At 34.9% G+C, this 106,081-nt stretch overlaps 2 protein-coding genes and 1 pseudogene across 3 annotated transcripts; 2 read left to right on the forward strand and 1 right to left on the reverse strand.

The window, feature by feature from the left end:
* Nucleotides 1-9,355: 9,355 nt before the first annotated feature.
* Nucleotides 9,356-27,408, forward strand: LOC100934758 (annotated as a pseudogene).
* An 8,025-nt stretch (nt 27,409-35,433) lies between these two features.
* Nucleotides 35,434-64,232, reverse strand: CEP76 (centrosomal protein 76). Its single transcript, XM_003760070.4, has 12 exons — nt 63,847-64,232; nt 61,869-62,021; nt 60,484-60,562; nt 59,698-59,922; nt 57,939-58,124; nt 54,561-54,658; nt 52,995-53,123; nt 48,505-48,693; nt 46,417-46,583; nt 44,562-44,895; nt 40,319-40,536; nt 35,434-37,715 (listed from the first exon to the last, which is right to left on the reverse strand). Exons 1-12 carry the CDS (start codon nt 63,907-63,909, stop codon nt 37,577-37,579), a joined length of 1,980 nt encoding a protein of 659 aa, XP_003760118.1. The 5' UTR covers nt 63,910-64,232; the 3' UTR covers nt 35,434-37,576.
* PSMG2 (proteasome assembly chaperone 2) lies at nt 50,962-85,244 on the forward strand. Of its 2 annotated transcripts, none has more exons than XM_031946664.1 (7): nt 50,962-50,988; nt 72,160-72,331; nt 74,009-74,067; nt 76,619-76,737; nt 79,175-79,348; nt 82,528-82,648; nt 84,724-85,244. In XM_031946664.1, the coding sequence occupies exons 1-7, from the start codon at nt 50,977-50,979 to the stop codon at nt 84,817-84,819; spliced, it is 753 nt and encodes a 250-aa protein (XP_031802524.1). In that variant the 5' UTR covers nt 50,962-50,976; the 3' UTR covers nt 84,820-85,244. The 2 variants fall into 2 exon arrangements, with proteins under 2 accessions (XP_031802524.1, XP_003760119.1); XM_003760071.4 differs by lacking the exon at nt 50,962-50,988 and adding an exon at nt 64,284-64,547.
* Nucleotides 85,245-106,081: the final 20,837 nt, after the last annotated feature.

The following is a 106,081-nucleotide window of genomic DNA, read 5'->3' on the forward strand; positions in this document are numbered from 1 at the left end:
AAATTAGAATTGTGTGAGATTCTACGAGTCATCAAGAAACAATAAAACAAAGTCAAAAAGCAAAAAAAGAAAAGGTGAACTATCTCTTCAGAAAAACCACTGACCTGGAAAATTAGAAGTAATTTAAGAATTGTTGGACTACGTGAAAACCATTATAAAAAGAAAGAACCTAGACATCATATTTCAAGAATTATCAATGAAAACTGTCCCAAATCTTGGATCCAGAGAGCACAATAGAAACTGAAAGAATCTACCATTTACTTCCTGAAAAGATCTTAAAATGAAAATTGCCGGGAATATTACTCCTCAATTCCAGAACTCCCAAGTGAATGAGAAAGTACTTGAAGCATCCAGAAAGAAACAATTCAAAAATTGTAGAGTCACAGTTAGGATCACACAAGATCTAACAGCTTTAATGTTAAAGGAGCAGAGGGCTTGGAATGTGATATTCCAAAAAGGAAAGGAGCTAGAATTACAACCAATAACCTACAGAAAAACTGAATACAATCTTTTAGGGGGAAAAATAGATATTTAATGAAATGGAGGGTTTTATAACATTCCTGGTGAATGCTTACATTCCAAAGCTTACATTCACATATAAGACTTAAGAGAAGCATAAAAAGATAAATATGAACGAGTAAGCATAACGAACTCAATGGAAACAGATTGTTTACATTTTTATATGGAAAGATGATACATATAGCACCTAAGAATTGTCATTTTTAGGGCAAAAAGTTTACATAGACAGAGGGATATGAGTTAATCATGCTGGAATGATCTTAAAAATAAATGAAGGGATGAGAAAGAGAGATGTGCTGGGAGAAGGGGGAAGGGAGAGATAGAATGAGGAAATTTTTCTAACATAAAATAGTCATAAAAAGAAGAGCTTTTACAGTGAATGGGAAAAATGAGGATAGTGGACAATGATTAAACCTCACTCTCTTTATAACTGATTTTTATAACAAGTTTTTCTGATAAAGGCTTTATTTCTTAAGTATGTGTGGAACTGAGTCAGATTTACAAAAATAAGAGCCATTCCCCAATTGACAAAATGGTCAAAAGATATGGACAGTTTTCAATAAAGTCAAAGCAACTTATATGGAAACAATGCTCTAAATCACTATTGATTAAAGAAAGGCAAATTAAAACAACTCTAAGGTGCCACCTTACACCTATCAGAAATGATGAATGTTAGAGAGGATGAGGAAAAATAAACTTTTTCAAATAATAGCTTTTATTTTCACAATATATGTAAAGATAGTTTTCAATATTCATCCTTGCAAAACCTTGTGTTACAAATTTTTTCTTCCTTCTTTCCTCCCATCCCTTCCCTAGACAGCAAGTAATCTAATATATGTTAAATATGTGCAGTTCTTCTACACGTTTTCACAATTATGCTACAAAAGAAAAATCCGATCAAAAAAGGAAAAAAAAATTATAAAGAAAACAAAAAGCAAGCAAACAACAACAAAAGAGGTGAAAAAACTATTTTAATTCAGTCTCCACAGTCTTCTTTCTGGATGGCTCTCTCTATCACAAGTCTATTGGAATTGACCTGAATCATCTCATTGTTGAAAAGAGCCATGACCATCAGAATTGACCATTCACATAATCTTGTTGTTGCTGTATACAATGTTCTCTTGGTTCTGCTCATTTCACTTAGCATCAATTCATATAAGTCTCTCCAAGCCTCTCTGAAATCATCCTGCTGGTCATTTCTTATAGAAAAATAATATTCCATAATACTCATATACCATAACTTATTCAGCCATTCTCCAACTGATGGGCATCCATTCTGTTTCCAGTTCCTTGCCATTATAAAAAGGGCTGCTCCAAACATTTTTGTATATGTGGGTCCTTTTACTTTTTTATGATCTCTTTGGGACTAAGGTCCAGTAGAGACACTGCTGGATCAAAGGGCACAAACAGTTGTTTGTAGCCCTTTGGGCATAGTTCCTGTGTGAATCAGAGAGGTAAGTGACCACCATATAATAAAAAAAAAGCTGTAGATATCTCTAAGAGCAAAATAAAGGTTTATTACAAGTTCTAGGGAGAAGAAGGCAGTCACTCCAGTCAAATAAGCAAGAGACCCATTGGCTGAGGGTCTTATATTCTAAATGTGGGAACTACCCTAAGAAACTGAACTTTGATCAATAAGAGCATAGCTACCCATATTTAGTTTCGATTGAGGTAGGAAGGGAATGATGTCATGGAAGAATAGCAGGAAGGGGAAGTAGTTATGTTCTAATGTGTGTTGTTGATTTAGGTCTACACTAACTCTGGGGCTGGTGAAACCTTACTCGATTTTTACAACTATCTTGAAAGATCTGACTCCATCTCATTCAGTCCCCACACTGATTTGTCCACTGAGATCTCCTCAGATTTTTGTAACATAATTTTACATTCCTTATCCAATTCCTTATCTCCTTCTGGCTCTCTCCTTTGTCCTTTTAACACCATCAATCTAACAGACCCTTCAGCTTTCCCTTCCAACCTAATAGTATAGATAATGAGTTTTGGACTATTCTAGCTACAATTGGATTAAACAAGGTGTGGAAGTGAGGAGTAATATAACACAAGTAAGTGCTATAAGGCTAAACTAAAGAAGTTGCTTCCACAAGCTTCCCCTTGTGGGACCACCAGGAAGTATTGAATGGTGAGGTCCAGGTCTGTACAGGAACATGAGCAAGTTTCCTAATGTTCTTAATGATTTCTTTCACTAGATTCCCATTGTCATCAATCCCTATACAACATGTTGATAAATTTAGTTTTGTACAAGCCTTCCTTCCCCCCCTCCCCTCCCTACACTTCTTTGGCCAATAAATAGTCCAACACAAGTCTATGCTTTGAGTAGTTTGGTCAGCCAAAAGATTTAGCGCCTTAGCCATCTGATTGGTGATAATCTCTACAATTGCTTAAAGTTTAATTATCCTGTTCAACATATATATTGGGGTTCTATATCCCCAGCTTCCATCTTGAGCCCAGATGGCTGGCCCATGTTCTTTAACTATTCTTTCTGGTGGCCAGGTGTCCCCTCAACCATTTGCATCTCCAGTCTGGGTAATGGAGATATCTAAACTCTGTTTCCCTCTTTCCAAATCAGCATATAGCTGAATCCCTAAATATTTTTCTGCCTGTTCAGGAAGAAAGAAAAATTTTGGCCTTATTAATCCAATATAATACACCCTGTCCAGTTAAGAGGTAGGTGGGTATAGGCAGTTAAACCACAAATCCAATAGTGGCCCTTTAGAACAGATTATTCTCCTGAGAATATGCTTGAGCTATTTCTTAGAAAGGGGTAATATTGTTGGTCTCTATCTCTAAGGGACCTCCCCACAAAGGTAACACTGACATTTCCATAATCCTTGCTCCTTCTTCCAACTACAGTTGGCAACTGGCCATTGATCTATTAAGTTAGAGGTACTCCAAAAGGTGGGGAACAAAGTTCTATGTCCCCCATGTGTCCCTGGGGTGATATTATATCAACCCCATTGATAACCATACTCACTGTATATGTTCCCTTTCCTCTTATTCTCCTTTATACAATTTAATACATCCCATTCTATTCTGTTATACTCTGTTATAGTAAACTATTGCTATCAATATCCTCGTTCTCCTCTTTTTTTCTGGGAGAGCATCCAAGGTGCAACTTTTTCAATCCTTCCCACATTTCAATTGGGGATTCCTATCCATGTCTCGCCAATATTTAAACATTTCCATGCTAATTGGTTTCCCCTTTCCTCAAAAGAATCTCCTTTATGATGTCCTTTTACATGTATTACTGCTACATTCCTAGGAGCCAGAATGTTTTTTAGTTCCTCTCTGACTAGTGTATGGTGGGCCAGTCCTTTGCCTTTACTATTTACAAACCCTTTTTCTTCCCAAATTTTTCCAGATACATGCACCACACTCTGGGCACATTTTGAATCTGTATATGTATTCCCATCCTAGTCCCTCAATAACTTCAACGCTTGATTTAAGGCATATAATTCACAAGTTTGAACTGATCAATTCTGCAGGTAAACTGCCTTTGGTAACAATGGAAGTTTTATTTCCATCAACAATAGCAAATCCAGTTTTCTTTTTCCCATCTACCACCCTGGATGAGCCATCTATAAATTCCCTCAGGTATTGGGGATTCTTGTAAATACTCTCTTATTTTTGTTTGATTATCAATTAACTCTAAACAACTGTGTTTCTCTCTGGGAGATGGTCCTGGTCCCAGCAACAAAAAGGAGACAGGGTTAAGGTTATGATCGTGAGTGATTACTAGATCATCCTTTTCTAATAGTATTGCCTAATATTTAAAAATTCTGGAATCTGTAAGCCCCCTTCCAGCGTTCTGATTTAGTACTGTCCTTATTTGGTGTGGGACATTACTATAAGATTGCCTCTTCTACCAATATGGTAGTAGCAGCTACTGCTTATATGTATTCAGGTCTGCCAACTTTTGGCTACAGGATCTAATACTTTAGAAAGGAAAGCCACTGGTCTTCTCTTCCCCCCTCTTATTTGAGCAAGGACTCCCAGAGCCACCCCTCCCTCAATATTGACAAACAGGTGGAAAGGTTTTTCCAAGGTGGAGAGAGCTAATACAGGTGGTAAAATTGACACATGTCTTAAGTCCTCAAACTTCTGATCATTTTTTTGATCCTACATGATAGAATTTGGACTTTTCTCCATCAGGTGTTTATACAAGGGTTTAGTGATAGCAGCTTAACCCATGTCCAGCAATATCCTACTAACCCCAGGAATTTGCATAGCTCTTTCTTTGTCATAGGTTTGGGTATGTGTAATATTCCCTAGATTTTGGCAGGGTCCAATCTTTTGCTGCCTTCACTGATCAAATGCCCTAAATATTTCACCTCCCTCTCCACAAACTGCAATTTCTCTTTTGATACTCTAAACTATAATTCTCCCAAGAAGAGTAATAGATCAATGGTATAACTACTGGTGTGTTCCCCTGTATCCCCCACTATTAATACATCATCTACATACTGCAACACCCAAGTTCTCATTACTGAATAGAAGTCTAATCCAATAGGGGATGACAGCATACAAAAGGAAAGTGAAATGGGACAGGAAAATGGAAAAAGAGGAAGGGGAAGGTACCTAGTGTAGGGCGTGATAGAATCCAGTCCAAAAGAAGGCAATTGAGTGGGAAATAAAGAAAGGCCTGGAAATCCTCTTTAAATGGAAGTTTGGGGAGGAATTCTTTTTACTTCCCTTTTGCCCTTCAATCAAAGAGGCAGAAAGTACTGAAGGAATTCAATGAGATTTAAATACCAGGCATGATGCAATCTAAAAGGATGATGAGTTTCCTCATGATGAGGTTTCCCAGAACCTTATGGTGTTCAGTTCAAAGGAATGTAGCTGAATGAAAATGGAAAAAAAAAAAAAGAAAAAAGAAAAGACTGGGAGCCCTCTCTAGATGGAAACACTGGGAAGAGTTCTTTATTTGCCTTCTCTTAGCTTCTCATACTTTCATCAAAGATGCTCTCAATAAATCTACAAATCATTCTCAGAGATATTGTAGACAAAATAGGTATATGGATCAGTAATTATCTATATCTTTTTGATCACCTTTTGCCCTTAATGAGTAACTTCCATTAATGTCCCTTTTCCTACATCACAATCAAATCTCAGTATACTCCTGCCTTTCTATTCTTTTTGTCAAACTTCAGCTGCCACTCTAATGAGAAGTACAAAAGAAACAAAAAGGGGAGTTGGAAATGAAAAAAGTGAGAGACTCATGGTGAAGAAATATTTCCTAAGTACTTTATAGATTAAGTAGGGGGCATCTAGGTGGCACAGTGGATAGAACACCAGCCCTGAAGTCAGGAGGACCTGAGTTCAAATTTGATCTCAGACACTTAGCATTTCCTGGCTGTGTGATCCTAGGCAAGTCACTTAACCCCAATTGCCTCAGCCCTTCCCCCCCCCCCAAAAAAAAAAAAAGATTAGATAGAAAGAGGAAATACTCAGAGACAAAAAGCAAACCAGTCTAGCCTAGAGTGTATTCTCATCAATGTTTAGTTATCTTCCTAATGTGATGGAAACCAAGTTTTCTCCTGCTATGAATAGAGAAATAAGAGATTCAATATAGTGTCCCTTAATTCTGAGAAACAAAGAAAGGAAACATTATTCTCTGGCTCAAACTTGAATGGGTAGGCTGTGTAGAAGTTATATTGTTTCACATGGTTAGGGAGACTTACCAGTGGACACACAGAAGGAAAGAAGGAAAGAAAGAAGGAAGGAAGGGAAGGAGGGAGGGAGGAAGGGAGGAAAAGATGAAATATGCTACTCATCTTCTTACAGAGAGATGATGAACTTAAAATATAGATAGATATAAATATAGATATCTATATATAAAATCTTTGGACATGGACATATAGGAACTTGTTTTGCCAGACTATGTATTGGAGATCTTCCTTCTTTCCTTTATTCTTCTCTCTCTCCCTTTCTTCCTCCCTTTCTCCTTCCTACTTCACTTCCTTCCTTCTTTTATTCTTCCCTCTCTCTCATTGGATTGCTCAATGTTCTAAAGCCTTTCAAAGTTATTTTTCTCTAAAATGTTATCATTGTATAAATTGTTCTTCTACTGCTCATTTTACATCATTTCATAGAGATCTTCACAATTTCCTAAGACAACGTCCATTTCCATCACATCTTATAGCACATTAATATTACAGCACATTCACATACTACAATTTGTTTAGCCATTCTCCAAGAGAAGAAATCCCATTGCGTACCCTAGCAATACCACTACTAGGTCTGTCATCCCAAAGAGATTTTAAAAAAGGAAAAGGGGGACAGCTAGATGGTACAATGGATAGAGCACTGGCTGAACTCAGGAGTATCTGAGTTCAAATCTGGTCTCAGACATTTAATACTTCCTAGCTGTGTGACCCTGGGAAACTCACTTAACCCCAATTGCCTCAGCAAAAAAAAAAAAAAAAAAAAGGAAAAGGGCTTACATGTACAAAAATTTTTATTGCAGCTATTTTTGTGGTGACAAAGGATTTAGAAACTGCAAGGATGCCTATTGGGGAACAGCTGAACAAATTGTGGTATATGATTGCAATGGGGAATACTATTGTGCCATAAGAGATGATGAGCAAAATGGTTTCAGAAAAAACTGGGAAGACTTATTTGAATTGATAGAAAGGGGAGTGGAACCACATGAACACTGTACACAGTAACAGCAATATTTTTTTTAATTATAACTTTTTATTGACAGAACCCATGCCTGGGTAATTTTTTACATTATCCCTTGCACTCACTTCTGTTTCAACTTTTCCCTTCCCTTGCTCCACCTCCTCTCCTAGATGGCAAGCAGTCTTTTATATATATATATATATTAAATATGAGTAACAGCAATATTGTGGGATGATCAACTGATCAACTGAGAATAACTTAGCTACATTAGTACAATGATTCAAAACACTTCTGAAGGACTTATGATTGAAAAAAATGTTATTTACCTCCAGAGAAAGAACTGATAGAATCTGAATCCAGATCAAATAATGCTTTTTTTTTTTAACTTTTTTTGTCTGTGTTTTCTTTTGCAACATGGCTAATATGGAAATATGTTTTACATCAGCACACATGTGTAATCTATATCAAATTTTGTTTTTTCTCAATGAACGGATAAGGGGAAAAGAAGGAAAAAATTTGGAATTCAAATTTTAAAAAGCCCAAATGTTAAAAATGTTTTTCACATGTAATTAGAAAAAATAAAATATAACATTTTAATTTAAAAAAAAACTCCCATCACTTCACCAGAAGAACCATTAATTCAGTGAAAAAAATGCATTTAATATTTTTTTAAATCATATTTTTTAAATGTCAGAAGACAGATTCGATATATAAATATCAGTACATCCTCCCTTTCATTACCACACTATCAGTTATTGTCCTTTGATCTCAAAGAGGATCAAAAATGATATCATTGTTAGAGTTGAGTTACAGTATGTCCAACCATGGCTGATCAGATCAATACAAGCTCAGAATGCTCTGCCACAGGTTGGGCATATGTAGTTCATATGAATATTTGGGGTGGCTTCTCTAACTTTGCATATCTCACATTTTTTCTAGGCTAATTCAGTTCTGCTTTGCTCATGGAGAACAGCACTTCTTTGATAAAGCCACGCCATGCTGGGCAGTCCTGTGCCAATGTTTCTCATGCCATACAATTGATTCTAAAGTTCTTAAGAGATACCTTGAGAGGGTCCTTATATCACTTTTTTCTGATCACCTTGTGAGCGCTTGCCCTGTGTGAGTTCTCCATAGAATTTTTTTTTGGCCAAATGTATATTTGGAATTTGAACAATGTGGCCAGCCCATTGGAGTTGGGCTCTCTGTAGTAGAGTTGGAATGCTTGGCAGTTTAGTTTGAGAAAGGACTTCAGTATCTTCTCTTGCCAGGTGATCTTCAGAATCTTCCTAAGAGAATTCCAATGGAAGTGATCCAGTTTCTTGCAATGGCACTTGCTTGGATACTGTCCAGGTTTCATGGGCATACAACAATTAGGTCAGCACAACATCTCTGTAGACCTTCAGTTTGGTGGTCCATCTAATCCCTCTCCTGTCCCATACTTTCCTTCTGAGCCTCCCAAACACTGAGCTAGTTCTAGCAATGCATGAGTCAATCTCATCATCAATGTGGAGCTTGCCAAGATAAGAGAACCTATCCACTGTACTCACAACTTCACCATATGCTGTAACTAATATGGATGATGTGGAGCTGGCTGATGGAGGACCTGTATTTGCTTGGTGTTCATTAGCAAAAGTAGAAGAGAATTGATCCATACTTTGCTGCATCTCAGCTTTAGAGGGAAGCACAATCAACTGCAAACAAAATCATCCTGCACCAACAATCCCTCCAATTTAGTTTTGGCTTGTAGCTTTTTCAAGTTGAAGAATTTTCCATCCATGCCATAGCTGACTTTAATTCCATGTTTGTCCTCATTGAAGGTATTTGATAAACATCATGCTAAACAGAATGAGAACAAGCACACAACCTTAATTCCCTCCATTATTGACTGAGAAAGCTCAAGAGCTCTGCCCATTGAGCAGAACCCAGGCAAGCGTATCCTCATAAAATCATACTATACTGATACTATCAGTGGGAAAAGGAATATACATGCTGACCACATACACCCATTACATAGGGCCAGGGAGATTCATGCTTTCCTACCCTAGAGCTACAAACATCTTTTTGGTACGAGCTACCAATATGTTTTTGGCTGCTGTTCACCAGATTTCTTAAAATTATGCCTCACATAAACAGAGAAAAAGAACTGAACATCTCTGAGATGCTCATTTATAAGCATCTCTGCTCTCTGTTGGAGAGGATGACACTTCTGCTACCATCTGCTGGTGTTTCACCTTCTTCCCTGAAGGGTAAAAATAGCAAAAAGGTAACAAACAATAAACTGTCCCCCTTCAGGAGTAATAGAATATATATAACATGAATAGAATAGAATATGAATATAACAGAATATGAAGATCAGAAATTCTAGGCTTCCATTCCTCATTTTGGAAGGATCAAATTTTGGATCTTGATAATCTAGTCCATGTGATGGGTAATGTTACATTTTTGTATTTCACAATAGATCTCTTGATGTTAGTGGTGATAATGAGGAGAATCAGAACCAGTAAAACAAGAGCCATAGAACAAAGGATAACATTTCCAGAGTAGTTATCAGTTCTCATCAAGGGTCAGAGTCAGTTGCAATAAGGAAAGAGTTGTATCGCTCTCTGCTGAGGTCTGGCAATACATTTCATACTAGAATCTGAATATGATAGTGGGGTCTCCCACTGCTGACTCCTGAGCTCTTCTACTGTGTATTATAAAGAGACTGAGCCCTGGTATGGGTACTACTGATAAGATTAGGGTTAGGGTGGTCAGGGAGTTAGATGATGAGATTAGTGGCAGGTTTGGGGTTCAAGGAACCAAATGAAGAGGTTTGGCTCCCCTAAATCCCCTTAGGATTCAGCACATGGCAGGGAATTTTGGGAACCCCCTTCTGGTGGTACAGAGATCCTTCATAAAGGAATTTATGAACCTGAAAAACTAAACTGATAAAAAGAGGTTCATTATTGGCATTGGGAAGTCATCCTTTGTTATGCATGAATAGAAAGACTGAATTCCTGAGTGGCAAGATCTGACAGAGAAGTAAAGTTTCTAGTAGAGAAATCCTGACAGAGAGGTATAAAGTGTTGTTAAAGAAATATTTAAGGGAGATAAAGAGAGGATAACGCTGAAGGAGAATATCATTTCAGCGGGCAGAGGTTACTACTATGCATGGCATGGCATGTTAGGTTCTCTGCAAGGACTGAGCCCCAAGTTGGATCAATTTATAAGCCTTGGCTACAAGCTGGGGGTTGCTCTTGTGGGCTGGTCAGCACAGTTTGAGCTAGAATTGAATAGAATTGAATGAGTCTTTCTTTAATTCAATAGGGTTGGAATTCTCCAGCTCTGAACTCAACTAGCCCCATCTAGATAAACCACTTTATTTTGGTTCCCTGGGGCAGGTATCACAGAGGCAGGGGTCAAGAATTTCTCCTTGAAGTTTTCAGAGAATTTCAGGGTTCCTCTTTCAGTTTCAGGCTCCCCTCGTCACTACCACTATTTCCCTGTGCTGGACTTTGGTAGATACAGCTGGTACTGAGAACTGAGTACTGACCCTCCTGTCCTTTTCAAGTCAAATGGGGTGCTTTGGGCACATTTGTCCATATCCCTAATTCTAGAAAGGTCTCTAGACTACTGGAAAGGATTAGGCATTTTCTCTCCAAGTTTATTTCTTACTGTATTTCCCCAGTCTCAATAAAGTCCATATAGCACAGCCCCTACATTCCATATTAAAAGTCCCAATTAGTTCATTGAACACAATTATTAAATGAACCCCAAATTCTCATGTTTATGGGGGTACTAGGCCTACCATATATAGTGAACCCAAAGATCATTATCACCTGAAAATACAAAAGTCATCAATATTCAGCAAACAATAATTTGTAGCATTTATCATCAACCGGACATAGCTCTTAAAGATGCAGGTCACATTCACATCTGTCATATTATGGCATATCCTCCAATAGCTACTCTAATTCCCTCTAGATAGATGAGCAACTTCTCAATGAGCTATTTAGAAGCACCTCCAGAAACAATGGAGCTACAGAAAGCAAAGTCAAGATTTCAGAACCTTTGAACCTTTGGATCTTGCCTTCCTTTATTATTTCTCTTTCCCCTTCAAGATAGGGATTCTAAGATCCAAGGAACAATGTTTAATCTTGTTATCACTAAATAATTACAAAACATTGGAGGACTTATTCAGGTTGGCCTGGTTGTATACAAAACAAAATGAGATACTTGTAAAATATTTAAGATTTTACTTCTTTTTTTTTAAAGGAAGTTTGCTTAGTCATAGCATAAAAAGAATATTCAGCAAAAATACAACATGTATTCAGTTGAGGGGAACTTCCCTTTCTCTACATTTGTTATAGTGACATACTGATATGTATGAAACTTGAGGTAGAAGCTCCTGGTTCTAGGATTAGACTTTGACCATAGGTCATCAAGAAGTACAGGGGATTAAGCTATGCCATTTGAATTTTAAATCCTTGAACAATTTAAATCTTGAGGATGGTTTCAGTAACTTTAGGGAAAAACTAATCTAACCTATGTGGAATAAATGTTCCTGTGATGCCCCAATCCTTTCCTAGTTTCCCTATTTTTGTTCAGGGCCACCAATCACTCTTCTAGTCACAAAAGTTCACAACCCAGGAATAATGTTTGACTTCACTCCCTTCCCTATTATCCAATCTAGCCAATTCTTATTGACTCTATCTCCATAATATCCAATTCCTTTTCTATCTATTCACCCAACAACTACTATAGCCCAGGTCCTCATCAACCCTGATCTGCATTATTACAATAGCCTCCATTCAGCATCCAGTGTTCCTCCTCTCCAGACAACTGCAAATTGATTTTTCTAAAGTACGATTCCTGCTCAAAGAACTCTATTAGTTCCCCCATAACCACCTAATATAATGGAAATTCTTCTATCTGTCAGTTAAAACTCACAGTCTGTCTCCAGCCTATCTTTCTTTTTTTTTTTTAAATAGTATTTTATTTTTCCCAACTACATTTAAAGATAAATTTTTAACATTCACTTTTTAATAAGATTTTGAGTTTCAAGTCTTTCTCCCTCCTTCATTCCTTTCTTCGCCCCCACCCCCCAACACTAGAAAGGTTATGTATGTTCCAATTTTTCCAAGATTACTGCACGTCATTCCCCTTGACACATGCTACATTCCAGTCAAGTAGACTACTCTCTGCTCTTCACATACAACATTCCTCCTCTTATCTCCAGATCTCTAAACTTTCTCTTGTAGCACCTACCTCCCTTCAAGGGCAGTTCAACTATTTGTTATCTCCTTTAAAAGTTTTTCCCTTTTTTTACTCCTACAGTGTTTTCTGTCTCCCCCCCAAACATTTTGAAATAGATATACATATGTATATTGTGTGTGTATATTATCCATTATATGTGTATATATGTATATATAAATATTTAGTGATAGGGATACTAATAAGTTGAGGAATCAGGAAAGGAACTATCTTTTCCCAAAAATCTTTGAATGTGCATGTGAATATGTACACATATATATGTACATGTATCATTGTTATATTACTATTGCTATTACCTCCCAAATCACTGTATATTAAATACATATAAGCATATATTATATTGATAGATATCAGAAGTCTGAACATGTTCTACATGTGTAATATACATGTTTATACATATATATGTTCAGTAGTTTTATTTATGTAAATCCATGCATACATGCTACTCAGTGATGAGATCACTAACAATAGGGGGAATCAGGAACTTATATATGTACATGTGTATTTATACCCTGTGTATCCTTAATGTATGGGACAGCAACGCAACCCCTAACTCAAAGTGACTACTCGGAGATTTCTCAAAGTGAAGATTAGGAGCTTTATTGGAATCTCACAAGAAGCAGGCAGTCCGCTCACTGAGTTCTTCAGAGAGAGGAGGCCTATTTTACAAAGGCTAAGAGATAATTTAAATAATCAAAAACCATAGGAACCCGTGACTCCCTCCCCTTCTCTGGTTAATTTTCACTGCCTGCTCAAGTAGAAGTAGCAAAGGTTTGCTTAATTCTAGTCAAGCCAATATAGTTGACTTATTGCAGGTTGTTTGCCTAAATTTATTGTGGTCAGCTTGTTACAATGTTCGCAAATGCTTGATATGAGCACACTATTGTAAAGTTTGCACAAAGAATATCATTTTTCCCAAATCCTTTATAAACTAAAATTTAGGTTATAGGTTCAATCTACCTTAGTTAATGATTTTATGAGAAACCACATAATCCCTGACAATAAGATTTATTTAGAGTTAAGTAATTATTAAACCAGAGGGATTAAAGGTTTCTAAAATATCTAAGGAGACTTGGTTTACCTCAGGCTTTCTCAATCAACAAATAGAGATAGTCAATTTGGAGGCTTCTGGAATATTTCCAGGCCATTAAATAATTAGGTTCTTCTCTAAGTACTTGAGTAAAGGTCAAGGGGTTACCTCAGATATTTTCTGCTGGAAAAGTAAATCTTTGCTCTTCTTCCCAGAGCCTTAATGATTAAACAGATATTTGGCATTGAGTTTTGAATTACCCAAAGCTATTTTGAGAAGTCTTCAGTTTCCTATTTCACTCATTAACAATATGTTAATCCAATAGATTGTAAACTCCCTGAAGAAACTGTCTCACTTTTGTATTTGTATCTCTAACACCTAACATAAAGCTTGTCACTTAGTAATTTCTTAATAAATGCTTAATGATTTTTTGGTTGAAAAAATATCTAAGAGCTTCTGGGAAAAACATAAAGCAGTCTAGGGGAAAAAGTTTAAATCAGCATCTGTCTTCTTGTACTATAATAAATTACAAATGGATAAACTATCTAAACTATATTCCCCAAATGAAGAAACTAGTTCATAGTAAGTTACCATAATTATGGATAGAGAAAAATTCATACCTAGAAATTGACCATCATATAGTATTGTTGTTGAGATATATAATGATCTCCTGGTCCTGCTCATTTCACTCAGCATCAGTTCATGTAAGTCACTCCAGGCCTTTCTGAAATCTTCCTGCTGGTTATTTCTTACGGAACAATAATATTCCATGATATTCATATACTATAATTTATTCAGCCATTCTCCAACTGATGGGCATCCACTCATTTTCCAGTTTCTGGCCACTACAAACAGGGCTGCCACAAACATTCGTGCACATACAGGTCCCTTTCCCTTCTTTAGTATCTCTTTGGGATATAAGCCCAGAAGTAACACTGCTGGATCAAAGGGTATGCACAGTTTGATAACTTTTTAAGCATAGTTCCAAATTGCTCTCCAGAATGGCTGGATGTATTCACAGTTCCACCAACAATGTATTAGTGTCCCTGTTTTCCCACATCTCCTCCAACATTCCGTGTTATCTTTGCCTGTCATTCTAGCCAGTCTGACAGGTGTGTAGTGGTATCTCAGAGTTGTCTTAATTTGCATTTCTCTGATTAATAATGACTTGGAGCATCTTTTCATATGGCTAGATATATTTTCAATTTCTTCATCTGAGACTTGTCTGTTCACATCCTTTGACCATTTATCAGTTCGAGAATGGCTTGATTTTTTATAAATTAGAGTCAATTCTCATATATTTTGGAAATGAGGCCTTTATCAGAACCTTTGACTATAAAAATGTTTTCCCAGTTTATTGCTTCCCTTCTAATCTTGTCTGCATTAGTTTTGTTTGTACAAAAAACTTTTCAATCTGATATAATCAAAATTTTCTATTTTGTGATCAATAATGATCTCTAGTTCTTCTTTGGTCATAAATTCCTTCCTCTTCCACAGGTCTGAGAGGTAAACTATCCTGTATTCCTCTAATTTATATAATAATAATTTTCATAGGAATATGTTTTTGATAACCAAAAGCTAGAAACTGTGGTGTTCTCTTCTTTTTCTAAAATATATGATGGTTCTCTGGGAGCAGGTTTCTTGGGGAGCTTCTGGAGGCAGCCTTACTTTCAGTTCAGAGTAATAATCACCTCAAACACAGTAAGGGATTTAAGTACAATCTTTTATTTTCTCTGCCAAAATAGCCCAGTTAGTTTTCTTAGAGACCTATCTTCTTCCTTGGTTCCAAGAGCTCTTGCAGCTTGTCCTTTGTTGCCTCCAGCTCCCTCTGAATCTTGGTTCTATTCCTTCGAATCCTTCGTTCTGCCCAACTGCAGTCTCTAGCTTGTCAATCTCCTGAACTGACCTCTCACTCTGTCAATCTTCCGAACTAACTGACTCCACTCACTCAGGTCCTTTTTATGCTCTTTTAGAGGTATAAACTCAAAGGTTGACTCCTCCTCCAAGAGTGGGATTTTGGAAGGTGTGAATCTCATTCTTGTGAATCTCATATTGAATTCTGATTTGTCAATCTCCCAAACTCGTGAACTAATGAGAGCTAATGTGTAAACTCTCAAAGGTGCAAACCCAAGCACACAAGCATTGCTTCCATCAATTCCAGTGAGTCAACACCTTGTTTCAAGTTCTGGCCCATAACAAGAAACAACAGTAAAAACCATAAGCATTGGAAAATGACTAAACAAATTGTTATGTGAAGAGGAAAGGAAAAGCATTTATTTAGCACCTACATTTTGCCAGGCATTGTGGAAAGCACTTTACAATTATTATCTGATGTGATCCTCATAATAGCTCTGAAAGTAGGATATCAGGAGAAAGAAGATAAGACTAGCTAAGTAGATCTGAAACTCATTAGAAAAAAAACCTGATAATTAAATTAGCGATTTGATGAAATCACTAAGTGAAATAGTATAGACAAAGAAGAGAACAGAGTACAGGACAAAGCTTTTAGGAACACCCAGTTAGAAGGTATAATCTATATTGAGATGCTGCAAAAGGAAATTGAGAAAGCATAGTGTGCTGGGATCACAAATGTTGTTCTCAGCCTGGTATTTGCAACTATCATCCTGATGTAAAGTAGTGGAGGAGTCCTGGTAGAGAATAAAGTTTCTAGTTAGTAGAGAGATCCCGACAGAGAAGCATAAAGTCTCGTTAGGGAAATAGGTGAGGATAAAGAGAGGGTAGCGCTGGAAGAGAATATCATCCCAGTGGGCAGAGGCTTGCTATGCTGAGGATGGCATGTTAGCTCCTCTGCAAGGAGAGGGTTTAAGATTGCTGTTTTTATAATAGAAGCTTTTGGCTACTAGCTGGGGGTTGCTCTTGATAGGGCTGGGGACAGCTTGAGCTGAATTGAAAATAAAATCTTCAATTGAATAGGGTGTTTCTCCAATTCAATAGGATTGGTATCTCTAGCTCTGAACTCAACCAGCCCCACCCAGACAACAGAATGAAGCCTCTTGTCCTCGGGTGGGGTCCCTACAGTGGCAGGATTCAAGGAGAATTTGTCCTTCAAGGAGTTTTTGAGTTTTAAGGTCCCTTCAATACTATCATCCAAGGGAGCAACACTTGTGAAAAGGTTGCCTAGAAATTACCTCTGAAAGTGTCCCACAGCTACAAAAGACCCAAAGTAAAAAATTCTCACCACTCAGGTCCTCATCACTGCCAAATGATTCAATGTCAGCAGTGTATATGGTTTTATCTAGAGAAATTATGCTATAGCATTCTAAGGACCACTGTACTCTTCCTATCAACTAAACACCTTAGTTCTCCTATATATATTACATTCCCCTCTTAGAGGTTGAGCTTTTTAGGAGGAGGGACTGATTTTCTATTATGTTTGTAACTCCAATACATTGTATGTAGTTAGCAATTGCTTTTCCCCCACTCATTCATTCTATTATTCATTCAACAATTATGAGACCCAGTAAGAGATTGAAGTCTGGAAAAATTCCATAGTTTTAAATATCTCCTTAGTCCTTGGATACTCCTCTACTGTCTCTTTGAAATTTCACTCCAACAATAATATTCACAGATTAGCAATGTAAATGATTACTAATCTGAATCACAATTGTCTCTTAAAAAGACATAGTAGATGTTTAAATAGAGAAGTTTTAAAAATTAAGATTCAATTTTTTCTCAGGGCCTGGAGAAAACATTTAGCCTTTGGCTTCTATAGAATATAACCTTGCTTTGAGTATGCTCAGTTTGCTTAGCATAGAGCCCTCCCTAGCCCCCACCACATAAGTACGATATCTTCTTCTGATTGGTTGCCTGCATATTTAAAGTTGGTAAGGTTGACCACTATCTTTTTCCACCATCATTTCAGCTCTTTGTATACCGCTGAGTCTATCATGAACTTATTCAATTTGTATTTTATGATTCAGAGAAATGAATTTGAGGGTATTCGTTTCTGTTCTTTATTATTTGTCCCCCTCAATTTCAAAATTTGGGGATGAGGAGTTTGAATCATGTGAACTTGGAGCCACAATTGTAGAAAAAGCATGTTATAAAACCCCTAAGTAGCCAGGATGCCTGGGACTTGAGCCCTAGTGGGGTGGGAGACCTAATCCCCCTGACACTTGCACCTCCTCAATTCTCTGTGCATATGGAAAGGTATTAGGTTCATTGCTCTTTCCTCTTAGAACACAACCTCAGTACTAAATCCAGAAATTTCCCTATAGAAATTTCAGGTCCATAAAAAGATGGTTAAAGGGGTTGACATCAGAAATTTACTAATTACTACTGGATGGAATTGATATAAAAAATGCAAAAGGAATAAAATGTAAGAGGCAGTACACTAAATATGGTAGGCATATGCAGAAAGGGCAAGCTAAAAAGGGAAACATGCATAAGGTTTGTGCCATATATGCCACACTAACTTTATTTAGCTTGGCAACCTTTTAGAATTATACAACTATTTCACTTTGAGGGAAGGGAGAATGTAAGGCAAACCTTTGCACTGTTAAGCAAACCCCCCCCCTTCCTTGCCATTAGGACTGGAAACTGAGTTTTATAAAAGAATCCAGGAAAATATCGAAAGCTCTGACCACCTTTACATACCATTGTGTTATAAACTTCAAGTGCATTATCTCCATCCTTGCTAAGATAAATCCCCCACTGTTTGAGTATTGCTCCTCACCTAGCTGTCTCCTGTCCTCCACCTTCTTATCTTGACCCCTATCCTGTCAGGATTAAGTTATGATCCTTTCATGGAATTATGGCTTGTCTGTTCTTCCAGTGTTCTCACCCCCCCCCCCCTTATCTGCCTTTGTTTCTCCTATAAGATTGTATACTCAGGTTATGTATTCTGTTTGCAAACCCTAGTTAGCTAAAACCCTATATAAGTTCTCTGCCTCGGTTTATCTGCACTGAATGCTTTGGACAAGAGTCCCATCTGGTTGGCTAGCCTAAACTCTCCACATTAAAAATTTTAAAAACCAATCTCTGTCTGCCTCAGTTTCTCTGGTATTATAGCATCTTTAGTTCCACTAACCTCAGGAAAATATTAATGAGTACATTACAGACAAATCATAAAGGTCATTCAAAATCCTGCTGATTTTCTTTTTTTTTTCTCATTGATATTCTAGATTGACTTTAATAAGAATCACAGAGATTATTATAATAATAAAATCTGTTATTTTTTAAAACTTCTTCAGACTTTTTGCTATACAATTAAGGAAAATTTATTTGTTTATTTTTATTTTTTAAGCTTTTTATTTTCAAAATATATGCATAATTTTCAACATTCACCCCTATAAAACACCATGTTTCAAATTTTTTTCTCTTCACCCCAAAGCAACAAGTAATCCAATATATGTTAAAATATGTAATATGTTCATACTTACACACTTAACATACTGCACAAGAAAAATCAGATGAAAAAGGAAAGAAAACAAAAAGAAAGCAAACAAAAAAAGTGAAAATACTATGTTATGATCCACACTTAATCCCCACAGTCCTCTCTCCTGTAGATGACTCACTCCATCACAACTATTGGAGTTGCCCTGAATCATCTCTCCGTTGAAAAGAGCCACATCCATCAGAATTGATCATCATATAATCTTGTTGTTGCTGTGTACAGTGTTCTATTCACTTAATTCAGCACCATTTCATGTCTCTCCAGACCTCTCTGAAATCATCCTGCTGAATATTTCTTCTAGAACAATAACATTCCATAACATTCACATACCAAAACTTATTCAGCCATTCTTCACATCTCTTGCAACTACAAAAAGGGCTGCTAAAAATATTTTTGCACATGTGAGTCCTTTTTCTTTTTTTAATGATCTCTTTGGAATACAGGCCCATTAAACCTGTTGATTTTCTAGAGTTAATGCTATTAAAGTGCCACATAATTCTGTTCACAAATAACAGAAATATTGAATCACTCTGCAAGCATTTATTATGCATTTTATTCTGACACAGGCACTATATAAGTACTTGAGATAAAGAAAGGCAAAAATATTGTTCCTATCCTCAAAGAACTCATAGTCTAAAGGTGGATAAAACCTGCAAAAAATTGCATTTATAAGATATATACAATAAATTGAAGGTACTTTCAATATATTTACAATTTAAAGAAAAGGTATTAAGCACATCTTGCTAAATCCAGAAATCATTTCCTTGGTTTGAAGTCATTGCCACCAAATTTATTTTACTAACTAACAAATAATATGGATTTGCATTCTGAACATATAAATCCTGGAAACTCAGCTTGAGAGACAGATATGGGCAGAAAAGAGCAATTGAAGTCATTTCTTAGGTAAGTATCTGAACATTTCTGTCTGTTCTGAAATTTCATTTAGCTGTGATCCTGAAAAGAGGAAATATTGCCTCCATTTGCTGGTACACTAAAACTAACCACAGAATCTTATATTAAAGTTGAGAGGGATTTGGTCAAGACTGGCACATGGTAAAAAAATGGGGCTGAGGCTGTTTTGATGAACTCAGTATTTTTCCGCTTGAGTCAACCCTCTTGGAAAGGCAACGAGGGAAGGAACTATGCTATTTGCATTTATTTCTCCCTTCAGCATCTTGTGTTCTGCAATAAAATATGCTATTAAGCACTGAAATCAAAATACAACCATACTAGCAGAGAATCCATGATGATTCTGTAATTCAGATTTAGAGACAGACAACCTAGGTTACTTATAGACATGGTTCCTAGGATTTTAGATGTGATGTTGCTCTAGTTAACAGAGTATTGTGATGCAATATTGTCACAGTCTCACATGCTTTCAAAATGTTAATAGAATCCAGAAATAGCTGAACTCTCTCATGTATTCTGAAGAAAATTGTACAAATATGGGCATAGTATTTACATCAGAAAAGCAATAAAAGAAATACAGAATCAATTCATAAAATTTCATTTTTGTTTACAAATGATTTTTTTTAATAGTAATGTGAATCAGAAAAGTGATTTTACAAGAGGACCACAAAAATAATTCCGTAGGTGGAAAAGGCTGGGAAGCCTGCTTCAGAAAGATCTGTAATGATGGTAATTGAAATGCTTTGGAGATTTTGGAGCAGGGGGAGACATTCTGTAACTGTTTCCAGTCTGCTAATAACATGGTGAACAGTAGCCTCTTTGACTAGCTGCAGTTGCAGAACTGGAAATGGAAATGACTTCAAAATCCCTTACTCAGTTTTGGCCTTTTCCTCTCTCTTTGGTTTGGCTTCTTTTTGGCTGACTTCTTCCTGCTATAAGGGCAACCAGGGAGAGACAATACCAAGAGGGTTGTCCTCTAGCCCTCTCCTCTCCGTGGAATCTTCTAAATAACAAACTTCAATTTTCTGCCCCAGTGTTTGTTGTTTTTATTTTTAAGTGAAGCTAAGGTTATATAGGGAGTTTTTAAAAGTCAGGTAAGCAAAACATCTGGGAATCCAGGAGTCTTGAAGTCTAAAATGTAAGTATATTTTGGGTTTTTTCAATCATTCCCAGATTTATGACCCAATGATAAAGGAACAATGGTCAGGACTCAGCCTAGTGGACTCACTAAAAAGGACTCATCAACAGACAGCAATGCCTCATATGGATATGAATTTGGTGGAACCAATTCTATGCATAAATTATGCTATATCTGAGTCCTCTCTCCCCATCATTAAGGTAGTATGGAGGGAAGGAGTGCCCCTGAGATAGTGGGGAAAATATCTATACTTCTTATAATATTTTCCAACTAAATGTGTTTTTATTAATGCTAATTAATGTTAATCATTTAAATGGAATTGAGATATTAATCATTGATGGCTAACAGAAGTAAAACACATCTGGAAAGGAGACGAGTTTATAGCATTGGAGAGGAGATACCCTACTAAGGGGTATCTTTAGAGCCCTAAGAGAGAGCAATGCAACAACCTGACTCTGGAATAATGAAGCCCAGAGCATGCTCTCTACATTAATATAAACTTAGTAACCACCCACAAAGACTAATAAATATAAAATAAAGTATAAAAATTTTATATAAAGTTTTTAGTAAAGTGATATAAAGGTACCAGAAGTGCTAATATGAAATAAATTTAGGAGAGCATAATTATTAAAGAATATTATAAAAATTGTATAATAGAGATTCAATTCAGAACATGAAGCAAAAATGACAGAAGCACTCATCACAGATAAAAATGAGGCAAACTAGGTTAAGTGACTTGCTCAGAGTCACACAGCTGATATGTATCTGCAACTAGATTTGACTTTAGGTCTTCCTGATTCAGAGCTCTATCCACAGTAGTTCTTACCTACATTTAATAAAGAGGCCCTAAGATTTAATTAGAAGTGACATAGTCATACCTGAACTTTAGAAATTTCCATTTTGGAACCTTTCTGGAGAATCTATTGGAGAAAGGAAATACTTGAGGCAGACATTCCAGCCTTCCTCCTGCCATGCTGCTAGGTTCATACCTTCTCTATTACCATGTCCATTTTCTTCTTGTTCAGAGAAAAGTAATCAAATCACACACTATCATTTTGAAAAAGATATTTATCAATTTCTCTATCACTCAATCCCTATACTTTTTTTTAAACAATATATATTTTGATTCATTAAGTTTTTCCCAATTACTTGGAAAAATTTATAACACATTTAAAAAAAGTTTAAGTTCCAAATCCTCTTCCTCCTGTTGTCACTTTCCTACTCTCTTTTTGAAAAGACCAATAATTTCATATTAATTATACACATGAAGTCATGAAAAACATAGTTCCATATTGCTCATGTTGTGAGAGACAACACAAAGAAAATAAAACAATAAAAATAAAATGAAAAAAGTATACTTTATTCTGATTTCAGAGTTTATCACTTCTCTCTAGAGATGGTTAGCATTTTTCATCATGAGTCCTTTATTTGTTTGTTTTTTAGAATTTAGAAAAAAAAATTATCAATAGTATTTCATTTATCCAAATACATGTAAAGATAGTTTTCAACATTCATTTTTGTAAGATTTTATGTTCCAAATATTTTCTCCTCATTCCTTCACCTTTCCCTTTCCCCAAGACAGCAAGCAATCTAATATAGATTAAATATGTGTAATCCTTTTAAACATATTTCCATATATCTCATGTTGTGTAAGAAAAATCAGACTGAAAGGGAAAAAAACTTCAAGAAAAAAGCAAGCAAGCAAACAAACAAACAAAAAGGTGAAAATACAATGCTTCAATCCACATTCAGTCTCCATAGTTCTTTCTCTGGATGTGGATGGCAGTTTCCGACCCAAATCTATTGAAATTATCTTGGGATCATCACATTGCTGAGAAGAACTATCTCATTGTCTATCTTATTGATCATTACATATAAAGGGCTGAATCTCTGAGTAGATGCATTTGAATAACTGAGCACTTAAGGCTAATTACCAATTGGACAATGCTCTATTAGCATTTGTTTGGAAAATGGCCTGCCCCACCATTCTGTGCAGGCTCCATCTGTTGGTGTATAGGGAGATTGGAGGAGAGGAAAAAGGGTGGAGTAAGAAAGTCAAAGTGACTCCTGACCAGATTCCTGTTGTGATTCCTCTCACTTTGTGTCACTATTCCTCTCACATCCACAAAGAATAAAAAGGACTTTTGCTTATCCTGAGTCAACACAATTACATGATCTTGCATAACTTCATCATTCTCCCTCTCCCTTCCCATCATCCCCTTCTTTATAAAAATTTTCTTTTTTTGTGTGTTGTTTCCTTCATTACTGTGAGTTCCTTGAGGATAGGGACTGTTTTGTGGAATACAGGAGATGCTTAAGAAATATTAATTAACTTTTGCATGCTGTACAGGAAAGGATTCCATACTAGTAACTCTAAAGGGAAACTTACACAATGTCTGTGATGACGAATGTTTGTGGCAGCCCTCTTTGTAGTGGCCAGAAACTGGAAACTGAGTGGATGCCCATCAGTTGGAGAATGGCTGAATAAATTGTGATATATGAATGTTATGGAATATTATTGTTCAGTAAGAAATGACCAGCAGGATGATTTCAGAAAGGCCTGGAGAGACTTACACGAACTGATGCTGAGTGAAACAAGCAGGGCCAAGAGATCATTATATACTTCAACAACTATACTATATGATGATCAATTCTGATGGACATGGCCATCCTTAGCAAATCAGTTCCAATAGACAAGTAATGAACTGAACCAGCTACGCCCAGCAAAAGAACTCTGAGAGATGACTAAGAACCACTACATTGAATTCCCAATTCCTATATTTATGCCCACATGCATTTTGGATTTCCTTCACAAGCTAATTGTACAATATTTCAGAGTCTGATTCTTTTTGTACAGCAAAATAACGGTTTGGTCATGTATACTTATTGTAGATCTAATTTATACTTTAATATATTTAATATCAACTGGTCATCCTGCCATCTGGGGGAGAGGGTGGGGGGAAGGAGAGGAAAAATTGGAACAAGAGGTTTGGCAATTGTCAATGCTGTAAAGTTACCCATACATATAACTTGTAAATAAAAGGCTATTAAAATAAAAAACAAAACAAAACAAAAAAAAAAACAAAACAAAACCCAAAAACAATGTCTGTGATGAGGTTCAGATTTGGGGAACCCAAATGAAATTAATGAAATTTCTTGTGGTCAGGGAGTTAAATGAGGTCTAGTGGCAGATTTGGGGTTCAGGGAATAAAACGGAGGGGGTTTGTCTCCCCTGCAATCCCTTAGTATTTGGTGCAAGGGTAGGGAGTTTTGGGAACCCCCTTCTGGTGGCACAGAAGTTCTCTGTAAAGGAATTTACAGACCTGAAAACCAGTTTGCTAAAAGAGGCTTATTATGGAGATTGGTGTAATGGCAGAGAAACTGAACAAGACAGAGATTAGAGACAAATTTAGTAGTTCATTAAATGGAGAGATATACTGGGACCAGATGGATCTTGGTCCTTTATCCTGTCTATCCTTGGTCCCAGGACTGGACGAGACTATCATCTCAAAGAGTCCAGCTCTAAGTATCACAGAGCAAGCTTTTTTATAGGATAACAAGAACAATGACATAATGGGGGAGGTACCTGGGATGACACAATGGAGGGAGGTACTAGAGAGGCTCCTGATATTCTAATGATTTCTAAAATGGATAAACCTTTATCTCATCAACCATTTAAGAGGGAATGGTTATAGCCTGGAGTTTGGGGACAGAGCAACTGAGGTAGACCTTTATCTCATCAAACAGGAAAGGTCATAACCGAAGGCAGAATAACTAAATAGGACAATTGGAGAAATCAGGACATCAAAAGGGAACTGTGGCACAACATTGGAAGTATAAAGTCTAGTTAGGAAAATAGGTGAGGATAAAGAGAGGATGGCACTGGAAAAGAATATTATTCCAGCAGGCAGAATATATGGAAAATGGAGTTTTGCACTGAGAATGTAATTCTCAGTGGGCAGAAAGATCTGGTAGTAAAAGGGAACAGCTAAGGTCCATCTGCGAAGATCTTAGTTGATGGAAGCTCATTATATTGCTTGTCTTGGTAGGGGTTGGGATGTTGTGCCACAGTTCCCTTTTAATGTCCTGATCCCAGTTTCCCAATTGTCCTATCTAGTTACTCTGCCTCAGATTATAACCTTCCTTTCTTTAGGCTTTCTTAATGTTTGACAGGATAAAGGTCTATCCATTTTAGACATCATTAGAATATCAATAACCTCTCCAGTACCTCCCTTCATTAAGTCATCCTAGGTACCTCCCCCCATTAGGTTATCCCCATCCAGGTACCTCCCCGATTATGTCATTGTTCTTGTTATCCTATAAAAGAGTCTTGCTGTCCAATATTCAGGGCTGGATTCTTTGAGACGTTAGTCTCCTTCAGCCCTGGGACCAAACATGGATCATTTGGTCCCAGTAAATCTCTCCATTTAATAAACTATTAAATTGTGTTCTCTAATCTCTGTCTTGCTCAGTTTCTTAGGCATTACGAGGAAACCGGAGCAGATCATCAAAATGGGGGTTGGGAGAACCCAAGTTGGCTCTGATCCCATGGGGGTTGGGACAAGCCTGGATCTCCTACTGGAATTCAAAGGGATGCTTTTAACCAGGATTTGTGAATCAAAAGTCCTGCATTCCTGAACTGAAATGCCTCAGCCAGGAGGGACTGGGAATCTGAAAGGAATCACAGATCAATAGGAAATATAGTTTCTTGCAGGAACCACAACCCACTTCATCTGGAGTCCTAGATGTCTTACAAATAAAAGAGGAGGATGTCCTCAAATTTCCTTGCTGCAGGAACCCATTTGAGTGTCACCAATTTGGACTTCCAAATGCAACAGTATATCTATAGAAGAAAGAGTGATAGCATCTACATCATTAATTGGAAGAGAACTTGGAGAAAGCTTCTTCTTAGCTCCTCACACCATTATTGTCATTGAAAATCTGACTGATGTTAGTGCAAAATCTAATCCAGGGCAAAGAATTGTTCTGGAATTTGCTGATAGGATATGAGCCCTGTCAAGAAAGGCAGAGTTCTTGTGAAAGAATTCACTCTATGGCAAAGAATAGGAAAGTTTATTTCTGAATATCACTAAGAAAGAGACTCCCTTAGTGGACAAAATACACTTAATACAATCGGGAGATTTTGTAAAGAGGTTTGTTGAGGGTACTTAGTTTTATGGGCAGATCCTAGAGTTTGGGACTATTGAAACAATGGGGAATTTTGGAATTGAATAGGTATCTGTTTAACTCTGTAGAAAGCTTAATCAGTAGTGTTATCAATGGGGGCTGTTCTCTTGGGATAACAGAATGAGGCTGGTCATCCTGTTTGTCTGGGTGGGGTACAGAGGTCAAGTTCAAGGTAGCCTTCTCCTTGAGAAAGTTTCTTTCAGGCTTCCCATTTCACCGCCACATCTATTGCTAGAAGATTCATACTGGGTCCCTTCACTAATCAGATCCAGCCTCATTTCTTGGTGGTTATTGATCCTTGATTGGATCACCAGGCTCTGATTGAAGCATCATAGATTAACCTCCCAACCATTGCATCGTGTAACACAGATTCTCCACTTTGCTATGGGACATGTCCATATATGCCATTGCATATATCAATAAGAGAGCACACTCAGTGGGTCTGATGTGGTGAATGCTGACCTGTGAAGTTCTACATATGCATGGTATCATTGCTGATGTTGGGAAGGGAACCCCAAAAGTTTGGGGTCATTGACCAGTATCCCAAGATGTCTCAAAAGAATTTGCAGGCGTGAACCCACTTCCTGATCAAGGGGCAAAGTTATTGGAATTGTAATGTCAACTTAAGTGGGCTAAGCTCCATAAGAGATTAACAAACAACTGAGAGAAAGGAGATAGATTTACAGGGCAGAGTTGGATTTATTTGCTAATTTTATGGCTTACAGGTAGGTCTGAGGTACTATTGTCTCAGGAACTTGATTATCACTGACCAACAGATTATCTGTCAGTCAGTAATGTTTGTAATACTATTCTAAGGCCAGAAGACTAGAATTATTGACAGATTGTCAGAATAGTGCTCTGATTAGTCTCTCAGGATCACCAATATATCTTCCCTAAAGTCTAAGGGAAGAAACATTACTACATTCCTAGACCAGAAGATCTTTACAATTATTGACAGACAGATTCTTAGAACAATAGCACTTCAAGGTTGAGAGACCTCAAAATCATTGCTCTCTTCCCTAGAAGCAATATTATATCACCATCTCCTCTGAACACCCATGGGAGGTTATACTTAATCTTTAATTCTACTGGGATCCAGAGGAAATTGAAAAGGAACAGCAGGTGCAACTGAGAAGACAGTAACAAAGGAGGAGTTTCAGGGTGAATGGATTGCACCTGCCCCAGAATTCATCACCAGTCAACCAAAGGTGGCTGATTGGTCTGAGGGCACCATCTGTGCTCATTCAACAGTTCCCTACTGAAGATTGTAGTGCTCATGCCTGTGGCTCCTACCTGCGCATGCCACTGAGCAAGTAGGAACCACCACAGAGTGCTCTTAAGTTTTATCCCAGAAGCTCTAATATTGTTAGGAAAATGCTGGTAGAGAATAAACATTGGTTTCTTACAACAAAGAAATGTTTATTGATTGGTTCTATGGGGGGGGGGGGGGGAGGATGATTGACAATGCCAAAAGTTACAAACGGGTCAAAAAGAATGAGAAAAAAGATCACTAGGTTTGGCAGTTACAAGATGGAGAGAATGGAGAGAATATTTTCTTTTTTTTGCCTTCCTTTTTTTAATTGAAGTTATTTTCAAAATATATGCATAGATAATTTTCAACATTCACCCTTGCAAAAACCTCGTGTTCCAAATTTTTTCCCTCCCTTTTCCCCCCAACCTCTCCTCAGATAGCAAATAATCCAACATATGATAAATGTATGCAATTCTTTTATATGTATTTCTACAATTATCATGGTGCACAAGAAAAATTAAATCAGAAAGGAAAAAAAATGTAAGCGAACAACAACAAAAGAGTGAAAATACTATATTGTGATCCACACTCAGTCCCCACAGTCTCTCTGGGTGCAGAGGAGTCTCTTCATCACAAGACCTTTGGAACTAGCCTGAATCATCTTGCCTTTGAAAAGAAGGAAGTCTGTCAGAGTTGATCATCATATAATCTTGCTGTTGCTGTGTAAAATATTCTGTTCTACTCACTTCATTCAACATCAGTTCATGTAACTCTGGAGAGAATATTTTCAGCAGAAAATTAGGTGGGCAGTCAGACTGGAGAGAACTGAGAGAGGAAAGAGAAGTAGAAGTTCCCACTATAGACAGCCTTCTTAAGGAATTTAACAAAAAAGAGAAAAGATAAAGAGCAATAACTAGTAGGGACAGAGAAATTAAGTAAGGGTTTGTTTTTTTTTTTTTAACATTTTTATATTAGCCATATTACAAAAGAAAATGCAAATCCAAAATAAACATCTCTACTCCCAAATAATAATTTTAAAAAGTATGCTTCAATCTGCATTCAGATTCTATTAGTTCTTTCTCTGAAGGTGTGACTTTAAAAGGGTTTGAGAGAGTTTCAGGGTAACTTAATCATTTTATTAATAAGGACCTTCTAATAAGGGTCCTTCTAGAAGTGTGACTGCCCTGGACAGAGCCCCCCCTTATCTGAGCCAATTTGGGCTGTCCCAGCCCCCATTCTAATGATCTGCTCAGGTTTCCCAACCCCCACCAAGCCAACTCAAGCACTCACTGAAAGCCAAAAAGAGCCAACTTGGGACTCCACCCGCAGGCCCCTTTAGCTAAATCTCTATAAAAGAGTCAAGCTGGAACCCTCTCTTTGCAGAGGGTCAAAACATGCTAAACCCCCAAGGACACTCTGTCCATTGGAACCCTGTTCCGGTGTCCTCTTATCTCTATCTTCACCTATTTCCTTAATTATACTTTAACCTTACTTCCAAACCCCATAAGCAGCCTCTTATCAATCTAGCTTTTCGGGCTTGTAAATTCCTTTACAGGGGACTCTTGCGCCATTACTAGACCTCATTTAATTCCATATCCTTGTGCTGAATCCAAAAGGGTTGCAGGGGAGCTCTATTTGACTCCCTATACCCCGAGCCTGCCACTAGACCTCAATTAAACCCTAATTTCATTTAGGAACCCATATCTAGCCCTCATCAAAAAGACAATGGAAAATTGCTTAAAATTTTAGACTGGTGAGAAGTCACTAGTTTAAAGTTTTATTTTGTCAAGAGATAATAAAACTACTCAAACTACAATGGCTTTCTAAGGCCTCCAAGATCAAATACAAAATCCTATTTGGGTGTAACCTAATCCTCCCCCCCCCCCCCTTTTCTAGTAGAAGCTGTATGTTATGGCAAACCCCAATTCAAAAATACTTGAGATCTTAAAGTCCTGAGAAACCGCAGTCCTCTCACTGAAGTCCTAGAGGGAGGAGGGTCAAGGGTCGGTCTCCAAAGGCTGTGAGATAATTTAGATGGTCAGTCAGAGAAAAAATTACAGAAATATTCACCCATCCATTCTTGTTAGTCTTCCTAAAATCATTGGCAAACTCGACTTTTATTCCTTTGTTTCTGGAATATAGATAGGCTTTTGTGGCATGAAGGTCTTGGTTATGCAAGCCTTGTTTTGAAAGTCTGTTCTGCTTCCAAGGTTAATAATCAATTAAGATAGTTTAAGGAGGCTTGGTTTTACCTCAGGCTTTTCTCAATCAACAAAGATTAGCCAGTTTAATGGAATGAATACCTCCAAGCATTAAATAGTTAAGATTCTTCTCTAAGCAGTTCCCTCTTAAATGTTTTGTTGGAAAGTCTTTGTTCTTCCCAGAGCCTAATGATTAACAGACCTTTAGTGCTAAATCTGGGATTTTCAAGTCATTACTGAGAAGTCCTCAGTTTCTCTTTTCACTTAGAACCTTATTTCTTGCCACATCCTCTTCAATCCAGTGACTCTGACCACTTTGATTTCCATGAACATTGCCATTCTTCTCTTGGCTCTGGATAATTTCTTTGGCCATCTTCTCTGCCTGGATGTTCTTCATCTATTGTCTTCCCTAGCTTGAACTCCCAACTAAAAAATTTACCTCTACAGGAAGCCTTTTCCAATTCCTCTTAATTCTAGTGCCTTCTTTTAATTTTTATCCTATAACTTGTTTGTACATGTTTTGTTTGCTCGTCTCCCTCAGATTATGAGCTTCTTGAGGGCAGGGACTGTTTCTATTTTGTCTCTTTTTGGATCCCCACAGTTTAAGATAGTGCCTGGCATATAATAGGTGAGTAATGTTTACTGACTAATTTGTTTCATAACCTTGAGGTTTCACCTATTTGTGTTATTTTTCTGACGCTGAAATACTTATTCAAACCAATTCAAAAAAGCATTTTTTAAAGTTTTGAAAATCCTTTAAAGATTGACTCATATTGTTTTTTGGGCCATATCCAGATTTAGCAGGTGTTTTCTTTTTATATCATTGAAAAGATATTATAGCTCATTTGCTTACAATTTTTATCAACCTCTAAATGTTTCAGTCTAAATAGGTTGGCTGAGCTCTACTGGGGAAAAAAAAAGCTGCATAGGTGCAGCCTGAGGAGCTACTACTTTCACCTGAGTGAATCCTGCCCGGTTCCTCCCCCCCGCCCCCCCCCCCAAAAAAAAAAGTTGTTTTTGCCTTTAAAACCAGATTCTAAATTTAAATGGTTAAATAGATAATAAATAAATAAATAGATAATAAATACATAATAAATGGCTAATATAGTATTTCAAGACTAACAAAGTACTTCACAAAATGATCTTATTTGCTCCTTTCAATCTTTTTTTCCTTATAGATTGGATTTTTTTTTTCTTCTTGTAGTCGAGGAAACTAAAGCTCAGATAAAGTGACTTGTCTGTTATTACACATATAGTGTCACCTAGTGTCTCTCCTGACTCCAAATCTGTAATACTTCACTATCCCCAACAACAGATCAAAGCATTTAACAATCCCATGTACATTAAAATACATAGTTTGACTAAACTTCAAATTTATTTTTTGGAAAAATGCTTAATTGAAGCTGATATTAAATTAGGTAATATTCATGTCAATATTCATGACTGTCAACAAAGAGCTGTACAAACTTTAAAGCACTGTGTTATTATAAGATTGTAAACTCCATGAGGACAAAGAATTATCTTTTTATCTTCTACATATGGTACTAATTTGGAAGATAAATGATCACTGTGAAGTACATACCTCCTTCTATCAGTCCAATATGATCCAGGAGAATTCCAAAGGACTCGTTTAAAAAAAAAATAAAGCTATTTTCATAAAGAGAATTGAACTAAATAAATCCAAACTGAAGCATATTTTTTTTCATATATTTTTCTTTTTTTTAGGGGTGGATAGGATGGGGGAGTAGTAAACATGGCTAATATGGAAATGTTTTACATGACTTCATGTGTAAAATCTTGCTTACCTTCTCAATAGGTAGGGGAGAAGCTGGAGAGAATTTGTAAATTAAAAAAAATTATAATAATCTTCCCCCCAAAAAAGATGTCCCCTCACCAGAATAGACTCTGGAAGATCATTTTCTCCAAACTATTTAAGATAATCTTATATTTTTGTAATTGCTTACATGACTTATAGATTGTCTATAAGTCTTTTCATGACTAAATATTATCTGATGATTTAGTTAAATATTTCAGACTGTCAACAACTCTTTAAATCCTTCACCATCTAAAAAACTGCTATATTTCCACAAATCTGATAAGCATTATCTTCACCCAATCCATTTATGAAACTGTTCAAGGTTAATATCAGTGTCTTTTGTTATGCCATTAGAGGGCTCATAATAGATTGACATTTAGGTACTATCAATCAAATACACATGCACTCTTCTCTGGGAGAGTTCATCATGTTACCAAAACATGACTTATTAGGGGATATTTTCTAAATATAACTTGCCACATCAAAGTTAAGAAACTAGGTTACTTAGAAACATGTTGCAAGATGTGGAGGTTTCGGGGGTGGGGGGGGGGGTAGTCTTTCTTTTTGGCTAAGGCAATTGGGGTTAAATGACTTGCCCAGGTTCACATAGCTAGGAAGTTTTAAGTGTCTGAGCCGGAATTTGAACTCGGGTCCTCCTGACTTCAGGGCTGGTGCTCTATCCACTGTACCATCTAGCTACCCTTTGGGGGTTATTTTTTAAGATGCAGTCATGGTTCATATATTATGACTAAGTCACATTAAAAAAAAAAAAAAGGTGAAGGGTATGTTCAAGCAATATATTTAAAACCTCTTCTGTTCTCATAGGTCTTCCATATTCAAGCAAGGAAAAGATATTATGCCGATAAAATAAAAGCAGGTCATTGACACCAAATTTATGAAAGGGATGAAAATAACTTGTTTAGAGATTAATTTCAAATTGAATATGGTTAAGGTGATATTGGATACAGATGGCCTGCCAAAGTTAGTTTTGATTGGAGCCTTTCTGTAAATAATCAAGTGTACTACTTTCTAGATATCTTCATTTCTTCATATCAATACTCAGTTTCCAGCTCTCCAATTTTCCTTTCCAAAAGATTCACATATTCCTATACTGGTTATTTTTGGCAACTATCTATAATTTTATCTTATTTGAATGGCAGAGCAATGAGACAAGCTGAGGATAAAATAGGTAGGGAAATTCCCTCAGAAGTAGTTCTAATTAAATCATATCAGTAAGAAATGTGATGTAGCATCTGACTGGGGGCAGGACAAAGAATCACAGTGATCCAATCTCAGAAACTCTGTTTAGGGGTACAGTGTTATGAAAATGTGCTTGGTGGCACACTTTTTTTTTTTTTTTTTTTTTTTTTTTGGCAATAGTCCACTCCTTGTTAATGCTACCACCATTGCTGATTAATAGTGCAGATGAAAGTTACATAATATGACAGTAAGATCTTTAGTTTTAAGAGAAGTGATTCTACAACCATTAGAAAATGTCTGCTAGAATATAAGCACTAAATAAGCAAAGAGAGTGATGTCATAAATATCTAGGTTCTAGGGAAAATAATAGTGTGTATAAACTTCACAATGCTCAAAATTCTTTAGAACCCAAGTAATTATACTTCTTTTATCATTAATAATAAATATTATGAGCTACACATTTTAAAATTAATTAACAAAATCTTTATGTCAGAAAGTGACAATCTTTTTACTTAGCAATATAAATCTTTCAATACTAAGGACAGATTTAAATAAATACAAGCCAATTTACTTTATAACATATCCAAATCTCAAATAAAGTTAGAAGGTTCAATTTTCTTGTTTTGTGCAATATTTAATATAACAAAAGTCCAGCATAAATAATTTTAAAACCCCTCTTGAAGCCAAGACACTTCTCTTTCATCTCAAACACAAAATATGCATTCTGAAAAACATGTGGCAACAATAATAAGAAAAAAATAACAATTTGGGAAAAAACTTACAGCAAATGATAAATTAAAAACTTGACATCTATTATTCAAAGACAACAGTTTCTAATAAATGGTCAAAGGGCATAAAGAACTTACAGAAAAACAAACAAATTGAGCAATTATTTGAAAAAAATGCTCAGTCTCACCAACAATTAAAAGAATTGCAAATTCAAGAAACATGGAAGTCTCATTTTCACATTCCTCAAAATGATAAACATTATTAAATGAAATGTTCATAGACTACAGTGAAACAGGTACATTCATTCATTCCTGGTAGAGTTTCTAAGCCTAAATGAACCTTTCTGGAAAGCAATTTTGCAAGATGCAGCAAAAATTACAAAATTGATTCAGATATTCCATCAACATTATTGGGAATTCCCTGATTTCTTTTCCCTGCAGATGAAAAGTATTTGTCACATATGCATATGTATACAAATGTATTATGTATATACATATATATGCATACATATATTTACACACATTATTTTACAATGATTTAGTGGTTATCAAAGGGAATAGGTTACTAGATATCAAATTAGAAAAATATTTTGATTAACAGGAATTCCTGGGAATATAGCCTGAGAATTTTATCAAAAAGAAAAATAAGTGTAATTTATCCAAAGATATTTATAGCAACATTATTACTATTGTTAAAAAAAAATTGCAAATGACCCATAATCCAAGAATAGAGGAATGGTCACACAACTCTGGAATATCAATAATCATAGAAATAGTATAACTTAATTACAATAAGTATAAGGATTGTAAAGAAATCTGAGATAAAGTAAATTTTTAAAAAGCTGAACTAGAAGAACAGAGGACCCATCAACTACAACCATTTAAGAAGAAATTCAGTAAGAATAGTCAAAAAAGGTAATAATTGTCAAAAAATGAAGCTTCCACATTAGTAACTAACAAGTTACCAGCATTTTATCCATGTAATAATTCATTTATTGAAATAGTTGTTAATCAAGTTTAATTTGTTTCACTAATGGTTAACATTAATCTTATAATTTTAAAATGTGCTGAAACGGCAAAAAAAAAAAAAAATATATATATATTTTTTAAGATTTAAAATTCATTTAGCTTTTGGGGAATGACCTTAAGATATTTTATAAATATATCTGATAGCAAACAATAATGTTGTTATTTACAATGTTAATGATAAGTGATTGTTAGAAATAGAATCTTCCCTATTCATTTTGGGTCTAAGAAGTGCAATATTATAAAAGGCACACAGAAAAATCTGTCAGCAAAATATAGATTACAAGTTAAACTTCAGCTAATTTTCTAAGCAAAGCTACCGTTTGCAAACGGACAGAGTAAAAAAGCAAGGAGTGTAAATGAGTCACTGCAAGCAATCAGTATAAACAACTCATATTTAACTCCTACAGATGGTGGGAAGTTTGGCAAAGAATAATCTCATCAGCAATGTTCTTTTCAAATGTAAAGGTCAAATATAAAGTCTACAATCCTTTACTTCTCTCAAGGACAGCTTTAGCTATCTAGAAAGAGAATATAATTTGCATACTTCTGAAAATTCCTGGGTTAAATAGTTTATCATTTTTATGACAACATTTATAATATTAAAAAAAAAAACATTTTGAATACCTTAAATATAGTAAGAATTTAATGTCTCCTGAATAGAATTATTTGGTGGTTTATTCTCTATTTTAGAACACTTTTCAACAATTTTAAACAAGAGGTTTTTTTTTTTTTTATTTTTGGCTTGATTTAAAGATAGAGTGATAAGAAAAATCTAATTCCCTGATTTTTTTCCTCTTAAAAGTATTTATTACATATGTATATATACAGATGTAGTGATATACCTACATACTTTAAAAAATGACATTGATCATCAAAGGGAAAATACTACTAGACATTGCATTAGAAAAATATTTTGACTAATAGAAGAACAATTTTTTCAGAACAGCAGATGAGTTTATCTTTAATTTTTAAAAAGAAAAGGACCAGTCAGAAGGAGAGCAGAAGTTATGTTGGGAATGAGAAATGCTTTGGTACAATGTTTTAAGCAAATAAACTTTAGCAATGAATAGTAATCATTTAAACATTCATTTAACATTCTATCCTAGTGCACTGAAAACCAAATTCATTTTTATATCTTAAGCTGGAATTTAAATTGCAGACCTAATTTTAAACATCACATGCTTAAATTATGATAGCATCAGCACATTAGTATGATAGCATGCACTAGTGGTAACTGGATAACATTAAGTTGTTTCAAAATTTGTGCACAAATCTTTTGTTATGACTTCAGTGTGAAGCAAATAGGCAATTTTCATTTAACACTTCTATTCTTAGCTTAATTGTCACATATGATAATGTAGAAATTTTTAAAATCCCATTTTACTAAAACTGCAATTCACAATTCTCATAAATAACATTCAATTTAATTTTTTCAGTAAAAATGGTGCAAAAGACAGTGAGATATTTTCAAATTTCATTTTTTAAAAAGCACAAATTAAGTCATGATTCTTATAATTAAAAATAAAACTAAAAGCTTATTTTAGAATATAAGATAATTCTAAGTTTTTATTGCTTTCAAAACTTAAATCATTAATCTCTAGAGGTAGGTAGAAAGTAAGAAATTATAGAAAGGAGGAAAAGTAAATGCAATTTTCCTTTTGTTTGAAAAGATCTAATTCCTTTCCATTATTAAAGGACCTTCAATATTACATATGTTCTGATGAATTTTGTAAAAATATCCAGATAATTATACAATGACTATATACCTGAAAAGCTTCCCCAGTAACAGACATCTTTGAAAACTTTATAGCCTTGCCTTCCTTTTTTCCTCTGTTCAAGTGAATCATTAAGTGTACATAATGCTTAAAATATGAATGAATAGAACTGAGCTTAGGACAATGAATGCTGTGTTCAAGCAAGAAGAGTCAAACCCATCATTTGCACCATTCAAATTCTTATTGATTCTATTTAAAAAAAAAAAAAAAGATACACACAACCTTTCAAGTGCCTCCCTTGATCATAATTATCTGAGAGTAACAAAGTATAACTTGGATTAGGAGTCAGAAGACCAGGATTCTAGTGTGATCTCTGTAATTTACAGATTATTTACCTTGAGTTTACTCTCTATTAAAAGAAAGTCCTAATTTTGTCATCCATTAAGTGGAGGGAAATAATATTTGTCTTGCATAAACAAATAATATTTTAAGAATCAAATGAAATAACATGTGAAAAAACTTTGAAAAATGTAAAATATAATTTAGTATTATCATTAGTGGTAAAATAGCATTCCTTGAAGATTATAATTAATGTATGCTTTAAATCTATCATGCCCATACTCATTTTCACATGCTCACAAATGATTTTGTGATTAAACTAAGTCTAGGTCTCCAAAAAAAAAAAAAAAATTATCATGTCCCGTCACAGATTTACAGCTGGAAAGGAAATGAGCTAATATGGTGAGAATCATTGAGCTCTTCCAAGTACTGATGAACTATGAATTTTTTTGAGGTAATATATATGGGACTGGCCTACCTGACAAAATGCCATAGAAACTAGAATTGATCAGTGTCTTTGATAAAAATTCCCTTTTCTCTTCCCTCCAATTAAAACCTAATCCATTTAAGTAAATTTGATATTTACATAATTCAACTGTTTTATGCAGTATTTGTTTAATTTTATTTGTTAAGAATGTTGGCTTTACTGATCGTTTTCCTTCACACTTCCTTCAAAGCATCATCAGGATAATCAAACACTAAAGAACCATTGGTTAGCTGATCCTGTAGTAATCTATCAAAATCTACTTTTCCTACCTGTTTTCAGCTATATTGCTGTTGTAATATTAACTTGTTATTTTTGCCTGCATAAAATTTAAATAATTTTATTTGTAAAATTTAGCAGTTCTACTGATCTTATCACAACTTATACCCTTAGAGACATACCTTTTGAATGAATAATTATGAACTTCAGAAAACTGAAAAATATTATATTTATATTACTGAATACCTGTAGACAATATGGCATTTATTAAAATAAAATACACACTTAATTTATACTACACCCACGCAAGTTTTCACAAGTTTTTTATCCTTAATTTTTAAATACACACACCAATATTTGCAAACATTATTAGTTAAGTTTATATACAAAACTGAAATTGTGATATATGAGCCAGATAATGATTTTTACAAGAAAGCACCTGTGAATGGCTAATGATGTATAATGTCAAGTTTCTATCAAAAGAAAACAAGATTGATTCTTCTCATAGCACAGATCGATATTTACAAGCAAACATGATCCAAACAGCACAAGCAGATTCAGGGTAGGTAAATACTCGAACACGGACAGCCAGTCGCACTTGGTCACCTCGGCAACAGATGATTTCTTCACAGAAAGGAGACCTGTACAGAGACAAAATAAAAATGCTAATACCAAAGTTAAATACTCAAGAAAAATAATCCCACTACATTTATTAAAATAGGAATTCTTATAAATATTTGTAGATCCCTGATTGTCTTAAATATTATGCTACAGTGTAAGAGATATGCTTAGTTGTTAATGAAGCCAAATATCCCCACTACTATATTTTTGGTCAAATGGCTGCCTTAAATGCCAAATCTGATATTCTTTTCTCAGGCTTAAGCCCTTTCAATTTATCTGAAGATTCGATACTGTTCACCACCTTCTCCACCTAGAATTTTAAAACACTATTCTCTCCTGGTTTTCTAGCTTTTCACTTGTTTCTTCTCAGTACCCTTTGCTGGTCCATTCATATCACACTCATTACACAGGTAACAAAGTCCTATTCTAACAGGCCTTCTTTTCTCTTCCTTCTACATTCTCTTGGCAATCTCATATAAGATCCTATATCATGTCTATGTGGATGACCCATTGATTTATATATATCCAGTTTCAGAGATTTATATATCTCTTCCTTGAGTTTCATTCTCAAACATTTCAAACTGAAGATTTCACAGACATTTGAAACTCAATATGTCCAAAATGGAATCAATGATCTTTCACACACACACACACACACACACACACACACAAAAAACACCCGTCTTCCAACCTGAACTATTTTTTTCAAAGACACCATTACCTTTCCAGTTTCCCTGGTTCATGACCTTTCCATTATCTTTGCTTCACATATCCAATCATTTGCCAAATCTTACTTCTACAACATCTGTCACAAGAGCCTTTCTTTCTACTCGCACAGCTACCAGTCGTTCAAGCTTATCACCCCGCTCCTGTCTCATCTCTCTGTCTTGCATTTTATTTTATTTTTTTCTCAATTACATGTAAACAAAAAGTTTAACATTCATTAAAAAAAAAAAATTCCAAATTCTCTTTCTTCCTCTTTCTCAGTCCTTGAAAAAGCAAGCAATTTGATATAAAACATTTTCATATCAGTCACAGACCCAAAAAATGAATAATAATAAAGAAGGTTTAAAAAAAGTGATATGTTAATCTGCATTAAGACTCTCAGTTCTGGAGCAGCTAGATGGCTCAGTAGATAGGTCCTCCTGACTTCAAACCCGGTACTCTAAGTTCAAATCCTGCCTCATACACTTAATACTTCCCAGCTGTGTGACCCTAGGCAAATCACTAATTTCAAATGCCTGAGCAAAGGAAAAAAAATGAACTAAAAAAAAAAAAAAAAAAAAAAAAGACTTAGTTCTTTCTCTGGAGGTAGATAACATTTTTCATCATAAGTCCTTCAGAACTGTCTTGAATCAATGTATTGCTGAGGAAAGCTAAATCATTCAGTCTCTTTTTAAATCATCACTTCTTGCCTTTGCCTGCTGAATGGACTTTCTGCTTCAATTTTCCTTCTATTCCAGTCTTCTACATGCTGTTGCAAAAATTTTCCTTGAACACTAATCTGATAGTGTCATTCTCCGAAACGAAACTACTCCAGTGGCTCAGTAGGGCCTGCGGAATAAAGTATAAACTCCTTGATTTAGCTTTTAAATCCCTTTATAAATTGATCCCATCTATCACTTTAGCCTCAATGGATGTTCCTTCCTCTTCTGCATTCTACAATCTAACCAGACAGGCCTTCTTTTCATTCCTCACAGACAACATTCTATCTCTTGTCTCCTCTCTCCACATCTGTACACCCTGAATCCCTGAAATGCCCTCTTTCCTCTTCTCAACTTCATATAATCCTTCTTTTCTCTCAACACATAGCTCAAGCTGCTGAACCCAGATGGTTCTAGAAGAGGTGAAGTTGGCCTTAAACCTTAAACAGGCTCCCTTAAACCCAATTCATTTGCGTGTCACAGCATCACCTCCCTAATGTCATGGTCCTCTTCAAGAACAAAGAACAAACAACCACCTTTGTGAGTAGGAGCTGTCCCACTAAGAATGGGCAACACAACTAGTTGCATGCCCACCTTCCTATTTTCCTCCTATCCTCATTATCTTGGGGTGTATGAATTTCCTCCTTAAGGCCCATGTCTTAAATCTCTCACTGATTGCCCAACAAAAGATCCCAGGTCAATCCCACTTGGTCTTTGTTTTGGCCCTGATTGCCTCAGAGTGAATGTAAATAATAATTATTGCTATTTTGGTCAAAAACCAGGAGGGAATTCCCTTCATGTTTTTCTGACTAGGTAAAAAAGTCCATTCTTTCCTCATTTTTTTATTACCTAGATCTATGAATGGGTGTTTGCCTCACTCAAAGTGAGACTGTTAAAGACCTTAGCTTAAAAAGGCCAAGGTCTCCCATTGCATTCAGGACCATCTCCAGTTGAGTTGTCCAGATCCATTATCTAGTCATGGGACCCAGTTGGTTCTAGAGAGAAAGTGAGGCTGATTAGCTTGCACAGCCCACTCTCCCTCAAATCCAATTGATTTGCATATCATACATATCATTTATTAGCACCTCCCTGATGTCTTGGTCCTCTTCAAAAATGAAGGACAAAAAAAAAAAGGTGAGGGCTAAATGTTCTCTATAATCTATTTTCAATCTAAGGGTCTCATTCTATGAAAATCCTACCGGAGACATGTAGCAAATGCTCGTCTTGCATTTCTATATACAAAATGTATAGGGAATCCTTTAAATGTATGACCATCAGGTACAGCTCTCCGTATGGCATCTTGAAATTCTTCATTTCCTGCAGATATACTAGTTGTACGTTCAAATTCATAAGATGCCAAAGCTGGTGACAAAAGATAGGAGAGCTGGTCTTCCCAAATAGTAGTGAGGCCAAGATCCTGTAACAGAAAGTAAACCATAAAGAACTATTGAAAATAATCTAGAAAGATCTATAGATAAATCTATAAAGCTAAATAAAGAAAATCACATACTTTGGGAATTTTCAACAAATAATCAAAATTTTATAATTTTTTTTTCTGAGTCAATTGGGATTAAGTGACTTGCCCAGGATCACACAACTGGGAAGTGTTTGTTTTTTTTTCTTTTTTTAATACATTTTTATTTTCCCAGTTACGCGTAAAACAAATTTTTTATATTTGTTTTTAAAACTTTGAGGTCCAAATTCTTTCTCTTCCTCCCCACCTACATCCCTCCTTTTAAAAAAATTTTATTTTTTATTATAGCTTTTTATATGCAAAACATATGCATAGGTAATTTTTCAACACGGACCCTTGCAAAATCTTCTGTTCCATTTTTTCCCCTCCATTCCCCCACCCTTTCCCCTAGATGGCAGGTAGTCCCACACATGTTAAATACAATATATGTATATATATTTATACAGTTATCTTGTTGCACAGGAAAGATCATATTTAGAAAGAAGGTAAAAATAACCTGAGGGGAAAAAAACAAAAACAAAAAATGCAAGCAAAAAGTAACACAAAGAGTGGAAATGTCATGTTGTGGTCCATACTCATTTCCCAGTGTTCTTTCTTTGGGTGTAGCTGGTTCTGTTCATTACAGATCAATTGGATCTGATTTGGATCCTCTCATTGTTGAAGAGAGCCATGTCCATAAGAACTGATCATCATACAGCATTGTTGTTGAAGTATACAATGATTTCCTGGTTCTGCTCATTTCACTCAGCATCAGTTCGTGCAAGGTCTCTCTGAAATCTTCCTGTTGGTCATTTCTTATAGAACAATAATATTCCATAACATTCATATGCCACAATCTATTCAGCCATTCTCCAATTGATGGGCATCCCTTCAATTTCCAGTTTCTAGCCACTAGAAAAAAGACTGCGACAAACATTTTGGCACATACAGGTCCCTTTGCCTATATTTAATATCTCTTTGGGATATAAGCCCAGTAGTTAACACTGCTGGATCAAAGGGTATGCAGAGTTTGATAACTTTTTGAGTATAGATCCAGATTGCTCTCCAGAATGGTTGGACCGTTCACAACTCCACCAACAATTCAAGTGTCCCAGTTTTCCCACATCCCCTCCAAAATTCGTCATATCTTTTCCTGTCATTTTTAGACAATCTGACAGGTGTATAGTGGTATCTCAGAGTTGTCTTAATTTGCATTTCTCTGATCAACAATGATCTGGAACACCTTTTCATATGAGTAGAAATAGTTTTAATTTTTTCATCTGAAAATTGTCTGTTCATATCCTTTGACCATTTATCAATTGGAGAATGGCTTGATTTCTTACGAATTAGAGTCAATTCTCTACATATTTTGGAAATGAGGCCTTTATCAGAACCTTTAACAGCTAGGAATTGTTAAGTGTCTGAGGACAGATTTGAACTCGGGTCCTCCTGACTTCAGGACTGGTGCTCTATTCACTGAACCATCTACCTTTCCCATAATCAAAATTTTAAAAGAAAATTAATTACCAGAGTCTATGTCTGAAAAGTACAGTAATACTTAACCCTATGAAGTCACTTCATTTGTGAATGCCCTAGTGTTACTCTGTACTTTTATATTGCCTAATTCCCAGGGCATCGGGATATCTCTGGCCACTGACCTTTGCAGTGTCAATTAATTTTAACCTGACTCGCCTCCTCTGAGGCCTTCAGAGGTCTCTGGCTACGATTTCTTGAATCTTAGTTTAATAACCAATAGTGTACTCAAGAACAGCCATGTACAAAGTCTTTATTATACTAGCTCACATAATGCCCTGACCTGTTAACTCCCAAGTGAACACCAGGGCTGCAAGAGACCCATGTGTTCACTATCAAGCTCCTCTTGGCTATCTATACATTTGGTTCAGCCCCATGATAAAGAGGGCAATTTCCTGCTGCAGTGGGCTTAAAAAGGGTCTGTGAGGTCACACACACAGCTAATCAGAGAGAGGGAGTTGCCTCCTGTTAGGAAACTACCTCAACATGACCAGAGTCCTGCCCATGGGGCAGTCTTCGGCCCACAGAAATTACTTCTGGGCCCTCAAACACTTCCGGCTTCTTACTTCTGTTTGCACTCTGCTGACTCATTGTAAAAAGACCCTAACATATGTCAACAAAGTATTTTGATGAAAGACATTACAAAGAGATATAAGAAACTATTGGTATGTGGTTTTACTTTTAAAATTATCTAAACATACTAAAAAGATGATAGAATGCAGTGCCAAATTATATATGTATATATGCATGTATAGATATTTTAAAAGATACTTAAGAAAATACCACAGAATACTTCCAGTATAAAAATAAAATACTAGTAACATAATTTTAGTTGAACAAGAATTAGCTTACTAGTCAAGAGAATAGGATTCCAGTCCCAGCTCTGCCATTAATTAATCTCTCTGGGCCTCAGATTGCTTACTAGAAAAATGAGTTGAATAGACTAGATGATTTCTGAGATCTCTTTTGCCTTTAAATTCTGGGAGTCCTTCTCAGTTTTGTACACCATCTCAAGGCATATAATGTTTCATATTATAATAAGCAGAAAAGATAACTTAAAAAAATAGTACTTTAACAAAATGATTTTTTTAAAACTTTACATAATTTAGAAAAGAATCTGATTTTATAATTTCTAACCTACCTTAGGGAAAACTTATACAAAATAAAGTTTCAAATTCCTAATATTTGCTTAGTCAAATGAAGTTTAATCATCCTTACTTGTGATGCTAAAAGCAAATATAGTAAATTTCACCTTATTTTTAAAATTTTAAAAAATTTCTGCCTGACTACAAAATCACTTAAAAAAAAAGCGTCAATTTTTTGTTTGATTGTGAACAGTTGCTTTTTAAAAATCTGATACTTCAAGTCATTCTCCAATTGATAAATGGTCAAAGGATATAAACAGACAATTCTCAGATGAAGAAATTGAAACTATTTCTAGCCATATGAAAAGACGCTCCAAGTCATTATGAATCAGAGAAATGCAAATTAAGACAACTCTGAGATGCCACTACATACCTGTCAGACTGGCTAGAATGACAGGGAAAGATAATGTGGAATGTTGGAGGGGAGATGAGAAAACAGGGACACTAATACATTGTTGGTGGAATTGTGAATACATCCAGGCATTCTGGAGAGCAATTTGGAACTATGCTCAAAAAGTTATCGAACTGTGCATACCCTTTAATCCAGCAGTGTTACTACTGGGCTTATATCCCAAAGAGATCTTAAAGAAGAGAAAGGGACTTGTATGTGCACGAATGTTTGTGGTAGCCCTCTTTGTAGTGTCCAGAAACTGGAAACTGAGTGGATGCCCATCAATTGGAGAATGGCTGAATAAATTGTGATATGTCAATAATATGGAATATTATTGTTCGGTAAGAAATGACCAACAGGATGATTTCAGAGAGGCCTGGAGAAACTTACATGAACTGATGCTGAGTGAAATGAGCAGGACCAGGAGATCATTATATACTTCAACAACAATACTATATGATGATCAATTCTGATGGACCTGGCCATCTTCAACAATGAGATGAACCAAATCAGTTCCAATGGAGCAGTAATGAATTGAACCACCTACACCCAGGGAAAGAACTCTGGGGAGATGACTATGAACCACTAAATAGAATTCCCAATCCCTCTATTTCTGTCTGCCTGCATTTTTCATTTCCTTCACAGGCTAATTGTACACTATTTCCAAATCTGATTCTTTTTTGTACAGCAAAATAGCTGTTTGGGCATGTATACTTATTTTGTATTTAATTTATACTTTAACATATTCAACAAGTATTAGTCAACCTGCCATCTGGGGGAGGGGGTGGGGAGAAGGAGGGGAAAAACTGGAACAAAAGGTTTGGCAATTGTCAATGCTGAAAAACTACCCATGCATATAACTTGTAAATAAAAAGGTATAATGAAAAAAAAATTGATACTTAAGTTATAAAAATACTTACCTGCCTGTGTTCTGATACCAGCAATCTCAGTTGCATCTCAATTTCATTACTTGTTACTGAAGAATCAATCACTGAAGCACAAAGAGGGGGAAAGGGAGGAAGAGAAGTTGTGGCACCAGGAGCACAAACTGATTTGATTGCTTCTTCACTCATGGGTTTCCATTTGGACTCATCATTCAGATCAAATACACAAAGTTCTACTGAGTCAGAAGACTGGCAGTTTCCCAAAAACATCTGATGATTGAAAACACACCCTATAGTTCTATAAGGATAGAGTGGTTTGGGTTGTTCAACAGCTGGAGGATCATCAGGATTGATGGGCTTATGTATATACCTGAAGGTATAAAGGTAAAACACCCTTTTATATTAAAGAGTTTTTAAATTACTGCATGCTATTTTAACCCTAAAACTAATTAAACTAAAAACATTCATCTATCACTGGGGGACAGAGCTGTTCCTCAGTGCTGGTCACTGACTTGTTTTTCTTTCTTGTACCTTGTTATAATTCAATTACTCACTTTACTTGATGATAACTAGTGAACTAAGGTATCTTGCTATTTATGGCCAACATACAATATGTAGTTTAATCAAGAAAATATCATAATAGTCTACATAGAGACCTAAATATGCATAATTATGAAACATGGGTATAAATACGGTTATTTTTCCTAGATATGGATTTTGTCACATGTACAATCATACATTTCCACACACACACACACATATATATATATATATACACATATACACACACATGCAGGCAATACATTTTATTTTCTTTGCTTTTCAGAGAACCCCTTTTAGGAAAGTTGCCTGTGTTGAACCAACTCTATTAAGTATACAAGTCAAATTAAGCACATAGTGTAGAACTAAAATAAAGTAGCTATTATCAAGCACAACTAAGACTACTGCTTTTTCTACATAGAAATAGCTTACATTTATATGGCACTTTAACTTATAACTAAAATTTTCTGAGGTATTATATTACTATTATTATTTTCATTAGAAATATTATTATTCCTATTTTATATATGAAGAAACTTAGCTTCAGAGAAATTGTAGCTTGACCTTAGTCAGAAGCAAGATTTAAAGTGAAAACTCAATGTCAAGGTAAGTACTCTTTTTTCCACAGCAGAACATTATTATATATATATGCACCCATTAAATCAAAATTGTTGTTTTGGTTGTTTTTTCAGCTGCATCTGACTCTTTGTGACCCCATTTGGGATTTTCTTTGCCAAGAATAATTGGAATAATTTTCTATTTCCTTCTCCAGCTCATTTGATAGATGAGGAAACTGAAGCAAATAGGTTTTACTGACTTACCCAGAGTCACAATGATATTAAGTGAATGAAGCTGGAATGGCCAATTTTCCTGACCCCAGGCATGGAACTCTATCTGCTATGTCATACAACTGCCCCAATTAAAATTGTTCATCTCAAAATTGGAATATAAAACTTTCTAAAGATAAACGTGGTACTTGAATTTCTTATGAACTTCTTTATATCATACTTCTATATTGTAACTTAAAAATCTACTTCTATCCAATCTTAGTAATAGTTGGTAAAAAATTTTTTCATAATAACAATTTATGTCAATTAATTGATTTAACTTTCCTATTAGTCTATCTAAATAAGAGATAGTAATCTATTTAAAAAAAACTTACATATCAAAAGTTTCTTGTTATTCATTTACATAGCTGCCTTAATTCAAATATTTAGTGGCCATATAAAGACTAGAAAATTATACTTACTCTACTATAGACATTTAAAATCATGTTGACATCAACACTGAAGTTACCTTAAAAATAATGTAATCATTGTTTAATGAATTTTTAAAAATTAAGTTTACTGACCTATGTCCTGTTAAACTTTCCCAAAAAGTGATAGTGCCATCAGTCCCACATGTCATGACCCAGGCATGAGGGACTCCTTTAGCTTTTGTCCCTACACAAACAAAGGCTTCTAATCCATATCCAAGGAGAAGGCTACATAAAAGGTTAGCATGATCTTCACAGTCACCCTAGGAAATGAAGAAAATGGAGTCAAATATTTATCAACTATTTTCTAGCAACATAAAAAATACAAAACAAAGATCTACAACAGAGATTGGCTTCTAATTAGTCAAAAATGTTAAGAGTCAAGGTGATAAAATGTCTATGAAGTTAAAAAGTAAAAGTTTTTAGTTTCAGTTTAAGAGTCACAGACCTATCACAAACTACCAACTTTCCTTTTAGTCTCATTTGTAATAACTTTGAAGAATTAATTTTATTTTTGACCTATAATCTTGCTTGAAATAGATAGAGATCAAATTAGGGTTCAAGTTAAGTGCCCTTATAACACCTAGATAATAAAGTAGTTGTCAAAAGAGTGAATGCATTGGGCATTAAATAGAAAAAAATGGAAAACAATTTTTTTATTTGACAGAAAATGAAGCTCAGTGACATATCAGAGGTAAGATAATCTCTGATGTTGGACTCAGAATTTCCACTTCCTTGGATTCCAAGTTCAAAATATTACCTGTAAAAATAGAATTGCACATTAAGAGAAATCATGTTTTGTGGTATTAGATATTTGGTGAACCTTAAATTTATAGCAGAATTTGTGTTTGACCCTAAAACTAATGATTACTTTTTAACTTCAGACATTTTATCATCTTGACTCTGATGTTTTTGACTAGTTAGAAGCCAAAGAAGCTTATAGATCTCTGTTTTGTATTGTGGGCTTTTTTTTTTTTTTTTTTTTTTGGGTGAACCTTAAATTTCTAGCAGAATTTGTATCTGACCTTAAAACTAATGATTGCTTTTTAACTTCATAGGCATTTTATCAGCTTGACTCTGATGTTTTTGACTGGTTAGAAGCCAAAAAAGCTTATAGATCTCTGTTTTGTATTTTTTTTTGGGGGTGAACCTTAAATTTATAGCAGAATTTGTGTCTGGCAATCTATCTATAGGCTTCTATAAGTAATAAAATGCTATCACTATTATCCTCAAGTCTTCCCATCTATGTTTCATTTAAATTTTTAGTTTTAGAATTGACTATTATTTAGAATTGACATTATCTAATCACCTTAAATATGACATAAATTTAATTAAATATAACATTTAATTATAAACTCATTTCTAAAATTTCTTTTCAAATATAAAACCTCAAACTTTCTCTATATATACATATCCTCAGTGAGATGACCTAAATAGGTAAATTACTAAATTTATTAAACAAGTATAGGAGAACATGATTTCTTGCTTTGTAAAAGGAGCCACCATATGATTCTCTAAAATATTAAACAGCCTAAATAAACTAATACAAAGTGAGCCCAAACCCTTCCTGTGTAAATAACTTGTCTTAAAAATAAATAACATAAAAAATAAACAAACAAATAAATAATATAAACATTTGACATTCCTAGAATCCAGCAAGGGCAACAAAACAGACTTATTTAAAATTTTAGATGACTGATCAGATATATTTTTCCAAACCCTTTTACACGTACTATCTCACTTGAGATATTTTAGAAAAATCTCCAACAATATCCCTAAATTATTTTAAATTACTCAAAATTTTGAATTTTTAAATGTTATAATTTCAATATATTTAAATTTTCCCCATTTAATTTTAAAACTATCAAATATTCCTTTTAATTTATTGCCCAAGCAAATGGAGCACAAGTAAGGTAAAGAAACTAAGATTGTATTCTGGATTCCACCATGATTTACTTTTTCTTAACTATTCTTTGTGACTCACTGGCTTTTATTGTTCAGTCTTATCAATATTTATCTTTTTTGACTTTTCAATGTGTTCTCCCCTCCCCAAATGGTAAAAGTAATAGGTTAGAATTCTGAATAATGATTTAACGTTTAGATTGTTATCTAAACATTTTAGGGGTAAAAATTTAAATAAAAAGTTCAGAGTAACTATAATCAACTGCTGTAATAATCCTATACCTTGTTTCTACAGAGAAAGGCCAGTAGAGTGCACCACTGTTCGTGTTTACCTCCTCCTCCAATAACAGAGGCTCTTTCATAACCAAGGACATTAACAAATCTTGCTGCTTGCCTTGGAGTATCCAGGAGCCGTCCAGCTCGAAGGGGTCTGACATAAGAACATACAGGTCTATTTATTCCATTTTCATCCTGAAAATAAGGTACCATTTATGATTAATTTCCATTGAACTTTATCATTTTTTTAATAAGCTATCTAGAATAAGAGAAAAATAAACTTAAATTTCTTTAAAAATAAAGTTTTAATGCTATTAATATAGATCTCCATTCATTAATTCAATAAGCATTTATTAGCCACCTACTATGTGCCAGGTATCATACAAAATACAGGGAATATAAGGATAAATATGAAATAGCCCCTGCCCTCAAGGAGTTTATATTCTAATGGCAGGAAGGGGCACCCCACCCCTTTTCCTGAGGGTACTGCTATCCTGCCAGTCCTCTAGGCTCACAACACAGTTATCATTCTCAACTCCTATCTGATTTGTTGCCAAGTCCTATCAATTTTATTCTCACAGCATTTCTTTTCTAACACTGCCCTGATCCTGGGAGCGGGTTGGGAGTCCCCTTATACCTGGACTGATGTAATGACACACATCTCTCCCCACCAAGTCCACTTTCTACCCAGCTGTCAAAGCAATCTTCCCACCGCTTAGGTGTGACCATATCTCTTCCCTCCTCCTTCATTTATGGAACAAATATAGAATGAATTCTGTGGCATTACAATCTGGCTCTCTCCTACCTCTTCAGTATTCTTATCCTTTAAGCTCCTCAGGTACTTTAAAAACCAGAGATCCTGACCTTGGTCTTGTTCAAACAAGACACCCCAGCCTCAGACTGGGCATTTTCTAGGGTGGTCCTCTTGGTTTGGAATGCTATCCCTCCTACCTCTCTGGATTCCACTCCCAGCTAAAAATCCCAACTTCTATAGCAAGTTTTTCCTAATTCTTCTTCATTCCAATTATTTTTATTGATTATGTGCAGTTTAATATATATATATATATATATATATATATATAGCTTGATTGTAGATAGTTGTTTGCATGTTACCTTCCCCACTAGACTGTGAGATCTCTAAGAGTAGTGATCCCAGCACGTAGCACAGTAGCTGGCACATAGTATGCATTTAATAAAGGTTTATTGATTACTGAAACAACCTGTACACAGAAAATAAACGCAAACTATATACAAAGTAATTTCTGTAGAGAGAGCACTCACAACTGGAGGGATCAGAAGCGGCTTGCTGTTGGATATGGTACTCCAGCTGAGTTTAGAAGAAAGCTATGGATTCTATAACAGGGTGAGGAGGAAGCACACTCTGCCTGCACAAAGGAGATAGGAGAGGGAATGCTGGAAACTAAACCAGTCTGGCTGGAATGTAGACGACATAAGGATAGAGAGCTGGCCTTGAAAGTAGGAAGATCTGGGTTCAAGTCCTGTCTCTTGCTATGTGACCCTGAGCAAGTTGTTTAATACCTTAGGACCCTAGGCAACTCTCTAATAATACACATTGCAGAGAAGGCACCTATATTGGCGAAAGGAGTTTTCTAATCTAGGAGGTTACATAAACCAATGAAATCACAAATCTAGTGTCATATTAGTTATTATCCCTACTCTTATGAAAGAAAATAACATGCAATAATTTGGGGAAATAGACTGAAGTCATATTGTGAAGGGCTTTAAAAAGCCAAAGGAATTTATATTTTACCCTGGAGTAAGTAGCTTCTTGAGCAGGGGAGTAACATCATCGGGGCTGTAATTTAGGAATATCAATTTGATGCTGTGTGGAAGACGAACTTGTTACAGGAGAAATTGGAGAATGAGAAATCAATTAGGAGGCTATTGCAAAAGTCCAGGCAAGACATATAACTAGAGTGAATTTAGCAAAATCAGAAAAAAAAAAAATAAGCCTACAATTCTAACATCCAGATACAATAAAGATTATAAGATTTTTATAATGTTAATACCCTTATATGACTAACACAAAAACAGCTATTGGCACTAAGATTCCTTATTTGCTCCTATTATTTCATGTACATTAAATTCTAATGATTGGATTTGCTTTAGGAAATGGTGATTTGGTTCTGACTAGCTTTGAAAGTTTTGGAAAGAAGTTCTTAAAAACTTTTAAAGAAAAGATTCTCTAAATCCCAACTAAAATGTCAGGGTTTATTTAGATTTAGCTGGGGCAGCTAGGCTCTGGAGTCAGAAGAACATGAGTTCAAATCTGCCCATAGATACTAGCTTGGGCAAGCTACTCCTGCCGAAACTGAGATTTAACTCTGCTGAAACTGAGATTTTCTCTTTAGTAAAATGCACTGGAGAAGGAAATGGCAAACCATTCTACTGCCAAGAAAATCCTAAATGGGGCCATGAAAAGTTGGACACAAGGAACAATAAATTAAAGAAGATATTATGTATACTGAGGTAAAAAAAATCTTTCTGCAATTATCCTGTTACTTAGCAATGAACAAAAACTCATGATTCCTTTGACTTTGACTCAGTTTTACAGAGATCTCAAAGTATAAAAATTACTTATTAGTTTTTTAAATTCAGAACAAACTTAAGACAACATATAAAGACATGTTCTCTACTGCAATTAATAACTTCTAATAGAACCAGTAGTTCTTCCCTAGCACCTCTCTCTAATTAATTCTAGGGCTGCAGCCATTCTCAGGTAAAGAAAAAGCCTTTATTATCTAGATAGTTAATTTATATAAAATACCTCCTTTCGAGTTAAGAAACTAAGTAGGTTTTTTTAAGTTAAAAAGCAAAGTGGCTATGAATACTGTTAATATAGTTCCAGTCATAGTCATGGTACCCAACTATGAAAAGCAATGTAATACCAAAAGAAAAAACTTATGAGTCTAATAATTTTTTCCCCACTCAGACTCAAATAAATGACATAGTATGGGCAATAATTTTGATACTGAAATGGTGAATATGGTAGTTCACAAAACTAAAAACTTTGAAGTAACTTCAATATTGAAACTAGTTTACAATCACCTCTTATAAACTACCCAATATTATCAGACTGTAAGTGCTTGAAATTATTACTGTTAACTTATTCTAATTATTTCTTATAAGAAATCCAAAAACAATTACAAAATGTGAGTTACTAGCCTATTACTGGCAAATTAATAAGGAATTATATATAAAAAACTACAAAGGACATGAAGTTCTTCTAGTTCCAACCCCTTCATTTACAGACGAAGAAATTAAGATCTGAAGTAACAAAATAAATAACAGAGTCAGGATCTAAACTCAGATCCTATATCTCCAAATTCAGCACCCTTTTTATTTTATCATACTGATTAATAACTAGAACAGAAGAACAAACAAATTAGCATATTGGTCCAACTATAGGTCACTTATTCCTACCATCCAAATCTGACCTATATAAAACTTAATTATAAATTCTAACATATCTCTCATGGCCTAATGAGCTGCTGTTCACATTGTGGATACAGGAATCTAGTTCTTTATTTTCTTTTACTTTCTTTTTCTTATCTCTGTGTCCCCTTCCCCTTTTTCTATTCTTTTGTTCTCCACTGAGAACCACAAAAACACTGTCTACCTTCTGGTCTCCTCTTAATCCCTTCTCCATATGTGGAAAATGATTTTCTAGTGATTTAGGATAGATAGGTAGGTAGGTAGGTAATATAGGTATAGCTGGGGCAAATCTGAAATTAAAACAATAATAATAAAGAAGAAGCAAGGTGGTGATTGCCTAATTTTACACGCTAAGACACAGCTAATGCTATTGCCAAACTTAAGAGTAAACAGATCCCTCAAGCCCTCCCTTCTCTCCACCACCACCACCAAAATTTTTACCAGTCTTAAATCTGAAAAGTGTATTCCTTTCCTTACCCCCAATTTAGGACATACATGCAGGTAGAGAAGAAAATGGGTCCCAGAGTTTCAAGATAGAGTGAGATACTACATTAGAAATTACCAAAAAAAGCCCTTCAACAAAAGAAAAACAATTTGACCTTCCTCAATCATATTTCATCAAAAAGAAATCTATATTATATACTGAGATAACATAACTTGTTTCAACAAGATTTAACTTGTATACACAAAGCATCAATTCATTTTATAAACTAACAAAGCAGTATTTGTAACATTCACAAGGATCAAGTAAAAAAGATTTCTCTAATTAAATGAATTGGTTTTTATTTATTTTAAATATTTACAAGAAGTCTAGAATCAAATCAGTTTTATAATATAGCGACCAAAATTATAAATCAGGTTGGTCAGCCTATTCTTCCACTTAGGAGATACTCAAATAGAAAAAGAAAAGTGGCATTCTATCATCCCATTTGCTTGGTACAAACTTTCACTTTCCTTGCATGACCATGCTAAATGAAACATATATACTAAAACAGATAATGAATATATGTTGCGAAGTTACTTTGATGAAATCCACAAACCTGTGCAAAAATCTTTACCAGCCTTGAGTTATGGGAAGGTCGTATTTGCAGATATTCTCTCCACCATTGCTTAGCATATACAAGAAATAAACGCTCTTTCTCTGCTGTTTTCTGTCGTTCCAAAGCAAGCTTTAATAATAAAAAGAATAACCCAATTTGTTAGTTTAAAACATTTTTTATTATGTCCATTTCAAACAAACTTGAAATAATGTGCACATTAAAAAAGTAACTTGGTTATTATATGCTATAAATTAAAATACCAAAGAAATCAAAATTCATATTTTAAAGGCTTTAAAAAAGTGTACAAGATTGATTTCCAACTTTATAGATATTTATTAAAATTTACTTATTTTCAATCTTTCCAGATGTCTTTTGTTTTTACATTGCATTTATTTCCAGATATAATCCTCCAGAATCATTTGTTTTGACAGTTTTTTTTTTTAAAGAGGAAAGCAGTTATATAAAAACAACCAACTCATTAATATGTTATTTGTGATATTCCACACATAGTCTCCCACAATGGTTTATCGTTAGGAAGAAAATTACCTTTTGCTTAATCAGAAAATAAAGCTCTTTCATTTGAAACTATTAAAAAATAAAAATAGCTTTCAGAAAAATGTTATGAAATAGATGTGAAGCACGGTCTTAATTGACCTGAAATATGGATCAACTTTGTACTTTTCATTTGCGTTATAAACATGAAAATCAGAATTGGAAAGGACCTCAGAAACTATCTGGTCCAACTCCCTAATTCTATTGATAAGGCACCTTAGGCCCCTAGAAGTTCAATGACTTGTACAAAATCACAGAGGTAGTAGCAAATTAGTAGCTAAACTAAAATTTGGGTATTCTAACTGGAAATCCATTTTCAGAAACAAGAAAACAACATGCTACAGTATGAGAGAATAGTAACTTCCCAACATCATGACTAGTGCCTACTTTGCACAAGTGCACATAATGAAAAAACAAGAGAAAATTGTAGCATAAGAACAGAATAGAAAATATTGCTAATTCACTATGCAAACAAGGAGTCAGGTTTCTTTTCTAACCCAAAACTCCATTTTTTTTCTTCACCCACATTATGGAATCCAAAACTATAAAGAATCTTCCACTTAACTTTTTCCCCAGTTTTGAAAAAGTTTTTTTTTTTTTTTTACAAAATATGATTTGTATTAACTTTAATCCATTAACTTTATTTTGTACTACTAATACATCTTAGAAAGTGAGATTACGGAAGGACAGTTTTCAATTTTTCTCTAATTCCACTTTACCCTAATTACATCTTCATTCCATAACCTTTCAGAATTTAAGTATTCAATGTCATCTACTTCTTGTAATTCTTATCTCACTTCTTTTATATATGCATACGCCGCCCCCCCCAACTCGTTAATTCTCCTTAGAATACAACTTCTAGAGCAGGGGCCACATCTTTTCTATCCCCTCTGAACATCTCTATGTACTTAACATAGAATGGTATTCCATATAAATTTAATAATTTAAAGGTAAATAGACAAACATATTCTTATAAAAAGGAGTACCAAGATAAAAAAATTCAGGATTACTTACTTGTGTATTAACTATTTCTTGAGACAATGTTTGATTAAGTTGTGGATATACTTCAAGTTTTACATTTAAAATTCCAACAGAAACTTTTGATTCTGTACCTACAAATGTAAATATTAGAACTTTAGCAATTTTAACATCACGTAAGTTCTAGATAACAAATGTTTCCCTCAAATAGAATTCAGACTACTTCAATGAACATTTATGTGAAAAAAAGAAACTTTACCATTTATATTCAAAAATAAATCAAAGTAATAAATTTAATATTACCATATTTTTATTTTTAAGTTCATTAACTTGAGAAACAGAGTCAGGTAAATGATGAGGTATTCAATTACATATAGTACTATGTTGTTCTTGGAAATAAGTACAAAATGAATTGTACTAGTAAATATTAAAGTATAGCTTTTAAAAAAACTGAAATGATGAAAAAAATGAATAAAAAAATTGCCCTCATCTCCACTTGAATAGCAAAAAAAAAAAAAAAAATCTTTTACTATTAATTTTGTAGGGACAGCATACGTCTATTTTCCTAGGACAGTTTAATATTATTATCACATTTAGTACGATCCTAGATTTAGAGTTGGAAGGGATCTAAGAAGTCATCTAATCCAATTCCCTCACCTTAAAAATAAATAAATTAAAGTTGAGAGAGAATAAATATTTCGCCCAAAGTCACGTAGGTCCTTTGACTCCAAAGCCAATGTTTACTCCACTGAACTATGTTGGCTTCCATTTGGATTGTTCTTTATAATTTACTAAATACTTTCACATACTTTAAGTTCACTTGATCTTTTAACTTATGGGGCAGTCATTTTTCCAAAGATTAGATGAAATTCTTCCTAACAAAATAAGCATACTGTTATATTTGACACCTCAGAAGGCATCAAATCTGAATCTAGGGGTTGTCATTATTAATATCAACCATCAGTAAACATATTATATTTTGGCAAGATATAGAAGTTCAGACTCAATGTCCTTGGAGGACATTTCAGACATTATTTTGTTTGTAATTTGACTTTTATTTAAAAATAGAAAACCAAATATAAATCAGTTTTTTGAAATTTGGATATTCATTAATTTATTGTATTACTGATAAAGAATGGGGGAGATTTACATGATTTACTGGTTCTGCTGCTACCTAGATGATTTTAGTGAACATTATCATTTACTAATGTTGATCAATAATGTATCAATATAATGATCAATAATTAGTACTGCAGTATGTATTTAAAATAAATGTAAGGAATCTACTCTGAAGTAGCAAAGCTTAAATAAAAAAAAAAAGTCTAAATAGTTTTCTTAAAGCGAATGCAAATATAAAAAAAAAGAATATATATGGTAAAAATATATACAATGACTTTCATTTTAAAAAATTAATTTGCTATACACCTATATCATATAATTTATAAACATAAAAGTTCTTCAACACATAATTTAAGAAACCCCAGATTTGAAGACATATTATGTAAATTTTTAGTTTCATCAGTAGTTACCTTTAAAATGCTACTAATTTTAGCATTGAGATTTCTGTATGAGATAATAAAAATATTTAACAAAGCAATTGTCTCTTTTAATTTGATATAAAAATTCCCAAATTGGGAACTTCTATTCCAAATTACTGAGAGTTTAGCTTTTTTAGAATAAGTTTTCTTAACAAATACCAAACTATATTTTGCTATTGTTCAATAAGTTCAATACTGAAATAAACAGCATTTTAATTCACACATAGACAAAAGTAATTTTAATCACTTATTTTTGTATACCGATAGCTGAAGAAACAAAGAAATTAACCAAATTTTCTACGTTAATTTTAAAAGAAAATTTATGACAAAGCCAGATTGAGTATGAAAAGATAACCTTATATTCCCGCTGGATCTTTTCTAGTAATAGGATATGAGAATCTAATTGGGGGGAAAAAACAAACAGCTCCCAAAGATGAAATATGAGAAGATACCTGTCCTAGCACCATGGCGAGAGCCATGATGAGAGCAACATATAGAAAATCAAACTTATTTGATGTACTGTTTTTACTGAGCTTATTTTACTTTTTACCTTTTTCTTTGGTTCTTTGTAGAAGTGAGGTTTGATAAATCTCTATAGAGTACCTCACAGTTACCCGTTTACAACGTAAACTATACATCCAGGGAATAAAGAGCACCCACTAGCAAGAAGACTTTGCAAAACCTATAAATGATGTATTAAGTGTTTTTTAAATGATTGTAAGTACTGTAGAAAGATGTAAAAGGAACAAAATAGGAGAATATACTTTGTAATGTACTCCCATTCTTACTGTATTTTTATATGTTTTGGGCAGCATTAAATATTTTTTTTAAACTGATGTGTTGCTCTTTGTGCATTATGTTAAAAAAATTGCTCCTCAATTTTTAAAATTTATTTTTGTCTTTGAATTTTTACAAATAGTGACTGGCATTAAAATGGCATTTTAATATAAATGATGGTGACAGCTTCTGTTTGTTAGTAGTTGCTGGGACCATGGCTGCTTAATGTAGTGTTTGCATTTTGATGAAGAGAAAACCCTGTCAGGGACCAGTAGTTCTAATCCTGTTTGTGAAGCGAAAAAATGAATCAATATAATTTGCAGTGGTGCTGACACTATTTCCCAAGTCAGTGGGACATAAACTATTACATATTATATTTTAGTAAACATGGTAAATGTAGCAGATGACACAAACCATCAAGACAGAGATGTGGACAATAAGCTAATAAAGTAGACTAAGTAAAGATGAATGCAATGTCTTAGATTACAATTCTCACACAAGTCTAAGATGGGGATGGCATGGCTAACAAAAGAGTTCATGTGAAAAAGACTAAGGTTTTAGTGGTTCATACACTCAATGGAAGTCAGTCATTGTGATGTAGCCAAAGGAAGTAATTTATCTTAAGTCCATTAAGAGAGGTGGTTATAACTTTTATATATACATAAAGTTTTATATATTTACAGTGATTGAAAGAAATCTCAAGCATTGTGTAAAATTCTGCATACTACATTTTATAAGAGATGAGGAAAAGCTAGGGGTTGACCAGAATCGTATGGAGACTGGCATTCAGGAACTGAGAGAAGAAACTTAAGGATGTTTAACCTTGAGGAATGCACAGGAATTGTTTAATTGAGATCTTAAAAGTACTTACAAGTTTGATGTGGAAGAGTAAGGATTAGAATTGTTCTTCTTGGCTCCCAATGGCAGTATTTTGAGCCAAATTTAGGCTTAATTTAAAAGTAAACTGACAGAAGGTAAAGGAACACTGGGGAAAGTTAGGAGGTGGTAAAAAATATCAATAGCAAAAAAAAAACAAAAAAACAAAAAACCCCAACCCCAACCAAAACCTCCATGTAATCTTAATTTTTAATTGTCATACCTACACCCAGAAGTTCCACAGCAATATTGGTCATCCCATTATCTGAGCCAAGGACTGATCGCCATTCCAAAAAGTAGGATGCTACTAAAGAGGTCTCACCAAATATATCAGTTTTTATTAGAACCATATGTATTGGATCACATATTGATAACATTGTTGTTGCATCAGCCATTCTAGTTCCATCACCTAGCAATATTAAACCAAGAGAAAATTATATAAATGTTATATATCATCCTATTAGCCTTAATAATTTCATCAAAAAGTATATCCACTAAGAAAAAAATCAAATAAAATTTTATACTGTTTTCAAAGGGAAATATGTACAATGATAAAAACAGAAATTTCTAACCTTCAGTTCTTTTGTTATATACATTTTTATTTAAATTGCAAAACATGATTATAGTTTTATTTCTAAGATATTTGGGTCAAATTGGGACAAGTAAACACTAAATAATAAACAAATTGTATGACTCTATTGTTTTTTTCTTTTTGGTAAGGCAATCAAGATGAAGTGACTTGCCCAAGGTCACACAGCTAGTAAGTGTTAAGACTCTGAGACCAGATTTGAACTCTGGCTCTCCTGACTCCAGGGCCAGCGCTCTATCCACTGTCATCTAGCTGCCCTGGAAGTGTCTATTTTTAAAGTGAGAAAATATTATCTCATGGTGTTCTTAGTAGCTGGTATTGTTGGAAGAGTACTGAAGAGACCATATTATGCTACATAAATAAAATTGGCTGCTACATATTTTGCAAATACTGTTCAAAACTTCAATTATGGCAAAAAACCTTTCAAATATACCAAAAATAATCCATGAATAGGTGAAAATAATTTATTACATGCAAAAATGAAAAATGAACTGTCATAAAGTAAAATTAAAGATTCTATTACTATAACTTTAAGACTATGAAATATTCCTATATGACGATCAATTCTGATGGATGTGGCCCTCTTCAACAGTGAGATGAACCAAATCAGTTTCAATAAAGCAGTAATGAACTGAACCAGCTATACCCAGGGAAAGAATTCTGGGAGATGACTATGAACCACTACATAGAATTTCCAATCCCTCTATTTTTGTCCGCCTGCATTTTTGATTTCCTTCACAGGCTAATTGTACACTATTTCAAAATCTGACTCTTTATACAGCAAAATAACTGTTTGGACATATATACATATATTGTATTTAACTTACACTTTAACACATTTATCATGTATTAGTCAACCTGCCATCTAGGAGAAGGGGTGGGGGGAAAGGAGGGAAAAAGTTGGAACAAAAGGATTTGCAACTGTCAATGCTGAAAAATTACCTATGCATATATCTTGTAAATAAAAAGCTATAATAATTTTTTTAAAAACCCAAATTAAAAAAAAAGAGGAAAAAAAAGACTATGAAGTATTCTCAAAATACGCATTTAATGACTCTAGAAATGTAGGCATCTACCATTAATTACAGAGTAAACACAATCACTATAAACTGCCAAGAAAAATCTGAGGACAAAAGATGAAAGGAGAAGGTGTGTGACAACTGGCACAAAAGAGAAATAATGAAGTGAAACTGAGATATAAAAAGATTTCAAAACTAGAAAGGGAGGGGAGAAAATGAATGAGCAAAAATAAAGAAAATGGAGGGTAGAGTGTGAACATTATCTTGTAGCAAAAATCTAATTGTTTAATTTTCTCTCTCATACATATCAAACACATAAACATATATTGACATGCAAAATAAATTAAACTGAGCTAATTCAATGGATTTCTTACCTAAGCTTTCTCTGTGTACTTCAAGCAAAAAGCCATCATGAAAATCTGGTTCACAGGCACATGGGACAGGTTTAGAGCGGAAACGTTGGTTTCGAAAATGTAAACATAAAGTGAAGGTAGAACAAATTTGTCCAGGTAAAGGATCAGGTTCTTGTAGATGTTCCAAGAAAGCTTTTCCACCCAAAACCTGAAGGTAAAGATACCTCCGTGTTGGATCAATATTAGCTGTAAAGTGTAGCAATATATATGAGGAAACTGCCAACATATTTTAAGGAATGTGATTAAAACAATAGGAAATGTTAAAGTGATAGAAATAAAAGACATATAAAATAACTTTTAAGAGTCATTTGCTCATTAGCAGCAAAGGTCACATGGAAGTCGGTGATCTTTTCTAACATTATGGTTCAAAGAAGGAGTCAGATTCAGATTTTGGGCTATTTAAAAAAAAAGATATTTGGCATTTTAAAGTTCATCCAACCACCAACTGTCCACTTAAAGCATGTCAATTTTCTGGGACAGACAAATATATTTAAAATTATGTATAGATATTACATTTAAAAGCAGGATGCACTTCTGATATAAAATGTAGCATTATAACACATTAAAAAGAATTTATTTACTTTGTTTCATAAAATGGGATACTGCCCCCCAACAAAGTTTATTTATTTTTGTTGATAATGAAATTTTAACATGTTTTCAAATGTGCACTATCAAAAAAAAAAAAGTATATTACGATGCATAGATATTTAACAGCAACTAAATTAATAGCAAGATTAAAATACACACTTTTTTTCAAAAGAGTTGACTGCTTATCATTAAAATTAGATGGTTTTGGAGAGGAAGTCAATTCTCCATCAGCTATGTCCTAGAAAGTTAGAAAAACATAGAAATAAATGTCACTATTATATAAGAAAACAACAATTGAGATTTAAAGAATCAATTTCCATTCCTTACACAAGAAGAAAGAATAGCACTTTAGATACTATCAAAATCATTCTTTATTGTGTCAAAGGTCTCTCTAATAAAAAGTAAAGCAATTTTATACTTATATGATATAAAAACATACTATAATAATAACATATTAAGACTAATGTACAAGGGTTTAAAAGCTTGGTTCATAAAGTAATATAATATGTGAACTTTGAAATTCTGGAATAAAATTTAAATTTTGTATATCCTACAGAATTTTGAGATTTTTCCCTGCTATGAACTAGTTGTTTTGACATTTTCCCTTGCTATGAACTAGTTTTAATGAAGTAATGATAATTATGCAACAGGAACTGTTATTAGGTTAATTACAACAAATGGGTTTATGAGTCTCAAGTTACCAAAAAAAGGTAAGCCATCTTAAATTACTTAGTCTCTAGTGTATTATCAAAATCATGTCAATTCTTACAACATATTACAAAGTAATTTAGGTCACAGTTTCTCATTTTATAACTTATTTTTACAAAAGAGATCTGGTCACCATCTCTACTGCATTTGGAGCTATATCACTAAATGACCTGTTTTTGCCAATTGATTTTATGGGATTAAAGTAGTTTATGAATTTTTTACTTAAAAGAAATGAACAGTTTTATTTTTACTTACTAAGACTGTTTCACAAAAGGGAATTTGATGTCAATAATCAAACTTTATTTAAAAAATAGAGTATAACTTGACCTTTGGTGTGGAAAGTTTGTAAAGTTATTTTAGAATTAGATTGAAAAATCTGTGAGGTTTAAGTCTAAGGATAGAAGAATTTAGGGAAGGACTGTCTCTAATAAGACATCAAGTTATAAATTTTATTAAACTAGTAGACCAAAGAAACAATAGGAAAACATTTAAGAATTGTTTCAGGATATTATACTACTAACTAATCTGCCTTAAAGATATCTTCATAAACATGATTGATAAACAACAAGAGAAAATTTTATCACTTTGCAAGATGGAAACTTTTTGCACAATAGAAATATCGTAGAACCACACTAAAATACTATTTACCACAAAGCAGAATTTATTATAAGTAATTCATTAACTAAATAAAGGATGTTTATTTTTAAAAATATTAAGACCTATTTTAGGGTGGTTTTGCCTACAAAACACCTCCACAACAGGGACCTTGGGTCCAGTGTTATTGTGAGGTTCCAATGAATTTATAAAAATACAGTTATTCCTAAAAGATTACTCACAGAAACAAAAGTGAGCTCTTTCATGACATCATCTATGATTCCTCGGCGTCTAAGAGCTTTTATTAAATCTTCTGTTGAAAGTTGTTGCTCAGGTGCCAATTCTTCCCGTATAGTTTCAGCAAGAACTTCTCTTATCCTTCCATGGACATCCATCTATATAGACAACTTAACATTACATTTTCCCTCTACTAAGTAGCAACCAACAAATTTTCAAGAGGTATGATGATAGTTAAACATTATATTAAAAAACAAGTTTGCTTTTACAAAGGAATATACCACAGTAAAGCAAAAATAACTGTAAAAAATATAGAATAAACACCTAAGTTTGAATCTTGGCTTTTTGACATCAACAATAAAGAGAAGGCTATATAACTATTTGGTAAAAAATGATAGAATGTTAAAAAGCAATCCTATCATTTACTTTTTAAGAATTAAAATTTAATACCAAATAATGTTAAGTTTTTACTATTTGGAATCTTCATCACAATTTTCCAACTGGAATTCAGTAAATCAAAACACATTGTCTTGATTCTTGACCTCAAACACTAAATTATTGTTCTTATGTCAAGGCAGCATTCTCAAGTAATGTGTTTACCTAATTTCTAATTAGGTTTTCTAATTTTCTAATGTTTGTTTCTATCACTTGCTGCCAGACACTGGTGATCTCTTTCTTAATCTCATTAACTACATGGTAGATGATTTTAAGCCCTGGCTTGAATTCCTTATCTTTGGCCTGCATTGCTCATTTCAGCTTTCAACAAGTACGCACAGAAAACTTTGGTAACATGTTGACATAAATCTGGCATTAAGTATATATCGGTCTCTATCAAGACTACAACAAAGACTTAAAAATATATATAGATTCGATGTGCAAGTATACACATATGTAGCAGCTACATTAATAATAGATCTCTAAAAGAACTCTGGGAGATGACTAAAAACCATTGCATTGAATTCCCAATCCCTGTATTTATGCACACCTGCAGTTTTGATTTCCTTCACAAGCTAATTGTACAATATTTCAGAGTCTGATTCTTTTTGTACAGCAAAATAACGTTTTGGTCATGTATACTTATTGTGTATCTAATTTATATTTTAATATATTTAACATCTACTGGTCATCCTGCCATCTGGGGGAGGGGGTGGGGGGGTAAGAGGTGAAAAATTGGAACAAGAGGTTTGGCAATTGTGAATGCTGTAAAGTTACCCATGCATATAACCTGTAAATAAAAGGCTATTAAATTTAAAAAAAATAACAGATCTCTATACATTTACTGAAAATTCATGACCAATAAAAACTGATTCTGTGTTTGTGTGAATATGCGCGTGCATTATCTATGTGTGTGTGTGTGTGTGTGTGTGTGTGTGCGCACACACAAAAATGAGCGTTCCAAAACTCATTTTGACTTACGGGATACCCTCTGCATATGTGTGAATATGTGGGTACATGGGAGTGTGTGTTTATGTACAGTTTATATGAACGTTTTTAATGCTGGCTCAGGAAGCTACCATTTAGAAGACCCGCAATCACATTTGCTCCTGTAGTTTCTTACAAAGTTACGGAAGTTAATCAAAGACACGGGCACTCCTGCTTCATAAACGTCTGTGGGAAGGGATCCCCTTCTGATTCTGGGAGAGCAAACACCCACGTCCTGGCTAGCCCTGCACCTTCCAGCGCTCGCCTCAAGCCCCGGGAGGCCCCGCAGCCTCCGGCGCTCATCCCTGCCGCTAGCAGTGCTGCCCTGGACAGCTCCCCCTAGTCTCGAGGGTTCCGTTTCCTCTCCAAGTCTAATTGCCAACCGTCCCAACGCCCTCGCCCGGCGCAGACCTTTCCTTAGGCGGGCAGGGAAAAGCCCTAGGCCGGGCCAGGGACGGGCCCCGCCAGGAAGGGGGTGGGAGAAAAGACGGCCCTCTCCTCCTGCAGCCCCGGGTCCCAGTCCCGTCATGGGCCGAGCGCGCCCGGGACTGCCCCCCTCACCTTGTTGAGCTGCTGATGGATGAGCTGCTTGAGCTCGGTCGCCTTCTCCGGCGGTAGGGACATGGCGAAGGCCGGTGGTTCCTCCGCCGCTCCCCTTCCCCTTCCCTCCTCTCCCGCCGGGAGCTCCAAGCGACCCTCCCGCTGCGTCCCCGGTATGTGGAGATCCCGGGCAGGCCGCGCGCCGTCTCCCCGCGCAGACTGCCCGGCCCGCGTAAGCGCCCCACTCTGGGCGGGAAGCCGGACCGCAACCCAGGCGACAACAGCGGGCCGGCAACTGCTTTCAAACTAAACCGAAGAGCAAGGAGACCAGGGTGGCCTCCGTAGTGCCTGATATCTGCCTGCCTGCCTTCAGCGCTCGCCGTCTTCTTCCAATCGCTCCTCCCCACATGGTGTTGTTCGCTTTCCCCCTTTCGTCGTCCGCCTCCCCTGACGCGATCCTCTCCCCGCCAGAACAAGATTAGTGCACCAGCGGAACAGGCCTTTAGTTCAGAAGGTCCGGCGTCTTCGCCAGCGCCGACGAAAGCGAAGGACCCCGCCCCGCCCCTTTTCCCTGGAGCCCGGAGTCGCATCCCCGGGCTGCCGAGCTGACGTGCTGTGAAACGCTTGCTTCTGGTTGCGTTCCGCTTCCTTTCTTTGGGCTAACGATGTTTGTTCCCTGCGGGACGTCGGAGCCCGACTTTAAGGGGTTCACCCTTCTGATGGTGAGTCCTTCCCCACCCCCTCTCCGCCCGGTCATTTCGAGGCGCGTTGCCCAGTGGTGGGAACAGCACCCGGTCCGGGCCTACACGCGCCTGTGAGCCGGGGGCTAGTCCGTGAGCTAGCCTTTGTCAGCACCTACTAAGTGCCAGACTGGGCCAAGCGCCGGGGGCGCGAGGAAAGAAGAAAAGGCAGAGGAGTCTGCCCTCAAGGAGCTCATAGTCTGGCAGGAGAGACAGTATGCAAAGGATCACGTACCAAAAACATTCAGACTGGAAGAGCCGGAGATGATCCAGAGGGAAGGCACTGGAATTGAGAATTGAAAAAGTGTTTTGTACAAAGTGGGGCTTTGGCTGAGCATTGCCAGAAACGAGGAAAGCCTTCGTGAAGGGGCATTAGGGGAGAGCGAAAGCGCTCTGGTGTAAATCGCGTGTGATAAACGGCCAAGAAGTTCGTGGCACTGGGTTGCCAATTAAATGGCGGGAGTTGAATGGAAGAGGATAGAAGGTAGAAAGGGACCAAATCTACGTCATGCTCACCTGTGGCTCATAAGATCACAGATTTTGAGCTGGAAGAATTTTTAGAAGTCAAGGAATTCAAACCCTTCGTTTTACAGATGAGGAAAAAGGCTGAGAGAGTTGAAGGGACTTGCCCCATGTAGCAAAGCTATTAAATGTCTTACCGAAGACCTTTTTTTTCTCATGTTAACCATTTTTAGATTTTTTTTTTTAATTTAATAGCCTTTTATTTACAGGACATATGCATGGATAACTTTACAGCGTTAACAATTGCCAAACCTCTTGTTCCAATTTTTCACCTCTTACCCCCCCACCCCCTCCCCCAGATGGCAGGATGACCAGTAGATGTTAAATACATTAAAATATAAATTAGATACACAATAAGTATACATGACCAAAATGTTATTTTGCTGTATAAAAAGAATCAGACTCTGAAATATTGTACAATTAGCTTGTGAAGGAAATCAAAAATGCAGGTGTGCATAAATATAGGGATTGGGAATTCAATGTAATGGTTTTTAGTCATCACCCAGAGTTCTTTTTCTGGGCGTAGCTGGTTCAGTTCATTACTGCTCCATTGGAAATGATTAGGTTGATCTCATTGCTGAGGATGGCCAGGTCCATCAGAACTGCTTACCGAAGATCTTTATCCCCAAGTCCCATATATGATACACTACACTGAATAAGGAGAAAATAACAAGACCATCATTTTGTTTATTTGTCACAGCCCTTTTAAATTCCCCACTTGCTGAAGTTTCTTTTTATGTATTCACTCTCCTCACTCCCTCCTCTTGGAATTACTATATTTCTTCAAAGTTCATCTCAACTATTGCCTCTTGCAAAAAGTCATTACAGATCTTTACCTCCAATTGCTCTCTCCTTGAAATTTCTTTGAATTTATTTTGTATCTTTTATATTTACTTTTGAGGGGCACTTGCTGTATACTCTCCCTTTCTCAATAGAATATAGCATCCATTTATGTTAAGGATAACATAACAGATAAGACTATTCTGAAACAGATAAGGGAGAAGTAAATTCCAGGTACAGTGAGATAGGAGCAGAGATGACAGATCTTGTGCAGATATAGAGGAAAAGAATGGAATCAGAGATGGGAAAACTGCTAGAGAGAAAAGTTATTTTTCTGTATCTATACCTGTCAGTAACTATCTTAAGAAGGACATTAGGACATAGGCTTATAAAATTTCAGACTGGAGATGATAAAGGTTATCCATTCCACTCTTCACATTTTACATTTTAGGAAACTAAGATGCAGCCAGATTTAGTGACTTTATTTAGGACCAGAATTTAAACTCAAGTCTTTAAATTCTATATCTAATTGTCTTTCCATTACAGAAACTTGGGTAGACACAAAAAGATTACCCTAAACATAGTAGTTTAGCTAATCCTGGGCATGCTTCCCAAATCCTTGGTATAGGAGAATAGAGTTGGAAAGAACCTTAATTTTGAAATCAATTTAGTGACCTTAAGTATAAGCTCTCAGGACCTTAGATTTCTCATCTGTAAAGTGGGAACAGGGGAACTAAGCCTTTCTGGTTCTAATATCTATTTGTCTTCCTTGTTTCATAGGTGCTGGATTTTTCACTATAGTTTAGGCTTACCTGGACTAAGTCTTCTAATTGATCTCTTTGCATTCAGGTTTTTACCCTTTTCTATCTTGTCCTTTACAATTGCCAAAACAATCAGTAAGTCAGTTGGTCTATAAGCATTTGTTAAAGTACCTACTATGTGCCAGGTACTGTACTAAATGATAGGGATACAAAAAAAAAGTAAAACACAATTCCTGCTCACAATCTAATAGTGGGAGTCAACAAAAAAAGATGTACAAACTAGGTACAATTAGGATAAGAAAGAAATAGAAATGGCACTTAAATGAAGAGGAATTGCAAAAGATTTCTGTAGAAGATAGAATTTTAGCTAAAATCCAAGGAAGCCAGGAAGTAGAGATGAAGAGAGAGAACATTTGGGATATGGAGGCAGCCAGAGATAATACCCAGATTTGGAACATGAAGTTTCTGGGGGAACAGTAAGGAGGTCAGCATCATTGAATTGAATAGTACTTCGGGTCCAGGGGAAGTATAAAGTGTAAGAAGACTGGAAAGGTGTGTGCATGTGGCTTGTTGAGATGGGAAATAAGTTATGAAGAGGACTTTTGTGTTTGATCCTGGATAGGGAGCTTTTGGAGTTTATTCGGGGGAGGAGGGGAAATAAAGTTTTGTTTTTTGTTTTTTTTTAAATAAAGTTTTTACATAGATTGGCAATTTAGGAAAGTCACTTTGGTGTCTAGATGTAAGATAGAATAGAATAGAGATTTGTGGCCCAAAGACCCACTAATGGATTATTGCAATAATCCAGGTGTGATATGGTAAAGTCCTAAACTACAATGAAGGCATTACTGAGACAGAGACAGATATGGGTTGTTGCAAAGGTTACATTGACTTTGGCCAACAGATTGGACATGGGGTGACTCTTAGTTTAGCCTGAGAGGGGATGATAGTGTAACCCTGGATAGTAATAGGGAAGTGTGAGGAGATTGAGGGGTATGTGTGTATGTGTATATATATATATATATATATATATATATATATATATATATATATTTTTTTTTTTTTTAACCTGCTATCTGAATTCTTGCTCTGCCTGCGTTTCTAGCTATATCTTCTTTCATGTATTCTGTTCTAATCATAGTGAACTTCTAGCTGTTAACCCACCTCTGATTCCATCCTTTACTTCTATATCTGCATAAGATCTCTCATCTCTTCCCCTGCCCACTCCATAATTGGAATTTACTTCTTCCTTATTTTTGTGTTTCAGAATAGTCTTATCTAGCCTTCATCACTGAACGAATGGGTATTGCCTCAGACAAACTGACATATAGGAAAGCTTATAAGACCAAGATCTCCCACTAATCCAGGGCAATCTCCAATCATCTTGATCTATATCTTGTCACTAGACCTAGGAAGTTGGTGATTTTGCACAGCCCTCCTTTACTTAAATCCAATTTATTGCAGATCAGGACATCAAATCCCTGTCCTCTTTGACTCTGAAGGACAAACAACAACAAACATTTTCAGAATAAGAACGAATAGAATGATAAATATGACAAGTGAGACTGCTCTATTTGGCTTCTAATTTCCCTTCTGAGGTGAAGGAAATTTGCTCTGGAAATGAAAGAATAAAAATGGCTAATGGTGCCAATGACCCAGATAAGTAATGAGTAGTAATAAGAAAGCACCTAATTGCCCTTTAGTAATTAGAGTCCACTGGTCCAGATGAACTACATTTTCCATACTGAAAATTTGGCAGATTTAATTGCTAAGCCGCTGTCAATAACACTTAAAATATTGTGGGATGTTTAACTTATAGTGGATTGCTTGCTATTCCCCTCGGAGGGGGAGAAAGAGAGGGAGAAAAAATTGGAACATAAGGTTTTGCAAAGATGAATGCTGATATAATTCAACATATTTAACATGTATTGGACTGCCTGCCATCTAGGGAAGGGGGTGAGGGGAAGGAGGAGAAAATTTGGAACAGAAGGTTTTGCAGGGGTCAGTGCTGAAAAAAAATACCTATGCATGTGTTTTATAAATAGATCAAATAATAAAAATAAATAAAAAATTTAAAAATTGTTTAAAAAGATGAGTGTTGAAAACTGTATATATTTGGAAAAATAAGAAAAATATAATAAAATAAATTTTAAAATATTGTGGGAAATGGCCAAGGTGCCATTGGTTTAGAAAAGTCAAATATTCAAAAAAAAATTTTTTTTTTAAAGGTTTGGAGGGTGGGGAGAGAATAGTGGACCAGTGAGTTTGACTTTGATTCCTGGAAAAATTCTCAAACAGTCATTAAAGAGATGGTTCATGGACATGTACAAAAAGAAGCAGTGATGATAGTAGTAGTAAGCTTATATGGCTTCATCAAGAATTAGTCATGCCAGGTAGATATTTTATTCTATTATAGTAGATCAAGGAAATATCTTATGCTAGTCTTATGAATGGAGATAAATGATAATACAATTAAGTGGATTTGGAATTACATAAAAAAGTTGCCATTTAATTGTTCACTATCAGCTTCTCAGAGATTTCTAGTGGATTGCCTCAAGGATATTTGCTTAGACTGTTCACTATTTTTAATGGCTTCTTGGATAAAGGTATAGATAATTTAGAGAGCTGCATAGTTATCAGATTTGCAGGCAACACAAAGCTGGGAGTAGTCACTAATATCCTAAGAGTCACAATATAGAGGGATATTGATAGGCTATAGCAGTGGAATGATTGGAAAAGGAAGAAATTAATTGATAACAAACAAAGCTTCACACTATTCTTTCACAGAATCTGTTTGGAAGAATTGTTAGACCACAGTTTGAATAAGTTTGAAAGTAGGGATTTTGGTGAACTGCAGATTGTGTGAGTTAGCAGTGTGATATGGCAGCCAAAATAGCTAATAACATCTTGGCTTATGTTTTAAGAGGCAAAAGAAAAGATAGTTCCTTTATCCTAAGTTCTAGATGCCTGAATTTAAGAACTACATCAATGATCTGGGAGAATTCAGAGAATAATAACCAGGATGATGAAAGACTTTGAATCCATCCATACCATATAAGAGTTGACTGAAGGACCTGAAGGTGTTTAGGATAGAGAAGAGAAAACTCAGGGATGAGTGTTCAAGTATTTGATGCTGTCATTTGAATAAGATACTAGACTAGATGGATTCTGTTGTTGGAGGTAGGAACCAAGAGCAATGGGTGAAGATTGCAAAGGGACAAATTTAGGCTTGATATCAGAAAAAACTTTGTAAAGTTTACTTTTTCAGTAAAATGAGCTACCACAGGAGATAGTAGATGCTACTTTACTGGAAGTTTTCAGGTAGACACTGGTTGACCACTTCTAGTGGTCTATTAGTTGGCTAGGATGATCACTGAGTTTCCAACTCTGAAATTCTGTGGCTTTTCTTCAAAGTTAAGCTCAGGTGCCAACCTTCCCTGGTGCTGCCAGTTGCTAATATATTCTTCCTCATCAAATTATCTTGTATATTTTCTAAATATTCTAACCTTCAAAATATAATATAGGTGCCTTAAATATTATTTTATTTTTATCTTTATATACCCTGCTTGGCATAAAGTTGGAATGATGCTGGTCTTGTTACCATGACAGAGATAATCATAAAGGAAGTCTGTCAATCTCTTACTTTGAGTTTCCTCATTTGTGGAGTGAGTGGTATCTATCTTATAGAGATATTGCAAAGATCAAAAAAGTATATTTTAAAATATTTTATAAATCATCAGGCACTATATAAATTTCAGCTTTTACTATAAGGAGTTTAATAAATGGTTGTTGAGTTGAATTCAGAAACATTAAAGTCAACCCTATTTTCTGGGACCATACAACTCTAGAAGGACCAGTTTAAAATATGGAAATTCGTTCTCTATTCCCATTGACACTACCATAGTTTATGTCTTCATCACCAGCTTCATAGACAGTTACAGTAATGCCCTAACAACAATCTTCCAATTCTTTAAAAAAGAAAAACAAAAAACCCCCAAACCAATAACATTTATTTGCACTGTGTGCCAGGAATTGTGCTGCTTTAAAATTATCTTATTTAGTACCACAAACCTGGGAGCTAGGTGCTATTATTTTCCCACTTTTACAGATGAGGAAACAAAAAAAATAGAGGCTAAATAACTACTGTCATACAACTAGTGAGTATCTGAGGCCAAATTTGAAGTCAGAAGTTCCTGACTTAAAACCCAAAACACTATCCATCTGTCTGCCCTACTTCCTCCTCCTCCCTTCTTCAATCTAGTCTTTATATCATGGTTAGACTCTTGCATAGATCTAGTTGGGTTAATTATTGTTTAAAGATTTCCACTCTTTTCCTATTGTCTGTTTAAGGTTGACATTTCTTTATATGACATTGAGGTTCTTCCATAATTAGCCCTTCCACTGGGCTAACTGCCCTGCCTTTCAAATCTTGTGCTCCTTAAAGATAAGAATTGCTCCATTTTTTTCCTCTGTATCCCAGCACTAGAACATATAGTTCTTTATATATATATATATATATATATATATATATATATATATATATGTGTGTGTGTGTTTACTAAATGTTTATTGATTGCCATTCTTCATTTTTTAGGCTTCATTCATACTACATAACTCTTTCTTACCCAAATATAGCCTAACTCTCCTAACTCTGTGCCTTCGCTCTCAGTGTTCCTTTACCTGGATTAATTTCCCTTTCTCTATTGACTCTACCCATCCTTAAAAGCACAATTCTAATGCTTTCTTTCCCAATGAAGCCTTTCCTGATCTTCTTTGCATTGTCCCCCAACTTAGTAATTCCTTTTCCCCTTGGATCGCACACCACATTTTGTTTGGCAGCTTTATTGTTATTATCCTAAATAATATTTTATTGAGACATTTTGTGAGAGCAGGAATTATTTGTTTCAAAGAAATAATATATAAATTACTATATTGAAACCTATTATGCTTTTTTTGTATCTCCCCCGGGCCCTGGTATAGTGCTTCACAAACAATAGCTCCTTAATAACTATTTGTGGAATGAATGAATGAATGAATGAATGAAAGAAAAGTGCCTACTCGGGGCGGGGGGGGGGAAGCAAAGTCTAGTAGAAAGTTGTGTATAATATTAGACATAAAATGATGTCAAAAGTCACGTAAGCCTTATGAGCCCTCGGTATGATGAGTCAAAGATTTCATTCATGTGATCATTCCCTGCAGTCTCTTTAAGATATGAAGATTTGAAGGTCTTAGTTAAAATATTCTTCAATTGGGTCCCCTTTCCCCTGCTACAGGACTTCTCCCAAGCATTTGGTGACTTGGAAGCACAGCTACTAAAGACACATATTGGAATGAAATTGAGACTTAAATTCATCCACAAATAAGAACAATTCAAATAAGGTCACAATTATTTGATTTTCAGTGTACCCTATGTAAAATGCTAGAAATTTTAGTTTTAAATGTGTAAGTTATACATACCCAAGTTTAGAGCTTAAATTTTAAAAGTATTTTGCTGATTTTAGTAGATGATTTAATATTATTCTTTGTGATTACAGCCAGCAGTATCTGTGGGAAATGTTGGCCAGCTTGCAATTGATCTGATTATTTCTACGCTGAATATGTGTAAGGTTGGCTATTTTTACACCGACTGCCTTGTTCCAATGGTTGGAAACAATCCATATGCAACTGCAGAGGAAAACTCAACGGAACTCAGTATAAACGCTGAAGGTACATGCATGTAATTTGAGCTTCTATTATTGTAGCCATCAATCATTAAACATTTATTATACACCTGCTATATACCAAGCACTGTGCTAAGTTTTTGCTCTCAAAGAGCTTACAATCTTATGGAGGAAACAATATATAGATAAATATAGGCAAAATGAACTATATCCTGTATTTAGCTCATTTTGCCTATATTTATCTGTATAAACAGGATAAACAGAAAATAATTAATAGAGAGAAAGCACTAAAATTAAGAGAGGTTGGGAAAGGCTTCCAATAGAAGATGGAATTTTAGTTGGGATTCAAGTAAGCCAGCAAGAACAATAGATGGAGCAGAGAAAGGAGAATGTTCCAGACATGGGGAGTGCCAGAGAAAATATCCTAATACAGATAGGCTTGTTCTTGAGGCATTTATGTTACCCTCCATATCAGATAATTATACTGAGCAGAGAATTAGAAATGAGCACTTTCCTTCTGAAATAAACCGAGTTTTCTTACCTCACATCTAGCATGTAACTTTAAAATATTGACCTTAGGACAACTAGATGGTGCAGTGGATAGAGCACATACCCTGAAGTCAAGAGGACCTGAGTTCAAATTGGGCCTCAGCCACTTAGTACAATCTAGCTGTGTGACCCAAGTCAGGTCACTTAACCCCAATTATCTCAGCTTAAGAAAGGAAAAAAAAAAAGTGTGTGTGTGTGTGTGTGTGTGTGTGTGTGTGTATTATATATGTAGGCCCTTTTAAAAACAATGTTGTTCTTCTAATGACCTATTGAAGATGCTAACTCTTTTAAAAATTTTGTGTCCTTAATTTTACATTGTGCATTATTTCTTTTAGCTACCTTACATTCTTGTCACTTTTTTTTCCTTTTTCCTTTTCGTACAGTTTTCTTTCTTTCTTTTGTGTGTTTGTGTGTGATTATAAATTAAAACTGGAAGAGTCCTTAGAGATATCTAGTCCAACCAAACCCTCTTTTTTCAAATGAAGGAACAGATCTAGAGGAGATAAAATGATTTACCTAGTCACACAACTGCAAGTCACAGAGACAGGTCTCCTGAGTCTTTTGATTCTTTAAATCCAGTGCTTTCTCCATCAAAGTTTAGTAAGATATGAATAAGGGAACTGAGGCTTTCAGAAGTTGTGACTTTGGCCATGGGCACACAGTTTGTCAGTGTCAGAGCCAGGATTTCAACTAGGGTCTCTTTGCTGCTATAGCTAGCTGCTGTCTAATGAGTCACTGCTTCTAAAGCATTTTTCCTTTTAGCTAAAGTAATTTATAAATGATTTGAGATACACATTAATGTCTAAAAAATATAAGCATTTACAGAAGTCCTGAGGAACACAGCCTAGGCCATTAAACATAGTAATGTTTTATCCTGCTAGAATGTTAATGTTGCTATTTTATTAGCTTTTGCAGCTTTTTCTTTTTATTATGGCATAATTAAAGGGTATATGAAATTCACTTGTATATTTTAGTGTACTTTTTGATAACTGATGTTTAGATAAAATAATTAAGCTTATATGTGTGCCCAATATTTTAGTAATTGAGGGGAAATGATGACATTCAGAAGTTTAATAGAATTTAATTTTAATGCTTTACCACCTTAAAGAATACCAATTGTAATTCCTTTTTGTCATGATTTTTCTTAACTTTTTTCTTTTCTCTTTTGTTGTAGTATATTCATTGCCTTCAATGAATCTGATGGCTCTCCAGCTAAGATCAATTTTTATTAAGGTTAGTATTATTTTGCCTATACTAAAGTTCTTAAAAAAAAAATAAAGCTTAATTTATCCAATAGTTCTAGAAATTAAGATTCAAAAAAATGAGTTTATCTTATTAAATAGGTAATATTCAGCCCTTAGGTTTGGAACAGGGTTTTTGCTTTGAGAAAGGGTAATATCTTCTAAGTTTCTTTTTCTAAGATGTTATAAGATCTTCTGAGTTTTCAAATCTAAATACTTTTATTTAGAATCCATAAGGAAAAACCAACAGAATGAAAGAATAAAAAGGTCCTGTCTTCTGCTTAATAGAATGTAAATGAAAATTGGTCACAGAATAATATATTTTAAAAAATAATATCTTTTTACTTTTCAAAATACATGCAAAGATCGTTTTCAGTATTAGCCCTTGCAAAACCTTGTTTTTCAAATTCTTCTCTCTCCCTCCCCATTTTCCACCTTCCCTGGACAGTGAATAATCCAATATAGGTTAAACACATGCAATTCTTCTAAACATATTTCCACATTTGTCGTGTTGTGTGAAAAAATTAGATCAAAAGGGAAATGAGAAAGAAAAAAACAAGCAAACAACAAAAAAGGTGAAAATACTATGCTGTGATCCACACTCAGCCTTCATAGTTTTTTCTTTCCATCCTAAGTCTATTGGAATTTAGTTGAATCACCTCATTGTTAAAAAGAGCCAAGTCCATCACAGTTGATCATCATATAATCTTGTTGCTGTGTACAATGTTTTCTTTGTAGTTACCTTACTTAGCATCAGTTCATTTTTAAATCTTTCCAGACTTTTCTGAAATCAGCCTGCTCATCATTTCTTATAAAATAGTGTTTCATTACATTGATATATCATAACTTATTTAGCCATTCCCCAGCTGATGGGCTTCCTCTCATTTTCCAGATCCTTGCCACTACAAAAAGAGCTGCTATAAACATTTTTGCATATGTGGGTGCTTTTCCCTCCTCTATGAATTCCTTGGGATACAAACCCACTGCAGAATTAAAGGGTATGAAGTTTGATAGCCCTTTGGACATAGTTCCAAATTGCTCTTCAGAATGATTGGATCAGTTCACAACTCTGCCAATAATGCATTGATGTCCCAGTTTTTCCACATCCCCTCCAATATTTATCATTATCTTTTCCTGTCGTCTTGGTCTATCTGAGAGGTGTGTAGTCATACTTCTAATTTTTCATGTTTCCTTAATGAGTTCCAAAAATGACATGGTAGAGTGGATGGAGTGTTGAGCTTGCAATTAGAATGGTTTTGAAATCCAACCTCAGACGTCTGCAAGGTGTGTGATTCCTCAATCTGTGTTCTTCAGAGAGCTCTCTAGGACCTACTTGCTAAGGCATAAAGACTTGTAGGATACATTGATGAAAATATTTCCCATACCTAATATGTGTTCTCTAAATCTACAAAATCTCTGAGTCTTCCATGATTTCCCATCAGCCAACAGTAGCAGACCAAAAAATTATGTTTTAAGCACTGGAACATTCTGGTCTTACTGCTGCAGTTACATTACTATATTACTACAAGTGGAGGAAAAACAATGTGTTGGCTAAAACAAAGAAATCTCAATTAGTAAAAGAACCTGAATGTGAATCCTGCTTGAATAACTTTGGGCAAGTTTCTCTACAGATTTCCATTTTCCATGCAAAATAGCAGATGGGAATTTAAATCTTAAATCTCCAAGATCCCTTCTAAATCTTAAGTCCTGCAGTCTTCAGAATTTTGTAGCAGTTACAAAGAATTAATGACCTATTCTTACAAACAGAAGCTTTTTTCAAGCAGCTAGTAATATAAAAATTACTCTATATATTATTACTTTTGTTATTTGTTATTTGCTTTTCAGCTATTAACAATGGCAATTAGATTGAACTTTCCACATTCGTAAAGGCTACCAATTTATGCTTTTGACTTGTGCTTCTGTCAGAGGTCATGATCAGGAAGGTGTGAAAGAAGTGGAATCCTTGAAACTGGATTTTTTTTTTTTTTTTTTTTTTTTTTGTAGTAGCTGGGAAAGGATATTAAAAATAATATATTTCTGACCTTTCTGTCAGTACTTTCTACTAGTAAGTAAATCAAAAAGAAAAACAGATTTAGAAATTAAGTGTTGAAGAGCTGTGTTTGGCCACTGGTTTTTGGTTAATGATGTAGGTATACAAATTGACAACTAAGAAGAAACTAGACTTAATACTGCTTAGTATGCTTAGTAGCATACTAAGAAAGTGTTAATTATTTTTGATTAAATATATATTATCAAAAACATGGTATATATATTTTTTTATTTTGCTTTACAATTTTTCCATAGTATTGATTTGGAAGTTGAATAATAAAATAATAGGCCATACTGCTTAAATTTTCTCTCATTTTTGGTCTTTAGTATAAGAACAATAAATACACTTGCAAATAATATTACTTGTGGTATATATGATCATATATGTAAATATTACATTAAAAGTATGTCCATACATACTAGTGGGTTTTTGCCATGCATAAACATCATCTGATTTTGATGATTTTTTTTCTTCCTTTCATTGGTCATTAAAGTATAAATCAAAGCCATTTTGTGAAAAGCTCATTTCCTGGGTGAAAAGAAGTAAATGTGCCAAAGTTATTGTTCTTTCGAGCAGTCATTCCTATCACTGTGATGACGAACAGCTTCGTAGGTACGTTGAATCGTCTTTTTCATAACATATATGATATAACATTATAATTCTGTCACTATTGCAATTTTAGTGTGGAAGTTAGTCCAGTAATTTGGAAGTTGTTAATGTATCCAGCCTATGAGGCAATGGGTAGAAGTGAGAATTTACTATATTTTAATCTCTTCTCACTGGAAGCTAAGAAGAGGAGGCCTGGTAGGGGATATGGTATGAAGTGTTAAGTATTTCATAAGATCGAGAGCAAATGAGGTTTGACAGAAGGGTTGGATGTCTAGAACTCTTCATTCTTTGCTTTGTTCCTGTGTATCATACAGCTTACTAATAAACGAAAAGGGAGACTAATTATAAATAAGAGGACTTTCCAAGGCATATAGGTAAACGCTTTTCTGAAAGGCTGGATTGATATTTTCTTTCATTGTTATGTGACTCCTCATCATCACAGAAGAAAGTTCATTTGACTTTTAATGACAATCCTCTGGAGTGTCAGAGTAAGTCCTTTAAAATAGGGTACATGAGCTATTACTGTCTTTCATTACCAATTATATCCTTTGAAATTATATTTTCATTAAACTTTATACCAGAGGTTTAGAATCAAAGAGGATTAAATGGTGTGTGATTTTGTTGCTTTTTAAAACTCCCTTTCATTATTTTGTCAATATTTTGAAATAGAAATGTTCTCAAATGATAAAGTTTTTCTACCAGAGGAAAAGCAGATGACTTTTGCATTTTAATTCTGATTATATTATTTTTCATTTTTTAAAAACATTTTTAATAACTTTTTTTTTTTTAACGAATCATGTTGGAGAAAAAAAATCAAAACAAAAGAGGAAAAAAAAACACAAAAAAGAAGTGAACATAGCATGTGTTAATGTACATTCAATCTCCATAGTTCTTTTTCTGGAGGCAAATGGCGTTTTCTATCCAAAATTTACTGGGATTGCCTTGGATTGCATGTTAATTCTGAATTTTCATATTTTATCTTTTCATTTTACCTATGGAATGAGAGTGATTAATAGGTGAAACTCACAAGCTAAATAACTGCTAAACAGTTCTGAAATAATATTTGCTACTACCAAGAAAGGAGATTTGAAGATCAAAATTTTATGCTTTCTTTTTTCAAATTGCTATTTTTGAAAGTACAGTTAGGGAAGTTTCATCTTATTTTTTTCTTATTGAGTTGTTTTAGTCATGTCCATCACTGTGACCCTGTTTGGGTTTTCTTGGCAAAGATACTGCAATGATTTGCTGTTTCTTTCACCAGCTCATTTTACAAGTGAGGAACTGCAGCAACCTGGGTGCAGGCGCAGTACTCTATCCTCTGTGTCATCTGCTGTCGCATAATCATCTTATAACTAGAGCTAATTTTTTTAAAATTTAATTTTATTTAAAAATACTAACAGTAAAAAATGTTTAAGATATCAAATGAAATTCAAAATTCTGGTAGAATCTTTACTCCAGAATTTTTGATACATTCCCAGGGGATTTAAATAATTAATTCCTATAATAATATACTTAACAATCTAGTTCTACAAAGAGCTACAAAATAAGCTAGGAGAGGACTTTATTAGCATTTGTGTCTAATTTGTTATTAAAGCAATACCTTGAATCTTTTTCCTCTACTCTTTTTTTTTTTTAATAGAATTTACACACAATTTACATTTTATTTTTATTTAATGTTTTTCCTTAATTACATTAAAAAACAAACTTTTTTTTACATTTGTTTTTAAAATGTTTGAGTTCAAGATTATCCCACAGTTAAGATACTAACATATGAAGTTATGCAGTACATTTCTATAAGTCAGGTTGTAAAAGAAAACATAGTTCTCCCACCCTAATGAAAATAAAAACCCTCAAGAAAAATTAAGTTTAAAAAAGAAAGAAAAAGAATGTTTCAGTCTGTAATCAGAAACAAACAGTTCCTTCTGGATAGGGATAGTATTTTTCATAAGTCTTTCAGAGTAGTTGTACATGATTGTTACTGAGAATAGCAAATTCATTTATAGCTGGTCATTGCAAAACATTGCTATCTCTTAATATACAATATGTTTCACTTTACTTGAATTCCTGGAGGACCTTGTAGTTATGTTTTTTTCTGAAAGCATCCTTAGAGCTAATTTCTAAAATTCTTAGAACATAAAAGAATTCATAGTATTTATAACTACTGGGAGCAGAAAAAGGTAGAACAATGAAGAATAGATAAAATTTTAAAGTGGTCTTGACTTTTTTCTTTTCTCCAGTTATGTATTATTAATAAAGGAGATGACTGGCAGCCACAAAACTGTTGTGCTTTTAAAAATACTCTATTCTTCCTGGATTGAAGAGATTTCTCTTAATTTTTCAGTTAATGGAAGACTAAATAATTGTAGGTTAAATACTGATAATCCTTCTGTATATGGTACTTGTGGGTTGTTGTTAATGTGTTTTAAATTATTATTTCTAGCATTCCATTTCGATATTTACTTACACCTAAAATGGAAAAAAGTGTTGGTGAAGCATTACAGAATCTTCATTGGAAGGAAATGGAAAAAAGCAAATCATTTCCTGGAATAGGAGATTCTGAGTTGTGTATCCGTATCCCTGGGGGTGGTATCACAAAAGCTTTGTACACCGAGAGGTGAGTGTATCAGTTGCTTAATAGAAATTTTGAAAAAAATTCTAATGGCATTTGTATTAGAAACTATATGCATTTAATTTTAAAAAATAGCATTGTTGGGTTTTTAACAGTATTATAGTAATTTTAGTGTAATTAGTCAAGAAGTGTTCCCACTTTACTTCAGATACTTAAGAGTCAGCTCTTTAAGTAAGGAAATTGGAGGAAGAGAAACTTTTTTTTTTCTCTTACTTTTTCAGTAACACACATACACATACTTTCAATCACCTGAGAATTTTTGAGACTTTTAAAACTTAGTCCTATTTAACTTACTTCCTTTGTTCTGCCTACTCATTTCACAGTAACTCAGGCTTTTAAAGCAGAGTGATACATACAGAGAAAAGATAAGGCTGGAGCAAAATCTATTATGCTTCAGATGAAGTAAAAAAAGCAGGGGTGGTGATCCAGATCTCAGATGAAGCAAAAGCAAAAATAGATCTCCTTAAAAGAGATAAGGAAGGAAACTACATTTTGCTAAAGGGTACCATAAATAATGAAGTAATATCAATACCAAACATAAATGCACCAAGTAGTATAACATCCAAATTCCTAGAGAAGTTAAGAGAGCTGCAAGAAGAATTAGCCAGCAAAACTATACTAGTGGAGTATCTCAACCTTGTTCTATCAGAACTAGATAAATCAAACCACAAAATAAATAAGATGTTAAAGAGGTAATAGAATTTTAGAAAAGTTAGGTATGATAGACCTTTGGAGAAAATTAAATGGACACAGAAACTCAAGTCAAGTTGGGCACCAACTAAAAGGTAGATTATTAAAATGTAACCCAGAAAGAGTTTACTTAAGTACAGAGTTTAGTCTACCATAGTATTCATTTATACTGTAATTGTATTTTTTTTCCTGTGTTGTGGTCTATTCAAATATTTATATAATCCTAATATCCTTAATATATTAACTCTAAGACAGTGATCAGTCAGTGAATTCAGCAAACATTTATTAAGCATCTATTATGTGCCAGCTACTGTGCTGGGGAAAGACCAAGTCAAAAAAAAAAAAAAGTACTCCCTTATTCTGTAGAAGGTCACAGTCAGTGAGGAAACTCTGGGTGAGGTATAAGACCCTTCAGCCCAGAGGGAACCTGCTGACAATGTCTGGTTCTGCTCGCCATCTCCTCTATGGGCTCTCGGCCTTCCTGAGAAGTTGGGGTGGTGACAACCTGTGTTGAGATTGAAGCAGAGTGATACTAGGTGGAAGAGTGGTACCAGGTGGAAAACTACATACAATAGCAAGTTGTTTATGTGGTCCCACGTGCTGTGTTGTTTTTGTTACATTATAAAAAGGGGAAAGCCCTTGAAATAAATGGACTCCATTTTCCCATCATTCTCGGAAGTCCCCCTCATCACTTCTCCACTAGGAAGGTATACTTAATCACCCCTGCAGGGGGGCTCTAAAAAGCAACAGGGCTCTAGAAAGCAGGACACAACATTATTCCAAGGGGCTTACATATTCTTGGAGAAGCCACAGATAGAATGATAGATATAGATATAGATACAAAATAAAAATCCCAAAATAAATACAAGGAAATTTAGAGAGTATGTTAGCAACTGGGAGGGAAGGGGAAAGGCTTCAAATAATAAAGATTCTAAAAGTGAAAAGTGAGGAGGGAGTGCATTTCAGGTATGCAAGATAGCCAGTTGCAAAGGCATGGAGGTGGGAGATGGAGTAGTATATCCTAGGAATAGGAAAAAAGCCAGTTTGGCTAAATGGTAGAGTGATAAATGAGTGAAATTAGAAGATTAGGTTGTGAAGCACTTTAAATGTGTAAAGAGAAGGTCATTTTCTAAGCAATGATGTAAATGTCTACCTGCTAGTTTTGAGGGTTTTTAAAAAAAATATTTGTTATTTCACATTTTTATGTAATAATTTTTATACTAAGCTGCCCCTTCCCCTCCCCTCTCCAGTGAGCAAATTAAAAAAAAAAAAGCCTTAATGCATATTTACAAAATCCTGCATAATAATTCCCACATTAGCCCTATCTCTTTCTGATCACTTTGTTTAGGGCGGTGAGTGGTGTGTTTCATCTTCATTTTTTGTACTCACAATCTATTATCCCAGTTATCAGAATTCTAAAATCTTTTAATTCTCATGGTATATACATTTTTCTCCTGGTTCTGCTCACTTCATTTGGCATGGGTTCATAAAGTTCTGAAATTATCTATCTCATCATTTCCTATGACAATAATATTTCATTACATTTTTATGTTTGACAGTTCTACATTAGGAGAACATACCCTTAATTTGCAGTTTGGGGCTGCAATGGGAAAAACAACTATAAATAGTTGTAATTTGAGTTTTGAAGATTATTAGTTCTTTGTGTTTCTCATGAGATATGCATGCATTCATCCTTGTAGTGGCTCTTACTTTTTATAAGCCTAGTACTTATCCAGCTTGCTTTTGTGGCTATGTTGTTATGCATATCAATTGTAGTCTTTAAGTTTTGAATGAACATTTTCCTACCTATAGTTCTTGCTTTCAGGAAAATTTATTTATTGTGGACAAAAAGGATTTTTTTAGTATGAGTATTTTTAAAATTTGCCCCACTGCAGTTTTCTTATTCTAACCATATTGATCCCTTCTATAAGTTCCCTTGCCATTTTATATTATTAATAAAAAAGCTATTGAACTTCATATTTCTGATAAACACAGCCTTTCTGAAATCAGTATTATATGATGGTCAGTCATGTGGCAAAGTTTTGAAACAAAAGTTAGCTTAATGCTGTAATCCAAATGTCAGATGTGAAAGTCCATATTAATTTGTGGCATTTATTTGGCTATTTCTGTCACAACCATTAAACTTATGAATCCCTGAGGAGAGGAATTGTCTTTTGTCTTTCTTTGTATCCCCAGCACTTGGCATGGTACCTGTTATATAGTAGACACTTAATAAATAAATGTTTGTTGACTGACTCAGATTGCAGAAGTAAATAGGAGTAGTGACATGATTTTTAACCACCTAGTCCTTTGTACTTAAAATAACACGTTTTACCAGAAAATAGAACAACATATTAAATCATCTGACTTAACAATATATGAGCTTCTTCACTTATTAAGGTATGGAGGGGGACATACTGAGTTTTGTTTCCCAAATTGTTGGAAAATAACTGATTTCATTCTCTTTGTTGTAGTTGTGCCAAAGAGATAGAAATGGCAATTGTCCTGAAATTTGTTTCAGAAGGAGATAATATCCCAGATGCCTTTGACCTTGTTAGATATCTTAATAATTGGCTTCAGATAATTAAACCTCAAGTAAGTATTCCTTACTTTGTCCTCTAATGTCTTCTTACCTAATCATTTATTTCATATACCATTTATAAACCATTATAAATTGTTGTTGTTGTTAATTTGAGATGAGAGTACAAAAAGTAGTTCTTTCTATTCATTGGGAAGAGGGATAAGGGTAGGAGTACAGTCCAGTTGAGGAGGAAAATGGAGAACATTAGGACTGTTTACTTTGGTTGCCTACAGTTTAATTCTTATAAGTTAATCAAAATGTTACCATGTTTCGATATATAAATCCAAATATTCCCAGCACTTCTCTTAAACCCTCTCAGAGAATTATGGTCTCCTGACTTTGTTTCCCCACACAGCGTTGTCAACTGTATGGTTTTCTATTTGATGGTTTAGCCACTTTAAAACTGAAGACTTGAAAGTTACAGATATTAATGCTAGAGTAAAACTTGCTACACTCTTCTTTTATCTTTAATTTAATATCATTGAGATAGAAACAGAGTTGCTAAATTTTCTTTCAAGTTGCTAAGAACTTGAATTGTTTGAAAAAGTATATGAAGTATTGTTTATGAGAATTATAGATAAAAAGCTGGAAAGCAATACTATAGCTTTTGGTAAAGCTCTTTGTTACTATAAGACATTTCTGTCATTGTGAAGCCTTGGAATATTGGTATATGATTGAAAAGTTGGACTTTCTGAGATGCTGCCTTTGCCATGTTTACCTGGCTTTATAAAAATAGTTAAAATGTATATAGTACTTTAAAATTTGCAAAGTGCTTCATGCTCATTTGATCCTCCTAATAACCCAGTGAAATAGGTATTGTTACTATTTCCATTTTGCAGATTAGGAAATTGAGGCAGAGAAATTGTGTGTCCAAGGTCACACAAGTAATGTCTTAGGCAGGATTTGAAGAGGGACAATGTCAGTCATAGAGATCTGGGTTCAAGTCCTGGCACATACTGGCTGGTATCCCTCAGCAAATCACTTAACCTCTTAGTGACTCAAACCCTCTGAGCAGGGTTTTAGACCATTTGCTTGACTTCTGTGACAGAGTATCCTCATCCAGTGAAATCACAACTCTAACCTTGTGACCATTAGCAAATCACTTAACCTCCAAACTGTAAAAAGGAGAATAAAAGGAGAATCCCTGCCTCCCAGGATTGTTGAGAAGAAAGCATCTTGGATAGAGTGCCAGGCCTAGAATCAGGAAGGTCTGAGTTCAAATTTGGCCTCAAGTAGCTGTGTGACCTTGGGCAAGTCACTTAACCCTGCTGGCTTTAGTTTCCTCATCCATAAAATGAGCTGGAGAAGGAATTTGCAACTCATTCCAGTATATTTTCCCAAGAAAACCCCAAAGAAGAGTTTGAACACAACTAAAATGACTCAACAATAAAAAGTTATCAAAAGTATTGTGATTAGGCAACTTATGACATAAAAATATAATGTATGGGGAAATACTAGATTTTTAAATGTTTTATCACTGTTTCTTTTTTTTTTTTATACCGTCTGCCAATAACTCAACTTCCCTGATACCTTTCTGAATCCTGCCAAAGAAAACCAGTTGAACAGAATACACTTTCCTAGACTGAATCTGTAGAATTGTGTAAAAATTTGCATCTCTTTAGAGAAGGAAATGGGCTTCCTCATGGAAAATGGTTTTTATAAATGCCCTTCTGGGCAACCTAAAGTCCCGTTATAAATACTTGAAAACTTATTTCTGTGTTGTTGCCTCTGGACTAGAACAAAGACTGTTTTAGGTTCCACAGCAGCACAGCAGGTTGGATCAGCATTCAGCAAGTTGGCTGCATAGTTAACAGTTTTTAAGCCTTTCTCCTAGTTAGAATCCTGCTTAATATAATGATCCAGCTGCAGTCATCATGACACTACTTTGTGATTTGGGCCCATGATAAGGAGTGGGGAAAGTCTCCTGAAAAGAGGGTTGGTTCACATGAAGAAAGGAAAACAGTTTTCCCCTGTGGTAGAGCAAACAGATTGGAGATGGGGGAAAGAGGGACTGTGTAATGCCTGTGTATTATAATGGAATGGAATGTTTCTAATCAAAAGTCTCATTTATTTTTGTTTTTGAATCCAGGAGTGTAGTGACCCCACGACATCTGTTTCCCAGTGGAAAATGCCAAGTTCTTGGAGATTGCTCTTTGGCAGTGGCCTCCCTCCTGCACTTTTTTGAATACTTGTCACTACTTATCGTGACTCATATAATCTGACAATACTGTTGCATGTGCTCCCAAGGTTTGGGGGCCTATTCTGTGAGGAGCTCCTGGTGAAAGACTTCTTTTTGCTCAGATTGGCGGATTCTCAGGGATTTGCAGTCTTAGAAAATGGAGCAGTGAGAGATTGTTACTTCTACAGCCAGTAATAATGGGTAGACATTGAACCTAAGTTTCCTAGTTTCTAAGACCCTCTATTCAGGATGCCACTTGTGTCCCAAAATATAGTTACCAAATACAACTATCAATAATTTATAAAAAGGTTTGTATTATGTCAATATGGCAGGAAATCTCAAAGAAATAGAGTAATAGTCATCCTGACTTGGGCAAACATAAATTTTGTAGAATAAATTTTGTTTTTAAGAAATTATTGACTGAATTGTGATTTTTGGACTTTAACTGAAAATATTCCCGGCCAAAAAAAAGAATATATTAGCATTGGTGACCTTTTTTTACTCTTATGTTAAATATTGTACATGGTTTTTTCACATGCACTGAAGATTTGCATACCAAGATCACCAACAAAATCCCTCTATCTGAATTCTGGGCATTTAAGAGTTTGTGTCCTAGAGACTGAAACTTTAGTTTTAAAGCTTTTCTTATCTGTGCTTTCTGTGTTTTGGCACACTTGGCCTTGTTCATCTTAAAATCTGGTCTTCATTTCCTTTCAGCTTGATACATACTCATGAGATCATTTGAGGCCATTTCAGGGAAGAGAAATGGAATAAACAGACTTGGACAAATAAGTAATTTCTCTTTGCACCTCATTGCCTTAGGAAAAGACTCTCCTATACATGAAGTTATTATTGGACTTAAGGAAATGCAGACCAATTTTTAAAAATAGCTATTATTTTTCCAAACACATGCAAACATAGTTTACAGCATTCAACCCTGCAAAACCCTAAGTTCCAAATTTTTCTCCTTTTAGTTCCAAATTTTTCTCCCCTTCCCTGCTTCTCTCTCCTCCCTAAAACAGCAAGCAAACCCATATAAGTTAAATGTGCAGTTCTTCTAAACATTTCCATATCCATCATGCTGTGTAAGAAAAATCAGGTCAAAAGAAGAAAAAAACCCAAAAAAGAAATTTTAAGAAGGTGAAAGTGCTATATGCTTCAATCCATGTTCCATAGTTCTCTCTCTAGGTGGCACTTTTTCATCACAAGTCTATTGGAATTGCCTTGAATCATTACATTGTTGAAAAGAGTCAAGTGCAGACGAATTTTTTTAGGCAATGTGTGCTGTGTAGTGATTTGGAAAAGAGTAGGGGGAAAAAATTCCAAGATTTCCAGCAGCCGAATTAAATTTGTTGTTTCTGTTTCGAAAGTCCTCATCCCAGAAAAACTTCATCATGAAACATCTGTCCATAGAGCTTTGCATGTTGATACCTTCCAAAAATAACTCTGTAGTTACCATAATTTTTAACTCAAGATTAGTCTCTAAATTATTCCATCATACTATAACTATTATATATTTTTCTTTCTGCTTTCCAGAAGTCTAGGAAAGGAAAAAATTCCTTTCATTTCCTTACTCTTATATGTAGCTTACAAAAAGCTATTAGAAAAAGATTCTTATTCTTGTTTGTGAGCCCAAACTCTAATCATAACTGGAGAGCATAAGTAAGTTTCTCTTTGATATGTGTGTGTGTGTTTTGTGTGTGTGTGTGATATTTCATCATAAAATGTCATATTTCATTATAAAACTTTACATAAAAATCACAAAAAAGGAAAGCTACAAAGTGAAAGATATTAAGTCATAAAGACCATGAATGTGTGTCCATAAGTCACCATAATATTCTAGCTCATCTTTTTATCTTGTTTTTTTTTTAATTAGAAAGGCAGAGAAATATAATGGAAAGCATCCTGAATTTGGAGTCAGAGATTTGGGTTCAAATTCTGGATCTTATGACCAGCAAGTTCTTAAGCAAATAACTGAGCCCTTCTGGTCCTGTTTCCTCTTCTATAAAGTGGGAGGTTTGGACCTTATGATTTCTTACGGTTCCTTTCAGCTCTAAATCTTTTTTTTTAATAGTGATTTTTTTTTTTTTGGTAAATATTAATTTAATCAGATATTCTAGTGGATCTTGTCACTGTATTGGCATAGACAGCATAAAATAGTATGTTCTCGGTTTTCAATTTACATGTTTTTCAGCATTAATTTCTTAGGAAATATACTTGATAAGATGAAATTTTATTTGGTTGTCAAAATATAATCTATTAAAAGTTTTGTTATTTTCATTGTAGCTGATGCCATTTTCAGCTATAAAAATTATATTCAGATGTAATTGAAATATATCTAAAGTTACATTACGACTTCCAGCAGAAGGATCCATTGGACCATATTTACTTATCTGGTATAATTTCTAAATTAAAAATCAGCATTATTTTAGATGCCTCCTTGCACTGTGCAGAAGAATGATATTTCCCAAAAATTATCTCAGATTGCTAATTTTTTTTAAAGTTACAGATAATTTCCTTCAGATATTCTTTGTTTTATTTGAGCCTAAATTTGTCTGTTTTTAAAGGTACTGCTTCCATGTAAATTTATGGGGAAAAAACCTTATGAAAGGAAGGAATATAATTATACTTCTCCCTTGAGAGGAAGGCAAATCAGATGTAATGAAGTAAGATAGGCTTTTTATTTTGCCTCAGGATGAGGCTTTTTTCAGTTTACCTGGCAGTAGTCCCATTTTAAATTATACAGAAAAAAACTTGTTTTCACATATGTATAATGAAGGAAGCAAGGAAGAGATTAGATCTATAGTCTCCTCCTGGCTCTCAAATTCTGATTGTATAAAATAGATTGTTTTTGCAATAGGAATTTGTGCCCATGTTTCCAGGTCTTTTTTATGTCGTTTACTCAACTTCTTTTTTCCAACAACAGGTAATTTTGATAATTATTGCTGTGTAGAATAGTTTGAAATATGTTAGAGAAAGTAGTATTTCATTAGTCTCAGCTATATAAAACCACCAGGGGAAAAAAAAAAACATCTTTTTTTTTTTATTACATCCCTGACAATTATTAATCTTGTATCTCCTTCAAATGAATTTGTTGTTATTTGGTCTTATATTATTAGATATATTGCTTTTTAATAATTTAGTGTAGCATTTTATAATTGTCATTTTATAATTGTTTGAATAGTATCAGAAATAGAGAAAAATAATCAGCAGAAAGTCAAGATCAGGAAAATGTTTGAGCATCCACCCTTTGGCTCTAGTCATATATTTCTGTTATAGTCCCTGGGCATAGGCTTAACTTAAATAAAGCTGAGAGCATAGTCAAGCCTGAGTGTGATTAGCCTTTGCTGACTTTTGGATATGCTATAGCTTGAGCAGCTCAGCCAAGTATTGTATCAAATTCTATGATGTTACATTGAATCGTGTCATCAGAAACTTAAGTGGATGTCCAAAACAATCCCAGTAGTTTTTGGATAAAAAATTCCATTGGCATCCAGAAAAAGAATTATGGAGCTTGAATGTAAATCAACACATACTATATTCACTTCTTTGTTCTGTTTTGTTTTGTTTTGTTTTCCCTTTCCCATAGTTTTTCCCTTTTGCTTTGATTTTTTTCTCCCAGCATGATTCATAAAGCAGTATGTATTAAAAATAAATAAATTAGAAATGACATTCCCCCTCCACTTCCCCGGCCAAAAAAAAAAAAGAACCTAAGTGGATGAAGAATGCTTATTGTCTACATTACAATAAGCAGTTGGATGAACACCTGTCAGAATACATCTGCTTCTGTGTCAAAGACAGATACTTCAAACAGGCAATAGATTGGACTCAGAACTGAACAGGAGGAAATTAGAATGGACTGCTTTTGTGAAGTTGAAAATTTATTTTAATGACTTCCAAGTTTCTCTTTGAATTAAAGATCTGTTTTTTTTTCCCCCCTGGTGGTTTTATATAGCTGAGACTAATGAAATACTACATTCTTTGAAGAATTGAAATTGAGAATCATTTGAAGGGCAAGTGGTTCATAAGATCTCAATTCAGTAAACATTTATTGAATGTATAACATGTGCCAGGCACCATATTAAGCATTGGGGATATAAAGAAGAAAAAGATAGTTTCTACTTTTAAGTAGCTTACAGTCTAATGGAAGAAGATAATTCACAAAAGAAAGTTGAAAAGCTGAAGGGAGGAGATAATGTGCCATCAAGTGTAATAATGTTCCCTGGAATCAAAACCAAGCAGAAAATGGAAAATGGAGAATAAATTAGAAAATTCTAAGCTCTTTATAAAGGTAGGTATTGGGAAGAGTTTAATGTACCAACTGCCATTACTCCAATCAGAAGGAGAAGCACCTATGAAGATTGAGAAGGTCCTGAGTATCCGAAGTTGAATCCATCTGAATAGTGTAAACGCTTTAGGTGATCATCTTATTCTGGGAGAAGCAGCAAGTTCAGTGGGGTCAAAATCAAGCAAAGCCATTAATGGAAGATTTAACTGCAAAGTTTTGAGCCTCCTATAAAAGAAGCTTTACTATAGACTCAAAAAGGTTACAGTACATTGCAAACAAGATATTATGTAGAAAGGAAAAATCAAAAAATGGTTTTAAAAAAATGACATGCCTCCCTCCTCTTGTACTATCTGATGGCAGCTGTTTTGGGGACCATAGGAAAAGCATGTACAGATCCCAGAAGCTCCAGATTTAAAGACCCTTTCATAGAACCACTATGAATCAATCTTTGAATTCTATTAGGCAGAAAAAGTATGTTCCAAATTAAAGGCTACAGCTGAACAGTGGAATTATTGATCCATGTTGACAAATTCTATAATGCTTTTGACTGATCCAAATGAGAGGAGAAAAAAAATTGAGAGTGATTATTTTTGCTCTATGAAACATCAGTCATGGAGGTTGAGTGGAAAGAAGTAAAACCCAGTGAATTAATGGATGCTAGATTGAGGTATATATTTGAGATGCCCAATGAAAATGATGAATTGATCATGTGAAACCTAGAAAAGCTGTTTCACTGAATGCATCTAAAGAGGAACCCACGCCAAAACTGCATAGGGTTTCACTCATTGATTCTGGGACAAGAGGACTGATAGGTTGTAAAAGATGGTGAAATGATGAAATTTTTGAAAGAAAATAGCAAGTGAGAGTGTTCAGAAACATAGTATGTAGCTATCAATCTGGATTAAGCTCAGCTTTGTCTTTCAGTGTAATGCCAAAGAAATTGAGGCAAGATAGAGATTAGAGAATATTTAAATTTCATTTGAAAGGGAGAGATTTACTGGGACCAAATGGATCCATGGTTTGATCCCAGAGCTGAATGAGACTATCGTCTCCAAGAATCCAGCAAACAATGTGAGTTCTCAATGACATATGTACATGTGGCTCAGACACAGGATAGAGGCAGGGGTGGAGTCAGGGTGCTGAGAGTGGGAACAGGACTCTGACAGGGTGGGGTGAGCCACCAGAGAGGGGATAACATAATGGGGGGGAGGCACCCCAGACATGGGGAGAAGGATCTTGATAAGACCATCTGATATTCTGGTAGTTTGGAGTGGGGAGAGTCATTATGATATTCTGAAACATAAGATTTTTATCCTTATCAAATATTCTGATGATTAAGAGGGAGGGTTGGTTTTGCAGGATTGAGCAGAACAATTAGAAACCAAGGTAGGACAATTTAGTGAGACTGAGTCAGGATAATTAGGGAAACTCAGGACAGCAAATAAAAGGACAATTGTACTGAGGCATGACATCAGAATATGACTAGTCTTTATATAATTGCAGCCATTTTCACTGGTCTTGATAGGGAAATGCATCTTGAGTGTGGAGAGCTATTTCCTTTTTTTTTTTTTTTTTTTCTTTTTTTGCATGACCAGAGAAAGATTTATTTACTTAACATTTCATTAGTAGTATAACTCATGATGGTAGATCATCTAGTTTTTGCCTTTAATGATTTTTCCTGATTAGAAACACAAAAACAAACTCTGACTACTTACTGACAAATTGGGAAGAAACAATATACCACTGACAAATCGGGAAGAAGCAATATGCCAATTGTACGTTCTTAGGAGTTTTATTAAGATTCCAAAAGTTGTTTAGAATCTCATGTTATTGTAATAATCTGGTCTTTGGCTCAAATGTCCTTCTGATAGGCATATCCCCTGATAAGGTCTTTGACATAAGAAATACACAAGCAAATATTTTTGGTAGCATTTTTGTATTAGCAAAGAACTAGAGGCAAGCTAGATGCCCATGACTGGGGAATGGCTAAGCAAAGTGTGACACATGAATGAGTTGGAATGTTATTGTGCATAAAGAAATGATTAATATAGACAAACATAGAAAGACAATGAACTGATACAAGACGCAGTAAGCACAGCCAGGAAAGCAATAAGCAATTATCTACAAAAATGTAAATGTAAAGAGCAACAAACATAAATTATCCACAGATCATAACTTGTTTATTTCTCAGTTTTGGAGCATTCCCTTAGTTTATAGTCCTTTACTATTACAAAAAGAACTATAATTATTTTTGTATAGATAGGTCATTTTATTCTTCTTTTAATTTCTTTAAGTGGTATTGATGCAGGTGTAGTGGTAGAGAATTGGGATATGAAAATCCCCTCTGGTCTGTGCAAGTGCAATGTGAAAGAATTCACAAACCTGAAATCTAAATGTGACAAGAAAAGGGATTTTTATTGGCACTGAGAAGCCAGCTTTGCTAGGAAGACAGACTCCTCGGTGGCAAGAAATTCTGGCAGAGAAATAGCAAGAGGTTATCAATGAAAAGAGGGTATCTTCACAGCAGGCAAGAATCCTGGCAGGCAGCTGTGTGAAGAGATCCCTTGGCAAGGCATAATCCAGCTTCGGACTTCTGCAAAGATTTGGAGTTCAGAATTGTCTTTTATTGGCAGTCTGAGGTTAGGGCTTCTGTTCAAAATTAAATGAGAATCCCTCAATATTGTCAATACCCCCAGGTCTAGATTTCCAGTTGAAAAGAAGTTATTTATCTTGGGAGTTTCAAACCACTCAATAACTGGAAGTTGGGGCTACTGGGAGTGGTCCTGGGCTAATCCACTCAATAGAAATATCAGGTCAAGATCTCCAACTGAATGAGACCACTTAAGTTCGATCTACGGGGAGTGGTCCTGGGCTAAATTTTTTTTTTCTAATTAATACATTTATTATTATATATTTTTTATGTACAAGATATATGCATGGGTAATTTTTCAGCATTGACAATTGCAAAACCTTTTGTTCCAATTTTTCTCCTCCTTCCCTCTACCCCCTGCCCCAGATGGCAGGTTGACCAATACATGTTAAATATATTAAATACAATATATGTATATATATGTCCATACAGTTATTTTGATGTACAAAAAGAATTGGGCTTTGAAATAGTGTACAATTAACCTGTAAAGGAAATCAAAAATGCAGGTGGACAAAATAAAGGATTGGGAATTCTATGTAATGGTTCATATTCATTTCCCAGAGTTCTTTCTCTGGGTGTAGCTGGTTCAGTTCATTACTGCTCCACTGGAAATGATTTGGTTGATCACATTGTTGAGGATGGCCAGGTCCATCAGAACTGGTCATCATATAGTATTGTTGTTGAAGTATATAATGATCTCCTGGTCCTGTCATTTCACTCAGCATCAATTCCTGTAAGTCTCTCCAGGCCTTTCTGAAATCATCCTGCTGGTCATTTCTTACAGAACAATAATATTCCATAATATTCATATACCACAATTTATTCAGCCATTCTCCAACTGATGGGCATCCATTCAGTTTCCAGTTTCTGACCACTACAAACAGGGCTGCCATAAACATTCTTGCACATAAAGTCCCTTTCCCTTCTTTAAGATCTCTTTGGGATATAAGCCAGGTAATAACACTGCTGAATCAAAGGGTATGCACAGTTTGATAACTTTTTGAGCATAGTTCCAAATCCCTCTGGTCCTGGGCTAATCTTAATGAAATCACTTAACTGCCCTGAAGGGTGGGTCTCTGTCAGAGGAGAATTTCAGAGTTCACTTGCTTCCCCCCAAAAGTCAAGGGGGACACAATTTGCATCAGTTGTTTTGTCACTGGGTCAACAGTTATACCCATTGTAGTGACTCTTTGGATTAGCCAAACTCATTAAGAATTGTATCAAATACATAAATACAATTGTGTCAGTTTTGTAAAGATAGTTGTATATGATATAAACTGAGATTTTTTTTGAGGGAAAGGGTTGGAGAGGCCCAGATGTGAACTGTGTCGCTTTAATCTGTGGGGGAAAGATGGTTCGGGGTCTCAAACTCTTCTCTACGAGGGGCACACCCTCATGTCCATAATGGAAATTCCCAAGATAAATAACATTTAACTTTGAATTGAATTGAAAATCAGTCTCCCACATTCATCCAGTAATAGATCCTCACACCGACTTGGGGCCAAAGATCAAAGCAGCCCCAATATATCTAGCCGTTGTATGCCCAGACATTTTGAAAAACTATCCTGCCAGGATTCTTTGCCCACTAAGAAAGCTGTCTTCTTAATGAAAACAAATCAAAATAAACCCCTTTTTTGCTACACATAGACTTTGGGTTTGCAAATTCTTTCTCAAGGGACCTGCAGCACCAACCACAGGGGGATCTCATACCCCAATTCTTGCACCTCATCACATATACCTCAGTAAAATAAAGAGAATTTTTATTGGTCTGAACATAAGCTCTACCTTTACCATGTTCCAATCCAATCCAATGGCTAGTTTGTATAGAGTCATATATCTATTGTATATGAGTGTCATATATACATCATCAGTATATATCCACATTTTTCATTTGAATGAAATCTAACTTTAGAGACATAGCCAATATTCAGTAAATAGAATTTTATGTCTGATCATTTTTCTGTACAAATTTATTTTGGTCAGATTTCTAAAAAGGGTTGAAGGAAGGAAATAACTAAATGAATTAACTGAATGCCAACTGAGACCCTAAGGAATAAAGGGTAATGCTTTGGTTCTGAGATTTGATTATAGCTATTGCAGGCACTAAGACATCTTTAAACTTACTAGAGTTTTGGACTATTCTGGAAATTTGAAGAATGCTAGATAATTAACCTAAGAATATCTGCTATATATAACTTAGGATACTTTTTTCAAACTAGAATTTTTTTCTAGAATATTTTCTCCCAAATCTTCCTCCCAGGTAGTAATCAAAATTTATGATAGTTTCAATTCTTTGGCACTGTCCAGTTAGTTGCTGCTTGTACTCCTATCATTACCAGGATAAACACTAGACTTTTATCTTAGGTATAGATTGCTCTGTTCAAAACAAGGAAATGATACTGAATGAGTCAAAGGGAACTGGCATTGCTAGAGGTCAATATGCAGTCCAGACAATGAGCTGGCAATCAAACTAGTAACAAAGCAATTGAGGGGAAAATAGAAGACATTGTAGCCAAAGGAACAAGATGTTGGAAATCCATCCCATTTGGCAGGATGGCAACAAAAGAAGAAAATAACCAAAATGTAGAATACATGGAATGCACAAAGATATATATTTGTATTTTAAAAATAATTTCAAATATAACATGGATAATATTTTGAATGACTGATAGTTGTTTCTCAAAATATTTATAATGTATTTAATGATCATTTATCCTGATATTCAAGGCTTTCCATAGTCTGATTCCAGTTTGACTATCTAACTTAACTTTATATTATCTCCTTTATATGCTCTGTGCTCCAAACAAACAGGACTATGAACTATTCCCCAAATTCACGTCTTCTTCCTTGTGCCTTTTGGTTCAAACCATTCAGTGAAATGATAATGCATTATTTGTTCTTTATCTCCACTTACTGATAACCTACAAATCCTCTAAGTTACAGTTTAGGTACATAAAGCCTCTTCTGATCCCTCCACACTGGAAGCAAGTTCTTTCTTCTCAAGTATCTCTAGCAAATGATTGCTCTCTGTATGCTGCTAGAAATTCTAATTGGTAAATGAATTTTTTATTTCTCTCTTATCTTCTCTGCCAGACTAAACTGTTGACAAGGACAGTGTCTTGTTAATTGTTTACATGCCTCATACATAATCACAGTGGGCAGTAGATATGTACATGCATGAAACTGATATTGTGGATTTTTTTTTTTTTAAGCTTCTCTTTCTGCTATAAATCCTGCTGATTTGACCAAAAGTGATTTGTCCATTCAAGAAAATTGAAAACTGTCTTATTCAAAGCTAGTTTGCATGTCTATCTAGAATACAAAAATTTTGTTACATGAACCCAATATAGGATAGAAGACATAATAATGGCCTACATATGGAATTTTTCCACTGTTGGCCTGGTTATATCAGACTTTCCCAGTATTTCACCTGTCATAGAACATTTGTTAGTTTTTAAGTTGCATGGGACACCTAAAAAAGTGCCAATGGTAGAAGTGAAGAGAATGTGCTTGACTATAATAACGAGCAAGAAAAAAGTCTAATGTTCTTAGAATCCAGAAATAGTGCTGGGTGCTGATCAGAGGGTAAAGACTATTTATGCAAGTAAAGAACCTTGAGCTAGGTTTCAAATGGGGAACTAGGAAAATGGGACAGGAATGGGGAAAAACTGGGAGAGAGTTGATGGAATAGTAAGATTATCATTGAACAAAAACATCATCAACTGCTCCAGAAGCCATCTGCACAGGGACGCCAGAGTTGCTGCTCAATCTTGACAGTGTTAGGAAACTTAAATGAGGATTAATCATAGAATGGGCCAATTAATTTCTCACAGAGAAGTTTAGTTCTAAGGTCATAGTTTGCCATAATTCTAGTCACTAGTGCTTAGATGCATGATATTCATCAAAAGGGGCACCAACCCAGAAAGGGTGGCTAACTCAGCATAAATCCAAACCCATCACCATGCTAAGAAAACGAATTTCTTTTTGGCTCTAATTGATATGGGTAGAATAATATCTGAGGGTGAATAATATATTGCTTGATGTATAATGTTAAACTTTAAATGTAAAGATAAGTGCAAATACTTTTTTTGCATTGGCTAGGCATGTTTACTTAGGCTGTTTTGCATATTTATTATATATTTAACCACTATATAACCAGTAATTATCTTTTTAAATCAACAGTCTGAGGAGTTATTCTTCATTGAACTTGGGGGTGAGAGGAAGGTAGTGGTTCACAAATAGAAGTCAACAATGTGGTTTTTTCCCTCAAGTCCAACCATCCACATCCCCTACTTTGGTTTTCCACATCCCCTTTGGAGTCATATCATTTCCCTACATTCTGTCCTCTTAATAGTCTGCATCATTGCTGTGGTCAGCATTTTTCCAACCAAAAAGTCCTTGTCAGAACCTGTTAACATCTTCCTAAAGTAAAAAATCAGATACCAATTTCAGTTAAAGAAAATTAAATATTCTCTGTCTGCTTTTTTATTTTTATTTTTTCTTTTAATAGTGTTTTATTTTTCCAAATATATAAAAAGATAAAAAGTTTTTAAGCCTGACCTTTGCAAAACTTTCTGTTCCAATTTTTTCTCCCTCTTCTCCTCCTTCCTTCTCCCCAAGACAGCAAGCAATATGATATAGGTTAAACATGTGCAATCTTTCAAAATATATTTCTATATTAACCATGTTGTGCCAAAAAAAAAAAAATCAGATCAAAAAGAAAAAAACACACAAGAAAGGGGAAAAAAAAACAAGCAAACAAATAAATAACAAAAACAGGGTAAAAATACTATGCTTTCATCCACATCCATTCTCCATATTCTCTTTATGGCTACAAATGGCACTTTCCATTACAAGTCTATTTGAATTGTCTTGAATCACTTCTTTGTTGTAAAGAGGTACGTCTATCAGAGTTACCATCATATAATTCTGTCGTTACTGTGTACTATGTCCTCTTGGTTCTGCTCACTTTACTTAGTATCAATTCATGCAAGTCTTATGTAAGTCTGAAATCAGCCATTTGTTGTGGTTAAATATACCACAACTTATTCAGCCATTTCCCAACTTATGGGCATCCATTTAGTTACCAGTTCCTTGCTATTACAAAAAAGGCTGCTACAAACATTGTCACACATGTGGGTCCTTTTCTTTCTTTTATAATCTCTTTGTGATACAGATCTAGCAGTGACACTGCTTGAAGTGTTCCAAATTGTTCTCCAAAATGATTGGATCATTTCACAACACTACCAACAATGCATTAGTGTCCCAATTTTTCCACATCCTCTCCAACATTCATCATCATTATCTTTTTCTGTCATCTTAGCCAATCTGAGAGCTATGAAGTGATGTCTGAGAGTTTTCTTAATTTGTATTTCTTTAATCAATAGTGATTTAGAGCATTTTTTCACCTTACTAGAAATGGCTTTAATTTCATCTGAAAATTGTCTGTTCATGTCCTTTGACCATTTATCAATTAGGGAATGGCTTATAATCTTATAAATTTGAGTCAGCTCTATCTATCTTAGAAATGAAGCTTTTATCAGAAACACTGGCTGTAAAAATTTCCTTCCACTTTTCTTGTTTCCTTCTAATCTTGGCTGCATTGGTTTTTGTTTCTGATTTTTTTAATGCTTTTTAATATTGAGAGCTAATAATTGAAAGTTGGTCTTTAGAGCCAGTGGATATCAATGATTGAATTTCTACTTCTGAAGAATTTCCCCCAAATATTAATTTTATTATTTGCCTCAGCCACAAAATTCCATTAATATCCCTGGATCTCATAATTAAGGGTTTTCTGAACCCCCATTGTCTCATATCAGATATAAAAGGACCCCTCTTTCTAAGTTCCCATGTCATCCAGAGGCAAAGACTCCAGCAGGTTTTGGGGATAGTGGCTCAGAAAAGACTAGTTACATCTTTTACTATAAGCTATAAAGAATTTAGGATCATTAAATAGCTCTAAAGGGCTTTAGGTCAGTTAACTGCGACAATGGATAGACTGCTGGGCCTATAGTCAGGGAGACTCATCTTTCTGAATTTAAATCCACTCTCAAATACTTATTTGCTCTGTGACTCTGAGCAAATCACTTACCCATGTTTGCCTCAATTGCCTCATTTGTAAAATGATTGGAGAAGGAAATGGCAATTCAGAATTTTACCAAGAAAACCCCAAATGGGATCTCAATTGAAATGACTCAACAATAAAAAAGGACCTAGAGACTATGGACATGCAAGTAATAAATGGCAGATTAGGGATTCAAATCCCTATTCTCTGATTTCAGATTCAGCATTCTTTGCCATAAATCATGCTGAAGTTAAAAGTAAAGACATAAATGAGAGATGCAAAGTGAAGAAAGTAGAAGTGCTTGCCCAGATTTACACAGGTAAGAGCTTCATCCGAGATCCTACAGATTCCAAGGACAGCCACACCACACCGATTCACATAAGTGATAATGGGATAAGGACTGGGACTATAGCTTTAACTTTATCGGTATTGGGTACTTCTAGGCAAGGAAATAGCTTCCACCAATGCAAGTTGGCAACTTCAATGTATATTCTTAGAAATTTGCCTAGAGTACTAAAAGGTGAAATAATTTTCCTAAGTGTTGCATATTCAGTGTGGGTCATACAATTAGAAATAAGACTTGAATTAGCAATTGGTTTCAAGAGTGATTCTTTTTTCAAATAACAATAGTAATAAAATCCAGAAAAATGCATAAAAAATAGTTTAGTAGGAGACACCCTACCCAAGTAATTGTGTTATTAGCTTGCTAAAAGTGATATACATTTTGAAATAACTTTATACTTTTAATTATACTTACTATATTATTATGAGTAATAACAACTAATAATATAGTAAGTATAATTAAAAGTATAAAGTTATTTCAAAAATATATATTATATAATTATACTTATAATAAGTAATAAGTTCATGGTTTGATGGTCAATATTTAAAAATTCTAACCTGATTTCCCCAGACGTCTCTAGGAGATTAGAAACATTCATTCATTGTCCTAAGTAAGGAAAGTTGTTATTACTCATCGACTCCCATCAATATCAGGTCAGAGAGGAGAGAAAAAACCATAGATTACATCAAATGGAGAAATTTTGAGTGCTGTTAAGAAGCTCACTAACCTTGTCAATATGCCTTTTAGGGATGTACAAATTGATAAATGAGATTGAAACATTCATTGCCAGAGTTAACTCATTGTTTGGGAAGCTCTGAAGTAAAGTGTGGGAAAGAAGAGGAATTAGGTGGCCTATTAGACTGAGTTCTACAAAGCCATTGTGTTGACCTATTGTATGCCTGTGAAACTGATATAGATTGTGGTCCCTTTAAGAAACTAAATTGATTTATTCCTTTCTGATTCTCAATCCCATAATATCAGTCCAGGAAACTAGGACTTTTGATTCACAAATCCTGGTCAAAAGCATCCCTTTGAATTCCAATAGAAGATCCAGGCCTGTCCCAGCCTCCACCTGGATCTGAGCCAACTTGGGCTGTCCCGCCCCCTTTCTAATGATCTGCTCAGGTTTCCCAACCCCCACCAAGCAAACTCTAGCCCTCACTGAAATCCATCCAGGAGCCAACTTGGGACTCCACCCGCAGGCCTCTTTAGCTAAATTTCTCATTCTAAAAGAGCCAAGCTGGAGCCCTCTCTTTGCAGAGGGTCAAAACATGGCAGCCTTACACTTGGCATGCCAAGGGGTCGCTGTCCACGGGAATCCTGTTTTCGGTACCCTCCTCTCTTTATCCTCACCTATTTCCCTAACTAGACTTTAACCTTACTTCCAAACCCTCTTTTAACAATCTTTTATACTCTTTTAATATACCTCTTTTAACAATCTAGCTTTTGGGGCCTGTAAATTCCTTTACAGGGGACTCTTGTGCCATTACTAGACCTCATTTAACTCCGTATCCTTGCGCTGAATCCAAAGGGGTTGCAGGGGAGCTCTATTTGACTCCCTGTACCCCAAACCTGCCACTAGACCTCAATTAAACCCTAATTTCATTTAGGTACCCCATATCTAGCCCTCATCAAAACCTCAACAGTTTTTCAGTGCCATACTAGAAAACTGAATTGCTTCCATTTGAATTGTTTTAGGAACACTTTATAGGAAGATTTCTTTTATTGTATGATGCCATATTGTTATCTTAAAAAAAAAAAAAAGCATCAATTCACAGCTCCATCAAGAATAATAGTATCTTTTTCTCCATAATCAACACTGAATTTTATTGTTTTTAACTAGTAAAATTACTCTATTGTAGTATCTAGAGATTGTTTTAATGTAAATTTCCCTACTTATTAGAGAATTTGAACTTTTTTTTAAATGGTCATTGATAATTTGTTTTTCTTTCCTTTCAGAATTAACTATTCTTATTTTTTGGACATTTATTTACCTATTAGAGAATGGAAAGGGATATATTTGTGATGGGGACTTCAGTTATCTGGATGTCTATTAATTTGTGTCTATGATTAAACAAGAAAGCCACTGTTATGTTTTTAGTTTTTTTTTTCTTTATTGAAGCTTTTTATTTTTCAAAATATATGTGTGGACAATTCTTCAACATTAGCCCTTGCAAAACCTTGTGTTCCAATTTCCCTCCCTCCCCCCATGCCCTCCCATAGATGGCAAGTAATTAACTAGTACTTTTTTTTCCAATACTGATAATATCATTTTTTTAAAAGATAGAAAAAAGTAATCAAGACAATTGCTCTTCTGGCTAATTTTCACCAATAAGGAACTGGTTGCAGACCAAAGAATGATAGAACCTTTGAAAGTGGCAATTGAGCTAGTGGGCCCTGAAGGAAGATGATTATTCTTAGGAAGTGGAGGTGGGTCAAAGGATCTGAACAGACACCTTTCAGATAATGAAATTAAAGCTATCAATGGTCATATAAAAACTGTTCTAAATTGTAATGGGCTGAAGCTCAAGTTGATGCACTGAGGTCCCAAGCACGTGAGGCTAAATAGTAATTGGACTATACTCTATTAATATACATAATTGGAGAAAGAATGGCCCCCGCCCACTCTCCATGCAAGTCCTGATGTGTTGTATAGGAAATGACGATTTTGGTGGGTAGAGGCAGAGGGGCAGGAAGAGAGGCGGGGAGAGATTGCTGGCTGGCTTCCTGTTGCAGCTGCACACATTGCTATCACGATCCCCCCTTCACCTCCGATCCCCCTTCACTTCCAATCCTTCTTCACCTCTACTGAGAATAAAGATTGAAGCTTTTCCCTTAACCTGAATTCCTGACTCCAACTGATTTTAAAATACGCAGTCATCACACTAAATCACTATTAATTAGAAAAATGTAAATTAAAACAACTCTGAAATACCACTACACACCTCTCAGATTGACTAAGATGACAGGAAAAGATAATGATAAATGTTGGAAGAGATGTGGGAAAACTGGGACACTAATGCATTGTTTCTGGAGTTATGAATTGATCTAATCATTCTGAAGAGTTATATGGAATTATGCCCAAAGGGCTACCAAACTGTGCATATCTTGATCCAGCAGTGTCTCTACTGGGCCTGAATACCAAAGAGATCATAAAAAAGGGAAAAGGATCCACATGTACAAAAATGTTTGTAGCAGCTCTTTTTGTAGTGGCAAGGAACTAGAAACTAAGTGGATGCCCATCAATTGGAGAATGACTGAATAAGTAAGTTATGGTATATGAATGTTATGGAATATCGTTATTCTATAAGAAACAATCAGCAGGATGATTTCAGAGAGGCCTGGAGAAACTTGCATGAACTGATGCTGCGTAAAGTGAGTAGAACCAGGAGCAGGAGATCACTGTACATAGCAACAAGAAAATTATGTGATGATCAACTGAGATGGACTTGGCTCTTTTCAATAATGAGGTGATTCAGACCAATTCCAATGGTCTTGTGATAGAGAGTCATCTGCACCCAGAGAAAGGATTGTGGAGACTGAATGGATCACAACATATTTTTTTCACTTTTTTATTGTTGCTTGCTTGCATTTTGTTTTCTTTCTCATTTTTTCTTTTTTGATTTGATTTTTCTTGTGCAGCATGATAAATGTAGAAATATGTATAGAAGAATTGCACATGTTGCATCAATATATTGGATTACTTGCCATCTAGGGGAGGGTGGAGGAAAGGGATGGAAAAAATTTTGTAACACGAGGTTTTGCAAGGATAAATGTTGAAAATTATCTATATGTATATTTTGAAAATAAAAAGCTTTAATTAAAAAAAAAAGAAACTATTCACTCACTTTATGCATTGTAAGGCTGAAATACCACTAAAATAGAAAGTTAATTCCTTAAATAAAAGCTGGCCTCTTAAGAGTTCCCTGTATTCAGAAGATCTTGATTTGTAATAACAGATTTTGACATTTTCTTTGTTGATAATAAGCACATGCTTTGGAACTACTTTCCTAATGTCAACTCACACTGGCTAATTGGGTCCCCAGAGTAAAGTTATATCCCTTCTGAGTATTCTAGGGATACCTCTAAGGGATTAGTATTCTGATAGCTAGGTGGTACAATAGATAGAGTGCCATGCCCGGAGTCAGGAATACCCTGAGTTCAAATCTAGTCTTAGACACATACTGTGTGATCCTGGGTGAGTCACTTAATCTGTTTGTGAAAGTTTCCTTATCTGTAAAATGGAAATCATAACTTAACACCTTAATCATTATTTAGCATCTTAACTCCCACGGTTTTTTTTGAGGATCAAATAATAATACTTATAAAGTACTTAACATTGCTAACATTGCCATTAATTGGTATAGGGCTGTTTCTAGGACAAGATTGGGAAGATGGAAAGTCCTCTGGGCATTTAAAGTTCATGAGGTCTTCCAGTCAAGGAGTGAAGATTTAGTTGGAACACTTTTTTTTCCTTGCTTGCTAGAATTTCTCCAGTTATGAACTAGTTTTCACAAACTCCCTGGTTTTCCACATGCCCCTCAGGACATGAACAAATTTCCTCAGCCAATCTAAACATTTTTCTCATGCAAAGGCATTCAGTTGATTAAGAACTTTGGAGCACATTTAGATTAAAGCCCATGATTGACTCTTGGTAGGAATGTGTTCTCATCTGATTAATGTATTACAAGAGTAGCATTTTATCTAGGTTAGTTGGAGTGAGGAAATTTGATTTACCCAATCGACCAGCCTTTCACTTTTACCCCCACCCACTTCGTATTTCTCATACACTCCTAATAGTGTCATAGATATTGGATCTGGAACCCTCTTCATTTTATGGAGGAGAAAATGGACCCAAACTGATTTCTCAAAGGTCATAGTAAGTGGCCAAGCTGGGATCCTAACCCAGATTGTCAGATTCCAGAGATATGGCCCCTTTTCACTGTTGCACTATTGATAATGATGAAACAGAGGCTTTTCTTGAAATCCTAAGATTCTCTATAGTGACAAGACTGGGTCATCTCAGACTAATCAGAGCTCCCAGTCACCAGCAAAATATTGTTGGCTTCCAAATGTCTCTTTTCATTCAAATTATTTCGCATATCTGTGCTCAAGAGGATATAACAAGGGAAGCTGGAAACTGTCAAGACAGTCTAATTCCTGAGAAATTCTTCTTGTGCAATAGCTACCAACGTCATCAAAAGTCCTTGAGATTGCCTTTCCAGGAAATACTGGATGTCAATGACAGTGCTCTCTCTCCAAAGGAAAACATTCAAGAGATTAGAAATCCCTTTGCAGAGTCAGCATAGTGCTAGAAGCTGAGGAAAACTGGGAGTATTTACTAGTTTATATCAAGGAAACCCAAAATATGTGGTCACATCATTCCATGGCTGAAAACTATTGCTGAATTTTGACCACAAGGCAGAGTGTAGTAGAAAAATAATAGTTCATATTTATATGCTTTACAGCAGTGGTTCTCAAAGGGTGGTGACTTTAAGATCCTTTTAGGGGGTCTGTGAGGTCTATTTTCTTTTTTTTTATTATAGCTTTTTATTGACAGAGCATATGTATGGGTAATTTTTCAACATCCCTAGCATTCACTTCTGTTCCAACTTTTCCCTTCCTTCCCCTAGACGGCAGGCAGTCTAATATATGTTAAACATGTTAAAGCATATCTTAAATACAATATATGTGTACATATTTACACAGTTCTCTTGTTGCACAAGAAAAATCAGATTTAGAAAAGTAAAAATAACTTGGGAAGAAAAATAAAAATGCCAAGCAGTCCACATTCATTTGCCAGTGTTCTTTCTCTGGGTGTAGCTGATTCTATTCATTACTGATCAATTGGAACTGAATTGGATATTCTCATTGCTGAAGAAATCCACTTCCATCAGAATTAATCTTTATATAGTATTGTTGTTGAAGTATATAATGATCTCCTGGTTCTGCCCATTTCACTTAGCAGATCAGAACTATTTTCATGATTATACTAAGAGATTTTGATTTGTAAAAATATCTTTTTTTGTTGTTTTAGTTGCATTTTATTTTTTCCCCCAATTACATGTCAAGACAATTTTTAGCATTCATTTTTACAAAATATTGATCTCAAAATGTTTCTCCCTCCTCCCCTCTTCCTAAAATTCCTAGACAATTTGATATATATTATAAATGTGATCATGTATAATCATTTAAAACTTATTTCCTTATTAGTCAGTTCTGAAAGAAGTAAGATATTAAAAATAAATATATATGTATATATTTATACATATGTAAAAGAATTAAAGTAAGTGAAAAAAATACTTTAACCTGAATATGCATTCAGAGTTCATTAGTTCTTTATCAGGATATGGATAGCATTTCTTTTTCTCGATTTTTAGACATTTTAAATTGTTTGCAGTTTTTAGATTATATTTTTTCTTTTTATTAAAAATTAAAGCTTTTTACTTTCAAAATATACACATGGATAATTTTTTGACATTAATCCCCACAAAACTTTGTGTTCTAATTTTTTTCTCTCCCTCCCTCACTCCCTCCCCCAGTTGGCAAGTAATCCAATATATGTTAAACATGTCTATACATATATTCACAAATATCATGCTGTACACAATAAAAATCAGATCAAAAAGGGAAAAAAATGAGAAAGAAAACAAAATGCAAGCAAACAACCACAAAACCTGAAAATTCTATGTTGTAGTCCACACTCAGTTCCCACAGTTCTCTCTCTGGGTTGGCTCTCTTCATCACAAGACCATTAAAACTGGCTGAATCAACTCATTGTTGAAGGGAGCCAGGTCTATTAGGCTTGATCATTGTATAGTCTCGTTATTGCTGTGTATAATGATCTCCTGGTTCTGCTGATCTCACTCAGCATCAGTTCATGTAAGTCTCTCCAGGCCTCTTTGAAATCATCCTGTTGGTCATTTCTTACAGAACAGTAATAATTCCATAACATTCATATAACACAGTTTTTATTCAGCCATTCTCCAACTGATGGGCATCCACTCAGTTTCCAGATTTTAGCCACTACGAAAAGGGCTGCTACAAACACTTTTGCACATGTGGGTCCCTTTCCCTCTGTTAAGATCTCTTTGGGATATAATTCCAGTAGAAACACCACTGGCTCAAAGGGTATGCACAGTTTGATAGTCCTTTGAACATAGTCTAACATGTAAATAGCAATAGATATAATTCACATAAGCAAAAGCTCTTGGGCAAGGGGAGGGGGAGGGTTCCTTGTAATTGTTGATAATGTAAGAGCCCTAAGACCAAAACATTTGAGGAGTGCTGCCTTACTAATTACAAAGAGCCTTCTTTACAACAATCCTCTGAGGTGGGTACAATTATTATCACCATTTTATGGATGAAGAAACTGAAGGAGCAAGGTGAACTGATTTGCTGAGATCAGGTCTTTTGAATCCATGCAGTACCTGTGCACTATAATCTCCTCAAGCTATCACATTCAAACCCTCCTCCCCCCTTTTTTGTTTTTATCTCCTTTGACCACTTGGTGGCATTTGACACTGTGGCTGATTCTCCTTGAAGGATTCTCTTTCCTTTGCTAACACTACTATCATTTCTCCTATCACTATAATAATTTCTCCTCTTATCCAGTTTCTGATTAGACCTCTTAAAGCCAACATATCCAAAACAGAACTCATTATCTTTTCCCCAAAACCTTACACTCTGTTACTTCCGATAGCATCACCATCCTCCCACTCATGCAGATTTGCAAACTGAATGCAGGATGTCATCCTCAACTCTGATGTTTCTCATCCTGCTTCCCCATATCCCATGTCTTCTAAGATTATTCTGCTTTCACACTATTTTTTTTCCTCCAATAATATAGTCATCATCCTCTATAAACTCTTGTCATCTCATACCTGGACTATTGAAATAGCTTGCTGGTTGGTCTCTGCGCTT

This window comes from Sarcophilus harrisii, chromosome 1 (assembly GCF_902635505.1).
Source record: "Sarcophilus harrisii chromosome 1, mSarHar1.11, whole genome shotgun sequence".
Classification (NCBI taxonomy): Eukaryota; Metazoa; Chordata; class Mammalia; order Dasyuromorphia; family Dasyuridae; genus Sarcophilus; species Sarcophilus harrisii.

What these genes read in the sequence shown, in the direction of transcription:
- PSMG2 (XM_003760071.4), top strand. Translation starts at nt 64,491, where the DNA reads ATGTTTGTTCCCTGCGGGACGTCGGAGCCCGACTTTAAGGGGTTCACC. An exon ending in ACTCAGTATAAACGCTGAAG is followed by an intron (nt 72,332 to 74,008) that starts GTACATGCATGT and finishes CTTTTGTTGTAG; the next exon opens with TATATTCATTGCCTTCAATG. An exon ending in TAAGATCAATTTTTATTAAG is followed by an intron (nt 74,068 to 76,618) that starts GTTAGTATTATT and finishes TGGTCATTAAAG; the next exon opens with TATAAATCAAAGCCATTTTG.
- CEP76 (XM_003760070.4), bottom strand. Translation starts at nt 63,909, where the DNA reads ATGTCCCTACCGCCGGAGAAGGCGACCGAGCTCAAGCAGCTCATCCAT. An exon ending in TGGTAAAGATTTTTGCACAG is followed by an intron (nt 48,694 to 52,994) that starts GTTTGTGGATTT and finishes CCTTATTTTCAG; the next exon opens with GATGAAAATGGAATAAATAG. An exon ending in GCATTTGCTACATGTCTCCG is followed by an intron (nt 37,716 to 40,318) that starts GTAGGATTTTCA and finishes GTCTCTGTACAG; the next exon opens with GTCTCCTTTCTGTGAAGAAA.